This window comes from Rhipicephalus sanguineus, chromosome 4, assembly GCF_013339695.2.
Source record: "Rhipicephalus sanguineus isolate Rsan-2018 chromosome 4, BIME_Rsan_1.4, whole genome shotgun sequence".
In the NCBI taxonomy this organism is placed as follows: domain Eukaryota; kingdom Metazoa; phylum Arthropoda; class Arachnida; order Ixodida; family Ixodidae; genus Rhipicephalus; species Rhipicephalus sanguineus.
In genome coordinates this window covers 140,351,978-140,496,156 of record NC_051179.1, presented here as the reverse complement: position 1 = coordinate 140,496,156, position 144,179 = coordinate 140,351,978, and the positions used below count along the sequence as shown (strand labels likewise).

The 144,179-nt window shown below is 46.1% G+C and overlaps 1 protein-coding gene and 2 long non-coding RNA genes across 3 annotated transcripts; 1 reads left to right on the top strand and 2 right to left on the bottom strand.

Annotated features, from left to right (window-relative positions):
- The first annotated feature begins 25,334 nt into the window (after positions 1 to 25,334).
- On the top strand, positions 25,335 to 84,290 carry LOC125758115 (uncharacterized). The gene is made up of 3 exons (XR_007415875.1): positions 25,335 to 25,547; positions 41,265 to 41,318; positions 84,240 to 84,290. It is a non-coding gene; the product is annotated as an uncharacterized LOC125758115 (long non-coding RNA).
- LOC119390755 (uncharacterized) lies at positions 65,317 to 66,722 on the bottom strand. Its single transcript, XR_005183476.2, has 3 exons — positions 66,592 to 66,722; positions 65,803 to 65,920; positions 65,317 to 65,483 (listed from the first exon to the last, which is right to left on the bottom strand). It is a non-coding gene; the product is annotated as an uncharacterized LOC119390755 (long non-coding RNA).
- Positions 84,291 to 102,599: 18,309 nt separating the features above from the next.
- On the bottom strand, positions 102,600 to 103,589 carry LOC125758308 (tigger transposable element-derived protein 4-like). The gene has a single exon (XM_049415349.1). It carries the CDS (start codon positions 103,476 to 103,478, stop codon positions 102,600 to 102,602), a length of 879 nt encoding a protein of 292 aa, XP_049271306.1. The 5' UTR covers positions 103,479 to 103,589.
- Between the last annotated feature and the right edge of the window lie 40,590 nt (positions 103,590 to 144,179).

The window sequence follows — 144,179 nt, the reverse complement described above, 5'->3', positions numbered from 1 at the left end:
ATACATAGGCATCAGACCAGCACAGAAGGCGTACTTGAAACACGGAAAGGAATATAAAAAACAAGAACCCGCCGTGGTCGTATAGTTACGGTGCTTCTCTGGTGACCCGTAGGTTGCGGGATGGAATCCCGGCCGCAGCGGCCCCATTTCGATGGAGGTGAAATGACAGAGGCCCGCGTACTAGATTTAGGTGTACGTTAAAGAACAACAGATGGTCAAAATTTCGGGAGCCTTCCACTATATACGGCGCCTCTCATAATCATATCGGTGTTCTTGGGAAGTAAATTCTCAGAAATAATTATTGTTAGGAAAAAAGAAGGATCTCATCTGCAGACAAACACGCATATTATATTCCATGATATATTTCAAATCACAAAAATAGCGACAGCAAAAATCAAAGGCAGATACAGGACCAACCAAGTGCAGTAAAGAATGTTTGCGAAGCAAAATGCAGGATTCATGCACACGTGAACCAAAGCATTTTAAGCACGTAGCTGATATCAGTGTGTCCATTTATTACGCAAGGTTAACACCGGTAGAATTTATCCTTGCATGTGCATTCGAAATACCGGCCGGAAGCTTACGCTGCAAGTGCATAATGTGTTCTTCGGATGCCGCTTGTCACGTTTGATTTTTACTGTCCAAAGAAACCTCGTATCTTCTAAAACGATACAGCTCCCAGCGTTCCTGGAATGATTGGTGCACTGCGGCACGCAACAGGCGGCCATGGGGACGGTAGCGAGCGCATAAAACTGGAGGAAAACGAGCAACGACCTAAAAACAGCACGCGCGCCACGCACAAGTGACCGGGCGGGGGGTTCAAAATGGCGGCCACGCTGCCGCCAAAGCCGGGGAGGCGGCACGTTCCCTTTCAAAAGCTGACACCACTCTAAGCGGGGGCGCGCGCATCGAGGCACTCTAGTGCAAGGCACACGCAGCAGTACGCGATAACGAAACTACCACTGAGACGCGACCGCGCGAGGGGAGCGCAGCCCGGCGAAAACGGAACTTTTGCACAACCCGTGTTGCACAACGTCTTGCAAATTTCGGGATGTTCTTTTTCATCATGAGTAGCTTGAATACTAGTAATAATTTGTACTCGGGACTCTTGACGCCATCGGGCTCGTTCCAAAACGCCCCACTGGTGGCGCACACAGTGTCCTACATTTACGTTAATTTTTCGATTACTAGATCACTGCTATTGATAATATTGACGTTTTAGACGTTCTCAAACATTGACCTTTCACTCTGACATAAATTTTTATTTGCCTTTTGTGTCCGTTTAAACAACCCTCTCTTTGCTCAATTCAGATATTTTTACGCCTGGCGCGATTCTAGAATTCTGCCACGCAATATTAAGGTAAGGCGGGGCAGAATGAGACGCGGGGCAAAACGCGACATTTTGACTTTGCCGCCCTCTATAGCTAATACAAAAAGTACCTTTTCTTTGTTTCTCTATTTCAGCGATAGGTGCCGGTAGTTTTCGACGTTTTTGTGTAAAAGTTGATGATCGCTCACAGCGTTCACGCTGGAAAAATTGCCCGGCTGATGTCAGCAATGCCAGTGTGTTCGTGACCCACCGAAAAAGCCTTTCGTTGAGGCACCTGCCCGTCTGCCGAATGTATAATGAGCCGCAGGTCAGAGGAATCCTATGAACTACTTTTTCCTTGCACTCAACAAATCACGTGACACGTTTGACGTCACGTGTTGCATCTCGGGCGTCTTCATCATGTGAATTTTAGACACAAACGTATCGTTTTTTTGGGCGCCGCGAATATCATCAGCGCATCGCAGCGGGAAGCCATTATTTTTAATCTGTGCGTTATTGTGTGCAAGAACGGCAACGCAACCACCGGATTCCTGTTTCTTTTCCAACACAAAAATGTTTTATGCCAGGGTCCACCGAGACTTTGATGACGTATTTCCGTCACGGAAATACGTCGGCAAAATGAACGCCCATCAAATGGCAATAAAAAACTGTAAAGAAGTTTTGATGGCTGGGGTCGAACCCATGACCTCTCGGTCCGCGACGATGGCTGGCGGGAGTTTAGCCCGCTGAGCCACCTCCAAACAAACAACGGAGGCTACATGAACGCGCCTTTCATCTTTCGCACTTTCCTCTCGCGGTGCTCTTGGGTGGATGCTGTGAGCGTCCCCTATATAACGGGTTGGTGAGATGTGTGCCACCAGGTTTGAAAAAAGAAACGCGCCGTTGCTACGACCGTCCCCATTCGGCGCGTTTACACTGGAAATGTAATTTCTTCGACGCTTCAACACACCGCGGGGTGGCTTTACCCCAAGCCTCGCTCATAGCATCCAACCATATCGAAAAATCCATAGCGAAAAACGCGTTCCCCGTTCGCTTTGTGGGAATTAACGGCCATGCTAGAAGAGACGATGCACGTAGCGTTTCTCTTCGCGTTTCACGACGTTTTGAAGGAGTGCATATCGAGTTTCAGTGTTTATTATGTGCCCGTTGATGCCATATTTGCGCGGGATTCACCATATGTGGTGTCCACATGTGTGTTAAGAACTTCAGCTGCAGCAAGGGTTAAATCATGATCATGGGCGTTAGTAGTAGGTACGGAGGTGTGCCACTAGGTGTCAACGTGAGTGCGTCCACATCAAGCGGTGCTATGTCTCCCAAACAACAGTAGACATTGTACAAGCTCTCATATGCCAATGCACTATAAACAATCAACTGCTACTGTGACGACACGTTTCACTTTCGTGTTATACCGATTCCTATGACAGAGTGATCAGCCATCTTTTAACGCGATAGCGTTAAAGAGCTCGTATCGCAGAAATTCCGCCGTCGGCGTCGGCACCCTTGGTTGTGAGCGAAAAATCATCATCTTGTCCGTGACCGAAAAATCGAAAAAGCTGCAAATAAAATAAATAACGAAAATGTTGGGTCCGAGTGAGAATCGAACCTAGGCCGTCTGCGTGGCAAGCTGGTGTTCTACCACACAGCCACGCCTCTGCTTGGAGCTTCACTGAAAGTAACTTTCATGCTTACCAAAAATACGCGTCCTGTATACAGGTGTCAGAGTACGACATGTAATATCGCAGTAATATTGCGTGGTACAAGCGTACATTGCCATCGGGGTCACACCATGTCAATATCCTAACGACTTGGTGGTTTAAAGACAGCCACCCTTTACAAAAGGCACACACATTACTGCGCGTATTCCCTTAAGGCCACGTAGTGGGTGCGTCGCAACTTCGAAAAAATTTCTGGTTTAAAGCATGCTACCCATTACATAAGGCACACACCTTAGTGCGCGCATTCTGTTAAACACTCGTAGCCTTCGAAGTGCGCACTAGGGGCAGGATATCGCTATCGCGTTCAACTCTTAAAGGCGAAGCTTAAGCTGCCCCCAATTTTTCTTTAGCTTTACCGGGATCGTTTATCTCCTTCAGGCAGAAATCCGTCACCGCCACCAAGGCCACATTCGAAAAACCACTCTTTCGCAAGCGCTCTATTTGCATATTCGGGCTTTAGCTCATTCTGTTCTGGCACGATATCTTAGTGGCCTGCAACATGCAATATTTTATTCCTTTTGCGAATCAGCGAAGGGCCCACTACGCGTCCATAAGGGAACACGTGAACTTACGCAGCTGTTCAGTGTGTTGATGCTTTTGCTGATGATGATGCTTAAATATGTCTCAGCGCTTTGTAACGGGTGGGCCTTTAAAACACCCACTCATCGCGCAATTCACATGTTTTGACGCCTGACGCGATTCTACGCTTTTGCCACGCAATATTGCATGCGTTAAGGAGACTGCTTCCACTACATGACATTCATATAGTGTTTTTCCTTTCGAAGCAGTAGAACACGTGGTAGAACACGTGCTTCCCACGCTGACGGCTTGGGTTCAATTCTCACTCGAACCCGAAGATTTTATTTATTTATTTTATTTGCATCTTTCTCGATTATTCATGTAGTGTTCTTTTTTTTTTGTCGAAGACGTTTCAAAAAATAGCGTGGCTCTGTTTTAGAATACCTATCTGAAGTGTTTAGCGCAGAATTATGAAGACGGGACAAGAAGGGAGAACACGTACACATGCGCTAACTGTCAACAAATGATTTATTTGATTTGAATCCGGATCACACATCTTTATACACTTGAGAAAAATCACGCATGCGCAGATACAGTACCGTCGAGGAACACCAGTTCCTTGTTAGTCAGCGATAGTGACGGGGTGCTAACACAATCTTCGCCAAGCCTATGAATAGTTGCTGATTCGATTATTAAACGAGTAGTTTCGTCAAGGTGCCTACGGACAATGAAACATTTATCAAAAAGCGGCACGCAACCACACGTGCTGCAGTGTGTGGCTAAACACTTCAGATATGTCGTACCAACAAGGCCGAAAGTCAGCCCTTGTTAGAATACCTGCTTGTATCAGACGGCCTTGGTTCGATTCTCACTTGAACCCGACGTTTTTTTATAATTTATTACCACGAAAGTGTTTTATGCCGGGCAAGACTTCAGTGACGCATTTCCGTCACGGAAATGACGTCGAAAAAATATACATGATCAGATGGCAAAGAAAAAAAGGTACCGTCAACGAGCATCGAACCCACGACCGCTCGGTCCACAACAACAGATGCCGGGCACGCTATCCACTGCGCCACGGTCACAGACTCCCGAGGCTTTACAAACGCGCCTTTTATATCTACCGCTCTCCCGGTTGGCTGGGTGGTGTTGACCTCTGGGAGTGGTAAGGTAAAGTAATTCGTTATTGCTGCGGCCTCCGCGACTAGCACCTGCAATGCGTTTCGCGTCCGTCCCGTTCGGCGCGTTTTCAATAGAAGTTGAGTCGTGGCCTCCGAGATTAGCCAGCCGGCCAATCTCGGAGGCCATGGTTGAGTTTTGTCAATGCCTTAACACACCGCGAGGTGGCGACCTTTGCCCAAGCGTAGTAAAAGCATCGGCCTCGCTCATAGCATCACGCTAATACAAACCAAAAATAGCTCTGCGACGCGCGACTGCCTCACCTGGCTGTAACACCGCGTTCCACGCTCACGCGCTCGCACCGAGAAAAATCGAAGCCAGGCCACCGAGGCGGCACGACGCGCTTTGCGTTTCCCTCTAGTTCGGCCGTGGTGTTCAATCACATTTTAACATGCCGCGAGATGGCGACCAAGTTCTGCGTCCAATATGCGACGCTCTTCTCGCTATCACACCTCGTTCTCTGATTACGCGTTCACCGTTAACTACTACAGCTACCACAGGGCTTTGTTTAATTATTTAACATGGACGTTAGTCGTCAGGATGGAAATGTACCATCAATCATCAAAGTGGGTGCATGCACTTTAAATGGTGCCAGACATCAATATACATTGTGCAAACTCTCTTATATCAATGTACAGTAAGCATTCAGTTACTTCTGTGAGGGCACGCTTTACTTTCGTGTTATTCCGATTCCTATGGCGGAGGGATCAACCATGTTTTTTTTTATTTGCGTCTTTCTCTATTTTCGCTCACAACCAGCGACGCCGTCACCGACGCCGACACCGACACCGACACCGGAATTTCTGCAAAACGAACTCTTTAACGCTGTCGCCTTAAATCCCTGATACCATGAGAATGAATTGCTTGACTCGTATCCCACGAAGTAAAATGCACTGCATTGGAACATTTCACGTGCAACCGCAGCGCCAGAAGACAGCCTAGGGATCAGAAGCAAGATCGGAGGGGCGGAATAAACATCCGCTGTGGTAGCTGGAATACCTCATCGCGAAGCAATAGCGTCCGTAGTCTGGAAACGTTCATATGCGCATGCTATGCGCATGACTAACTTATGCTTGTCATAGAACATTCCCAAGCTTAATTTCGACGAAGCTTTGTGCGTGACACCCCCGCATAAGCGACAAAGCATATATGCGTGGTTGTGTTCAACGGGTCGTATCTTTTTGCCCCCAGTTACCCATGTCGGCGACTTCGGACTACTAAATGTTAACACTGCCACCTGAATTTTGTGAAGTGCTTATTGGTAGTATCGCATGACTGAATTTGTGACAATGAGGGACACAGTAGTCGAAGGCACCGAGTAGGTGTGCTATAGAGGTTGTATGACAGGAAAAACTCAGAGGGACCCTTACGCGGTCGCCTAAGACGACTCGAAGGCGATAGCCATTTTAACGCGATAGCGTTAGAGAGCTCGTTTCGCAGAAGTGCCGGCGTCGGTGTCGGCGTCGCTACGTAGCTGGTGAGCGAAAAATCGTCCGTGACCGAAACATCGAGAAAGGTGTAAATAAAATAAACAATAAAAATCTTCGGTCTTATTGAGGATCGAACCCGGGCCGTTTGCATGCGACTGCTTCGGGAAAAACACGACAAACACTGTAAGGAGTGGAAGGAGTCTCCTTAACGCATTTTGTTCGGCAGGTGTCACGATGAAAATGAGCCCATTCGGCGATTTGTAGGCGCATTGGCGAGGCCGTCAAACTACGTTTTCTTGCGCGACGCCATGCTTCGAAGAAAGCCGGGATAGTGCAGCCATCGCCGCTAAAAACACACGAACTTTCAAACAGCTCTAAAATTGGACAACTATGTCCATCTAGCGGAAAACATATCAAGCCAACGCCTTCTTTCTAGAGGAGGCGTTTATCAAGCAAACAGCAAACATTAGGTAATGTGCTGCCATCTGTGAGGTATTGTGAGAAATATGTCCCGACTCTAGCACATGGAAGTGCTTTAGATCGAAAAGCTGTACCATTACTATTGGCCTCGAGGCCCACCTCTGGAAACGCCGGCGCCACCATCGGCGTGACGTGCTTGGCAGGATCACGTGGTCTCAGCGGCCGCGTCGGCTGCTTGTGGCGCACTGCCGCGTGGTTTGAAAACGAGTTTCAAGTCCCACATGCGCTGCGGTCTGTTCAAATTCGGAAGTTTTCTCTCATTTTCTACTCAGTTGAAACCATTGTAATAGAGTGGCTGCCTCCGGAGGCGACGAATATGGGGCTCTACCGCTCGGTGCCGCAGTGCCGCGTTTACGCAACGGAGCCCAGTGTCAGCCTGCGCCGGTAACCGCGGGACAAGAAACAGCGTGAAGCATGGGTTGTAAAGCTAAGAACCGGCAAGTAGCCATCCGCTACGAGTCTTGTGTGCAACAAGCACTTCCGCGACGAAGACTTTTGTTACTGCGTCGGGCCTGCAATGTTCGGTGAGTAGCAGACAGCGCGCACTGAGACGATGGCTCGCGCGCGCTTCCCGCCGGCAAATAATGCTTATCTGCCACAGGATGGTAAAAGCGCTACCTTTTACGACGTGCGATGCCATCTCAGAACCCTCCAATGCGACCTCTTTATCGTCGGCCCCGTGCTCAGCGTCCACAAAATCGGCTGCAGATGCGCAAGTCATTGTTTAGATACGTTAAATTAAAAACGCACAGGGTCCCTTATGCGTTCGTTAAAGATGACTAGAAGGCGAAAGCCATCTTCTTGTCAGTCGATGTACTGATTCTCCCGCGCCCCCCTCCAAAAGTGTTCTGCACCTAACGCAGTTTTGCGTTAGGTGCCTCCGTGACCTCCGTGCATTGCCTCCGTGATCGGTCACGGAGGCAATGCACGGAGGTCACGGAGGCACCTAACGCAAAACTGCGTTAGGTGCAGAACACTTTTCACGGAGGCAATGCAAAGCGACCATGACGTGTGAATACGTCATCATGTGACGTCACATTATGTGACGTCATAATGACGCTACATATATTGGCGATCTGTGACGTCATGATGACGTCATATGGTGACACCATCACGTGACGATTATTTTTTGCATCACTCGTGTTGACGCCGCCGACGCGGGACGCCGACGGGCAACCTTCCCATTTGATGAGGCATGCATTGCTTCATAAGCTACATAAATTTTGCATTGCCTCCGTGATCGGCCCACCGGCCAATCCCATGTATTTTCTTGGAGCCTCATTTATTTACGTGGGAAAGATGCTACCCTGTTGGCGTTAGACACGACTCTGCTGCCAAAATTGCTCAGGTACACGCCAAATAATTACTATCCTGTTTTGCGGCTGCTAGTTGCTGCAATACCTTCTATTTTATTCACCGCTATTTCAAGTTCATGTGGGTCCTAGTTCACAGCCGACGTTTGCAGAACAAGTCCGGCAAACGTTACTGTATTTTCTTTATTGTTTAAACAGCGCAAAAAGACGAAGACACGAGAATGAGGACTACACAGGACAGGCGCTGGAGTCCGACGGGCGCTGGACTACACAGGACCAGCGCCTGTCCTGTGTAGTCCTCATTCTCGTGTCTTCGTCTTTTTGCGCTGTTTAAACAATGAAGTTAAACCAACTAGCCCAATTTTACACACTGTCGTATTTTCTTTCTTTTCCTAGGCGTCGCATGCTACATGCTCGGTCTCATAGAATGGTTCTTTTTCCACCAGCAGTCTCGAAGTGGTGAAGCTTTGGTCTATGAATTTGTTGCTGACAGAGAGCGGCAAATTCACTGGAATGCAAACGGAACGATAATTAAGGAGCATTAAAAAAAGGCGTCGCATTTGCTCACGTTTTGTGTGAGCACCAAACGAAACGAATGCGCTGAATAAAGAAACAGAAGCAGCGGCATTTGCCCGCTGAGAAGACCGATCAATACGCAGTGCGAGACTTGTCAAATGACATTGAAACGTACCCGAATTTAGACTGAAAAAGAAAAAAACACTGAATCGTCGGGACAGCAGATCGCGAAGTTGCCATGCGCACCGAAGCCGCAGTTGTAAGGAAATTGTTTTTGAACTGCTCTGATAGCGTCCGCGCAACAGTAGTTGTTTGTTTACTCACAAATTCTCAGATTTTGCGGCCTAAAGTTCACAGCGCGGTGCCAAAACGCGCTCGTAGCAAAAGCGAAAGTATCAGTACGAACATACATGCAGACGCTCATACATGCAGAGGCACCGTCAGTCGTCGCGAACCCGTGCGATCGCTGGCTTGAGGCTTCTTTCTGTTATGCTCCGTTTGGTTATACAGGCAGTCTACTCTAACGAGATATTTCACAGTTTGCACTCAGCGAGTGACTACCTTTCACGCAAGAAGCCGGTTCAGGGGTCTCCAACGCGGTGACAGAGTGACGCGGGTGCTCGGTTTTCTGCAAAGAGACAGCGACTGTAGACTATCTTGTGCTTTCAGTTCGTCGAAAATGATTATTTTGACAGTAAAGAACACAGTTCATTTCGAAAGTACTTACAGAAATGCCCTGGAGGGCTTCCGCGAGGTGTTTTTGTAGAGCGCCGACAGCAAAACCTATGGGGAGCGCGCCGGCGGTATCCTGCCTAGCACGCAATCGAGGCGCGTCCGACAGAGGGCGACTCCGTAACTCCTCGAGGCCATACATAGCGCGCGCGCGCGCGTGTGTGTGTGTCTGTGTGCGTGTGTGTGCAACGACACACATTAATAAGTATGCACTTAGTGGTTGAAGTGCGCACTAGGGGCCGGATTTCGCTATCGCGTTCAACTCTTAAAGGCGAAGCTTAAGGGTCCCCCAATTTTTCTTGTTCTTTTTCTTCTCAGTCGACATGCTGATCCTCCTCTCCCCCGCCACATCAAAAAGCTCTCCGAACTCAAAGGGAGGCTGAAGCGCTTTAAAAAAATGAATTTGGAGTGTGTAATCATAGTTTGATCCCTGCTGAATTCGAAAACCAATGTGAGAATTCACATAAGTGAACGCAAATAGCATTTCTTGGCAAAAAACCACGGCTGCAGCCGCAGGGCTTCCTGAGATGCTGAGTGAACGCGCTGACGTCATCTTCGGCGTGCCGCGTCATCGGCAACATCAGCACAGTTAAAGAAAGCATGGCCTTGCGATCAGTTCCACTAACGCGCGCAGCCGGAACTAGTCACGGAGGCCACGGTTGAAGATACGACAGTGCTGCGCGGCTCCGCCAAAGTTACCGACGATGACGTAGATCCGGTTAGTTCGTTTCTACGCCCACACTTTCGGCACGTTCGCGTGGGCGGAGCAAGATGAACTTTTCTTTTGCGTATTTTAAAGCTCCTGCTGCCACAACAGCGGAAAAAATTACTCCATCGTCGACAATAATGTTGGTCCTTGTTAACAACAATATTTTACGGAATTTTAAAACCTCTACAGCTTCCCTTAAAGGTGGCTTTGCACATGCCTCCAGGATCGGAGGCATTGCAAGCTTTCTGCTCCTCACAAGATTTTGCAGAGCCTCCGTGAAGGCGGGCCGCCTTCACCAAGCAACGATGTCCTTCGATGTCGCCACTACTATGGTGGCTAGAGGGGGAAGTGTGACGGGCGAGAGCGGAGGGCTGTCCGAATTCCCAATGAAAGATGGCGGTCACACCAGGTGGCGCTACCTGCGCCGTAGGTGCTTGCGGCCATGCTTGCGGCGGCATTTGCCTGCTTTGCGTATGGCCGCTACTTGTTTCTAATAATCGCTTATGCCCCGCGCCCGTGTTGTTAAAGGCGCTACGTGTTTGTTTCGCTAAGAAGCATGTGTTGCAAGTTCTTAGCGGTGTTAAGCAAGAGGGAAAAAAAAGAAAACCAATATTGCTTTTAAACCAGACGGAACTGGCGTGTCTCCATGTTTTCATATTTCAATGTGTCTTAATATCGGTTTGCTTCGACATGTTTAATCTGCTACAGTGTGCATAAACTGGGCTAGTTGGTTGATTTTCATGGTAAAAGCAGCGCAAAAAGACAACACGAGAAGAACGACACAGGACAGGCGCTGAACTGTTCAGCGCTGGTTCTGTGTCATTCTTATTATCATATTCATTTTGCGCTGCTTTTACCATATTTATAGTCTGCTTCAGTTGAACTAAACCACTTGCTCGGCTGCATATCTCAGCTGACTTTAAAGTGTTCTTTCCTCTTGGTCAAGTGTAAACTGTTTACAATCGTTCATAGCGAGTATACTGGCTGCAGTGCAGCGCGTTTTTTTTTTCTCTCTCTCTTAGTCCGCACCCACATCCCCCCCTCCATTTCCTCTGTATTGTAGGGGGTTCTCTTGAGCGGGAAATGTTCAAAGCATTTACATTTTCCGGCTACTTTTCCTTGAGAAAATTGAAGTGCTCTTGAGTGCGAAATGTTCAAAGCATTTACAATTTCCGGCTCCTTTTCCTTGAGAAAATTGAAGTGGAGATTGGAATGCTGCAGCTGGAGGCTCTTTGATACTGAGCATTTTATTTTATTATTTTAGCGATAGTTCTATCTATGCAAGGACCAATGATTTCTGTTAACTTACGGCTTTAGATGCATACTAAATACATGCAAGGACATGTTTATTTATCACACATTTGTCATCCCATAATTATGTCAGACATTTGTTGTCACATACTCCCCTATCACGTTAAGAGGTCAAATTACTTGACCCTCCTCAACTTCAAGTTTTTGGCGCTCCCTTTGGACACTCCTGTCTGCTTTTCTTTTTTTGGTAAATTACTTCGCGGTGCGTTCGGAAACACCGTAGGCACAGCGTCTTCTGACAAACGCGGGGTGTCTCAACAACCTCACCGTTTATAATGTGTTGGTATGTCCTTCCGATGAAACTCACGTCGAAGTGCCGCTCGCAAACAACGCTGTCCCTCGTCAGCTCTTTGTCAGTCCGCTTATTATTTCGAGCTCATTGCTCTCTCCTCGAGAGATCCTTCGGGGCTTTAAAGACCAAAAGCTTCTCCGAGCACGATCTATACCCGCCTTTACAGCCAGGGGCGAAGCGTATACATACTTGCGCGATTTGACGGCATGGTTCGCAGAACACGTGGGTACAGTGGCGGGTAAACAAACGACGACAGCGAAGGCGAGGCATCCGAACAAGGTGACGGCACAGCACAGCGAGAACGAACGAGTCCAGACGAGCCAAAGCAAGCGCGGCGAGCGCGAGCACCTACTACTACACCAGCGCCCCTTGCGGCGGCCATAACTTTCATTGCGTTCCGCGCATCGCTCTCCCACGGCGGGGATACAGCGCCCGTCACACTTCCCCCTCTAGCCACCATACCACTACGATGTCTCAAAATCTGGCGATCTGTGACGTCGTGATGACGTCACAGAATGACGTCATTAATAACGTCATGTTACACTGAGGCCATGTGACTTTTGGTACGCCGACTGCACGTACACGCACGTACACACGTACACGCATATTCGTGTGAGTATCACGTGACTCTAGACGCTTAATTACTTTTTTTGCATCCTTCGACGCCGACGCCGGTCTCGCGAAGTATCGTCACATGCCGCCAAATCTCGAAGACGCCGGCAGTCAAGTTTCGCGTTTGATGAGACATCTAAGGCTTTCGCCTTAGAAAGGGCCTCATACCAGTTGGCTGGTGTTTCGATGGGCGGTGTATTCGTCAGGTGCATCACAAGCGCGGCATGAAAGTCATGCCGTACATGATATGCATGTCCGAATTTGCATGTTAGGACCTGCCGTTTATGTTCTTTATACAGTCATGTCATGCCATATCAATATTGGTATATATCCAACGAATGAAACGGCCGCGAGCGCACCATGAGCGTGGCATGTAAATCATACCGTACATGGCATACATGTCATGATTTTAATGTTATTACTTCTAATTTATGTTCGGCATACAGTCACGTCGCACAATGCAAGGTTTGGTATCTATCAAACTAGCGAAACGGCTGCGAGTGCACCATGAGCGTGGAATATTAGTCATGCCGTACATGACATGCATTTTATGATTTTGATATTACCCCCTGTCATTTATGTTCATCATACAGAAATGTCACGCCATACGAATTTTGGCACATATCCATTTAATGACAAGGCCGCGAGCGCCCCAACGCCGTGTCTTGTAAATCATGCTGTACATATATGACATGCATGTCATGACTTGCGCGTTACGACCAGTCAATTATGTTCATCATACATCTCTTGTCACGCCTTACTAATTTTGGTATACATTAAATTAACGAAACGGCAGCGAGAGGACAAGACCATGACATGTAAATCATACCGTTCATGATATGCATGTCATGATTTTGATCTTATGACCTGTCATTTATATTTGTCATGCATTCACGTGATGCCACACCAATTTTGGTGTACATCCCGTTAACGAAACGGTCAAGAGAGCACAAAGTCGTAGGCGGCTTGATAGATAGATAGATAGATAGATAGATAGATAGATAGATAGATAGATAGATAGATAGATAGATAGATAGATAGATAGATAGATAGATAGATAGATAGATAGATAGATAGATAGATAGATAGATAGATAGATAGATAGATAGATAGATAGATAGATAGATAGATAGATAGATAGATAGATATCATGATAAGGATGACCATGATTACTAAATATATATAGATGTCAGTGCTATTATTAAAAAGCTACATTGCCATTTCGGATACTTTTCGTTTGACACCACTGTACACTAGGTTGCATATAATTAATTGATTGTAATTAATCTTGGTTACTAATCAACGATAAAAATGAACAGTAGAAATTCATTATATGAAATTGTGATCTATCGTCTTATCGTGACTATATACCTCGAAATACCATCTATACTATGGATGTGCTTCTACACTAAGAGCTTGCGCCCATAAATTTCAAATAAATTGTTAGGTTCTTTACTATTATTTATTACTATTACCAATTTCCTATACGTCAGCGTGATAATGTGCATCACATCTGCAGAATTTTCTGAGTTTTAACGTGATCAACATGCACTTTCTCATCAATTTAGCGACAGGCATTTTTTTACCCCTGTAGGGCTGCTTTCCCGCAGTAGGATTTAGGAAACCTCTTCGGGAAAAAAACCCAGCCAGCGTAATCATACCAAATTGCAAGCACATGGAAAGGTTGTCGTAGTGTACTTGTCACTAGAGTGCAATTAGCGAATGAATAATCGTTCTGCTACAATTAACTTTTGAAAAATCACCCCATGCATTTTCAATGGATCCACGAAAGTGTCTCGGGAAAAAAATCCAGCCGGCGAATTCAAACTAATTGCTATGTACAGCATAAGAACGCTGTCAGCGTTAAGTGCCTTAAGTGCAATTTGCGAAAATTAAGGCATCCTTTAGTAATCAATTTTTAAAGAACGCTCCCCATAGCGTTACGCCGAGCGCTTCCCTTTAGGGTCGACTTTGCCGCAGTACTCGATGTCCCAGATTGCTAGACATGCGTTGTCATTCTTGCCATCACATATCAATCCTAAAGAAGCATTTGCACAATTAAAGACGCGCGGATATTGTTTTGTGCTTATTTTGAATGCTTTTAAGAAAGAATACGACGGCTATTTATGCAATTTACTGTGCGCGGAAAGGAGCGTTTGCAGGCTAGTTTACTAGATGGCGCCACCATATCAACACCAGGTGGGGGACGGTCCAGCAGAAGAGTCGGAGCACGTGATAATCGCCGGGGACTCGAATTTAGTTAGATACGAAGAAGCAGTCAAGGAAAGGGTGAGAGGCGACAAACGAGTTTTAATAGGGAAGTTCCCGGGACATAGGCTGGGATCAGTGATGAGACAAGCTAGCGCAAAACTCGCAACTAAGGCTAATGGACGTAACCTCGTGATAATCGCGGGAGGTCTAAACGACGTCTTGAATGAAGAATCAGCCGAACAAGCGCCCACATTGGCGAAAGGGGTCGATGACATGCGCGCCATTTCCCCTCAGGTGCAGATAGTGGTATGCACAATACCGGAAGTACCAGTGAGGAATATCAACTTGCAAAGAGCGGTTGTCGACGCAAACAAAGAGATATGGCGAATTAGTCGTGAAAAGGGCTTCGAGGTAGTGGATATAAACAGGGAGGTGCACAGGTGGGGCGGTTTCCAAAGAGACAGAATTCACTTCGATAAGAGGCTTGGTCATGAGGTGGGTTGGCGACTGGCAGGTCGCGCAGTAGCTTTTTTGAGGGCACGCGGGCCCTTCGGTGCCCAGGGTAGCTTGTAATGAGGAAAACAACCAGGGGGACTCTATGACAGGCAGTATAGCGAAAAACCAGAGAAAAGGTAAAAGAAGGGAGAAGGCGCGTGTTGCAATTAGTTACATAAACATGCAGGGTGGCAGAAAAAAGGCAAAATGGTTATAGATTGAGGAGCAGTTAAGCGAGGAACAGATAGGTGTTTATGCGGTTACAGAAACACACCTTAGAGACTTGGAAGAGCCACCGCATATTGACAATTATATTTGGGAAGGATGTAACAGGATCACATCAGAAAGGAGAGGTGGGGGTGTTGGAATGCTAATTCATAGCAGAACAAAATTGGATAGAGTGAAACAAACGTGTTCAGAGCACATGTGGGTTTCGGGCACAGTAGGTGGAAAGAAAACGTGGCTAGGTGTAGCTTACTTGTGGACGGGGAATAACTGCAGAGAAAAGAATCTGGAGATAGTGAAATGCATAAGCACCGATATTAAAGAATTTGGTCCTGATGCCGAAATAATCCTTCTAGGGGACATGAACGCTCACATTCATGACCTTGACGGATATTCAGACACCAATGGCAAGTTATTGCTAGATCTCTGCGAGCAACATAGTCTTGAGATAGTTAACGTGGGGCCTAAGTGTGAGGGGCAGATCACGTGGGAAGTCGGAAACCGGCAATCGAGCATTGATTATTGTCTCATGACAGAAGGAATATATGACAAACTTAGAGAGATGAGAATAGACGAGGAAGGCATTAACAGCTTGGGTAGTGATCATAAACGCATAATATTACAAATGGGATATAAAACTGATAATAAGAACATAGAATCAAAGTTTGGCAGCTTGTATCTAAATGACAAACAAATAAGAAATATAGCCGCAAGAGTCGAGGAAAAAGTAAACGAACTACCAGGTAAAGACTGGAAGTATAGTGAGCTGCTACATATAATCACAAAAGAAATGGAAAAAGAGAAGAAAACTATTTGTTGGAAAGGAAAGAGAAAGCCAAAAAGTTGGTGGAACAAAGAAATCCGGGAGGCGATCGAGAAGCGACGTGAGGCATCACGGGAGCACAGACAAGCAAAAAAGGAGAAGCGGCCACAGGACGAAGTCAACCAAATATGGGAAATATATTTAGAGCAAAAATCCATTGTGCAGAAATTAGTCGAGGCAAAAATTAAAGGTGAAAGTGAACGCTGGATGACAGAGATTCGCGAAAAGAAGGCCGCGCCTAGGATATTTTGGAGCCACCTAAAAGCGCTGGGTAGGAAGTCTGTCACAATGCAACAACATATGGTAGATGAAGGAGGAAATCAATTGGAAGGGTATGAAGCGCTAGGTTACATCAGAAAGATAACAGCCGATTCGTTTAAAAAGGTCGCCCAGGGGATTCCCCCGGTGAGTAAAAGTGCGCAAAGGAGTGCAACCGACGAAGATGTAGTACTAGAGAATTTCAATTGGAAGAAAGCCGAAGGAAAAATTCCTAAGCGCACTACACCGGGCTTAGATGGGGTTCCCGTCAGCCTCATTAACGAACTCGGACATAACACTAAAGAAGCACTGCTGAAGCCGTAGAAAAGTGCTTACAGGAGAGGGAAATACCAGACAGTTGGCGGAAAAGTAGAATGAACTTAATCTATAAAGGCAGGGGAGAAAAGGATAACATTCGCTCGTATAGACCGCTAACCATTACATCGGTGCTATACAGGTTGGCGATGCAGGCAGTAAAATTAAAAATAGAAGCGTGGGTAGAACAAAATGATATTTTAGGAGAACTTCAGAATGGATTTCGAATCGACAGGCGGTTAGACGATAATCTGTTTGTTCTTACCCAGTGTATAGAAATATCGAAAATAGAAAACAGGCCCTTATACGTAGCTTATCTAGATATTACCGGGGGGTATGACAACGTTAATCAGGAAATGTTGTGGGATATACTGAAAGAAGTGGGCATAGGTGACGACTGTATACAGCTTTTGAGGGAAATATACCGAGAAAATACAGTTTGTATAGAATGGGAAGGAATAAGTAGCAAGGACAGCGTTGAAATCAGCAAGGGGCTGAGACAGGGATGTCCTTTGTCCCCGCTGTTATTCATGCTGTACATGGTGAGGATGGAAAAAGCGCTAGAAGGTAGCAACATTGGATTTAATTTGTCACACAAACAGGTCGGCACGATGGTTGAGCAGAAGCTTCCAGGTCTATTTTATGCTGATGATATTGTCTTCTTTGCGGACAGTCAAGATGATATACAGCGACTGGCAGATATATGCGGAAGGGAATGTGAGGCTTTAGGACTAGGATTTAGTGCAACAAAATGTGGATTGATGGTATTCAATGATCACGAAGACCATGCGGTCTTTATACAGGGCCAAAAAATACCGATTGTAAGCGAGTACAAGTACCTCGGAGTATGGGTAAATGAGTGGGATAGATATATGGAGGTACAAGAGAAAGCATCGGTAGCAAAGGGAAAGAGGAATGCTGCAATTATGAAGCACAGAGCTTTATGGGGGTACAATAGGTACGAGGTGCTTCGAGGGCTGTGGAAGGGTGTGATGGTCCCGGGGCTTACATTTGGGAACTCAGTGGTGTGCATGAAGTCAGAGGTACAATCAGGAATGGATGTAAATCAAAGGACGGTGGGCCGCCTCGCGTTGGGCGCTCACGGGAAGACGACAAATGAGGCTGTAAATGGTGATATGGGATGGACAGGCTTTGAAGTGCGGGAAGCTCAGAGCAAAATGAGATTCGAAGAGAGGCTGATGAAAATGAAGAAGAGTAGATGGGCAGAGAAGGTTTTCAGGTATTTGTATAGAAAAAGCGTTGACACGCAGTGGAGAAAAAGAACTAGGAGGCTCACCAGTAAATATACGGCTCGCAGTGCGGGCGATATGGCAACAAGGAACATTAAGCGGAAGGTCAGAGAGGCGGAGAGGACTTATTGGATGGCAGCGATGGAAAAGAAGCCGGCTCTGAGTAACTACCGAAAGGGAAAAAACGAAATAAGGAGGGAAAGGTTTTATGATAATTCAAGGGGAAGCGCTTTACTGTTTGAAGCAAGGTCGGGCTGCCTTAGAACGCGTAGTTATAAAGCGAGATTCAGTAACGAAGAAGAACAATGTACATGCTGCGGGGGAACTAAGGAAACGATGGAACATGTACTGATTGAATGTGGCGATATTCACCCAGGTATACGTGTGGGCACGAGTCTACATGAAGCCTTGGGTTTTAGGGACAACAATGGAAAGCTGAACACGTCCGCGATAGAAATAAGTAAGAGACGGTTAGAGTATTGGTGGCAGAAAAGTAGAGATAAAGAACAAAAATAAATAATGGGGGGAAAAAATAAGGCCATTCTGCCTTCAGAGGCAGAGAGATAGACCGTGAATTTATATTTTTTTGGTATAATAACATAGATTTAATCAATGTAAATAAAGTATTAGGCCAACATAAAACAAGGAAGGTTTTTCTTTCTTTTTTCTCTTTTTTTTTCTCCGAGCCTGGTGGCAGACATGTCACCGCCCCGTTACAAAGGGGACGCTCATAGCATCCATCCATCCATTCATGTCAACACCTAACTCGCCTCCTCAACTCCCTCGATATAGATGAGGAAGGAGATTATAGCATTGGAAGCGATCATAATCGTATTCGGATCGACTTCTCCCGAACACAACACCTCAAACCGAAGCGCCGCATGACATCCGAGGGTCAAATGCACCTTTCGGCTAAAGCTGTTGAAGCGGTGGCTGCAAAATTTGAGGACAGTGAACGTCGACGAGAGGCGGAAACGTACGAAGAATACGTCGACATATTGCGCAGCATCATGCGACGGCACATGTCCCGAAACAAGAACCCCGCGCGCCACACGCGCAAACTGTGATGGGACAAGGAAGTCGCTCAGGCGTGGCAGGCGCGCCGCGAGGCAAACCGTGCCCACCGCTGTGCGGTCAAGGCAAAAGACCCCGAGGTTTGTAGCGACAAATGGCAGCACTACGTGAAGCTGAAACACGAAATGCAGGCCCTGGTTCAAATGAAGCTAGCCAATGCCAATAGACAGATGTTACAGGACCTGCGAGAGGAGGGAAAGTCAACGGCTGCGAAATTCTGGAAATATGTCCGGTCGCTTGATAGAAAATAACAGCCGGAGCTCCAAATCATGGACAGCGAAACAGGACAGCAGGTTGTAGACCTTAAAGGTTATGTAACAACATATTTAGAGGCCCTGTATAGTCCTGCAGACGCAAAGGACAGTCCTACAACAAGACTCGAAGTGTACCGATCGCTCCGCACCTCTCGGAGACAAACTGGGCTTTCTCACACAGGAGTGTCGAACGTGCACTCTCCCGCCTTCGGACGCACACAGCCACAGGGCCTGACGGCATTTAAGTGCCTAGGCTCAGACTGCAAAGAACAGTTGGCTGGTTTCTTCACCAACATGATGGATGGCGAGGAGATACCCAAAGAATGGCGACTCGGCAGAGTAGTGCTGATCCCCAAGAAAGGAGGCACTACAAGTCATCTAAGCGGCTACAGACCACTGACAGTCACCTGCACGCTATACAGAGCCTTCACGAAGTGATAAAAGACTGGGTCTACGGGTGGGCGGAGTCCAAAGGTCGATCTCCTCACAGAAATGGCTTCCGAAAGGGCAGGCGGTTGGAAGACAACCTCTTCGTGATTACGCAGTGTGCCGAGATTGCCAGAAAAGAAAACCGTGGACTGCTTTGCTGCTTCCTGAATGTGGAGAAAGCATATGACAATGTTCCGCATGCCAGTCTCTTTAACTGCCTGAGAGACCTGGGTCTCCCGGAAGCACTACTGACAACAATTAAGCAGTTGTACAGCGGCACACAGTTACGACGTGCTTTGCTGGGGTCACGACAGAATCTGTGGAGGTTTCGAGGGGTCTCCGTCAGGGCTGCCCACTATCGCCGACACTATACCTATTGTATATGTCCGGACTTGAGCGAGCCATAGAGAGGTCTTCCCTTGGCTTCAGCCTGAAATACAGCACCACCGGTATAGACGAAAACCGCAAGATACCGGGACTTATAGCGTTTGCAGATGACATCGTTTTAATGACAGAAAATCATCGAGACATGCAGGCACTACTCAACATCTGCGACAGTAGTACAGCTGGTGGGTGTGACACAGGGCAACGAAACCCTGACACTGTCCGGAAAGGCGCTGGGGGTTGCCTCATCGTACAAGTACCTTGGAGTGACGCTGCGTGCAGGAGGCAACATTTATAGTGAACACGAGGAAATAGTCAGACGGATGGCCCTGCGGGCACAGTGTGTTCTCCGGCGCAGAAGCATATGGGGATTCAACAGATATCTCATCGTTCGCGACATGTGGAAATTGTGCATGTGCCGGCACTGACTTTCTGCAACGCCGTTGTCTGCTTGTCTCATGCGACCAGGGAATGGCTGGAACGACGGCAGCGAGAGGTCGGCCGCACTGCTTTGGGATCGCATGGGGCAGTAGCTATCGAGGCTGTTCAAGGAGACCTCGGGCAGACCACGGGAGGCGGCAAGCAAACTGACCTACCGTGGCTGCTTGCCTTTTCTGCGGAAAGAGCGACTCGCCCGACAGGTCTTTGACTACCTCTCAGCGACGTGTATGCGCACCAACTGGCTTCTTCACGGCACCTATACAGGCGGACACATGGCAGCAATATGTAGGCGGCTTCGTCCTTTTGTATATTTATCGCTTTCGGTTTCCGTTGTACAGGCTCTCCGTCTAAAATATGACACGATAGCAGTATACTCACCATTCGCAATGTTTATCTTACGCGCTGCCAAGGGATGCGGCCGAAAGACGAACCTTCGAGTGCCGCGTGTTCGCTCGGCGACGCGATCACCGGAGCAAAGTTCACCTCTGCCGAAGATCCGAGCGTAAGAATACGTAGCACCATTCGGCTCCGAGGCACGAATGGCGCGAGTCACGTTCAAGCGAGCTGCCCATAAGAAATAATTATAAGTGTATTCCCGGTGCCTGTTAGCCACTTTTATTATATAATAATATATTTTAAACAAAACATCACTCGTTTTCCCTGACACTTCGTCGGCGGCACTGCGGAAAGCCGAATAATGCGTGTCGAAACGTGAAAACTCACAGCAGCACACGATCGTGCCACCCGCGTGGGCGCAGCATACTTCCGTTGCCCCAAGGAACAGTGGCGCCGCAGTGAAGCGGACTTACGGGCCCGCGCCCAGGCACGCTGCGAACGCTCAACATAAATTTTTGTTTCTCGCCAAAAACAAAAAAAAACACTCCGAATAAACTTTCACAAATAAATCTCCTTTGTTTACTCTTCCCAACGAGACCAAGCGTGCATTTTTACTTGGACTGCATCACCACTCTACATATGTGCCTGAACGTGGAGCATTTAACACATTTTTCAATGTTTGCGCCACTTCCACTTCGAAACTATTTGGTCATCGACTTCAATACTTTTTTGACACGCTTACTGCCAACTATCCAGCCATGTGATATAGTACTATTTTGTCTGTAATATTCGTAGAATTAAAAAAAAAATAATCAAAATGGGCGCAGAATTGCAGCATTGCTTCACCACAAAGCACATCGTGAGACAAAGTAGTGGTCGTCAATGGGTGATAATAAGATAGTGCCATTCCTTTTCAAGTAAACAGCAAATATTTAAGGCGTTCTGTAAAGTATTGTATTTTTTAGAGTATTTTTTCGCAACCTATGTTTCACCCACTACGGCAAAATTCAAATCACTGTAACAGACAAGAAAATTCTTTTTTCCAAGAAATACTTTCCGAGGGCAAATGGTGCACTGATATGAACGTCCACATTTTTTTACAATAGAATTGGAGAGGGTCGAGCGCAATGCCTGGGACGTTTGGCGTGGAATGACCCTGCACAAACAGGTGGAAATGTTAACTGTTATCAATCGGGCCAGCTGCACAGACAACGCTACACTAACACACGGCTTCACGCATCAAAAAACAGCTGATGTTCCCTGAACAGCGCGTAGCTGGCTTAGGTTGGTAGATCTTGCAAAGCGGTAACTCCAGGAGGGTGATCCTCGATCGCTCTCATTGGCTAGTTCGATGCAGACGTCACCGCTCCGTATAACATCGCTTTCTGGGGAATTCTAGGGACGGTGCAGCGTCAACCACGAGAGAAATCAAGAGCTCGATTATTCCCTATGAGGCGATGCCAAGTTTTCCCAGTTTACCTACAGTTCCTGCCGATCCCGCAACAAGTGAGCCTCGCGTTCCCGTCTCCCGAGAGCGATTCTTTTCTCCTGTCGGACGCTCTCGATGGACGGCAGCGAAAGCGCCGGGGCGCGCGCTAGCACCTCCACGAGACTTGACAAGATCTGCACTTTTTGCGACAAGGCTTTTTCAAATGCGAGCAATTTAAAAAGGCACATAAAAAATGTCCATGGAGAAGAGGCCTTGGCAACAGCAAAAACAAAGGAGTAAACAACCGGAGTAAACAACCGGTTAAACTGTGTCGGGAGCAAGGCGTAACGTATGAAGTCCTTCAAAGTAAACTGGTCATGAAGCACTTGTTATGTCTGTGCATCATCAGATGCACTACCTTAGGCATTTTCTATTGCACTGCGCTACTACTCACGTCTGCAAAATACATATATCGCACATGTCCGCATCTGCCAATAACTTAGACCTAGCACGAGCAAGCGGAATAGCACATACTGAGACAGCGACGGAGCAAGCAAGACAACACATGCTCTCGTGTCGACTTGCTTACACCGTCCCTGCCTCGGTGTGAGCTATTCCGCTTGCGTTATGTATGTACACTGTCAATTTTTATGAAAGGGAACACGCGAGCGTGTGGCCGGCGAGCTCCGGCGGCTGCTTGTAGCGCCTTCAGGCGTGCGCGAGAGCAACCACGGTCGCTTTTCGCGTCATCTAGTGGCGAATAAAACAACCAGTCATGGGTAAAATGCAACTAGCTGCAAGATTGCAACCCCCTCCCCCTTCAAGCCGATTACGCAAGAGGCCGGGCCAGCGGCGTGTCGTCTGCTGCTTGTAAACTGTGTTTGGCACGCGGGAGCAATCGAAACGCCGAAACTCTGCCGCTTGGCTTTTGGTGAAACGCCGAAGCTCTGCCGCTTGTCATTAAAGAGGAGTGGGAGAAGCTGAGAAGAGACAGGTCCCTAACCGCCGCTCTTTATCAATCCCTACCAGCTAGAATGGCAGCTGTCAGGGCCGCAAACGGTGACGCCACCAGGTACTAACAATTCTCATAATCTGTTTTTACTTTTAATGTTGACGTCAAAAGCAAGACGACGTTTTTCCAGTTTCAATAAACGCATTGAAATTTTTTTCATGTTTCATGCTCACGTCATTTATGTTACTGATAATTATCGATCAAAATCTTTACAACCATGACAAAGCCTTTTATACTTCTCTTTGATGTGCAGTGCCATTTCGCGCTCTCATCACGAACCCAGCGTAAGTCACTATGCATGACTTTAAAGCATCGAGCTCAGACATGCCAGTACATTTTTTAACGACAGGTGACACGTTCTCGGCCAAGTGGGATTCTACTCAGAAAAATGTTTTCCACAGCATTCGATGCGAGATTTGAAAACCGGAAACCAGGAACGAAAGTTCACTTGACTGCACCGCTGTCGCTTAAATCGCTCTAAATCGGCCGAAGTGCAACGCGCGAAAGCCAAGCGGCAGAGCTTCGGCGTTTCGATTGCTCCCGCGTGCCAAACAGTTTACAAGCAGCAGACGACACGCCGCTGGACCGGCCTCTTGCGTAATCGGCTTGAAGGGGGAGGGGGTTGCAATCTTGCAGCTGGCTGCATATTACCCATGACTGGTTGTTTTATTCATCACTAGATGACGCGAAAAGAGATCGTGGTTGCTCTCGCGCACGCCTGAAGGCGCTGCAAGCAGCCGCCGGAGCTCGCGGGCCACACGCTCGCGTGTTCCCTTTCATAAAAATTGACAGTGTACACGAACAAGCCCAAGCTACTCTTCTTGCGTACAAGCATTTCTACGGGACACTTAATACATGAAGGAAGAAAAAACGCAAAACACTTCTCAAACCATTCACGGAAACTACGTAGAGTCAGCACACATGACACCAATGAAAATGCCTCAACCTAGCTGTTGCCAGTACATTTGGTTCATAGGCGCTTTCTCAACATTTAGCACTTCACATTGCGTTTTCACACCTCACTTGCCTGTATTTCTTTTCCCAAGAGTCGGTTTCAGTGCTAATCAAGACGTGCTTGAGCAACTTTACTAGCAACTTTACTAGCTCGGAAGCTGTGGACACACGCCCACCCCGTTCATGCCTCTCACACACACCCATCACGCACCACGCGATTGTACTACGTGTTCCGCGTGTTCGGTGGTTGTACCTAAACCGTCCATAGACACACTCTCTGCTCCTAGGTGAAGATGTACCTAGATGAGCTATCGCTTTGATCACGTGACTTTATGCCCACGTGACCTGAGGATCGTTCTCCTGCATTTACCGCCTCGCGTAGATCTTGCTATGCGAGTGGTTACGATCGACGCTCGCCTTCGGATCGCGGGTTCGACTCTCGCCTCGGGAAAAGTTTTTTTTCTGCTATGAATATCTATCTTTTACTTTTATCTCTTTCTTTGACTTCCTATATATCACTATGTACTCGTTCTAGCCCGTTAGAGTTATTGCAACACGCCGCACAAATCGGCCCACGTGTTCTGGGAGCGAAGCAGCAGATGAACGGGCCCGGGGTGCTATCCTGGGCATTGTCAAATTCCGCCATTGGTCAATTATGATTGGCCTGAAGGGCTGATGTGGCCTTTCTGATTGGCCTAAAATGCTGCCATTACAAAATTTGACAATGTGGCGGAATTTGACACTGTCCAGAAGCACACCAGGACTAAAGCGAACTAGAACCAGGACGAAGAGAGCGTGTGCTGGTCCATGATGATAATTTTCTTTCTACGATACACTGCAAACCTCGAGTTCTGCTCTAAGAAAAAAAAAAAAAAAAAAAAACGTTATTCGATAACTTACATTTCTGACATGCATGATATCTTCACTGTTCTCATTTCTTTTACAGTTCTTACTTCCACACCAGCTCAATTTTTTCTTTCTTTGATCTTCCATTCTTCATTTAGTCAACATTTTTGGTTTTCTCTGTTTGTAAAGTGTTCTAAACTTGTACTTCTTTTTTTTTTCGAATATTTGCTGTTTGTACTACGTTTTCTTGGTACAATATTTTGCACGTTGTTGACATTGTTGTAATCTACTAGTACATTTAACCCACATTTTCTAACAGGAGGTTCCCCCGCAGTCAGGTGCTCTCGGATATACTGAAACTGAAACTGGCCTCTTTGCAAATTTTGGTGGCGCAGCTTTTCGGGACTTATCCAACCTAGCAACACTGTGTATCAGGCAGCACGTGGAAATCGTCAGGTTGGCGCGCAGGCTTTGTTTTTGTTGTGACATTCGAGACTTGTCATCCATTCATTCGCGTTCATGGACACGTGTTATTTATTATATAGGTTATCAATTGAACGCGAATTGTGTTGCGTGTGCCGAAGCTTTCGTCATGCGTTCTATTGGTCTGAAAACTTCAGTGCGCGAAATCGGGTGGGGCCTGAAGCATAACGCCCGGAACACGCCTCGACAGGTAGGATTTTCGTCTTTTCAGAGTTGCTTGGCTTTGTGATTGATAGTTTCAAGAAATAAGCTATCGCTTAGGTATCCATCGACCAATCCTCGGTGCACACGCATACTGTCAAGTGAATTGAAACGCGAACAAATGAAAACGAACCGTATGCATTGTTTCATGTTTCCAGGTTCGCCTGCATTGGTAAAAATGCCTTCAGCACTATTCGGTGTTATTAATCGGATACGGAGTGATTTCCTGTAATCAGGCGAGATATAAGTTTCATTAAATAGTTGTTTTTCTTTTAGGATCAGACAGTCTCTACGGTAGAGAATGCGATGTGAAACGTCGCAAAGGACAAGCGTTCTCTTGTTTTTTCTAAATCAGTGATCCCGGGCCAGCAATATGAACACATCATGCTAAAAAAACAGCGCGCTAACAAACGGGACGAAAAAGGGTAACATAACACAAGCGCTGACTCTCAATTGGTGCTATATTAAAATATACAGATCACTTAAATGTACATGATATACATAATGAGCATGCACAGAAGAGCTGGCGGAGGAACGCAACAATGCAAATAGACCAAAAATTTTACGCTGAGGAAACTGCACTGGCGCGACAAAAAGGCAAGTCAGACTAACACACCACTGATTAGCGACAAAAATTACTTAGCGCAATACGAACAAGGCACACAAGAAAGGTACACAATTAAGGGACAAGCGCTACTTGCAACTGTTTATTCCACAACATTGTCATGAAACATGCATATACCTTTGGCACATGCACAGATGCGTTCAGTGAAAAAAAAAACAAGAAATTGAAGATAACAGATTTTCTATTGCAAGTACGTGTCGATGAAGCTGAATTCGTTTGAGTGCAGAGTGACGGAAGGTTCCCTAACGCACCCCTCCCCCCTATTCTCAACGAGAAATCCCTCCAGTAACAAACGGGTTTGTTCATTGCAGCTTTTGCCAAGGATCTTTGCCTCGCGAAACAATGCCTCACAATCACCGTGCACTGCACCATGTTTTTAATGAGGGTGGCAGGGTTTTACGCATTTTGAGATTTGTTGACGATTATTTAGTAATACTAGAGCCACAGGCCGGGGGCTTATACAGGGACCAGGTGGACACGATTTTAGTGTTTTTTAACCAGCATGAGAAGGGACTGTCCTTTACACATGAACTTCTTATGCAGGGCGCACTGCAGTTTTTAGATATTAATTTTAGCTATCCGGGACTACACGTGTGCTGGTCGTACTGACCTCTGGCAAAGAAGGGGATTTTACTTTTTGACTCATCTCACTCCAAGACAGTAAAAAGAGCCATTGCATCACTTTGCCTCGAGTCTGCGTTGAAGAAATCGTGCCGCCACGAGATGCAACAGAGCTTTGATGTACAAGTATCGAAGCCGCTGGTGGCAGGCTATCTGCCCACAGTGATCGCAGCAGTTGCTGAAAGCCTGTTGCAGAAGTGCAAACAACGCATACACACAGATGCCAGTGACTTCACCCTGAAGAAACGTGCTCTAGTAGTCGTTCCCTATATGCATAAGGTTTCGCAAAACCTCAAGAAGGTTACGAACAAGCACGACATTGCAGTGGTGTTTTCTGCCCCCAACAAGCTCGCCCGCCTTTGCCCTCGCATAACTGCGGTGAAAGCAACAAGGCGAGGATGCCAAAACAAGCACTTTTGGTCTTACAGGAAATGCACCTGCGGCGTCGTTTATGATATACCACTCTCATGCGGTAAAAGTTACATCGGTCAAACTGGTAGGTGTGCAAATGACCATTTCAGAGAGCATGCCCTGAACATAAAAAAGAAGGAAAGAATGCACTTAGCAGATCACGTGAGCCCTTGGGGTTGTGAGGCATTGTTTCGCGAGGCAAAGATTCTTGGCAAAAGTCGCAATGAACAAGCCCGCTTGTTGCTGGAGGGATTTCTCATTACGAAGAGGGGAGAGGGGTGCGTTCGCGAACCTTCCGTCACTCGGCACTCGAACGAATTTAGCTTCATCAACACATATATGTGATAGAAAATCTGTTATCTTCATTTCTTGTTTTTTTCATTGAACGCATCTGTGCATGTGCCAAAGGTATACACATGTTTCATGACGACGTTGTGGAATAAACAGTTGCAAGTAGTGCTTGTCCCTTGTGTACCTTTCTTGTGTGCAATGTTCGTATTGCGCTAAATAGTTTTTGTCAGTATGCACCAACCAGTGCTGGGCAGTATCGAAGATACATGTATCTGTATCGCGATACGTCTCGCAAAACGAGTATCTGTATCGGTATTTCCGATACATTCAATAATGTATCGTGTATCTTAAGATACAAGATACTGCTATAGAAACACCACCGTGCGAAACAATAAACGTCGACCGGAATTGCGGTTCTCAAGCTGATATTGCTGTCACTAAGCCACCAGAATAAAACTAACGACAGCGACGTTCGTGTATATTTCCGCCAGAGCACTCGAGCGAGTACAGGCGATGAGGTTTAGGCGTCCCTATTGGTGGAACAGAGTCACGTAATGGCGCTCCAGCTATCTCGACAAAAACAAGCGTGCGGATGTCTACGCGCAGCCTACCTTTTTTAAGTGCGAATGCACTTTATAAGCGACCCTGAATCCGCCGTCCCATAGCAACGGCGCGAGGAGCGGAGAGGAGCGTCTGTAGCAACGGCGCAGCGACGTCACACCCCACGTGACTGCGCGCGCTCCGCCCTCCGCTCCGTGGCTGCGCGCGCCCCGCGCATTGCCTGTGGTGATGAAGGCCGGCGGCGAGACGCCGAACGAAAGCGTGCGAAGCGAGCCGAGCACCCCGAAGCCGATCTGGCGCGGGGACGCGCGATGCGTGAGCGAGCGCGGGCCCTCGAATTCGATAGGCCGGACGCGCGCTTCAAGCGAGACTTCCTGGACCGCAGCTTCGGATATAGCTGCGCGGTGTGCGATCGACTGTGGTTCGACAACAACCTGAGCCCCATCTCGGGCGTGCGCAACGCCGCCAACAAGTTGAACGCGTTGCGGGTTCTTTGGAACGAGTTCGGAAGACAGATCATCATCATCTGTAAAAGTGCTTTGCACTTAAAAACGGCCAGACCTCCGTGGGTCGGCTGGCGCGTGCTCTCGCTGCCGTCTCCTTCGCTCGGCTCTGCAGTTTAGTCGCGCGCGCCCCCTCATAGCATCACCCCGTGCTTCGCACTTCCTCATACTCCCCTTCGGGGAAATGCGGGTTTTTTTCTAAATGTTTTCTTTCTTTTGAGTTGTGTTGATGTCATGACACTTGTTCATAGCCACTGCACTCTGCTACGTACTCCAATGTGTGTGGCGTCATTCGCACAAATTCTGATGCCGCTGTACTGTCGCAATCGAAGTTTTTCATGCGTGGTGCTTCATTGCAAAGTCTCAAGAATGGGGTTGCTTTGCGTCTCGCGGCTTTCACACATCAACGATTTGAAAGATCTTGTGGATGTAAGCTTGACTTGCATAGTACGATGAGATTGACATACATTAAAAGGTGATTCTAACAACCGTCCCACTATCGGTGCCGACGTTAGATGCAATAGAAGAAGCATTTACATACTGCAAATATTTTGACGTACTATGTCTTTGTACTTCCTGCTCAATTATTCGAGAAGTTCGTTTAGTGATAATTTGATTGTTAGCACACGTGCTTTCTTTGCTGTCCTCCATTTGCATCCCACACATTACCTAGTCATCTGCATAGTTTTTCGCCCGTCTGTTTATAGTAATATATCTTTTGTAACCTGCTGCTGAAATACGTTCTCTGCTTTATTCTTATTTTTTAACTGTCTGCGAACGTGGTTTCATTTCATATTTCGCGGGCCATCTTTAAAAGCTTGAAAATATTCGCCACGCAGCATGTACACTGACAAAAGGAAAAACTGGATCGGTCGTTTTTATATGCGCTCTATGATGTGTTGAAGCGCAGTTGGCCCTAAAGTGAATATTAAAATGCTGCATAATTGACCTCACTTAATTAACCAGTTAAGCTTAGTAGAAAACATACCATAACGAGCGCCACATGACGGTAAACCGAATACATTTCGTTGCATTCAGTGGCGGTTAACCACTTGTCTTTTTTTTTTTAATTTGGTTCTACTCACGTGCGACACCCTGTATACTTATTCACTTTGAATGTTTAATACGGAACCACCTTGCTATTCGACTTACATATTTTTTTCTCTCTCTGTTGTGTTAGTTCTGTATAACTTATCCACTCCGGCTATAGCCCTGCACTAGGGCACGGCCGGGCTAGACCGCACGCACGCGCGCGCTCGCTTCTTACGGCCTTCGCATCGGGTGTAGTACATGCCTCTCGCCGCTGCTCTGAGGGGGGCGCTGCGACCCTGACCCTCCTCCGCCGCTCCGTGCAGCGCGCGCAACGCCGGTTCGGGCGCGCTTCTTCATTCACCGTGCGTTGAAAAACAAGTTGCCTAATCGTTGAAGACGCACAAATGGTTTATTCTGACTTCTTATATGCGGAATGTGTATCGAGCTTAAGCTTATCGAAAAACGTATAAATGCAAGAGCCGAAAGTACAGCTCTCCTCCATCAAACGTGTAGACGTTCTGAGGTCTGGAAATAAATATTTATTGCACGTAAGCACTCGCAAATAGTTGAACGCTTTCAAGTGAAAACTTTGCCGGACTTCACAAATGTCTCGTTCACAACCTAAAATGCTCCCTAGTCGGCTTGTGTGCGTAGGTGGAAGGCTTGTCGTTTGCGTCAGTCAGTTGGTGTAAGTGATTGACGAGGAGAATTCTTAGGAGTTTTTCGGCTATGAGATCTGCGGATCGTCGGGAGTGGCTGTCGTCAACGCCTTCAGGACAGCTTAAGATGGGAGCGCGTTGCAAGTAGGGCTGGACTGCTGTTTCCAAAACTTCTAGTACATTCCTGCGTGGCAGGTGTTCAGAGGCCTTATCGAAAAAGACCACTATCTTGACCAAAAGAGCTATAGAAACTCAGGCTTCGGGTTGTGTAGTTCGTTCTTGTCTTGTGCTCGCAGTAGCTTGTACAGCTGATGCTGCCTGTTGTTGGTCGTCAGCAGCGCAGCGCAAGAGTCAAATCCGAGGTCTGTATAATAATAATAAGCGACGAGGAGAGTCTGAAAAGTGCGAGCGATTTGAGCGGTTGTACGTTTTAGCGGTGCGATTAGAGCGGTTGTGCGTTGTTAGCAGTGCGATTTGAGCGAATATGCGTATGCGACTTTGTGTTATGAGTTTTGCGTTGTAACCAAGTTATTGATAATTAACTGTAAACTTCTTTTTCCCTTTTAACTGTGTGTCGTGCGTTGCGTTTTCTACTGTGTCTTATTTTACGGCCCAGCCATCCTGACGCTAACAAAAGGAACGCAAAAGAGCTCGGGGTCCCCGGAATTAATGTTTCCAGGTGGTGTTAACACCAGGTACCACTCTCGGGGCGTGCCGTCCGAAGGGGTTATTCAGCAGCAAGAGTCCTCTCTTGTTTTTTTTTTACTTTCTTTCCCCCTATACGCAGTTATTTTCAACCATTAGAGATACAACTCACGTACGTGTTTCAAAGAGCTGTCAAGCTGCAGACCGCAGCTTTTAGCTCTGAAAACCACTCCAAATGTATTTGGAAAAATAAAGAAATAGAAAATAGCTAGCAAAGGGAAGGCGACCTCTTAATTGCGGCCTCATTGTCCAACGAGACCAAGGGCCAAAGGTATTTGGTGCTCTCTGCTTGTAGAACAGGTGCAGCGTTGTTTATATCTCTCTCTGATCGTTGCCAGTGCTTCATGCCTCCTGCATTATGCCTCATGATGGTTAGCACAAACGCAACACGGACGAAAAGAAGAAAAAACGACGACACAAGCGCTATCTAACAACTGAATGTTTATTGGAAAAATCACAAATATATATGTCTAAGAAAGAGAACTGCGTGAGCTGCCCTTCTATCGCTTTGATTGATGAGGAAGTGTCTTTCCTGGAAAGGACGTAGTTTTGTTAGCATACACGTTTTTATCTGTCAATTATATTTGGCACATGTGCGGGTTTGTTGTTTTTTTCTCTTTCTTATACATATATATTTGTGATTTTTCCAATAAACATTCAGTTGTTAGATAGCGCTTGTGTCGTCTTTTTTTCTTCTTTTCGTCCGTGTTGCGTTTGCGCTAACCATCATGAGCATTTTCCAACTCGCCCAATTCGCTACCCTCCTGCATTATGCCTCGTTAGCCGATTCTTCCGCAGTTTTACTGAGTTTAAGCTTGTATTATCCACGAGCACATGCATGCATTATGCGGCGAGCCATCTGATAACATTAGTTTTTTTTTTTTTTTTTAAAGGAGACGATCCTCCCTCTACCCCCGACTTCTTGAATAATCCCCCTCCCCTTTCTCCGTCGAGAACCCCGATTCCGCGGTTTCACAGCGAGCAACACTCTTGTGCCGTGTGCGCGGCGCAGGAGATGCACGGTCAGGGTCGCAGCGCCCCTACCGCCGCCGGGCGGCGAAACATACTGAGAAACTCTCCCATTGCTTTCGCGACGGGTGAGAAGGCCGTAAGAAAAGAAGCGCGCGTGCGGTCTAGCCCGGCCGTGACTAGGGTTGCAGTATATGTAAATAAACAATAAATAAATAAAGAAATATTCGTTTTCCTTTTTTTTTAGATCACCTTAAAGGGGTGGTGCCATCAAATTTCTAGGCTATAACGAGCCTGTTGTGGGTTTCCTTTGTATACAAGGACAATCCACACGAAGGGTTGGACACAGCAAACGTTTAGAATATATTTTAATTCACTTCCAAAGTGTACCTAAATGCCCATTCTTCCGATCAAAACCCATCGCTAGCGCGCCAACACTGACGTAGATCTGTAGGAAGGGCAACGAAAGTTGTAGTGACGTCACACCAGATCTGCTGTAGTGACGTGAGTGACATCCGCCACCTCTGCAACGTACGTACCGGCTGTAGTGAACTAGAATATATTCTAGTTCACTATAGTACCGGCAAAGCATCGGTTGCTACATCACTCGCCGAGTTTCGATCGCTTCCTGGCTAAGTGCGTCACAGCCTTGTGTGGTCACGTGACCACGCCTCCTACACTTCTACGTCACTGCCCAACCTCGGCGCCCAGAAACCGAAACCGAAAGTTGTCCACATCAAAAGGCGATATTAAATTATTTAGCGAGAATACATGAATTTTGGTGCGTGCATCATGCTTCCTGGAGCTATAGGAAACGCTTACATCAAAGAACGCGCAAGCCACAAACATGGTGGCACCACCCCTTTAAAGAATTCTTATTGTTACAAACCTGCACGTAAGCAGAGCTAGAAGTGGCAATAGTGTGAATAGCAGTGATAACCTGCGCCGTTTTGTGCCGCTAGAATACGTCTGAGACGTTTCCTGGCGGCTACGTTATTTTGGAGTAGAAATGGTAAAAGATTGCACGTTAGTGAATATATTCCCTGCGAACGCTTTACGCCAGCAGATAAGTAAAACATGAAAAAGCACTGCAGTTTTATGTCCTCAGTTAAGTGTGAGCGCCGACTATGTAGTTCATCATCTTCACACGATGCGTCACAAACAATATCGCTACCAACGTTATGGCTGCTCTACACCTGTCGGTGGATGCGATATTACGAAAGCAATAATACGCTTGCGGACTAGGTAAGATTACACAGAGGTATTTGTGCCATCATGCGGAGGCATCTTATTAATTAAGGTTCTTGCAAGTAGATGGAAACCAGCTAGCCTGTCGCCAAGTAGATCATCGACGCCCATAAATTACAGAAGTGTCAAGAAAAAAAAACCGCAAAGAGTGCAGCAGCTAAAGACCTGTCACATTAAGCAGCCAAACAAATCCCAATAAGTTGTTTAGAAATGAAACTAATATACCTTTAACAAGAAAGTTTGTATCTTGTGATACAAACAGGTGTTTTGTTAAAATTAAACAAAGTTGGTCGCAGTTAAAGAATTTTCAAGTAAACACATTTCTACATAGGCCTATGCTGCTTCATTACATTTATCTATAATAGCAAGTTTGCAAATGTATCGAAGTATCTTAAGATACAACTGGGAAGTATCGTATCGGATACAATTATTCCAGAAGTATTTTGTATCTGTATCTCAAATACTTCTTGCCCGAGTATCCTGTATCGTATCGCGATATAATTTCAAAGTATCTTTGCCCAGCCCTGGCACCAACTAGGCCCCCAAAAAGTCCTATTAAACACCACTGATTAGGTTTACTTCTTTGTCATGCAAAGACTATACCGATGTTAAGCTGATGCATGACTCTCCCTCTTTTTTAGTGTAAAAGGCTTCCACAAGAACCCTTGTCCTCTGATGATTGTGTGTTAAGAGCACCATCGTATCACTGAAAAGAGGCGTGCACCCACACGTGTGGCAGTGCGAAGGCACAGCTGCAAGTGTTCTTTTAGCCATACATGAACACATTGCACTTTACACTCGCATTTAGCTGGGCAGGTGTGGCGAAATTTTCTCGTGGCTTAGTGCACTTCATGATGCATAGAGGGCAGCTGCCTCTCTTGCAGTCTGCACAACTGGAACAAGGTTTTTCTTTTTCTTCTTTTTTCTTCTTTTTGCTTGCTACCATCACAGCTTAAAGGGACCGACAACTGATTTTTCTCGACCCAGTCTTTTACGGCGCGACAGGAAGCTCACCCTTCGTAGCGTTTGTAGCTGCAGTGGTTTATCCGAAAAGCACGTAGTTAATTTACAAGTAGTATTTTTCGGTCTGAAAGGCTCCAGACACGCATGGAGGCTTGCTCCAGCAACGTTGAGCATTGATAGCGATGCCGCTAGCCCTTGTGAAAGCTGTCGTTCTTTTGCTTTCGCAGGAGTTACTGTAACTATGCTTGACCACCTTTATTTTGAGCTTTCCAACCATTTTTGAAAATAGCAGGCTGTTACAATGATATGTGCGGCTTTATACACCTTCCCGGTATTTGTACAGTGTTGTGTGTGCCTCCGCCCAAGGTTGCTTGCGCCTGTGTCATGGATGGCTTGTCCCGACGTCGTTACTCTCTCGATACACGAGCCAAGCCGAGTAATCGAAAGCGTAACTGTGCATATGTACGGCCACACCGAGTAGCAGCGCGCGTCGTTTCTGAGACGAAGTGTAGGTAGCAAAACTATGTCGCTCCAAAATCTTAGCGACCTGGAAACTGCGTGCACGGTTGCATGAGCACGCTGAAAAGCAGCTCAAGACGCGCTGACGAGCATGGGATCATTACGTCACACGAAGGCAGCGCCACTTTAATGCAAACTACTAACGAAGGCCTATGTGTACATTATTATGGAGTAATACCTTTTAACCCTTTACTGCCGGTTGTCGCGAATTCGCGACATACCGAAAGATGCCGATTAAAGGGACACTAAAGGCAAATATTAAGTGGATGTTGATTGCTGAAATAGCGGTCCAGAAACCTCGTAGTGCTGCTTTTGTGCCAAGGAAGTGCTTATCTTGAAATAAAATCACGTTTTTAGTGGTCCGCATCGCGTTAGCGCGCTTCAAATCTCCCGCCTGAAAATACGACTCTCATACGTCACTGCTGCCGTGCCCAACGTTGCCCGCTTCTACTGCGCGGCCGCCGACACTAGTAGCAGCCGAGCGGAAGTAGCGGGACCCACAGTAGCAACAACGGCGCTGCGGCAAAGACTTGCTCGGATGGGCACATTCAAAACCGTCACCAAGTTGCGGTTGGTCTCGTAATCCTCAGTACGAAAGTGCAGCGAGCACACACGCGGAGGTTTTGACTGTTTAGCACACTGGCGCAATGGCATGACACTAAGCCACTTCGAGCGTAAGGGTTCATTCCGCGGCACCCAGTGAAAAGACACACCGGTTTCCTTGCTGCAGCTCTGGCGTTGTGCACCATTCGGGCATCCGGCAATATCACACGCATGCGGCATTTTGTAGAACTTTCTGTCAGAGCGACTTTCACGAGCGCGCAGAACACGCACGGCAGTACGCGATCCCGAAACTACCACTGAGACGGGCGAGGCACAGTTTGGCGAAAACGGAACCTTTGAACCATGTTTGAACCACGCGCGCCGTTCCCCATGGCAACGCCACGGAGGTTTTGTTTTCCATGAATCAATCGGAAACGAACAAACAGCATTTTATTACGTCTTTTGTTGCTCGGAATGTTCTTTTTTTACTGCTGCTAGTTTGATTACTAGTGATTTATTGTAGGCCGACTTCCCTACGTCATCGGGATCACTTCGAAAATGTCCCACTCGTGGCGCTCATCATGTGATACATTTAGCTTAATTTCTCGGTAAGTAGGGCACTGTCTGTTGATAATATTGCCGTTTTAGAAGTTGTCATACATTGGGCTTTCACTCTGACATAAATTGTTATTTGCCTTTAGTGTCCCTTTAAGTAACACACGAAACGCGTTGATGCCTTCAACGGTGGCTGTCACATATTTGCGGCGAACGTAGCTTTCAGCACGAGACATCTAGCGCCATTGCATGTCAGGTATTGCAAGCTGGAACCCAGTGTTGTGTATGAGACGCCGGAGAACGCGAAGCACGTGCAACAGCTCTCACTACTTCGTTGTTTTCTGCGCGAGAACGTAAGTTCCATCTCGTATAAAATTTTTTCGATGTGTCCGCATACAAGAGGTTGCACACGACATGTCACGTTGTTTTGAAGTACGTTATCATCATCATCATCATCAGCCTGTCTACTCCCACTGCAGGGCAAAGGCCTCTCCCATGTTCCGCCAATCAACCCGGTCCTGTGCTTTCTGCTGCCACGTAATACCTGCAAACTTCTTAATCTCATCTACCCACCTAATTTTCTGTCTCCCCCTCACGCGTTTGCCATCTCTTGGAATCCAGTCAGTTACCCTTAATGACCACCGGTTATCCTGCCGACGTGCTACGTGCCCGGCCCATATCCATTTCTTCTTCTTGATTTCAACTATGATGTCATTAACCCCCGTTTGTTCCCTGACCCACTCTGCTCTCTTCCTGTCTCTTAAGGTTACACCTATCATTTTCCTTTCCATCGCTCGCTGCGTCGTCCTCAATTTAAGTTGAACCCTCTTTGTAAGTCTCCAGGTTTCTGCTCCGTAGGTAAGTACCGGTAAGATGCAGCTGTTATATACCTTCCTCTTGAGGGATAGCGGTAGATTACCATTCATGATTTGATAATGCTTGCCGAATGAGCCCCAACCCATCCTTATTCTTCTAGTTATTTCACTCTCATGGTTCGGATCCGCGGTTACTACCTGTCCTAAGTAGACGTACTCCTTTACAACTTCCAGTGTCTCGCCACCTATCGTAAAGCGCTGTTCTCTACCAAGATTGTTCCACATTACTTTAGTTTTATGCATATTAATTTTCAGACCTACTCTTCTACTTTCCGTATCCAGTTCAGTAATCATGAGCTGCAATTCGTCTCCCGCGTTACTCATCAATGCAATGTCATCAGCGAATCGTAGGTTACTGAGATACTCTCCATTAACTCTTATCCCTAGCTCTTCCCAATCTAGGGCCCTGAAAACCTCCTGTAAACACGCGGTGAATAACATTGGAGAGATCGTGTCTCCCTGCCGTACGCCCTTCTTTATTGGGATTCTGTCGCTTTTTTTATGGAGGACTATAGTGGCTGTGGATCCGCTGTAGATTTCTTCCATTATGTTTATATAGGCTTCGTCGATGCCTTGATTCCGCAGTGCCTGCATGACTGCTGATGTCTGCACCGAATCAAATGCCTTCTCGTAATCTATGAAGGCTATGTATAGGGGTTGGTTGTATTCCGCGCATTTCTCTATCACCTGATTGATTGTATGAATATGGTCTATTGTTGAGAATCCTGTACGAAATCCTGCCTGGTCCCTTGGTTGATTGAACTCCAATGTCGTATTAATTCTGTTAGCAATTACTTTTGTAAATAGCTTGTAGACAACCGACAGTAAGCTTATGGGCCTGTAATTTTTCAGGTCTTTGACGTCCCCTTTCTTATGGATCAAGTTGATGTTGGCATTCTTCCAAGATTCTGGTATCCTCCCCGTCGAGAGGCACTTCGTATACAGGGTGGCCAGTTTCTCTAACATAATCTCTCCACCGTCTTTCAACAGGTCTGATGTTACCTGATCCTCACCAGCTGCTTTGCCTCTTTGCATTCCCTTTAGGGCTTTCTTTACTTCTCCTGTCAATACTGGTGGGATGTGAGATTCCTCTGCGCTATTACTCCTTCTTACGTTATCATCCTGAATGGCTCGGCTGCTGTACAGATCTCTGTAGAACTCTTCCGCTACCTCAACTATTCTATCCATATTGTTTGTGACCTTGCCTTCCTTATCCCTTAATGCATACATCTGATTTTTGCCTATGCACAATTTTGTCTTCATAGCTTTGAGGCTTGAAGACAAAATTGTGCATAGGCAAAAAGTACGTTATTTCCTGCGCAATCCTCTCTTCTGTGGTATGTCGCGAATTCGCGACATCCGGCATTTGAGTCAGTCAGTGACGACTGCCGGTATGACAAGTTCATGATGGACTTCCGCTCATTTTATGGGAAAAAAAAGGCCTCGCATGCGCTTGCCACCTGAAGATAAAAGTGACGACAGCTGTCTCAATGACAGCGAAGACGGCGATGTCGATCCTCATGCACAAGCACGAGTGTCTTCATCGAGCAGTGAGGATGAATACCTAGGCGTCACCTTATCATCTGACCTTTCCTGGAACGCACACATCAACAACATCATATCATCCGCGAACAGATCCCTCGGTTTCCTAAAGCGTCATTTGCGTCACGCACCACTAGACATAAAACTTCTGGCTTACAAATCACTCATCAGACCCAAACTAGAATATGCAGCGCCCATCTGGAGCCCGCACCAGACATACTTAATAAACGAACTAGAATCTGTACAAAATCGTGCCATTAGGTTCATTCATTCTTCATATTGATACGACATAAGCATATCATCCTTAAAACGTGACATTGATGTCGTTAATCTTTCTGTGCGTCGCCGCATCGCCAGTCTGTGTTTGTTTCACAAGTTTTTCCACAGTTCCCTCAATCAAGCACCTTACATCATTCCACCGACGCGCATATCTCACCGCACGACCCATCCTTATTCAATCGCACGCGCTCATGCTCGCACTACTACTTTTGCTGCCTCATTTTTTCTTCGCACAGCAGTGGACTGGAATGGCCTTCCCCGTGACCTTGCAGCCATCACGTGTTCATCATCTTTTGCGCAAAACATAAATGCATATTGTTCGTCATGAAGATCACTCCCTGTAACCTCCATTTGTGTAACCCACCCCTTATGTAATACCCCCTCACCGGGGTCTTTAAGGTAATAAAGTGAAGTGAAGTGAAGTGAAGATGTGGTAGACCAGCCAAGCTAGTGCCTGTCTAAAACATGCAATGCGGTGGAAAAAAAGGACTGTCAAGAACAGCGGGAAGTGCCACACTGGAAAACCGCTCATCCTCAATATGACACTGTCCGAGCTCCTATTGAATATTTCAAGCAATTTATATGACACCTTCACGGAACACATCGTTCAGCAGAGCAATCTGTTTGCGACGCAGAAAAATCTGAACAGAGGGCTGGCTCTGTATCGTGGTGAGCTAGATCTATTTCTCGGTGCCGTCACCTTCATGTCATTCTGTCGGCTCTTAAGAAGTCGGCTATACTGGGCGGCGTAGTCTAGGGCACACAGGGTGGCCGACACGATGTCAGGTGATTGGTAGGAGGAAGTAAAGTCAAACTTGGATTTAACAACAATGGTTATGCCAAGTTACGTCCCCCTGAAGAAATCCACTTCATTGATGCGGCGATGCCATACTTGCGTTGCAATGAACATATTGAGCTACTATTGGCTTAAGTGCCGGTTGTCGCGAATTCGCGACATACCTAAAAGTATGCATTAACGTTGCATTTTGGATAATGCAACCGCTGATTTAAGTTAAGGTTGCTATTTAAAGCTGAAAAATGAAAAACAATTTTTTTTCTTCGGCGCTTTCATAATTCAGGCATTAAAGTCAAACTTGCATTTAACAACAATGATGACGCCAAGTTACGTCCCCCTGAAGAAATCCACTTCATTGATGCGGCGATGCCATACTTGCGTTGCAATGAACATATTGAGCTACTATTGCCTTAAGTGCCGGCTTAAGTGCCGGTGCCGGTTAAAGAAATGAACAATATTTCAATACTAACAAAAAAATTGTCGACCGCCTACAGCAATCAACGGTCACGTGGCCGTCTTGATCGGATCATTCATGTTTTTGCCACCAGAGGCGCCACAGGTCATTTTTCGCGACCTTCAGTTAAGGAATAAAGATATAAATCTATCTCTCACGAAAAAAACAGGGTTGGTTTGAGTCAGTGCAACGGACAATCTTTACATCAATGGAGTCAACTCATCTCATATTCTGGGCAGTTGTCGGTCCCTTTAAATCTAGAGGTGTGTGAATAGTGAAATTTCATCTCGAATCGAATTCGAATCGAATAGTGCCGAATAGTGGCTGAAAATATCGAATATCGAATCGAATATCAAATAGTATCAAAGCGTGCACCGCCAGTTACGGCAAGACAAAAAAAAATCAAGGAAGCTACTGCGTGGTGACAGCTTTGTAGCGCACTTGTTCGGGAGTCTTTCTTTTTTTTTTTTCATTTTTTTAGCTTTTATTGGCATGCAACCATGTTAATAGAAGAACTGCCATTCTAGTCAGCAGCGCCACTTTTAACCTCTTAATGGGTAACAGAGGGTGGTACGGTAGTTAGCTTTTTTTTTTTCCTATGGCCGTGCAATATGGCTCATCTGACAACGGTCACGTTATTGTGCTCCATCGCCATGGGTGCTCTGGGCCCGAAAATCTTCTGGTGCCCGTTCACAGCAGCGCTTTGATTGCGCGCCGAAACGATGGGAGTTTCTGATATAACGGAGTTTCTGAATGAGTGGTCAGTGCGGCAGTGGCGACTGCACAGCGTGAACAAATTTTCGCATCTGAAACCAGTCATCAAGGGTTTCGCAAGCCAAAGTCTGGACGTTTTACGGCCCTTGCGGCATATGCGACCGAACTATGCAAGAAATCCGGAAGCGAAGTTGAGAAGGGCTTGCTACTTTTCTTGTCTTTCTTTTTTTTTTGACGTGCGATCGTTTTTGAATCAGGAAATCGGTGAAAGTTTTAACGAGAGGCCTATTGAACGACGTTAGCGTTAGTTTTAGCCAGCCCACCTTTACCATGTTTCGCCATTGGCCTATGTCGCGTTTTAGATATTCGTCCTGTCGAATTATTCGAAAGTTCGAATACTAGCGATTCGAAAGTCGAATTGAATTATACGATTAGGTAATATTCAAATTCAAAACTCGAATATTTGCACACCCCTACTTAAATCTGGTTCCTTGGCTCTGAAGAGATAGCTGACTAGATCAGGAAGCGACACTGCCTGCTTCGTGCACAGCTGCTTTGGACTGTACAGGTGGTGCCACCTAGAGTGAACCGCGATGTAAACCAGGTGCACGAGGCCGATAGAAGTCTACTGCAGACCACCCGCTCCTCTCTGTTTTTGTATTCATTTGGGTCTTATATTTGCAGAGCCAACACTGCTCAACTTCACAGCCATGCTGTTTGTTAGGGTGATTCTTCTATTTTATTTGGTAGGAAATGTTTGAGCAGTTTATTCTTATTCCTGGGCATGCGTGACATGTGCCGCCTACTTTTCTAACGTGATTGTGTCTCATGTTGTTTGCAGGTGCATGCTGGATCTTATCAGCACTGATGCAGTAGGTGCAGCCTCCATGTAAAGGTATTCTTGTCTTGTTGAACACGTTATAGTACAGCAACACTGCATATTATGGATTTATCCCTGCTTAGTAAATGTGCAAAAGGGCACAAAGTGCATGTGTTTTAGCTTTGCGCAGCACTTATAGTACTCATTTATACAACCAGCCATATTAAGAAAACCGAAAGATAACCTTTTTAACATTTTAACAGGAGTGATACATCTGCACATTGCATGCGTGAAAGCACTAAAGCAAATGGTTTGCGAAGTTTCACACGGTGTTTTTTTATTTCCCAGAGCATACTACAATCATTAGACTTCAAACAGCATTATATTCACATATTTTTGAAAAACAAACCAATCACTTTTCTAGATTAAGCCACACTCCTCTATCACATGGCATCACACAGAATGCCACTGCTCAGGAATAGAGGGGAAGTATGCATGCAGGTGGTAGTACTTCTGGTACACAAGATTCTGCTTCGGTATGTGAAACTCCACATAAAATGCACTTTAGAAGTGACAAATGTGCACAGGCATAATGGCAGGTAATTACTTCCACTCTCACTCACCTTTGCGAAGACAGTGTTCAAATTGCAATCCAATATTAATCAATGCAACAACTATAAAGAACTTGTTATTGCATTATGGTCTCAAGTTGATGCACGAGGTGAAGACTGTGATACATCAACTGTAGGAGAGCCGTGTGCATACAGTGCACTAGAGTACAGTAGACTCGTTAAATGGAATCTCAAGCGACCAAGAAAATGTGTTCTTTAACAGGAGTTCCATTACTGAGATGAACAGCGTTGCAGTATTCAGGCACGAAACCAATCATAGTAGAAGCAGAAGTAGACTGTGAGTCTACTGTATTCTAGCACACTGTCATATTCATTGCAGTCATTTCAGTGGTTCCCACAATGTAGCACCGGTTTCTCCACTTATGTAATCGAACTGCTGTGACGATGAGATTCCCAAACATCTTCACACCAGCCGTTTTTCAGCATCTTACGAGCAGCGTAACCAGTCACAATTAAATGATGTGCGAGTCACTTGCTATCGACGCTGCACAGCTGTGGTCGGGCAACAAATTGCTAGAGGAGAGTACTTTGTTCACTTTGTTCAAGCGACCAACGTTCAGTAAATCATCTAGCTTCCTATATACTGATTTTGTCTCATAGTTTTAACCAAACTTTTAATCAGTGCCAGTGAAATGTTTCCATTTTTGGGTGGCTTAGCAATGCAAGACAATTCGTAAAAAGTGAGAACTGGGAGGGGTAGGGATGATGTTTGATCCTGGCATTTGTCTGACGGGGCCATAAAACATTCTCTAGTGGGTCCTGATTCAAGTTAGGAGTCATTATGATTAAGTATATTTGTAGCCAAGTGTTCCTGTCACATAGGGAGCATTGAAATTATGCTTACGATGCTTACACGAAGGCCTTCAGCTGTTGGCTTGCTAAGAAAGCCCGGCTTTCCAACTTTTCCTTCGCAGTTATCCATGTACGAAACAAATTTGTGGATTTCTTTCACTTGAAAAGAACTTGGTTGCATTGTGTTTCGACTGCACCTCGTTTTAATGACCTCATTTAGATGATGCATTCTGTGAATGAATGCCTCAGTATCCTCAATGGAGGTCGGTGTCGCAATTTTTTTTTCTTCCTAATTTTTTTTATAGACGAAGTCCTTTAAGAACATCATGACTGAAATATGTGAAGGCGAGGTTCACTTTCATTCATTCGAAACTATTTCGCTGTACAACAGCTTTTTTGACGTGAGGCATGATCTTCTAGATGTGCCGTGTCTCTGTTGTCACATTTCAAGGTGTCTTTTATGACGTCCTTTCGAACTCTACCTTCTGGTGTCTCAAAGGCAGCTGATACAAAGGAATTGCATACACAAGAAGATGCAAACTCCTGTTTGCTTCAACAGGGACATGGTGTTGCACTTTGTGCGCCGTTTTCTTAGCTGTTCCTTTTTTTTATGCTGTAAGCTTTCTACATCTGTTCCAGGTTGCCGCATCTGTTATTACAAAATGACTGTAACCACTAAAGGTGATGTTGGCTCTGACGTGGACGTACAAACCAATATTACGCTGATCTGTCACGAATTGAAGACGGCGTATGTGGACTTGCGAGAATTACTTAGCCCTAAATTTGCATGTTTCATTCCATGAGCTCTCTATACTTGCTACTTGCTACAATAATTTGAAGGACCTTTTGTCAGCAAATATTGGTGCTGGCAACTGCTGGTATCTCTCAGTGCAAAGGTTCTTTTAGAATTCTAAGCAATTTTAAGTGCTGTGTAGCTCTCTTAACACGCATCCTTAGTCTTGAAGTTTGGAGAGTTCTACATCTGCTGGTAAAAGCTGCGTTTGTTTGCGGTAAAATGGTGGTTATACCGCACCTGTCCCTACAGCAGTGCACTTGCTGTCAGTATTAAAACCTTTGTCAACCGTAGTGTCATCTTGAAAGGCTGTAGTTTGTTCGAAATATTGGAATGTTCGATGCAGACTTTGGAAGATGGACGCCGTCTGACATGGTCAACTTGAAAAGGTTGTCAGTCGACCTGGAGATACACCATTTAAAGGGACACTAACGAGCAAAACGATTTTTCTCGCATTAGTAAAGCAGTCTTCCAAGATACCTAAAACACCACGCTTGCTGCGAGAAGACGCTTAAGGGGAGAGACTGGTCTTCTAAAAAACATTTTTGTTTATTGTCATATTCAAATGAAATTTTCAGGCAATGTATATTTTAACCTGCTATAAACAGATATGCAATCCATTTTTTTTAGCTCAAGTAGTTTTTGAGATATTAAATAAATAATGAATGATCAAATTGCCCAGTTCTGCAATTTAATCATTGAATATCCTAGAAAACTTGATATGGCCATATTCTAGAACAATCAAGGATCACAACTAAACCATCACTGTAATTTTAGCTCTATTTTTATAAAAGTTATTGCCATCTGTAATGTAATGGTTGGGAACATGAGAATTTTTATCAGTTTTATCAGCATATAAAAAATTTTCTCTTGACCAAGTCCATAATTTAGTAGTATTATTGTGTATAGGAACTCATAAGCTTTCAATTGCAACAAGAATCATTCAAATCTAATCACAAGATCAAAAGATACTGTGGGCAACAGTATAGCACATAGGCGAAAAACGGTTTTTGAGAAAATGCAAAAAGAACTTTGAAGACTTGATATAGGTTTCTTCTTGCTACTAAAAAGCAACAGATGGAAGTCCTTTTCCCTCTAGAAGCCACCGGGCACATAATCACTACAGTAAAAGCTCGTTAATTCGGATTTCTAGGGACCGGAAAAAATGTCCGAATTAACCGAATGTCCGAATTATCGAATGGTCGAAATAAACACAATAAATGCGCGAGTTTTTTCAACATACCTTTACTTTACAAAGTAATCGCGGATGCTTGTCTGTTTTCGAGCAGAAATTCGTGCGGACACAATTTTTCTGAGCCTTTCAAGGTGCTCAGCAGCTCGCATGATGTCTGCAGTACCGCAAAAGTTTCACCCGTCATCCACGCTTTTCGGTTGGCACGGTAATCCACGGGAAGATTGTTGGGAGTGGATATTCGCCCGGCATCTGGCTGAACTGCGCGAGCGGAACTTGGCCGGCAGTGTCTCCTCATTGGCCGGCGGTAGTCACGTGGTTAATGCCGGCATCCTGTGGCAAAAAGTGCTTTGCCGGCACGGGTATTTGCCGAGTGTCATTTCGCGAGCGGCTGTCAAGCGAAGAGTGCCGGCATTTAGTGAGGGAACAATTATATGCCGGTACTTTGACTTACCCACGCCGTCGTCACATCTGAAAACGCACGCCGTAACAGCAACAGTTGTCTGGTTCTGGTTTGACCGGCAGTTTGCTTTTGCGGCCGGCCGTCAAGCGACGAGCGCCGGCACTTAGCGCACGGGTATTTGCGAGTTTCATTTCGCGAGCGGCCGTCAAGCGAAGAGTGCTGGCATAGACCCACGCCGTCGCTACGTCTGAGAACGCACGCCGTGACGGCAACAGAGTTGTCTGGTTGTGGTTTGACCGGCAGTTTGCTTTCACGAGCGGCCAGCTGTCAAGCGACGAGCGCCGGCACTTAGCGCGGAGACAATTATTTGCCGGTAGTTTTACTTATCCATGGTATAGCCTCCCCTGAAAACAGGCTGTGACTACTACGACGGCACAAGTCGTCCGGTTGTGCCCCTAGCAAAAATTCTGATAGAGGTCTGTATCAGTCTGATACAGTTTCCTATCAGTTGCCAGTCTTGTATAAGACTGATACAAAGTCCTATCAGTTCTGATAGACATCTGTATCAGTCTGATACAGTTTCTTGTCAGTTTTACCAGTCTTGTATCAGACTGATACAGGGTCTTACCAGTGCTAACAGTTTTTCAATCAGTCTGATTGGCCATTTCTATGGTGTATATTAGTCTATAGGTTTTTAGTCTTTTGTTGGTTTATGGGATCTTCATAAAATGCAGTAGTGTCATTTTAACAGTTACTCTTTTTTTTAAACACACTGGTCACATATATATGATTGGTCATTTCTGCATGCATACTGGTGTATCAGTGTTTTCTATTGAACACTTGGCGGCCATCGTATGACATATTACCATCATTCAATGAGTGCCACTGGTAGCTTTTGGATGCGTAGAATAAAGATGTATAATGCTTCATGGTGGTGTTAAGCATAATGAACACACTGAGCTTTGCAAACCAGGTTTCAGGCTAGATGAACATCTCTCATTCTATGTACAAATGGGGTTGCAGGTGCCAGATAGCAACGCAGTTTATTGTGACATTCAGGTATCTTAGGAATTTTAAGACACTAGGTATACAAAGCTTATCACACAGCAGTACAAACACAACTTAAAACAACAATACAAACAAAACTTCTCATCACATAGCAGTACCAACACAACTTAAAACAACAATACAAACAAAACTCATCACACAGCAATACCAACATACAGTAGACTCCTGTTAAACGAAAGCTGAAGGGACCAGCAAAATATGTTTCATTTAACAGGAGTTTCGTTTACTGAGAGATGAAAAGGGGTGCAGAATTCAAGCACAAAACCAATCATGTTAGAGGCAGTTGTTCCATTTAAGCAGCAATTTCATTTAAGAGAGTTTCGTTTATTGAGAGTCTACTGTAACTTAAATTTTTAGCTTATAGGGCCAGTAAACATCCCAGGACACTAAACTTCATATTTAGAGTACAATTGTGTCCTATTGTGAAATGAGCATGCTGATGCAATAATTTTTTGAAACGGTGCGGAGTTGAAAGCCTCAGTATCTGGATGCTGCGGTTTCTTGCTTTCACGACCCAAGCTGGCCCTAGCTGCCTCCCCCACATAGTGCTTTGCCTTTAATGATGAGACACTACATCAGTGCCATAATCCATACTGGATGAAATCCTTTAAAGGGGGGATGAACCGCTTTTCCAAGTAATAATCGAATGACCTCAGGGTCGAAGTTTATTGCCTCGCAAATCCACTGCCACAAAAATTTCAAAGTGAGCGGAATTACAAGGGTTTGTTGTGCACTTTTAAGCGCTTTCTCTTTTCTCTCGGCCATCCCGACAAGGCGCGTTGGAAGCTATAGGGAGGAATGGCACTGAGGAAATACGTTATGTCAGCACACATCATGACCTAGAGCATGTTTGATGAAGCACGACTGCTTTTTCCTGTTGCAGTTCCCATGCACGAGTGTGACTATGTAATGTTAGCAGATTATGGACAGCAGTGCCAGCATGTGGCAGCACCCTGTGGCAAGAAGCACATCTGATCGAAACGTTGCTCTTGATTTATGTTGGCTATAGGCCAATATCTATCTGTTGTTTTACACCATACAGCAGACATCCGAAAGACCGAAGAAAGTGAGCACAGGCATCTATATATATGAAAAGAGGGCACCTGAGAAATTCGCAACTTCGCATTCCGCTTTTAAACTCCCCTTGCCGTGCACAGCTGCAAGATTTGGGTGAGATGTTTATAGCAGCGTCTGTTATCCACAGGATGTGTCTTTTCACCAAGGGCTGGTACAGACCTGTTTAATACTTGCATGTAATCTTGCCAAGATTTATGAACATCAAAAAACATGTACTAATAAAGGCCAAAGCATTTGACCGCAAGAAACACAAGAAACTGCCTACCATAGTAAAAGTTCAATTGTGAAGAGAACAGCGATAGAAATGGTCAAGAAAAGTCAACTTTTGATTGCCCTACCACATTAAACTCAAATTAGGCTGACTACATTTGTCACTGACACCCAGTAATCAGTCTCTTTCAAACAGTTTCTTTTGGCTGCCTCTTCAACAATGTGCAAGGTATATGGTACCAGCAGAGACACCAATCACAAAAAATAGTCAAACTTCTCAAGCTCTTCATGACACTGTTCACATTCCCACTGGTGCATTATGTTTCACCTTCACTGTGCTCATTATAGCGAGCCATGCATCACTGCTGAAAAAGGGCCTTACAAGGTTGATGTCCATGCACTCATCCAAAACACCACAGTTCAGCAAATCTGGCTTTGTTTCCACATCGTCTTCAAGAATTTTACCACTGAGGGCACTGACAACACCAAAACAGTTGCGCTCAGAATATTAGGTAGTATCGTAATCGTCGGTGATTTTTTACCCCTTTATTTCACCATGTTTGTCACCGACGTGACGGGACTCCGTCACACTATCTTGACATGTATCGGCAAATATTTGTCTCCGCGCTAGTCGCTTGACGGCCGGCCGCTCGCGAAAACAAACTGCCGGTCAAACCACAACCGGACGACTTGTGCCGTCGTAGTAGTCACAGCTGCCTGTTTTCAGGGGAGGCTATACCATGGATAAGTAAAACTAACGGCAAATAATTGTCTCCGCGCTAAGTGCCGGCGCTCGTCGCTTGACGGCCGGCCGCTCGCGAAAGCAAACTGCCGGTCAAACCACAACCAGACAACTCTGTTGCCGTCACGGTATGCGTTTTCAGACGTGGCGACGGCGTGGGTCTAAATGCCGGCACTCTTCGCTTGACGGCCGCTCGCGAAATGAAACTCGCAAATACCCGTAAGTGCCGGTGCTCGTCGCTTGACGGCCGGCCGCAAAAAGCAAACTGCCGGTCAAACCAGAACCGGACAACTGTTGCCGTCACGGCGTGCGTTTTCAGATGTGGCGACGGCGTGGGTAAGTCAAACTACCGGCATATAATTGTTCTCTCACTAAACGCCGGCACTCTTCGCTTGACGGCCGCTCGCGAAATGGCACTCGGCAAATACCCGTGCCGGCAAAGCGCTTTTTGCCACAGGATGCCGGCATTAACCACGTGACTACCGCCGGCCAATGAGGAGACACTGCCGGCCAAGTTCCGCTCGCGCAGTTCAGCCGGATGCCGGGCGAATATCCACTCCCAAGATTGTTGATGTTCTTAAAGCAGCGTGGCTTTTGAACCTTTCCGATAACGAGAAGCGGCAAGCGCTCTGTTCCCATCACGTTGGCGGATAAAAGTACGGTTACTCGTTCCTTGCTTCTTGCCGCCGATTGACGGATCCCCTTTCATCACTCTTCATCACTTCTTGTCGGGAGAGCCCGTTATTCAGAGCACGCAAAATTTCTACTTTGGTGGTGAAGTCCTTGGCCTCGTACTTGGGCCGCTTCGCCGGCGTTGCCATCGGCGGAGAGTGCGGTCGCACGAAAAGTCAGCACAAAAGCACCAGCAACGATCAAGCTAAAGGAGCTGTACTGAAACGTTCCTCGATAAATAGCGATCAACGATGCAGCACACCAACGGGAACAAAGCAACAAAACCCACACGCGGAAAAAAGGCGTTCAACCAGTTTCAATCCAAGCCAAGTCGATAATTGATGTCCATGGCGATGCTGCGTTTGAGCTTCACTTTTGTTCCGAATTGTTCTTTTTTCGTTTTCGAGCCTCGCCAGCGGCCCGAAAGTCGCCGAATTATCCGATTTGCGGTCAAATCCGTCCGAAATAACGAGCGCCCAGACTCATAGAGTGATGTGTATATTTACAGGGACCAGCTGACGTGTCCGAATTAACCGATTTTCCGAAATAACGAGAGTCGAATTAACGAGCTTTTACTGTATAATTTTCTTTCACACGCCTCCTCTTCATGGCATTCCTGAAGTTTTCTGCTCTGGTATGCTTCTTGTCACATGCCGCTAGCCGCCGCTGGTCCTTTTCTAGACACCTTTCAACATCTGTGCTGCCTTGACTCAAATGCAGCTCCTTCAAAATGGCCTCAGAGGCACGTTTCTTTCTGGCATTGAACCGGGCGACTGCTTCCGCAACAGCAGTTTCGACTGTGAAGAGCGAGGCGTGTTTGGTTTTTGGCACAAGCGACCAGATTACTGAATGGAGGCTCTCATTTGAATTCTGAGTTTTGCCTCGTTGACAGCGCTCCAACAGCTTCCGATCTGAGAGGCGAGTGTACACTGGGAGGAGGGCTTCAGCAACGTATTCAGGGAGGTTGTACCGGTGCTTGGGAGGATCCTGCTGCCTTGCCACTGCCTTGTTGTGTGCACACCATGATTGTTCGCCTTTTGGGCACCGTGAATGTTGTGGCTTTGTATCTGTGGAAGTCACATGATAGTACGTGGCAAGGACAGCATTCTCCATCTCATCAATGTTTCCCTGGTGTGCCTTGAGTGCCCAGCCATAATAATTCGTAAGCTTTGTAACAAGCTCAGCAGTGAGCTTGCCTTTGCCACCGAGGCTTGGCCGACCTTCCCCTTTGCTCTTCTGCAAGAGTTTTCTCAGTGCAGCACCCATTCGTTTATGAATGTGATTAACACAATCCTCCTTTTCGATGGGCACAAAGCCATACACTTTCTCCTCCTGAAGGCTATTGAAAGCGCGGCTATCTCCATCGCACAACGTCGTTGTGTAACGCAGTCCATGTTTTTCAAGGGACCGGCCAAACAGAATTTTGGCAGCCTCCACCTCCATTTGGCCAGGCTTGCTCGAAGAGTTTTTTTGGCACTTATGTCGAGCTCGCCACTCACTGTATCGTGGGTCACCGTCCTTGGGGCCGATCTTGCAACCCAAACAGAAGTTCGATAAAACTTTGAAGTCCAGCACGTAGCCCGAAAAGAGTTCTATCACAGTTCCCACACAAATGTGTGACAGGTGTCCACGAGTTAGCCAAGTCCCGTCAAACGAAACTGTGATATTGCCGGGGTTTCCGAAGTTCAGTTCGGAATAGATAGCCTTCACAGCTGTCGCGCACTCACTCATGACACCCGCGGATGCGTTCACGGGGGCAGGGTTCATCTTTGTTTTTACGTAGTCTTGGTAGGTTTTGTTGTGCATACCACGACGAGAAACGTTCAGCGCCGAGAAAATGTCGTTTAGCACGGTCTGCCCATTGCCCGTGCTCATAACTGCCCGAGCAACAAGCACATTCACCTCGAATGGGTTGCAGGTCGCATTCCCCCCTGCTCTCGGCGAACTCCATCCGGTGCTGACATCTCCACAGACGGCACAGTTCACCACTATTTTAACTGCCACTCCGTACTCATGGTCGCCCCTTGAAACGTTCAAAGGGCCGGAGCAGAATTCGCATTTTGCGCACCGAAACAGTTGGTTTAGCAGTGGTAGGCTTAGCAGCGTAAACTCGGTGCCGCACCCCGCCGCTTCTGGGGAATCTCCGATAAGCAACTGCTTTCGGCGGGTAGCTGATAATGAAGACAGCTTCTGACGTTGCTCGTCCGCGCGATGCTCAATCGCCACTTTCTCAGCTTCTGAGACAAGGAGCGTGTCGACGTGCATTGTCCTCGACGTGTCGTTGGCCACAGGCATCGCTTGCGCGACTGCAGCTTCGGTGGATGTCGTAGACCCGCTGGCGCATGTCGCAGAGCTCGTCGCCGTCGATCCACTCGATGCTGCTTTAGGTATCCGAGACCGACGTTTGCGTTTTTTGCCGTAGGCATGAGCCGTCGCGAACTTGCGTCACCCGCCAGCCATCGTCGCGTCCGAACAATTTTTGACAAGGCGTCTCGCATTGTCGGGCAGACGAAACTCCAGTCGTCCAATCAGAGAGCAGGATTCACCCCACGTGGTATAAACGCGCCAATGCCGCGCGAGTTTTTGCTCTTTTTCGGTGGCGTGCAGCTCCATAGTCGCCAGACTTATAGGTGTTTTCTCGCTAGAAATGGAATGTAGACGAATTCAGCTCTCGAATGATTCTAAAATGGCCACGCTGCGGCCAACGGTTACCGCAGACGACGGCATTGAATTTGCCTGTTTTCATGGGGCGTTTTCGAGCGAAAGCGATCATGAAGCTCTCTTTAGAGCGCAATAACAAAATAAATACACACCGGAACGCGTTAATATCACAGCAATATATCCTTTAGGACGTCTAGATTGCGAAAAAAAATATTTCAAAAAGTCGATTTTTTGGCGATTTTTTCTTCTAGAAGACCCGTGTCTCCCCTTAATAAGCGAGAAAACGCGCAAAAAGAAAATACGGGTGCCGACACCACCTTGGAATTCCCGCACCATTTGCCGTGACGTCACATATTTTTGACGGCGCCTGCTTGGGCCTACGTAGTTCCTAATCGGTTAAATTGAAGTACATTGTCCTCTGAGGGGGCCAGAGACTTGACATAACGAGTTTGTGGAAATTTCGTCGAGCCAGTGGCGCCAAAATACGTTAAATGCTCTTTGAAACCCTTTACGTCACTAATTACAAAGTTCGGCACGAAATTTAAAAATGAAACTTTGAACTTGGTTTTCTCCTCTAATAATAGACCTAGGGTGGTGAAATAAACTACACAAGAGTTCTCCGAGCACACTTTATCAATCTAAACCAATTCATTGTTTCTCTTTAGTGTCCCTTTAATATTTTGAGTGTACCAACAGCTTTGTAGTGTGAACATGTCCAGATGTGGTACAATGCGCAACTTTTCAACTTCCTTATCAGTGCAGTCAAGTAGAATCTGGACATCTGTGTATGCCGCAAAACATTCTGGCCTATTCTTTTGCACTTCAGCCTTGCTTGGCCATGCTAAAGTGAGCTAGAAGAGGGTAGTGGGCTTGCTGGGGTCCCCTGCTTGACGCCGGGTATGTCACATGTGTGGTGGCGCCACCAGCGACTTAAATGTAGGGCACTGCCTGACGGAGGCGTTTGTGCGCAACTGATGCCATGCTTTTTTGTGCGCTGTTATCATATGCACTGGACGGAAATGTACGCGAATTTCTGCAGTGTAAACGGTGATGCTGATGTTGCTGAGACAATAAAAAATAAAGAAAAAAACTAGCGCGAGCTAGGTGCGTTGGCCTACATGCGTGCGTAAGGCATGGTAACCATCTAGAACACTGTAGCATGGTGTATGCAGCTCTGCTGTTAGCTAGTTATCTGATGTTAAATGAAGCACACGGAAGACCGTTAGTACTCGTGCGAGTGAAGCTGCAGAAAACATTCTTTTCTGAAACTCTGTCGCCGTAACTCGCGCGAACGCGCGATTAAACTGCATGAAAGGGATGCTGTGCAAATTTGAGATGCAATAAATTGCTCTTACGAGTGATAAGCAGCGATGGCGAACTTTTCAAAGCTTACGCGTTTTGCGGCTATCAATTGTAAACTGGATTCTTTGCATTTCTTGGGCACTACTTTCGTCACACATGCCTTTTACGAGCGTGTGAAATTACTGCCGATGCTGACCGTGACACACACTCGGGATCTTCAAAATTGGCTAGCGCGAAAATCGACAGGGACTAAGAAGGAACACTGAAGTACAGGACAGGCGCTGTCCTGTACTTCAGTGTTCCTTCTTAGTCCCTGTCGATTTTCGCGCTAGCCAATTTTGAAGATTATGAACCAACTAGCCCAACAACGTATACTCTTAAGCTACACACTCGGGAGTTTACCACGAGCTCTTAATGTTATACATTTCACAGCATTTAAAAACTTGGAGCTGCTCATTCTTTCTGCAGATCTCCAGTACCTTGGCTCAGTAATTTGGCCATTTCTGCACTGAATATTCCTATGCAAACACTGTAAAAATCCACAGATAAGAAAAACAGGAAGCCGCTCTCCTCAGGTACGGGGTACAAGTACATGAACATTTATTCATCATATATTGGGCACAGTTGCTTGCTTGAACAGTATCGCCAATGGCACGAGAACGTACCTTCTTCTCGCCTTGAACGCTTCCCGATTGCTTTCTCTTTCGGGTCGGTCTTTCTCGTGGTGCCTTCTTTGTCAAATACGACGCCAAGTTAGGCAGGATTGTAGGCACAGCGTCCTCTCGTAGGCAAGGTTTTTCACGCGGTGTGCGTACTTCGTTCCCTTCAATTATATATGCACGTAGTACCGTAGCGCATACTTCGGCTCAAAATGAAGTTGACACATGGCAGATGTGTTGTCCAGTGCTTTGTCCGCTCGATGCAAATTCCTTTCCCAGGGCTTCCTCATTGCTTCCTCAGGGCTGCATCCTTCGGAACGCCTAACAAAGACGGCTTCGTGCTGCCCTTAACGTGGACGTAACCTGTCCGACAGCCTGGCGCAAAACAGTAGTTTTGCCGCCGCGGAAGCATTTTAACCTCGTGAGACGGTCACTGCTTGTCAGGCCACGTCGCTGTTCGCAGAAGGACCTAGCAGATTGAGGATGCAAAGCGCGAAGAGTTCTCAGAAAAACAAAACTCGCACGCACCGACCGCCACTCCAAACAGCCAGCAACTGCCCCAGCGCCAACGCTCTCTACATTTGGTGCGATGGTGGCGCCGCGCCGCGGAGGCGCGCCGAAGCACGTTTTTGTGACATTGGCGGCGTCACCGCAATGCGTAGCGCCGGCCGGCGAGTGAGCCCACTACCCTATTCTAGCTCACTTTAGCCATGCGATAGCTGCCTTCAGAACAGCCATGAATTAGTCTGGTGTGCCATAAGAGCATCACTGCACTGTTGTCTTAGAAATTTCAATGTTTCTTTGTGTTTAGAGGAAGTTAATAGCTTTTAGCCGTACAAACACTCCTCTCTTGTTTAAGCGTGTCGATCTGAGCTGCATACTTTGAGACCGACATTAGCAGCTGAATAGTATCAACACCTGTGAATTCTTTTAGCAGATGCATCACTGCAAAAGAGATAAGTGTGGTTTATATTTGTCAGAGACATTGCATCTTTGAAGACTTGTGCAGCATTATTGATGGATGTGTCTAGGCTCTTGCTGGGCTCTGGTATTCCTGTCACAAGCTTGTGTCGGAGGCATCTGTGCCGAGCGCAAGCTGCTTGTTGAAGTTTGGGAGTTGTCAGATAGGAGCATGGGCGACCTTGTTCTTTATATCTTTAAATTTCTTCTCGAGCATGTCAGTCTACATCACGATGTTCTTTTCTCCCATTTTAGTTAGGTCTGTAAGTGGAGCGCTAACCTTAGCGTAGCCTAGGATTAAGTCTGTAGTAGCCAGTGAGGCCTAGGAAGGCTTGCACTTGCCTCTTTGGCTTTGGACGCAGCGCCATCTCAACTTTGTCAGGAGTTTCCCCAAGTGCTTCTAGCTTTCCTCCTCCAACTGGTTGTCCGAGGAAATCAATCTCCTCTATGCCAAATTCATGTTTGCTCAGTCACATTGTCAGTCCTGTGGCTTGGATTTGGCCATATAGTTGGCTTAATGAAGTGAGATGATCTTCCCAAGTTGCGCTGGTGACAAGGCCATCATCGTGGTAATGCTGCACGTCCAAAATTTCTTCCATGACTTGCCGCATTAATTTGGCGAATACGGCGAGTCCGGTCTCTCTATTCCAAAAGGCCTTAAGACGAACGGATAAAGCCCTGCTGTCATAAAAAACGCTGTTTTCTTTTTTGACTCTCTGACAGTGGAATTCCCCTGTATGCTTTTGTAAAGTTGATTTTTGAGAAGTATTTCTTTTCTCCAACCGCGAAAAAAATAGCATTGTCCCTAGGCATAGTCTCTGAATTCGACACTATACTCAGGTACAAGTCAAGAAAAAAAAGCGGTTTTTCGCTATCAAAGGACCCCAGGCAAAAGCATCGCTGTGTCATCGTGACGTCACTGCCGACTGCTTTGCACCTACAGGCAGCACTTGAACTCAAGCTTGTATGAGTGTGTCCGCGCTGTAAAGTAGTTCCTCTGGAAGCCTTCATTTTGAGCAAAGATAAAGTTTTTGTTCAATTTGTTTTATTTCTCCGTTGGAATACAACACATGAAAGAGTACCCAGATGAAAATTTCTTGCTGGTTTTCTGCTAGGAGTTGCTGGTTTCTGATGGCTTACCTGCTGGTTTCTTGCTGGTTGTACTGGTTCCAGCAGTGTGTTTATTGGTTTTCTGCTGGTTCCAGCAGGGTGCCCACTGGTTCTTTGCTGGTACCAGCAAGCTGCCCTCTGGCTTGCTGATGGTCCCAGCGGGCAGCTTGCTGGCTGTAATGGTTCCAGCAGGGTGCTTGCTGGTTTTCTGTACTGGTTCAAGCAGGTTGCTGGTTTCCCCTGGTATGCTGTTGGAACCAACAGGTACCAGCAGCATCCCAGCTGCTGGTTCTAGTAGTGGCACTGCACTTTGTGATCTTGTTCGAACTCTAACTAGTCAAAAGATGCAATTATTGGGCCTGTATGTGCTGTTTCTTGGACTGTGCTACTATTCAAAACGGTGTGTGGATACATTCAGGCAATTGTAGCATAGCGATAATTAAGATGCAGAGGGTTCGTACAGGTTCTAAAGGACAAAATTCACGGACTTTCAAGGCCCCGTCTTGATCTTTTCAAGTACTAAAAAACAATATTTTTTTTTTGTGTGCTGATAACAGCATTTCAACATTCTGACTAGTTTCAATGAGTAACCTAGTCCTTGTGGTACTGTAGCCTTGATCCCATTTAAAGTAGTTCACCACACACAACGAATGTTCAGATCAGCTGCTGAGACTTAAGTATTAGCTGGGCTTCACTTGTTAGAGTGTACTAGCTTCGTATGCTGCTCACTTCAAGGGGAAATCATGCGGCATAAATGTAAGAGGCAGAGTGAAGTGGCAAGAAGTCGAGAGAGAGACAAAGCAAGACAACGTAGATGTACAATTGCGGAAACCAACAATAGAAAAAGGCGTGAAGAAAATAGTGCATCACCAAGAGGGAGCCCGCACCTAAGCCGCAGCAGGTGTCTATCACTTCATTAACTGTGTTTCATATTTCTGTGGAAGTCCTGAAAAACAGAGGTTGTGTGCAATTGCGCGCCGACGTATTGCTGCAGAAATGGAAAGTTTGGCGAATCTGTACTGCTGCCAACACAAGGGTTTTCAAGGCAGAAATTCCAGGACTTTCGAGGATATGTTCTTTGAATATGTTCTTTTTTTCTTTCATTTAAAGGGTTTTAAAGACTCGTATGCACCCTGAACACAAGAACTGTGTTCAAATGCACAGGGGCACTCAAAATTTCCCAGGCCGCTATGCATGTAATCCTATGGCAGCGCTGCCGGGGAACATTTGACCACCCCTGTACATATTAGACCTTGTACTGTACACCAGTGCATGCTTTCTCCTTTTTTTAATACAAAATGTTTACATCCAGAGGCCAGGCTAAAGCTGGGCTTAGGCAGTGAGAAATGTCAAGCTCTGCACAAAACACATGAGATTTATTGTTAATTCAAAAAACACTCAACAGTTGACAGTAGAAATTTCCACAAATTGACGATTGTGTACACTGAAAATCACATTGTGTACACTGAAAATCACATTGCTCATTTCCTCTAAAAACTACTGATTCGCTGCACAATCCACATACATCTATACCAGTAGTGCACTGACATGTGGGGGTTAGCAGGTTATACCCTGACACTCCTAATGAAAATGCAGTTTACCTGTTTAAGGTTTCTGTTGATGTCATTGCAATTTAGCAGGTGGCTTGAGTTTACAATTTCCTGGTCGACTAGAAATGTATTGTATTCACTCCTAAGAGAGAGAGAGAAGAAACATTTATTTATGTCATGGCTTAGAGTGGGTAGGGTGGGTGGTGCCCCTCTTCCAGGGCCCCACTGGTGACAAGAGTGCAAACTGCATGCTGTGTGGTTCGGAGTTCAATTCCACTCAAGCAGCTTAGGACGATCAAAGTGCAGTTTTTGCTTTTCACAAGTTGGCAACTTGACCCCTGGGTAAAATGCTGAACTTACATCAACGTCATACTTTTTTTTTTGCATTTTAGTCGCTATTGGGTTTCTCAAGTTGAAGCAAAAAAGATTGGCATCCCTGCAATCCTGTCAATAACTCAACCTCCCTTAACCACTTGTCAGAAATCTTCGGTGCACTACTGATCTACACAATCACAAACACAAAATGCAATGATGCATTTGTAACTATCATAATTTCACCAGAAGTAAGCAGGTACAAGCAAAACGAAACAAACACTCAGTCCTAAAGTAGCAGCTCTGCAGAGTGGCAACAATGGGCTCCTAGTGACACCACCACAGTGGTCTAGTGGTTATGGCGCTCAACTGCTGACCCGAACAGGATAAATCCCATGTAAAGGCCCATGTACCTTCATTTAGGTGCATGATAAAGAACACCAGGTGACTAAAATTCTGGAAGCCCTCAACTATGATGTGCCTCATAATTATAGCGGTTTTGGCACGTTAACCTTCTAATTATATAATTACTTGTGAACTTCAGGGGCCTCTGTCATATAGAGGTTTGTGAACTGCCGGAGAACTGAAAGAGCGATTTTTATAGCAACACGCAATTAGGGAAACTATCTTTGAAATACGGCATTTGGAAATAACCACAAGAATAAGTTATTTGCATTAGTTGGTGAAAAAGCACACTGCTAATCTATGACCAGAACATACTAATCATAGCAAAAACATATATGATCATGATACCTGCACACAACTTGTGACGCATCAATTACTCTGCTCAGCTGCAATCATTACATGAAAAAAAATTGAATTTTAAAAACACAGTGACCTACAATAATATACGTACCCAAAACAAGCCCACAAAATTTTAAAGCACATAAGGACTATTTACGTTTGCTAGAATAAAATTCGACATCAACTTAGATCACCTGGTGTTCTTCAACATGCACTGACAAAAATGCGCAGGTATTTTTAGGTTTTTCCTCCTCTGTAATATGGCTGTGGTGCCCAGGAATTGATCCCATAGCAAAGCAGGTGTGTTTGTGTCATTGCAATGGTTGAGTGTCGAGATCGCTCAACTGCTAAGCCATAAAGAACACCGGATGTGAGATGCAAGAATGCAGAAATAATGCGTTGCGAATGCATGTTAAAGAGCCCCAGGTGATCAAAATTAATGTGGCCCCTCCACTAAAGCTATGGTTTCTTCATGGTTCAGGTCACTATGAAACATTGAACTCCAAGGAAAATAACAATTCAAATCAGGTTATGAGCAATAACCTTACACAAAACATGCATATTCCATGCTCAAACAGAAATCAATGCAGGTGGTCAAAAACATAAATTTCAAGCAGTTTATGAAACGTCATTTCCACATGGAACAGGAAAGAGAGAAACTGAAAGAAACAACCACAGTTGAAGGGGTCGTGAAACGTTTTCCGAAAATTTTCAACTGCGTGTGTATTCGTAATCCTGCCCATCCATTCAATAATAAACATTCAGTCGTTTCATCGTAACCGTTCATTTAATAACTATAAAAACACAATTTCGGTTTCCCTGCTCACGTTCCCCTCAACTGTACAGCTGACGTCACTTTAAGTAGCCAATGAAAAGTCTCCATTGTCGACAAAACATGGCGACAACAGCGATGTTTACTTAGCTATAGGCACCGGGCGGCCGTCGTAAGGCGCCAGCAGCGCCCCTCCTGAACAGCGCCACAAGCGGCGGCAGAGACAGCACTGGCATGTGAAGCAGACGACGCGGAGTAGGCTCTGTTACGTTGGGGACCGTAATTGAAGAAAAGCGGCGGCGTTTCTTGTTGAACAATCCGAAGCTGTACGCTATTGTGTTTGCCGTTTGGCGCCAAAGGCAAAGCGAAGCGGCAGCAACAGTGTTCTTTTGAAAAATGCACATAGCATTCGACTGTCGAACATGCGTTCAGAGGGCCCTGTCGCCGGGCTTCTGAGAGACTCCCGCGATGTCGTTTGCGGTCGTGGGCACATTTAATGGTCGCCAAGTCGCCTAGAAAGGATGACACGTTTCCCTTTCATGTCTTCCCACTGAGGAGCGCCGTCGGAAAATCAAACGAGTCAGGCTCTTTGTGGGGTAATGTGCTTTTCGGCGTTTGTTTTGGTTCCGAGGTGGACCAGATGGGGCACGATGCCTCCTTCCTTTCGGGACTGCAAATGAGACAGGCCCGATTGGCGACACGTTTTAAAATAAGCATCTTTGCATTTTAACTGCCTAACTCGCTGTACTCACTGCTGTCTGGAGGGCCCCTGGCGGGAAGGCGAGTCCTGACAGCGCAAGTGCACCCATGGCGCTGCCATTTATTTTGCGCTGCGGTTTTAAAGGCTTGATCAGCTGACGTACGCGTTTTCGTGCGTATGCTCTAGAGAAGGGTCGCCAATTGCACGAAGCCGATCATGCGCGCGACATCACGGAATGTATAAAGGTGACAAATAGTGCGAATTGCGTTGCAAGTGCGCCCCGCAGACAAAACTTAACGCGATAAGCTACGATGCGGAGCTAGATATAAGTAGGACCTTTTCTACTTTTCCAATACTTCGTTATTCTGTCTACACGTTAACTATCTCTCCTAACATTTAAAAAAGGAGAGCGTACGTCTCCCATTCGTTTTTCGTCTTTTTTTATGCGATGCTTCGCCGATTGCACACGTCCCTTAGTTGCGCTTGCACACTCCTGTTACCGTTTTGTTTTCTTTTCGATGCTTCGCCGTTCCTAATATTTTAACAGCTAGGGTAATTTTCAGTCTGTGTATTTCACGTAGCTTGACGCAACGAAGGCCGTCATTGGCGGCCGGTGCACGAGCAAGGCTGCGGTGTCGACGGCGATTGCACACGGGAACCGATGGAACTGAATGTAATCCCCAGCTTTATCCTTGTTTGCATAGCTGTTTGTGCAGCCTACAGCGCAACATGTCTGCTCGGACTTGGTTCCCCGAGGCATTTGTGTGCGAATATTTGAAAATTTCGAATAACGAATCGTATAGTGCATATTAGATATACCGAATAGTTTTCGAATATTTTTCGAATAATCAGCAATGGCAAAAAATGCCCAAAGGAACGAGACGTTGAAACAGTGAGAGGTAACGTTTCTTGTTTCAGTCACCGAATTACCCAGATACATGCAGCCCGTGTTCTTACGGGACTATCGAGGCTATATTGATCACAGGATGAAGGCGCTTTTGCTTAAAACACCAGCGTCGCCGATGCGACAGTGTCATCAATACACAACATGACACGACATCAATGCACTAGCATGACATTCATGATAATGTTAACTAATGAAACTTGCTTATTATTTATGAATCAGTTATATTTAAAATCTGTTGAAAAAGTACCACCTTGAAAACTGTAGTCACTGTTATATTTCAGCGAGCAGTTACCAAAATATTTTGTACGCGCTTGTCTCAGTTTATATAAGTTAGGTATTTTTTCTTGGTTAAAAGTAATCGTAATGTTTCTTTGTTAAAGCTTGTGAATATTTGTTTCAAATGAAATGTTGTGGAATTATTGGGCTGTTTTAAAAATTGTTTACCTTACCAGCCTAGAGCTGCTTTTAAAACGGTTGTCTTACTATTCGAACGGTATTCGATTTGTATTCGTATCCGATTCGGGGTCTATTCGATTCGTATTCGGTTCTAAAATTCGCTATTCGCACAACCCTACATTTCGGCAGCGCAGGACACAAGCGACGAGAGCACAGTGAAGCTCAGCCAACATCCAGCCCCGCGTCCCCGCAGCAAACGCCTGCTCCTTTCCGGCACCCACATCGGCGCTTCCACCGACAGAGGCGCCACCAGTCTAAACTCTTCCCGCGCCCGGTTCCTATAGTTGACTGAGGTTCGTAAAATCATACTGTTTCGATGCGGCACGTGATTGCGGCGCTGTACGACGTCACCATAACGTCGCGCATACAAACCGCGCCGTTTCAACATAACCAACCTTCCTGCACTACAGCGTCGTCTGCTCGAGCGGAGTCGGCTGTTGGACTTTGAGCCGTACGCCGGCCTGCTTTGACGGCGCGTGTCGGCAAGCGCGGAGCGTTGACTCCATTCCTCGCGAGGCGCGTGCGAGCTATGCGCGTGCTTGGAAGCGTGCGTGTGGTAACTATAACAATTTTCATACTACAAACTTGCCTCAGATCTCCCCCGCTTTCTTGGTGGTGCGCCGAGCGAGAGGTTCTGCGTCGGGACGGCGTCACGTTTGAGACGAGCGTTTTTCATGTCAAAACCGAGACTTCGAAGTATCTTGAGGTTGGTTTCATAGTCTTCCGGCAGAAAGTGGTCAGAACAAACGAAACCAATTTGTGTTCCCATATCATCGGGGTCATCGCGATTGATGGCTCGAAAGCCACACTGCTCTGCGCTGTGGCTCGCTGGGCAGCTTGTGAAAGCGAACTTTGATAAGTTGTACGGCACTGTCTGACGACGCACATGGTTGGCATAGCGAGGACTAAGCAACCGAAAAAGCCGTAAAACACTGCTTCGCGCAATCAGCACGAAAAAACCTGGGCACTGACTGCACCGTGCGAGCGAAGACAACATGGAATTGCACGCGACGGAACACGGAGCCGGATGTGCTTGAAAGCGGAACCAAGCAGATCACGTGCTGTACAAGCACACAGTATACAAGTCAGAGCGCAAGAACTGCTGTGTTATTGTTTTCTTTCCTGAATTCCTATAAATCTAATATTTTAGAGCAAAAGGGAGATAACGCCGTGTTCACAACTTGTCTTAACCTGACGTCACATTAGAGCCTACAGCGGCCGGTGGTGTCGCATGATCGCTTAGGAGCACAACAAAAACTGCGATTTCAAATGGGTGTCATTAATTGTAGACTGAATATTGCGCCGAAATATTTTGGAATCGGCACGTCTAATCCTTATTGAAGAATGGAAAATTACAACCGGGCAGCTTCATTTTCTTTTCACGACCCCTTTAAAGGGATACTGAACGCCCCGCCACGGTGGTCTAGTGGTTATGGCGCTCGGCTGCTGACCCGAAGGTCGCGGGATCGAATCCCGGCCGCGGCGGCTACATTTTCGATGGAGGCGAAAATGTTTGAGGCCCGTGTACTTAGATTTAGGTGCACGTTAAAGAACCCCAGGTGGTCAAAATTTCCGGAGCCCTCCACTACGGCGTCTCTCATAATCATAGCTTGGTTTTGGGACGTTAAACCCCAGATATTATTATTATTATTATTATTATGGGATACTGAACAAAAATTGGAAAAACTGACAAAAACACGGAAATTCTACTTGGAAGACACGACTGTTCTGATAAACATAGTTCATTTCTAGTATTTTTAAACATGTGGCTGTATTTCTGGTGAATTGTCAACGCACGGTGGCTGCACGCAAGCACAAGCCGTGGCGTCACAATCGCTGAGGCGCATGCGGGGTGCACGTGTTCCTGTCCTTTCTCCTTTCATCCCACTCTCCCTCTTCCACATAAGCGTTGATGCTTTACCCCAGCTGGGAGCATTGTTCGCTGTTGGTCCTGTTCGTTAAGGTTCATAGGGGGAGCTGAGCGGGTTGAGAGATGCGGGTGACGGCTGGCAGTGTTGACATGCCCATTTCTGGCATTTGTAATGCCACCAAACGTCACCTCCTCTAGTTCACGGCGCAACCGCTAGACGCGAAAGTTTGGGAAAAGCGCATCGAAAAATGCATTAAATTCATTATTTTTCTCTAGTTTCTGTCTGATACGAAGGTTGTGTCTATCGATTTGAGCACCCAATCTTTCAATTTGGCTGAAAATCTTAGAGGCAAAAATTTTGTTCAGTATCCCTTTAAATTACAATACAGTTACTCTCATTATGCAATTAGCAACCACCAGAGAGCATTTTCAAAGAAATTGTCTAAAAAAAAAAAGCTTTCCATTGCACTCTATGTAGTTGCACGGGACAACACTGCTAAGGAGCTCTACTAAGTGTTGGGAATTAGTATCCTGGGACTTCATTATGTGTTTTGTGCCAACTGCATGACGGGACAAGAATTTGTCTGAAACAGCAAAAATCCTAATGTTCCCTGTGAAATCCCTGAAAGAAACAATGTGCTTTAATTTCACACACCTTCCCAAATGTGTTTGCAAAGCACTACTGTCACTCTTGTTTGGCCTTGAGTATTGCTCACTGTGAAATCGAAGACCGGGTGATACAATAGCTCGGTCATGTTGCCAACATGGTCTTGCACGAGGTGAAGCAGTTGGTCAGACACAGCTCGGGGCTTGCTGAGAAGTAGAGCACCTTTACTATTTGATGGGCCAGCTTTTGTCAAAAACTTTAGAGTGCGAGGGCTAGGTGAAGCCTTCAGACATCTAAAGTTGCTGGCCATCATTAAGCGCTCTAAAATCTGCAGCGGGGCACCTTTTGCTGATGTGACCAGCTTGTTAAAAGGACACTAAAGGCAAATATTAAGTCGACGTTGATTGTTGAAATAGCGGTCCAGAAACCTCGTAGCGCTGCTTTTGTGCCAAGGAAGTGCTTATTTTGAAATAAAATCACGTTTTTAGTGGTCCGCATCGCGTTAGCGCGCTTCAAATCTCCCGCCTGAAAATACGACTCTCATACGTCACTGCTGCCATGCCCAACGTTGCCCGCTTTTACTGTGCGGCCGCCGACACTAGTAGCAGCCGAGCGGAAGTAGCGGGACCCAGAGTAGCAACAACGGCGCTGCGGCAAAGACTTGCTCGGATGGGCACATTCAAAGCCGTCACCAAGTTGCGGTTGGTCTCGTAATCCTCAGTACGAAAGTGCAGCGAGCACACGCGCAGAGGTTTTGACTGTTTAGCACACTGGTGCAATGGCATGACACTAAGCCACTTCGAGCGTAAGGGTTCATTCCGCGGCACCCAGTGAAAAGACACACCGGTTTCCTTGCTGCAGCACTGGCGTTGTGCACCATTCGGGCATCCGGCAATATCACACGCATGCGGCATTTTGTCGAACTTTCTGTCAGAGCGACCTTCACGAGCGCGCAAAACACGCACGGCAGTACGCGATCCCGAAACTACCACTGAGACGGGCGAGGCACAGCTCGGCGAAAACGGAACCTTTGAACCACGCGCGCCGTTCCTCATGGCAACGCCACGGAGGTTTTGTTTTCCATGAATCAAGCGGAAACGAACAAACAGCATTTTATTACGTCTTTTGATGCTCGGAATGTTCTTTTTTTACTGCTGCTAGTTTGATTACTAGTGATTTATTGTAGGCCGACTTCCCTACGTCATCGGGATCACTTCGAAAATGTCCCACTCGTGGCGCTCGTCATGTGATACATTTAGCTTAATTTCTCGGTAAGTAGGGCACTGCTGTTGATAATACTGCCGTTTTAGAAGTTGTCATACATTGGGCTTTCACTCTAACATAAATTGTTATTTGCCTTTAGTGTCCCTTTAAGTTGACCAATATTGGACTCAAACGCAAAGCAAGAATGTGCCCAGAGTGGTCCTTGGTGCACAGCACTCTGAGCAATGTGCAACAATTGATGCACATTAAATGTCATGCGCTTCTCTCCATATATAAACTGCATATCAACTACGAACTGCACCAGGCAGTCCGTCCTTGCAGATATATCTACAAGGGACACTTTGTCCTGCAGAAGAAGGGAAATACCCTTCACAAGCAACGCAAAATGCTTCAGATACTGCCGCGGAAGTATGCCCTTCAAGCAAGGCAGTGAAAAATACAAAAGGCATTGTTGCCACTCTGAGGCTTTCCAATACTTCCTCATAGTAACTGAACGTGGAAGTCGCGGCACACAACTATAAGGCTTTATCGAGTACACACACTCATCTATGGCCGCCGCTGTTTGTGGCGCCCCAATGTAATAACGCTCGCCTATGTCAGAGAGCCAGTGATCCGTCAACTGCCGTACCACACCTAGAAGCACACAATGCATATAATCTGGGGTAAAGCCCCAGATTATATTAAAGTGATGAAGATCAATCAAAGGTGTGACGCCTTTTGCGCCCTGAACCGGTCTTCCAGCTTCAGCGGCCTCAATCATGATCTTCTTTGTGCCTTCTGCTGTCCTATCAGGTGCAATAGTGTCCACAGGATACTTGACCGTTCCTGTTTGCCATAATACGAAAAAAAAATGAAAACTGCACAAATTTAGAAAATTGTAAATATTGACTGACAGTTAAGCTGGATCTTAAATATTTGCACACCTGCTTTTAGCAGCATTTCCGAGAATTCACTTGCACAACTCATTTCCAAAAACTGACAGTAAGCCAGAATTTTGAAACATAGAAACGCTACTACATAACATACATTTTTGCCTCGGAGATGAGAAATGCGAAAGCCAGATACACTGAACATGATGGGTGTTTACATAAGAATTGCTTAAAAATCTTACTATGCTCTGCAGTTAAGCGATATCTTTACGTACCATCCACAGCAACCCCAGGATGCAAGCACCATCCACAGCCGTAATACCCGTTAAACTGGGTTAAGTGCTGCATGGCTGCCCGTGCTGGCGCATCAGCGCAGCAGCTGAAGCAGTACACCTGCATGAACAAGGACAACATATATTTCTATATCAAAATACATGCTGCAGCTGTTTATTTATTTATTTATTTATTTTGTTACCCTCAATCGCCGAAGCTTTACAGAGGGGAGTGGGTTACAACATGAAAAATATACGTGCTATTTTATACATGAACAAGACTAAAGCAAAAAAACCAGTGCTACTCTGAAACAAAGTCGAACAAAAGGGAAATGGATGGAAGGCTTGTTTGCTTCACTAGACACAAATTAATTAATGCAGCAGATAATGAGGCCATGGAAAGGATAGGCAATATTGTTAGTTTTCAATTGACAACAATGCATTTACAAGAACTTTCTGTGCTTTTGCATAAATGGACACTCTCCCACTCTCCCAGAAAGTTGTAACAGTTACAGTTAATGCAAAACAGTAAGTACTGCTTAGACACTTGGGAATTAACAGTATTTGGAGTTAAAGATGCAATGGAAAGCAATGAAGACGAACTAGTGTGCCGTTCTCCATTGTGTTGTCTCCAAGTGCTGTGGATCCCATGATGACTGAAAGAAACTAGTTGGCACACTAACGTACCCGGTCAGAAGTTAGTCTGTGCACTCCAGCTCACTGCAGCATTAACAAACTAGAATGTCCTAAAGCTGTTTTGTTCAAGCAGCTTTAGAACTTCAAAAATATTACCTTGGAATGCACAGGTTCGTTGCCTGCCTTCCATGTGATGCTGTTGATCGACAATCCATCCATTTGTTCTACAAATGTGTTTAATAATAGAAGAGTCATATCAGGATGTTTCTGGCCATACCATAGGGCAGACGCACATTTTTCTGCCTAATGTGCACTGGGAGTTCATTCACCATCACCTGAACGGCCCAAACAAAATTTTGGCGATTTGAAGACGTGGCTTCCATCACTATTAAGAGTGAGGGATTATGTCATTTTTTGACGTCAGTTTCTGCCTAAGGGCTCCGTATAGGGTGCCATCTGTTATATCTGTCATTTTATCTTTGTCATCAGACAGACTCTTGTGTATGGAATCGAGTCTTTCGTGGAGTACAGTGCTTGCATCATTTTCTGCAAGTAACGAAGACAGCAACTTCGCGATGGGCAGCGTTATGAAAAAGTGGCCATCTCGTAGCATCTGCGGGCCGCTGTAACGTTGTCCGCACACGGTGCACGTTACCCGCACTGCATTTCATTCGGCAAGGTCGCCACTTGTTTCGGCAAGGAGCGTCATACAGTTTCCACCGTAGAAGTGGAAACGGGCGGCTTTTATTTCTGCCCCAACACTCTTCTTGAACCTATATTTTGTAGCTGGTATATCGTGCCGTGCAAGTACGTGCATAATCAACTTTTGGAGGGCTTCCACTCCCTTCCAAGAAATGTCAAATTCCAGAACAAAATTCACTGTTAGTGCCAGCAAATCGTCACTGGAAAAGCTCCCTAAGTCTTCCTGCGGCTCTTCTGTCACTTCTGCGCCTACGGGAGGCTGCGGCTCATCACTTAAGGCCGCTTCATGTGCCGATTCGGAGTCCGAGTGGCCGTCAGCATCAGTCTGTTCAGGCTGTGTCTGTGCTGGCGTCTGCGCGTCACTGCATGCAGCCGAATGGCTTAACCCGGCAATGACATTGGTGTCCTGCTGTAGTCCATGTGATCGCTTCACACGCTGGGCTGATCTTTCAAGGTAAGTTTTCGTGGAATATGGGATGGCGGAGGCGCTGCCTGGGTTGAGGTAATCCTTTCTACGATGCACACTCTCCGCTGTGCACCCAGGTGAAAATTTCCTGATGGTTTTCTGATGGTTCCAGCAGTGATGGTTTATTAGCACATTCCCAGTGGCTGTTGGGACCAACAGGTGATGGAACCAACAGGTGATGGAACCAGCAGTTGATGGAACCAGCAGCAGCTGCTGGTTCCAGCTCAGGGTTGCATACGTTAGGCAGACTTGTTACTCTCCGAGGTGGAGAGCATCTCCAGCCAACAAGGTGGCACCCACACAAACTCAAATGCATGTTTCTGCTCACTTCATAGCAAACTTAGAGCTGAAAATTGTGTAACTTTAATGGCTATCCTGGTTGTGCCATTCAATTAGTATAGCCAGTGCTGTGTAACTCGTGCACTCTGTGTCCTTGTGCTGTGCTAACAGCATCCACATGGGCGTTAAACAAACAGTCATAGCCTTTAAGAACTTATTGAGCATTGCAGCAACAAGCTTGTAGCTGCAGTTACCAGTTGTGTTATTTATCAGTGCTTCGCAGCTCATCAAACAGCTGCTTGCGCTTCGCTTTGAGGAGATCCTGGATTTTCTCTGCCAAGATCCTTTCAAGATTCTTTTCTGCTTCCGCAGTATTCACTTCTTTTTCCTGGCCCCACTGTTTGAGCATTTCTACAAATAGAAAGGTTGATTTTCAGCGTTAGAAAACAAAAAGCAGTGATTGTGGCAACAACAATTGCTACGCCATGCAGCTGGACCTTAGCTTTGAGCCCTAATGCTCTCCTACTGGATAGGAATGCGCATGATTTGTCTGTTTCACAAGCTCTGCAAAACCGAAGTTGTCCTGTTTGGCATCAGCCGTAGTGCATATGCACTGCAGCTGATGGCAATACAATTCGGTGCACAGTTTCATGTGCAACAGAATATTTCAGTCGAGCACAGCAGCCTAAAATGCACTCCATTCAAATTTAGTCGAATTCAGATATACATGCTATGCAAGTAGCATAAATTTTGCTCTCTCATTTTTGTTCGTGCTGCCAGGCTTTGTAAAGATGACTTAAGGCCTGAACACACATACGCATTGCAGCGCGTGGTTTTCTAACGTGGCGTTGCGCCGCGTCAGGAAGCCACTCGCTGGCATGCTGAAATGCATATGTGTGGTCAGTCCTTTATTGCATGCAACGGTAGAGGTAACCACTATGCTGCGGAAAACTATTCATGCTAGTTGTACCTGATACAACAAGAAGTTTTTCGGGTGTCAGCGGTTGTTTTGGCTCCTCGCCCAACGCTCTCTTCTTGGAGCCGATGGCTCCGGTAACACTCACCTCCCCATATCGCATGCGCCGTGTCCTTCACAACCAAAGTAAGTTTTCTGTTGCCATATATTTTTTTGCCACATGCGCCACTTACGACAATCCCTTTCATCAAATGGAACTGTGAAAAAGGAAAATAATTGAGCAACTTTAATTTCAGCTGCCTTGAGGTTACAAGAAAAGACAGCATCAAGCTCAATACAAGTAATGCAGAGTAGCCGCAGCTGTCTTTAAAGTGCATTTATGGCTATGAATCTGGGAGCAGGACATAACTGTACTGTAAGCAACAATGAAACAAAAAATGCTGCATGTTATTTCTGGTAAGTGTACATCAAGACTAAAATTGTTTAGCCAATGCACCCGGCACAACACTAGGATGTAGCACATGAATAGTATGTACAGTTTGTCACACTTGTCTACAGTGCATGAGTGGTGAGCTGCAAATCAAATGAAATGTTATCGTAGTCTCTGTTGGAGGCAATGCACTTGTGCCAGCTCAGTTCATACAGTATATTCACTCTGCACAAGAACTCAAGCGTTTTCAGTGAAGTTGAGTATTTGCTTTAGAATTTCACATTTTCTCCACAGCACTGCTCAGGTGCTCAAGGCAGGTGTGATCAGCACTGTACTCTTGCTATTGCTAGACAAAGAATGAAGACTGTGCTGGTCACACTGGTGTTTATACTTTCCTTAAAAAGCAGATTAAAGCTGCAGACTTGAGTATGCTAGAGAAAGCCCTTGCAGTTGAAAAATACAAATGGTAAACATGATACTGCAAGCAACAGGCTATAAGAAAGCTTTTGTAGTTAGCTACACCACCTGAGATCTATAGAGTAGCTATGTAGTAACAGAAAGGTTAAGCATGAAAAGCAGCTGAAGAAAAAGTGATATTTAACTTCTTAGCTCATTACTTACGGAACCAGCTGACGGTGAATTTCTGCTCTTTTGCCTGCACAGAAACAGGCGTAATTGCTCTGACGACCACTTTGTATCACACAGGGTACTGGAGCACCAATCAACGGCACAAATATCGGCAGCTGCTTTCAGGCAGTGCCGAGCACTTAGGTGGCAAACGAAACACCACGACGATCATCGTTGCTGAAAACTGCACACAATGCACGAACAAGGCTTTTCGTGGAATTCAAGTTTGAATGAACAGCACTAAAGTCACGTCATGGGAGTGCGATCTCACCGCCGCCGCCGATACATCGTCGCGAACAGTGGATGCGGCCATTTTGGTTGAGGTCCGTCACCGCGAAGAACATGCTTTCTGATTCCTCTAAGGAACGCCTCTCTCGGCTTTCCTGGCTCAAACTGATGCAAAACGGGGGCTGTGATCAGTTTCTCTCTGAGGGATTGCATCACCGCTTTGCAGGCTACATCTCAGACCACATCCCAGACAAAAGGAACATCCTTTTTAGTCAAGTTGGTCGGAGATAGAGAAATGTGAGGGAAATCCTTGATGAATTGCCAATAGTATTTACATATTCCAAGAAAACTCTTTACTCTTTTTTGTTTCATGGCTGGGAGAGTCTCTCAATCGTCGCTACACTGTCTGGGTCTGGCCGGATGGTTTCAGCTGTGAGAATGTGTCCAAGATATTTGATCTTCTGGCAGGCGAAGCTACATTTCTTGGGCTCCAAAGCAGAAAACACACTTTCCAAATCTTGCAAATCAGTTGCCATGGTCTTAGAGAAAATTACGATGTCCAAGTAGGCCAAACAAGCCCTCCAGAGGAGACCACTGAGGACTTTGTTAACTCTTTCACGCACAGAACTTTATTTTTGTAGGGAGACAATATTTTATTTAAAATATAGGTTAGCCTTGTCCAAAAAAGGTTTTTGTAACAAAAGAAAAAAAGTTGGCACATACGTTCAAAAGAAATGCCTTGCAGCAAGTGTCTACCAGTCACTTTCGGTGGAACGCTGCAAAACAGTCCTTGTTTTCCTGCAGGCACAATGGGATGTTGCATGTTTCACACATACATGTTGTTCTTGAAGGCTGAGATTTCGTGCTGCACATGCCACACCTCCGCTTTGTGCATCTCTTTGGCCGGTGTTTGCTGTGTGTTAGATATACGGCCGCATCTACATAGATTTTTTTATCTGCACTGTGTTCGTGACTAATAACCTGCCCCTCTTACAAACCTGGGTTTCTACTGTAAGTGATGTCCTCACACTTCTCTGGAAGTCTTTGGTGGTAAAGTGGTCAACTCCTTCGAGATCGCGGTGCACGAGAAAAGTGTTCACGACACAGCAATCCAGTATGTGGAAAAAGATCCTGTGCCACCACTTCCGTGATTTTCTGTCTGTTTCATATTGCGCTTTGTGTTGATCAAATTTGTCCGCAGAATTCATGTTACGGTTGTAGTCTTGCAAAGCCGCCGGGCAGGACACCTTGCTCACTGTTCCATCCTTGTCTTTCCTGTTCACTTCAACTTCAATTGAAGGGTCATGAAAATTCGTTAGCAGGTAAACAGTCCTCTTGTCCTTCCATTTTAGACAGCAGAGGGTGTTGTCACTGACTCCAGTCTGTGCCGCCTCTTTTCATTGGTTTATCAGCTTGCAAGCATGGCAAGTTTTTTCTGTTGGAATTGACTGTCCCGCATATGCATATGCCTTAACCTCAACTTAACCTCAGCTTAACCATCAACTTATGAAACATAAGTAATGTTCAAAACACACAACACACACATAAATGTAAACAAACGCTCAACAGAAGAGACACAGTACAAATAGTCATAATACCAGTTCTTAAATGAGTAAAACACAGTGAAAAATGTTTAGCGCGCAGGGAAATACTCACACAACTGCTTAATAGAAAAATATTAGTGAAAAACCTCATATGTACTTCAACAGAAAATGCGATAGCCCCTCCGACACAGCGGCACGAAGCACGTTTTCTGCCTGCCCTGGTTTTTCTCTCGCTGCATCATTACTCTTTGCAGTTCTCATTTACATGTGTGTACACAAAGAACAGCGCAAACACGATAAAAACGGATGAATTAGGACAAGACGCACGGATCACTTGTAAAGCTGCGGAGTAAGACTGCGAAACTGGCGCACAGGCCACACCTTTGCGACAAGCGTCGCCGCCTGCCGGCGAAAGTTGGAAGGCATCACTGGCCCTGCCACCTCCTCCCATAGGAAACCCCCTCGGCTCAGCACACTAGCCAGTATATTCTAGGCACTATAGATATGCATTGGCGGTCAGTGCAGACATTGCCCACAATTACCCAGCCAAGGTCGAGTTTTTGGGCAAATGGTGAATCAGTCGGACCATTTTGTTGCAGAAAGAGTTCCGCAATGAAACATTGACAGTGAAGGCGCAGCTCTTTTTCATCGTCACGTGGCAAGCATGTGTCTCGAAGTGCTGTTTCAAACCGGTGACCAAAGCATGGATTTGGGTTGAAATGCTCGTTGATATTGACTATTGACACATTGTATCGGGCAGTTGGTAGAGATACTTTTGCGGCTGTCGACTTCGCAAGGATCGTCAGATCTTCGAACAATTTCATTGGGTCTTGGTTTTCTGCTTGATATGATTTGTTGACGTGCTGAACTTCTGCTAAAACCCATTCCAGCAACAATACATAGCGTTTGTCCCTGGGGTCACTGTACATTTCATAAAGCATCACTGCCGTGTAGACATTTTTGTTTCTCTGTGCTTTTCTACAAACTTCCTTCACTTCAGTCTACTGGGCAAGTATCCTACTTAAAGGGACACTAAAGGCAAATGTTAAGTCGACATTGATTGTTGAAATAGCGTTCCAGAAACCTCGTAGTGCTTGCTTCGTGCCAAGGAATTTCTTATTTTGAATGAAAATGATGTTTTAGTGGTTTGTAGTGTTAGTGCACTTTAAATCTCGCGCCTGGAAAGGCCTGACGTAGCATTTGCCTTGCCCAACGTTGCCTGCCTTTACTGCCTGGCAGCTGACACTGTGGTTTCTACTCTGAAGGGCATATTACACAACATCACGTGGGCACCGCATCTTGTCAAACTTTCCGTTACAGCAACTTTCACAAGCATGGAAGGCACACGCAGCAGTACGCAATAACGAAACTACCACTGACACGCAACCGCACGAGCGTAGTGCAGCCATGCTAAAACGAAACTTTTGCACAGCCCGCACCGTTCTCCACTGTAACGTCAAGTTCTTTTTTCCATGAATCAAACAGAGACTTACAAGCAGCATTTTTTTACGTCTTGCAATGCTCAGGATGTTCTTTTTTCTTTTATCATAAGTAGCTTGAATACTAGTGATAATTTGCACTCAGGACTCTTCACATCATCAGGCTCGTTCCAAAATGTCCCACTGGTGGCACATATAATGTCGTAAATTTATCTTAATTTATCGATTGCTAGAGCGCTGCTATTGATAATATTGACATTTTAAACATTCTCAAACCTTGACCTTTCACTCTTACAAATTTTTATTTGCATTTAGTGTCCCTTTAATGCCGCGTGTATTGTTAACTAGCACGTGTAACAGGTTAGCGGTATAGTACCGTATTTACCCAAATCTAATGCGCCCCCCGTTCTAACGCGCACCCTAATTTGGCAACAGAAAAAAAAAGCGAGAGACCCGATTCTAACGCGAATCCGAAAAAAAGAAAAAAAAAAGACATACTTGATTGGAACGAGCACGTGATTTCCGCGAACGAACGGGAGAAAAAGGGAGCAAAGTATTTTCAGCAAGGAAAAAAAAATGTTTATGTAATCGCTATCGCTCTCAGAGAGCTCTTTGTCACTCTCGGACCAGAGCATCTCGTCTTCAGTTCTGTCCATAGCATTGGAGATTCCACTTTTCTTGAAGGCTTTCTCAACTATGCCAGATGGAATCCCATGCCAAGCTTCAGCCACCCACCTTGTCATGTCTTCAATCAAGGCACGCTTCAGCCTGTTGTTGCCTGATGTGAACATGTGGCTCCCGTCGACTAGCCACTCACTATACAGTGCCCGCATGCGGTCTTTCATGGGCTTGTTAATGCAAACGTCCAGCGGCTGAAGCTGAGACGTCATGCCACCCGGAATCACCACCAAGTCTGTATGGCAAGCCGCCAGTTTATCTTTCATGCGCTGATCCAGGTGACATTTGAATGCATCTAGCACAAGCATGGAGCAGATCCCCAAGTTGGTGCCTGGTCTCTTGCGCCACACACAGTCGATCCAGTCAGTAACCAGTTTAGTGTCCATCCAAACTTTTTCGTTGGCGCCAAGGAGGTTAAAAAAAACTTCTGGAGTGGAGGCGGCGCGCTACCGCTGAAGCCGACGACCACCATATTGCTCCAGGCAGAAAACGGATGGGTGGTCGCTTGGGCCTGCGCGGAAGTTGGCGAATTTCTCCATAATGTTACTAACAGCACAAAAAAGGACGAAGGACCAGAAAGAATCACAGACAAGCGCTGCTTTTTTACAACTGAAGTTTATTTCCGAAACGAGACAGAATATAAGGAAACGGCACGAGGACAAAAAAGATTGCAAAGCACTTATTTGCAAAAAAACCCAAAACAGTGTTATCAGCCCACATCACTTGTGGTGGTCATGCGCATGGGACATGTACCGAACTTTTTCCATCAAGGCAGTGGACGGGACACTCACGCACTTATCGCCAAGTTTCGCGATTTCTGCAGCCTCAATTATTTCCCGCGTTAATTGAGAAGCAGATCGCCCCACCACACGGCACCTCTCGAATAGGGGTTTGCACTCAGCAGAGTCACACGTGCTGCAATGAAGGGCTAAGCGCCCACTGTTCATTTGCCGAACATTGTTGCTATGTTCGCTCAACCGGTCGTTCACGCATCGGCCGGTTTGACCGACATACTGTTTTCCGCACGTTAGCGGGATGCTATAGATCACGTCCTCTACACATTCCGTGTAACGGTTCCGATGCTTCACCTGGCAACCAGGTTCCTTCTTTTCTAGGGAAGTGGTTTCTGCAACCAACCTGGAAAGCTTCTGAAGGGCACTAAATGCCACGCGAACATTAACGCGTTTGGCTATCTTTTTTAGACCGTGGGAAACACCGTGGACATAAGGCATAACGGCCGTCTTCATTTTGGTACAGTCAGAAGTACCAGATCCCCGCTCACCGAGGTTATGGTGAGACTTGTAACTTTTTAGTATAGTCTCAGCCACCGTAACGACCACATGCCTTGGATAACCCGCTTTTTCCATGCGGTCCACTTGCTGCGTGAACGAACTATGAAGGGCATGCACGCATGACTTCTCTAGAGCATTCTTGATGCACATCTTAACAATGCCTCGTTTCACTAATTTGGAATGTGCCGACTGGTAAGGCAACAGTGGCTTCCGAGCACGCGGCTCATAGCTCCAGCAGGTATGGTTAGGGTGGCTATGCAGAGCGATGTCGAGAAACCGCATGTTCTCATCATCTGGCTTTTCATGCGTAATGTCCAAGGGATCCAAGCACTTTTGGAAAATGTCTAAAATAGCCCCTACGCTTTGATCAAACGCCTTCTCATCACATTCAAGGAACACCAAGAAATCGTCCACGTAATGGCAAATGCGCACACAAAGAGACGGTACATGCTCCAAAATATTCTTATCACACTGCGCCATGACAAGGTTACTAAGCGCTGGAGCGATACGTGCCCCGATACAGATGCCCGTTCTTTGAAGAAAAACTTTTTCATTCCAAGCAACAAATGTAGAAAGTAAGTAGAATAAAAGCATCTCCAGAAAGCCACTTACGCTAACACCTGCCTTGTTTTGAAAGGGAACTGCTCCAAACTGATCAATTTGTTACAGTTAAAGCTGAAATTTGGGCTAGTTGGTCTTGACTTAAATACATAATATAGCGGAACAAAAACAAGGACAGAGAAAGAAGCACACAGGACGACCGCTAGACTTCAACTGAAAATTTTACTCTGGACACGTGACATGTAAAGTGTAAAACAACATCTAATCTGATGGAAACGTCACCATTCTGCCTTTGCATCAAGCTGCACGTGCCAAGCTACGCGTCGCGCATGCGCCCTTCTAAGAAGCCAATCTCCTTTTTCGTTAGGACAATTGAGGGCACACTTACACACCTATCCGCCTCCCTGTTTATATACATGGCCTCACAGATCTCACGTCGTATCTGGTCATGACCCCTTCCCAACACCCGAGTTGCACCAAATGCTGGGGCGCACCCACAACGCTTACAATGATCGGCCAAGTGGCCCCCCGCGGCAAGCGATGAAACCGCTGCTCGATGCTCTCTTAGCCGGTCATTCAAACAGCGCCCCGTCTGTCCCACGTAACATTTTCCGCACGACAAAGGGATACTGTAGACGACGCCTTCAACGCAGGAAACGAAACTGGTAGCGTGTTTTTTTGTGCATCCTTGCGTTCTATTCTCATTCACAGCAGGACACAGCCGTATCAGCTTACCCGGTGCAGTGCAGAGCACATCAACACCGCATTTCTTGCCCACTTTTTTCAAGCGATGCGTAAGCTGATGAATGTAGGGCACCCCTACCCGCCGAATACCAAGTCGGCTTCGGTCTTCCTTTGTGGAAGAACGTGCTTCATTCCTTACTTCTTTGAGAAGGCTTTCTGCAACAGAGGCCACCAGTTCACGGGGGAACCCTGCGTCTGCCAAGCGAGACACTTGCGCTTGCACGCTTCCCGCGACCCTGTGTCGGCAAGACTTCTGTAGAGCGCCGCGCAGACAGTTCATCGCTATGCCACATTTGACCAACTTCGAATGCGCCGAGCTATAACTTAAAAGCTGCTTTTTAGAGCGGGGTTGATACGCCCAGCAAACATGTTTATCAGTAAATTGCATATGTACCTCTAAAAACTGAATACAACCATCCACTGGCAACTCATAGGTGAAGTTGAGTCCTTTGGAACAGTTTTTAAAAACATCTAAAACCCTATCGACAACACTGCCTCGGTCCTCGAGGTCGTCCAGTTCCATAAACACTAAAAAATCATCAACGTATCTCATACATTTAACAACACGTTCGTCAAGGCTGGCTGCAATGCGTCGATCACAAAAGGCTAAGAATATCTCGCAAAGCATGGGGGCGGCGCAGGAGCCAATACATACCCCGTCTCTCTGCACATAAGACTTGTCCTTAAACGACAGAAAAGTTGAGTCAAGATAAAACACTAAAAGGTCTAAAAAATTCCTCAACGACACCCCACTCGCATTCTGAAATGAAATCTCGCCTGCTTCTTCGATCAACATCCTCACGGCGTCAATAAGTTCCTTTTTAGGGATACTGTAAAATAAATCTTCCACATCAACTGAAAAAGCAAAATTCGCTGCAGTCCTGTGTGTGTCCCCTAAAAATTCCACAAGCTCGTTTGAATTGCGGATTCGAAACGGATCCTCCACGACCAAACGGTCTAAGTGTGTCTGAATAAACCTTGACATAACATCCTGCCACGAACCTTTTTCGGACACTATAGCTCGCAAAGGAAGCCCCTGCTTATGCGTTTTTACGGAGAAAAATACCTTCAGGCCATCGCTGTTAGCCGCTACAATGTTCTTGCGCAACTGAAGCAAGTTCACTCGTTCGCACAGATTTGTGGCTTCCTTTTTTTACGACTGTCTTGCGACGCGCAAACGGAACAAAATTTTTTTCCATGGACTGTAAAGCTTTCTTCTCGTACAAAGCAACAGGCATTACCACAAACCCTCCTTCTTTATCAGATGTTAACAAAGCCTGTTCTTTGTCACGCAGGAAGTTAATAGCTTTCTTGACATTCAACTGCTTACTTTTGTTAACAGCTGACCTAGACACGAGGCAATCATCACCTTCCGATATACATCTGTCTTTCTCTTCACACTGTGCTTTCTGAGCTACTCTCCTAACCAAAGAAACTAGACCTACCGGATTTTCATTGGGCTCAACGCAGTGCTTAGGGCCACAACTCAAAACATCATTCACGAAGTCAGGTAGATCAAACTGCGCAAGCGACGTGACTTGCTGGGACTTTTCACTATTGGTCGCCTTGCTCTTTTTCCAGGCACACAGTACCGGCAGACAGTTCCGCCATAAAAATTCAGTCATATTCACAGAGTCCCGCGTCCAAGTATGAAGCAAGGCTTCTCTGGTGTAGGGGCACGTGGAACGTGTCGCAGCGAGAACATGAAGGCACACCCGCAGAAACCGAATCTGATCAATTTGCCTCTTGACACATTCTAAAATCAAGTCGTGGGGAAGGGAATAGTACATATCTTTAACATCAACTGAAAAATATTTTAGGGACCTGTGATGGTTTTCTTTTAGAAAATCCAAAACCTGCTCTGAATTCTTTAGGTAAAAAGGGTCATCAAAACCAATTAACTGAAGTTGATCCTGTAAAAACAAGCCCATTGACTTCTGCCAGGTTCCTCTTTCAGTAACAATGACGCCAAAAGGCCAATCGTCTTTGTGCGTCTTAACTGTGAATAACATGGACAGGCTACATTTTTTCGAAGTACTTATACACTTTCGCAGTTTTGGTATATCCAGGTTTTCACATAATTTCTTTGCTTCGGTTTTCACTTTTGACAGGTCAACATCATTCCTTTCATAGAAATTGGATTTTACGGCCTCCGAAGCCTTCGCGGTAAAGGTGGCTCTTGGAAGAACACAAAAACCACCTTCTGTATCCGCTGACTACAGACATAGGGAATTTACCTCAAAAAACTTGGTGACACTTCCAAGGGGCAATCCAGAGCGGGGAGGCTTGCACCGTTCCAAGATATCTATACCCTCAGATACACACCGTTCAAGTTCATCGTCTGGAGCACAACGCGACACTTGCCTGACAAAAGATACCATCTCGGGCGCAGAGTACGTAAGCGGCACTGCGAATTTCGGCCCAAGGTCTAGAACTTGCCGTATTTTACTCGGCAAGGTTACACTGTCGCACACATGCACACCACCTCCTGAGTTTTTCTGCTTGGCCGGAAGGCCGGCCCGAAGGCGGAACGAGTGTGCTTTGCCAGAGGAATTCGATAGTTTGGTCCGCCAAGCGTGAGAGCTCCTGGTGTCTTCTTCTTGTCCTGGGGCATAACCCTTTGGTGACCACTTTGGTGTAGAGGCAGTCTCTGTACATGCGGGCTTGTCGTGACCACTCTGACCGCAGAATCTTGCACATACGCCTTCCATGCCCGACAGATGGGGGGAAATTTCCAAACAGTAGTTCGACGTCCCGTGGCAACGTTCTCGTGCGCAGGCAGAACCCTAGGGTTCGGGCGCGACACACAGCGAAGGCTAGTAAGCTTATTAACACTGAAGAATGCAAAGTTAAACATGATATAAAGCCCGGTGGACTAGAAATATAACTTAGGAGAGCGATTTGTTGGGCGAGTTGGCGATCCATAATGTTACTAACAGCGCAAAAAGGGACGAAGGACCAGAAAGAATCACATACAGCGCTTGTCTGTGATTCTTTCTGGTCCTTCGTCCTTTTTTGCGCTGTTAGTAACATTATGGATCACCAACTTGCCCAACGAATCGCTCTCTTGAATTTCTCCACTCTTTGGTGACAAGCGAGTGCTGTGGATGTCTTATTTGTTGGACTGCGATCCACTCGATAACCACGTTTACATTTTATCGAAGATTGCCAAGCTGTACATAAAAAACGGCGGGCATGCTCGGAGCGCGCAGCACAGTTACAGCGAAAGCTGGAATAGCGGCCTTCCTAGAGCCTGTTCTAAACTCTCTTGGGGAAACTAATGCATGTACACTCGCAAGGTACCAACTACGCCGCAAATCATAATTTTTTAGAAGTAGGGAAGCATTCACTATGCCATTATTCCTCTTTCTGCGGATAAGCGAGGTACCTGCTACACATCTGTAAGGCATTATGTGAACTTTGTTGATGCTGCATGTGGCTGATGACGATGAAGAATTATGGCTGAGCCTTTTGTATCGAGTTTGAAGCAATTAACGACCCGGTCACTCATTGCACAATTAGCACTGTGTGACGCTTGGTTGTCATTTTACTCTTCTGACACGCTATATTACACATGTTGGCGCGATTCCTTGCCCGACATGTCGCATGTATAGGATGTTTTTGCAAAAGAGTTCCTGTCACCAGCATGGCTCTGTGGTAGAATACTCGACTGCCACACGGAGGACCTGGGTTCAAATCCCAATCGAGCATTTTTATTTATTTCATTTTTTTATTTCGCGCGATAGTGGTTACGGACACGGGCGGCGGCGGACAACTAATCCACTGCCGTTGTGATCTGCTAACAGCTTTCGCTGTAAAATCAGGCTTCACCACATTGCAAAAGAAATCAACCGGAAAAAATTCGCCAGATCCCACGTGTTGTGGGAATCGGTTTCATGCGAAGCAGTCAGCGACTACTTCTATGCTGTATTTTATAGCTTTGAGCCAAGCGTTATGAGGTGGATCAACGTGTTTTTGTAAGTGTATAGCTGTGTGCACATCGTGCGCTTACCAGATACGTTGACAACACTGGAGTTTAAAGGGTAACTTTATGGTGCGACATAACGTCAGCTCTCACGTTAGAGTACATAAGTCAGTGTTATCGAAACTTATTGCACTTTATGGTGCAACCATGTGAATATGATATGTAACTTTCGTTAATGTATTCCTCTGGGGTCGAGCAATGCTTTGATATAGCTTGCTGAACCATAGGAATACAAATGTAATGTTTATTACACTGCTAAAAAAGCGGAGCCAACACTGGAACCACATGCGTTAATCTGATATGACGCATGTATCGTAAGAGTACATATGTAGTGTGTATTGCTTTCTTGCAAAATTAGGTAGCCAGCACCACAATCACAATTGACGTCGCACCGACATTACGCCTGCATAGACTGTTTTTCCAAACCAGTCTATAGACCTGGCGTGGCTCTGTGGTAGCATTACCTGATTGCCACGCAGAATGCTTGATTTTGACTCCTGCTATGATCCTAATATTTATTCTTTCAATTTGTTGTGTCAGCGCTGCCGATGTCGGTAGTCGACATACGCGGCAGGATTTTCACATTATTCGGGTCATGACCCGACTGTCATATTCGTCAAATCTCCTTACCATCCCATGCTGATTTTTGTCTACACCGAGTTAAGGAGGTGATCATGAGAGCACCCAGACGTAGGCGGCTAGATAGATAGATATATCTATAGATACGAAGATAGAAACGCTCACTGTGCCAAAGGTTCGCTGAGAAATGCTTTGCATTTAAAACTCCCAAAGCAGAGTAAGAACACGGCTGACAAGAACTGTTATTTTTTAAATTTTGTAAACGAGCGTAAACAAGAGCTACAGCAAGCTAGTCAATTAATCTGCTTTCGTATCTCTTCTTTGGCTGCGTTTACTTTTCAAGGGCGCGTGTTTCATATGGTTAGTTTCGTGATTGCATTATGCGTAAACAAAAGCTGCAGCGAACTGGTCAACTAGTCTGCTTTTGTGTCTTTTCTTTTGCTGTGTTTAGTTTTTAAGGGCGCGTGTTTCATACGGTTAGTTTCGTGACTGTCTGCATTATGATGCATTTTGGAGTTCTTATGGGATTTGTTGCTTTATCGATTCACGGGGCATAAACCTAATTGTATATGCTTCTTTTTCCTCTTGAAGTTGTATGAAAGCCGGGGCTGAATAAAACTTTTGTGTACCATTATTGGCTCCACCATTTCCTTCATTTTGGGAATACTGCAAGCGAATTCTACATGTTATCAGGCACGCTTCAGCCCATGTATTATGGCGTAAGAAACTGCCTTCTTCAATCTTGTAGGACAAAAAGAATTGGGACAAATAAGGGACACTAACTGTCCCTTTCTCATGCTGAAACGCCCCCGCGGAAGCTCACAATTACGCTGTTCGCGCTCAAGCTGCGCTCCCTGTTACCTGGAGCAAGATGGGTGCCAACCGGTTTCCCAGGCTTCACCCACTCGCATGGGCGCGTATAGGGGACCTCTACTCCAGAAGTTTTACAGCGAAAGCTGTTATGAGATCACTTCAGCGGCCGTTTTTGGTGCCGTAGTTGTCCGCCGCCGCCGCCGCCAGTGTCCGTAACCAGTATCGCTCGAAATAAGAAAAAAAAACGAAATAAGAAAAAAATTCCAGGATGGAACGAGGTTCGAACCTGGGCCCTCTGTGTGGGAGCCCAGTATCCAACCTCTGAGCCATGCCGGTGCTTGAAACTGCTTTGCAAAAAGGTCCTATACAGGCTTCATGTCGGGAAGGAACCACATTACCATATGCAATATAGCGTGGTAGAAGAGTAAAATGAGCACCAAGCGTCGCACAACGCGAAATCTGTAACCAGGTGTCACACAATGCGAATTGCGCAACGAGTAGGCTGTTGAATGCTTCCAACCCATTACAAAGGGCTCCGCCATAATTCTTCATCGTCATCAGGCACAGCATCAACAAAGTGCGTATAATGCTTTACACGCGTTTAGCAGGTACCACGGCTCTCCGTAGAATGACGAAAAATGGCACATTGCCTGCTTCCAAATTTCTCAAAAATTACAATGATTTATAGCGCAGTGGGTTCCTCGCAAGTGCACTTGTATTGGTTGCCAAGGAAGCCCATAAGCGCATGATCCATTTCCTCGGGGTCTCAGTAAAGTTATTCGCCCCCCCCTCTCTCTCCCACGTCAACGTATGTTATACAGCATGGCGGGAGAGGGAAATAGTGACCAGGCGTCACCCAGTGTAAATTACATAACTTGTGGGCCGTTGAAAGCTTCCAACCCATTACAAAGGGCTGAGCCATAATTGTTCATCGACATCATTCGTAGCGTCAACAAAGTGCACAAATGCCTTACAGACGTGTAGCTGGTACCTCGCTTCTCCGCAGAATGACAAATAATGGCTTAGTAGGTGCTTCCCAACTTCACAAAAATTGTGATTATTGGCGTATTGGGTACCTTGCTAGTGTATTTGTATTAGTAGCCCCGAGAGAGTTTAGAACGGGCTCTAGAAATGCCGCTCTTCCAGCTTTCGCTGTGACTGTGCTGCGCTTTCCGCGCAGGCCTGGCGTTTTTCAGCCTGAACGCAGTCGTCTGCATAGAGTTTAATCTTCACATTAATATTATATTAATGCAAAAAGGTCCTATACAGGCTTCATGTCGGGAAGGAACCACATTACCATTGTTGATATTAATATTAATATTAATATTAATACGCATGGGCGCGTATAGGGGACCTCCGCTCCAGAAGTTTTTTTCAACCTCCTTGGTTGGCACGCACTATAATGCCTCGCGGGAAGTTTACGTTGTTTGGAAGCGTTTTACGTTTAGATACAAGGAAAGGGGGCAACTTTGCGCCATCTGCTGTGCACGCCAGCATTGCCGTAACGCGGGTCTTCTCATTGCCCGACGTTAGCACATGGACTTGTTTTGCCCCTCTTGACTCGACAGTCATATTAGAAGGCACGTCAAAATACATAGCCGTTTGATCCGCGTTTCCTATTAGTCCAAGTATGTACGCGTCGTTGCGCCACAACGACATTATGTATTTCTGAAAAGCAATCAGTTTTTGCTCAAAAGCCTCCGGGAGCTTCTGGCACACGCCAGTTCGTCTGCGCAGGGAAAACCCCTTGCACTTCATGAACCACATTATCCAATTTTGGCTCGCCTTAAAATCACTTCTCGAGAGGCCTAGACTCCTGGCTATTTCGTAGGCCTTTACTTTAAGCACCTCAGTTGTGACAGGCATGTGGTCCACTCGGAGGTGCCTCACGAAGTCGGCAAGCTCATCTTCAAGGCCGGGAAGTTTTCCCGTCCATGGTGGTCCGTAGTGGCTTTTGCTTGACGACTTGCTGGCAAAAATTTCTTTTTTCAGCTTTCACTAATCACAAACACAGGTCTCCAGCACGCCGAAATAACGAGCCACCTCCCTGTTGCCGTTCTCTTCCGCGCGCACTATAACTTTACGTTTAAAACCATTATCGTGACGGACATGACGTGTCTTTGAGGATGAAGCATCCATTGGGCCCAGGGACGATGCTGCGCAGGCCGAACTCAAAAGGCAGCAATAACAAAGGAGGGGAGAAAAAATATGCACACACTTCTGCAACAGTGCCACCACAGCTGCGATGCAGGGAACAAGGAAACGTGCTACCATGGTTGCCAGCAACAAGTTGCTTGGTGCCGCTTAATGACGATGACGATAGGCTGCGATGAGGGGGCCAGTTTCGGTTTGTACCCGATTCCAATGCGCATGCGAATTTTCGACCCATATTTCTCGAAAATAGGTGCATGTTAGAATTGGGTAAATACGGTAAGCGGAGTCTCTGCGTCGTTTATTAGCTTTGGTATTCCAGTTTCCTTGTTGAGGAGTGAGCGAACCATCGGTATGTCTCTCTCATCAGGAATCCTATGTTTCTCGGCAAGGCAACCGACGCAGGTGAAAGAGCAAGTTGGCAGAGAGAATGGCAGAGGCATCGCACCATAACAAGATAAGGAATTTCATTTCTCAGTCGAGTGTAGATGCCGCTATTCACCCCCGTTATGATGCCCGCATTGTCTAATCCAATGCCAACAAGGTTTTTTTGGGTTCAAACCCTTAGACATCAATCCTTCTAAAAGCGTTAAGGGGATGCCTTCAGCATCACACTGTTGGAGTTCCTGCCGGGTAAGGAAAGCTGAAACGACCTCACCGTTTGACTGAGAAAAATACCTTATGGCGATGCTGAGGACCTTGAGTATACTGATATCGATCGATTCGTAAATGAGAACACTGTACTTTTGTTCGCCAATATCTTCCTGCAACAATTTTTCGAAATGTGGTCCAAAGGTGTTCTTTATGCTATTAGTACACTTTGTGTGGTGAATCTTGATCTTATAGGCCACCTGGCTATCTTGAAAAATCCGCTTACAAGCTTCTCCGAGGTGATTCATGGTGTTCATCGCGCAGTGCTCAGCAACAAAAAGTGCAGGGGTGGCTGCTGCTTGCTGCATAGGACTTGCCATTACATGTGGCATGGCATCAGATATGGTGCGCTCCCTTGCTTGGCACCCATGCCACGTGTTTTGCAGACGTGGCGTGCTTGTCAATGCTCTCCTTCTTTGCCTCACTAGAACATTTGCAAAGTTCGCAAAAGGTCTTGAAGGGGTCCTCGGGTAATGCCATGAGCTGCCCCTTGTTCGACGTAAGTATACTGCGCGGTAGTAAACACGGACGACAAGAAGACACAAGGACAAGCGCAGACTATCAACTGAAGGTTTATTTTTCACAAACCACATATATAAGACTGAAACAGAAAATGAAAACACAAAAACCTACAAAAATGAAAATTTAGCTCTTAACAATCAACAAAACTTGAACGTTTGATAAAAGCAGATTCATGGTCCATGTGCGTCACTTGCGAGATAACGTAGCTCTTTATCTAGAAGGGCTAACGACGGTTTGCTTACGCACTTATCTGGTTCCCGTGCCATTTTTTCCGCTTCGACGATCATACAGGTACCGCGCAGTATACTTACGTCGATCATGAATCACCAACTTGCCCAATCGTCCACCTTGATCTGCCCCTTGTACTTATCCTCCTTAAGCCAGCAGTGCCTGAAGCGCTGTTTGTGCAGCTTTCTCTTGTCTGCCATGCTGTCCGAGTCTCTACAGAACAATCCTAAAACAGTATATGTGTGCTTTGAGTGTATATAACAGTCCTAAACAGTATGAACACTTGGAGCAAAAACTATGATTGCACTTTGATTGATATTCAGCGATAAGTTCGTGCCCTCCAGCCCCGTTTCCATTCTTTTCATATACGTCTGCAGACTTTGGTATAGCGTGAATATCTCGTGATATAATAAAAATGCCATGTCGTTGGTATACACCTGTACATCCTGTTGTACGGGGTAGTACGTGGTAAAACAGTAACGGTGATATTACTGACCCTTAGAGGAGACCTCTAGTTTGCTTATATTTTGAGGAAGTCAAACCGGATTGTGAGCAATAAAATTCTCTTCCGTTTAAGAAAGCACAGACACATGCAACAAAGTATTATGGCAGACCTAAGTTCTGAAGTGAATCTATTGCAACTTTCAGCAACTATAGAGGGTGCCACAAGATATCCAATATGGCTGTCGATCCGGTGATCACCCGCACCAGCGCTTCCTCTATATTTTAGGCGCCCGTCAGTTCGTGCGCCGAACTATAGAAGCTCGCAGGACGCCGCGCTACGCACGCTTGCTGCGACTCGGCGCTGCCAGCTGACACTATCGCTGGCCTGTCGTCTGCTCTGGACGAAGGTGCGGTGGTGCTCTGACTGTGCCATTTATAGCTTTGAAATTCATGAACAATGTGCAGTTTGTACGCAAGAATGTTAATAAGCACGAGTAGCAGAAAATACGGTGTTTTGTATCTCGCACGCGGCTGCTACGACTGCTACTTTGGGATTGCGCGAGACTTCGCCTTGTGAAGCTGTGTATATCTTGTCTTTGATGGCGGTCATTCAGTGATTTTATTGTAGCGCGCGTTGGGAAACCGCGTGATGAACTAGAACCAAGCTATTGCCCTCCTGATGCAATAGTCTTATTGTTGTGATCACGCTTTGGGAGATTGCTTAGGCATGTTTCATTTCAGCAGTACCTACAAGCTCAGTATAGTAGTTGGGGCAGGAAAGTGATACTTTTTTCCTCTTTCGATTTTCTTTTTATTTCGTTTTAAGCGCTGAACATGCCCAAAAAAGTTAATATTGCAATTAGCCTAGCTGTCCTTTTTAAAAACTAGTGCTTTAATACCAGGAATATTATACTAGCACCCAACGTACTTGTGTGGCTGGAGTCAAACCTCCCCTTTCCCGTAACTGAAGCTAATGCTTTTCTATTTCTCTGCCTTGTGACAAACAAAAGACACGAATATGTATCGTCAAGCAAAGTATTGCATATAATTTCATTGTTCACAAAACATTAACAGGACAAAAAAGAACGTATACACACACGCACACATTACAACACTGTACACTACAGTTTGAAAATTTTATGTGACAATGGCTTTTTACCATACATTTTGATCATACTGTTCTCGTCAGTAGTGTTCATCACATGATTGCTTAACAGTGGCTTGATGAACTTCCTGCATAGAAGTACAAGAAATTCTTTTCTGTGGGCACAGTCTTCATTCTGGGATTTCAGGATAGGGAGGTCCATCAAAACACTTACAGCATGCTCTACACTGGTTTCCAGTAGCTGCACAATTTGTTTTCTATAGTCAAGAACAATGTCCACAAACTTGATGAGACTTATATTAACAGTGTTATGAGTGCTTTTGTGGGGTACTTTAGTCCACCACTGTCCTAGTAATTCTGTACAGCCCTGGCAGTTTGTTTTTCTGCCATGACTCGAGCTAGGTAGCCTTCAGTCAAAGCAAGGGTTGTGATTTCTGGATTGGGAAGCCATTGGTTGGACCTGGTGCAAACTTCTCGCAGCCTATCTATGGCTGCCACTGGGAAAAAGCTCTTCTCTGGAGTATTGGTGCTCCCAGTGGTAACGCTGGAAACAACTGTGGCCGCACAAAACGGTGTCGAGTCATTCACATTGCTCTGCAGCAACGAAGAAATAATGTCTGTTTTCAGCATTTTCTTCATCCCGCAGAGCACACTTCTCATATCCATGGCATCATTACACCTCACGGTTCTACGAAGAAAACCAAATAGTGCCTCGATAGGGTCGCTCGAAAATTTTCTTGTGAGTACGAAGATGAACTGTCTTTCAGTCAGCAGAAACCTGATGCACATTACATTTGATGTCGTTGTAAGCACCATGGCAGCGTATGTCTCCTTGCTCAAAAAACTGTCAGGGAGAGAAGCAGGAATGGGTGATGGCGGCTGCTCACAGTGTCAGCTGGCAGCGCCACCAGCGGCGAATTGAGGTGAATGGGAGAGAGCAACAGGAGAGGGGTCGCGGGGCCAGCGGCACCCTACCTGACGGGCATCTAAAAAATAGAGGAGGCGCTGCCCGCACGCACGGAGTCATTGCCGCATGTGTTGTCGCTGGTTGCTGCCGCTTGCCAGCTACGACAATTTTCCACAGCATTGAACTTCCAATGCAGGAAGTAGCTCACGCTTGAGTGCATAAACTGCGAGACACACAGCAGGATTTTGCGTCCAATTTGACTTCCTACACGCTGGTGTAGCAGGTGGAATGGTTGTTTCGTCGTACTGGGCTACCGTATCAGGCGTCCGGCGTGCATCATACCCGATAGATTTTTCTCATAGGCCCAGTCCGGCGGTAGTACGGCCGTATAGCCATAGTGGTAAGTAACACGCGATACAGGCAACGTCGTGCAGCTGGTCGGGTCCTTACCATTCCCATTATCATGTACGAGGATGCTGAAGTATTTGCCGGTATTGCCGCTATTAGAGGCATGAAAAAGATGGGCTACAATTATTTTATTGTGCAAACTAATTCCTAATTCGACGATTCGGTGTTTCCAGTGTGGCACTTATTCAAAAAAGTGCCGGCGTCCAAGCCACTCGCGAGATCAGGAATCACGATGCGAAAGCACCTGCGATACGATTGCAGATAAACAGTGACACTGCAGGCCGTCTCACCCAACCAGCTTGCTTCGCTTCCACCTTTGCTCTTCGTACCGAGGGTGTCGAGAAAACTGATTGCGTATGTTGGCGCCTGACATAAGTGTTCAACCTTGTGATGAGTAAAGGAGGGGCACAAGGCGCGTGCCGAACGTGGAAGCGCTGCGACGGTGCGCGAGGAGCAGAAAGTCACCCGATGGCACGCGCACCAGCCACGTCGACGCAGAGGATTGGCCAGATAGGGGCTCGTGGCATGCGACCCGAGTCGTGATGGTGAACGACGAAGGATGATCGAGGCACTGTGCTGTGGGGCGCCGGACGGAGAAGATCGAGGAAGAAGCAAGCGTCGCACCCGCGGCGTAAGCGGCTGGGGCTCGGTTCTGGAGGCGGCGGCACGCAAGGCCCGGGGAGTGGCCGTCGACCTTGGAAGGCTCCAAGCGAGGCTGCCCGGACCCGTCACCCCTCAAAACGGCAGTTCCGGGATCGCAGCAGCCCTTCTCTTCTCGGCAGGACGGCTGCAGACCACAGTTCAGTCAAGGAGGCGCCCGTCACCTCACCTTGGAGTCCTGAAGCAAGGGACCAAGGCCCAGTTAGGCCTAATCTCGACGGACCGAGGACGGACAAGACTACTGGGGACACACGCGACGAGAGCAAGCGGCAGGCTGGACCAAGGCAACCGACGATGAACTTGGAGGCCTACTGAGGATGTCGGTGACGGTCTCGACGAGAGATTGACGCGACGGGAACCAACGTTACTAGATCAGCTTCAGTTTGCAAGCTCTGCCCGAGCCACGCGCGCGAATGTGTCCCCTTTCCGTCTCCTCTTGCGGGGTGGCGCTGCCACTTCTCTCGGCCCTAAAACCGCGTTTGCTTGCCTCCGCGGCTGTCTGCGGCCGCCTGATCCGAGTGCGTTCCAGTGCGTTTCGTTTGCAACACGTGAATGTGTAACGCATTTATCTACAGCAAACGGGCCTTTTTATTTGCCACGGCGGCTTTCTCACTATTCTCAATGCGGCGATTCACATCCCTAGCGTAGAAGTGCATCCTGGTAACTGTAATAAAATTGAGCACCTGACATGTAAAGGCAGCCTCATGCTCTACGCATCCAAGACGATCGATGTTCTCCATCTCCAACTCATCAAGCACGTCCCAAAAGATGTCTGATGTGACTTGATCCCCGCTCAAAGAATGTGAAACTGCGCGGTTCACAATTTTCACGAAGTTCAGCATTTTTCTCGAAGGATGTTTCAAACATCCTTCCTTGAAGCTTCTGTAAATAGTGAGATAAGCATCTTTGCCTACAACTGGCTCAGTGGAGCTTATGTCTCCTATGCACGAAGAGCAGGTGGTGGTCTTTGTGAATTTATGAACCACGTATCCTGACAAGTAGTACAGGATGCTCTCGTCTACTTCTCCTTTCAAATCAGCGTGGTCGCTGTCTTCGTGCTGGTGGGAGTCCCCTGGCCCTGTGGTTAAGTCACGCATCCTAGCCTCAATCAGATCACGCAACTTGGCCTTATTCAAGCTACCGTCTTCTTTCGTCCTTCTCAGAGTATCTTGAACACCAACGAGCACAGCACTTGGTGCACCTTCCACGCTCCCGCGCAGAGCTGTTTTGATCGGTGTATACAAACTCAGAAGTCGGAATATTTGTGTGAAGTTGACGACTGTTGGATGTGATTCATCGCCCCCAAATGAGCGCACTAATCTGAAGTGACGCTGAAAAAAGTAAAAGAAATCTGTCAGTTCTATTGAACTTAACACAGCTTTTGCACTCACCTCTAGAGGATCTTGGTTAAGCTTGGCTGTCAAAATATAGTGAGCACCCCGGCCAAACAAGTATTCAATGATGTCATGCGTTGACAGCAAAGTTACCCGCATAGCCTCTGTGGTCATCTGTGATGCAAAAAGCTTCAGGCCACTGCAGACAGCATTTCTCTCGGTCGTATTAAGGAGAGCCAAAAAAGCTTTAATGACCTAAAGAAGAATGGCATAAAGAGGGATATGAGCAAAAGTTTTAGCAGAAATTTGAACAGATTTAACACGAGCAGAAGACATGATAAAGCAAATATAACGAGCTGATTTATCACCTGTATTTTTTCCGAGCCAGGCCTGATTCCTTGGGACGGCAACTTGACATTCAAGGCATCAAAACGGTCGATGATTTTGGTGAATGCTTCTGTTCCTTCGCTGTGTTCGAAGCCCGGCACTTTTGCTTCTCGGTACACTTTGATTCCAGTTGATGTAGAACGGTTGAAGAGCTGTCAAAGAAACGCTTGGCATATCAGTTCTGTGGAACTCCGCAAGCTGGAGAAGCTTCTCATTTGAGTTGCAGCTTCGTTTTACTCTTAGGTGGACAACCCTGTATAAAATAAACCTCATAGACAGCATCGTAGTTTTATTAAAGTTTGTCCTGGTCTACTGAAGCTGCGATTCTCAGAAACTGGGAAAAATACTTTTTTATAGTTTTTTGCTGCTGTTGGATGAATGAAAAATTTTCTTTTTCATAAAGAAACATTTATCTGTTCAAATTTGCAAGCAAATATCATGCATTGACTATTAGGCGAACTATACCTGCGTAGCAAGACAGACGCTCATTTTACGGAGATCGTCGGGAGCCACATGAGCTCTTGTCAGCTTGGGCACCACTCGCAGTTGCTTGTTCTTCTCTGTTTCATAAAGAGTAACGTAATGTTGAAAATTGATTTCATGATCACCCACCTGAAAGAGAGAGAACATGTTGTTAAAGGTTTGTTCATTTGTAGTGCGCCATTTGCTCTTACCATTCCGTAGGTGTGTTTCTTTAGGTGATTTCGGATACACTTGATGACATGTGGGATATCACAGATGAAATAGATGTTCTGCGATGGTTCCAAGGGGTGCTCGATGAAGTGACATGCAGAATCCAATTTTCCAGATATTCCGAGCTGGCTCCACATGGAGCGGTTATTGCCAGCTCCGTCACTTATGACAGCCAGCACAGAAGCACCATGGTTATGGAGTTGTATGACAGCACTGATTACAAGCTCGGACAGGACTTTTCCTGGTGCAGCTCCTTTGGTGGCAAATGTAGCAATAGGTTGTACCCAGTCGTCAAAAAGCGGGACAAACATGAGTACTAGCCCATGATCCGCGAGCTGATTCATGCCTGTCGCTTGCTCATCCTCATAGTCCACAAATCCATCCATTTTGTAGGAGGCTTTGTTGAATGCTATAGCCTGCTTTAGTTTTATCTCATCAACGAGGAGCACACCACAGCGCCTTAGATGGCTCTTGTCATTTAGGTGCTCCTCGATGCACCTCAGTGTTACTTGGTGGTAGCCATATTTACATGGTATTCCACTGATTATTTGACGCAATCGTGCTTTAGTTGGAAGTGGCAGCAACTGCATATCAGATATTAAACTGTATGCCTTCGAACTGGAGATTTGAAGGAGGAGACACGTCATCAGCCACTCTTGGTCATAGCGCCTTCCAAGCTTTGATTTTGCTGCCATGAAGGCAGTTTTGAACACAAGTTGCTGCTTTGTCGGAAGTATTTGAAGAACTTCATTCATCTTTGAATCCGACAGTGTGCGGAGCTGCTTCTTCGTGAAGAGGATATCCTGCCTTGCCTTTTCTCGTTTCAAAGTAGCACGAATAGCCTTGCACCGTAGCGTTTTCACCTGAGTGCTCTTCTGCCTAGGATTCCTGTGCTTTTGCCTGTTCGTGCGCTGCGAAAACAGCTTGTCTAGCAGCTTGCATTCATGACACGTGGAATTTAAGGACAGAGTTGCGCACGTGTTTCGTCGCCATGTGTTGCCATCCTGAGTAGCCACTGAGCTTTTCGATATAGAAGGGTACAACTTCGCAGGGCAGCGTTCACAGAACTTCAATTTCTCTACATACCCAAGTAAACACTTAATTTCCTCAAGTGTCTGCACGTCAACATTTTCATTTTTGGCGTACACTACGGACGGCACAAGTCGCCCATTGGCACTCACAGAAACAGTAAGTGTCCTAGACACTACAACAGCCTTATCAACCCTAGGCACAGCATTTTACATTTTCAGCTTGTACACAACAACACTGGCATCAACAACTTCAAGAGACCAGCCTTCAATTTTCTGGTTTGTTTTTGTCAAATACACGAGCTCGCTGTAGAGCGACGCGACAGCTTCACACACAGGGGAGTTACTTCCATCATCGCACAGGCTTGTAACATCACCATCACCTTGCCTTTTGCGCATCTTGCAAGATCACAATGCAAGATCGCACACAATGCAAGAACTTGTGAGCTGCTTGTCCAGACGTGGAATCGCACGCTGCCACACTTGAAGACGTGAGGAATCTCTAGGCGCCCGGAAGAAGTGCCGCTTCTCGGCAGATCTTTGAGAATCGTAACCGCTTTTGCAGCTGGTTACGAAACAACGCAGCATGTCGATTGGTCACGATACAACGCCACCTAAAAAGTCAGACGACTCGAGCATGATGAACAAAGCACACGAATAAAGCACATCACCACAGCACCAACAACTACGGTTCGCGCAACGTGCTTCGACGAGCCGGGAAGCCAGGCCGAGCGTGTAACTAGCGCCACCACGCGGCAGGAGACGGAAAGGGGACACGCGCCGCCGCGCAGCTTTCAAACTGAAGCTAATCTAGTAACGTTGACGGGAACATCGAGTCGACGCGACGAACTGTAAGAACATTCTAATACCACAAGGCCTATAGTGGCCAGACTGAGTTGAAGAGACGTACCTAAGCCTAGCTAAAGTGCATTGTTTAGCTAGTTTCAGTTCTGGGTATGAACTGAGATTTTGTAAATGTAAATAGGTTTTTGTTTGAATTGTTCAGTGCCATTAATGCTTTTTTATGTTGTCTTTTTGCTCGTTATAGACTTTGTTTTTGCCGTCCTACCACGGTCTCCCGTGCCCGTCTCACTCTCTCCCGATCTGATCCAATATTGCAAGCACCCCCGAGATAATCGTGACAAACCTCAGTAGTGTTGCCAAAATTTGAGCACTCTATACGGTGTGCTCGCGCTCGATCGTGGATGGCAGCGGCGTCTGCCCAGCCGCCTCTCGCCGGTGTCAGTTGCGACAGGCTGTAGTTATGTGCTTTTCGCTCTCGAAGGCATAGTTTTATTGACCGTCGTCTTGTAAATCAAGCAAAAAAAAAAAAGAGCACTCGCCTTTTGTCTCCCAAGATTACCCACTGTGGTAGCACAGCACGTAAGGTGTCGCGTTGAATGTTGACGCGGGTTCGACCGCATTTCGATGGTGGAAAAATGCAAAAGAACACCTGCGTGCTTAGATTTAGGAGCACATTAAAGAACCCCAGGTGGTCGAAATTAATCCAGAGCTCCTCACTACAGCGTGTCCCATAATCGTATCGTGATGGCACGTCAAATCCAAGCAATTCACTTGCGTCCCAGAAGTCAGCCAATTTGAAACACGCAATGCAAACCATCATTTTCTGTGTGACAAGCTTCCCGATGCGCACGTGGATATCCCATTGCCTTTTCTGCCGCCGGTCCAAGGGAAAACTAACCACGTTTACGATGCCTTCACGGTATACGGTTTCAGCATTTTAGCACGCAGTACATGCGATTTCTATTGTGCTATATACTTATCACTGAACCGCAAAGGTTCCACGATGTTGCACCAACATGATCCATCGTAATTCACTGGTCACATGCACAAGTTGCAGGACACATCGACGACGAAGCACAGCCCGCACGTTGTCGCCAGCCAAGTTTTCATTCTGTCACCGAATCCTAGCTTTCAGCGGTTGCCGCGTGGTGGAGCCACCATAGCTGAAAGTTGCGAATAATTAGTTTGACATGCTCCACACTGTCATAAGCTTTTGTCATATCTAAAGTTACTAAAGCATGTTTTTGATATCGAGCAAGTTGTATGTTGCTTTGTAGGTTAACGTGCACACACCAAATAGAGCGTCCACGCCTGAATCCTATTTGACCTGGGCGCTATATCATTTGGTCCAACAACCCGCGGTCTGCACAGCTATGTAAAATTCTTTCGATGAGTTTTACTAGATTTGATGTGACTGATATAGGCCTGATATGTTACCTAAGGTAAATCCAGCGCCTTGCTTTTTTGACAATGTAGTGATTCCACTCCTGCGCCAAAGTGCGCCAAATTGTGTTTACTGCGCCATCCTGATAATATCGACGAAAATTGCGCCAAACTGCGCCAAAGCCTCGCGTTTGGGGGCGTCTATCACTGGCAGTCGTACCGCCGGCACGTCAGAACATGTGCAGCTTGATCTTGGGGCTGCCAAAGTCGCAACCATGGACCAAGAATTATTCCGCTGAATAAAGAGCGCTCGCGCATGCGTCCCGAGTAAGCCACGATGCCATGCACGGTGCCGGCGTAGCTTCTGTTCTGCAAGTTGGCTCCACTTGCAAATGCGCTCTCCGCAGAGGCTCGTGACGTCTAGGCCTATCGGTAGCGAGAAAGTGCGGCGGCGATTCATTGACGGACGTCGTCTGTTCCAGAAACGCTGCTGATAGCTTGTTTCAAGCGTCGCATGGCATGCAAAGAAAGCAAAGTTCAGTAATAACTACATGCGTGCCGCTAAAATATCTGTCACTTCTGTTTCTGGACATCGCGGAATGAAATCTTGGATCGCTAGCAGTAGATATATGGAACAATATCGAATTTTCCTTGCTTTGCGTTTATGGAAGAGCACGCGAACGGTGGGAACGTGTTGACACTTTTCCTCAGATATACTTTATCCATGGATCTTCATCTAGAAGAGCCTTTTCGTTATTCCTTCCACCAGCACATCCGAGTTTCTAATCACTCTGCGGTAAATACCCCCTAAAAGGCCCTGCCCTTTGGAGCTCACGTGCTAGGGTTACAATTCAAATTTTTGCCTGCTTTTTAAAAATGTAATCTCATTAAGAAAAGCATATCTACTGGTCGGAGCAGCCGCAAATGCGCAGCTGTCAGTAGCGGGCCCGTCGCTCACGGCCCACATTGAAGCGGCTACGCCGCGTTACACATCCGCCCCTCGATTTCGAGGGTCAATAGCTGATGGTTAAAATAAACTCAGTTATGAATGCGATACCAACAAATTGTATTGTTAAACGAGGTAAGGCTAGCTGCTAACTCTTTTGGATCCGATCTCGCGTAACTCAACAAAACGCTGGTTTAAGGGAATATGGCCGCTCCAGGAACCGAAGCGTTTTCGTGCTCTGAGTTCTTTAAACGCGAAGTAAGCGTTGAGAGCACAGCAAGTTTACCAACCGTCTCCTGATGCCTCGCGATAGCGCACCCGCAAGCGACTGCGCCCATCGAACGGTGCGGTCCCCCCCTCCCTCCCCTGGCGTCCCTTCGTACTCCTTACGAAAGACGGGCGGGGCGTTTCCTCTCTGTTTGATGAGCAATCGACGACAGGCCCGCACGTGGGAAGATGTTATCTCATGCGCTCTCCGCGTGACGGAGACAGACGGCCGGCTAGTTTAATCTCATCTTCAGCCATGTTTGTCGCCAGCGCTCGCGAGCTTTTACCTGCGGCTAGAATGCGCGTGGTGATTTTATAAATTTGGACTTTATACGGAAAATTACGGCGACGGCGAAAATCCCCCGAGAGTGTCCATATCATTGCTATCACAATAAAAATTTAAAAAAGAATTGAGGAGCCATTTAACTCTGTGAAGTGGATGATAAGCGAAGCTGTTTCACGCATGGCACAGAGGTGACATGGTGGAGGACAGTTTTGTATGTAAGGCCAGGTTGTTAACGGCCAGGCTGTTAATAATAATGCGAAAGCCTTACATGCTTTATGAAACACGAAAATTGACCGTTGGCGGCGTCAGTCGATTGATGCAAAAGATAATCATCATGTGATGGCGTCATCACCACGTCATAGATCGTCAAAACTTGTGACGTCATCATGGCGTCATATATCGTGACGTCATGTGATGACGTCATCACGACATCGTCGCTTTACACTGCTTCCGTGATCGGTGCGCTGATCATGGAGCTAGCGCAAAACCAAGTGAGGTGCAGAAAGCTTGCAGAGAGGGAGGGTGAAGATCTACCCGTCGATCGAGAAGAAAAAGAACCTGGCTTTCACCTTGGAGTTTTCTTAGGGGAATGCATTGGAACAGTGTGGCTCTTTGGCATTGAGGCACTGCTGTACATTGCGGCGTTTGTCTACCACGTCTGCTGATAACCACATAGATGTATTTAGAGTGTTATTTCATAAAATGCAATTTTATTGATCCGGTATTCTGTTTATTTGTTAGTGTCGAAAATAATCGCCGAAGATGTTAATCGAGAACACTCAACTGCATGAGCCCTTATTTTTTCATCAGCGAGTGAAGTATGGAGTTCTCCTGAGATGATTTTTTCCATGAGATTTTCAATGAATCTAAATATTTCTAGCCTTCATAAGAGCCCCATAATAATATTCAGGGGCTTGAATGTTAATGCAATATGCTTCTGTAGTGCACTTCAGGATGTAAAATTTGCTGCTCCAGAGTGCTCCCAGATGCAAAATCATCTGCTCCAGACTGCTCCAAGATGAAAATTCTTGCTGCTCCATAGTGCTCCAAAACGGAAATTTTGCTGCTCCAAAAATTGCTCCAAATCAGAACTCCTCGGTAACATCACTGACAATGGAATTACTTTCGCAGCTCTCCAGTCATGTGGCATCCATGAATTTCTAATTGAGAGATTAATAATTTCAAGCAGGCCCAGGGGGTAAATCTTATGTAGCATTTCTAATAATAATATGTGGTGTTTGATGTCTCAAAACCACAATATGATTTATGAGGCGCACTGTAGTGGAGGGCTCTGGAAATTTTGACCATCTGGTGTTCTTTAGCGTGCACTGACATTGCACAGTACACGGGCCTCTGGCATTTCGCCTCCATCGAAATGCGACCGCTGCAATTGGGATTGAACCCGTGACCTCCAGGTCAGCAGCCGAGCACCGTAATTGCTATACCGCTGCGGTGGACTTATGTACCTTTTTATAACTGATGTAGTCATACTATCAGGACCTGGCCTAGAATCGGGCAGCGTTCTTACTATATACATGTGCTAGTTCTGCAACTGTGACCTCCTCAAAATCGTCATCTCGATCAGGAGACTGGGAGTGGTATGAAAGAATTGTCGTAAGGCGGCTTTCTAGTCCTTTTGCTGTATCTTCGAGAAAGCTCTCCAATTCACTTGGTGTTGAAGCCACAGATCCCATCCACTTTTGTCAGCACAGGAAAAACATTCTTGGTTCTCACGAATTGAAATAGTGTTTTTTTATTGGCAGTCTTCGAAAAAAATTTAAAAAGTTGGCTGCCATCTTTGCATTGGCAGCGGCTCTCTTAAAAATAGCAGCCGCATATTTATTATCACCTCAATTATGAGGGCACTGGTTCAAATGTAATTTTTTCCATGCAGCCTTTCCCGTCCGCATTCCACCGAGGGTTAATGGAATCACTTTTAGAGACTTGTGTGGTAAATTTAGAGTTATTTAACGAGTATTTTGGGATATAGCTTTAATCTGATGGCATCTGGTCCCCTACCATCTGTACAGTTAGCATAGGCGTGTGCATGAGGAGGCAGCGGGTGCCCCCCCTTCTTCCCCCGATCATGTTTCAGGGGAGGAGGAGCAAAGTCTGCCCCATATGTTTCAAACAGAGGGGCCAGTCCCATCATTGTTGAAAGAGCAGGGTTATGGCTACACAGTTTTTTGACGATAGTGGCAGCGGAAGACCCTGATGTGTCAAAAACTCCTTACTTCCCCTCTTTACTTCGGGACAGCTACGGACCAAAGGCCATTGTGAGAAGCACAGAATCGCTTCATTTGACTATGTCCTTCAGACTCAACCAAGGGAGGGAGGGTGGTGAATCTTTGCCATGCGGAATCTTGTGCCTGTTATACAAAGCCGCACGTTTTAATTTTTGAAATGTACTGAAATTTACATGCATAACCGATGGTCCAGCCTCAGAAGTTAACGTGCATACAACCTCAGACAAATGTGATCGCTGCTTGTGTCAGAAGTAATGCCAGAACACGTTGAGATAGATAGATTAAAACTGTAAAAAGTGAGGTCGGGCGCACCTCGGCGCAAACCGGTGCATTTATTGCTGAATTTAAGCGCAGATACATTCACGCTCAAAAGTGCTAAAGGGGAAGCAAACAACAAACTACAGTCAAACCTCGTTCAATACGTAGTTGGCTGGGAATGACGTTTGGGTACGCACTAAGCGATGTACGAATTAACCGTCATTGCTGGTTTAGCGGCTACTTACCAGCCAGAAAAGAACGCCACGATCCCCACAAACACACTCTCACATGCACACAGGCACGCAAGCTTTATTCACGTGCAGGCAGCAAAAAAATCTGTTATTTTCACTTGCCGCCATGGTGGCTTCGCCGCGACGACGGCATCTTCGAAGTCAGCAAGTCCAGCAGCCAGTTTGTCAATTAGGCCTCGCATCACTGCCGCAGCACACGCCGCATCGGATATTGAAGGGCCGTCGTCCGCTTTGACATCGCTGTCCTCTTCGCTTTCGCGTGTAGCTGGGCGAGGTACGACGGCAGCAACAATGTCGCTGTCTGGAAAGTCCAGGGAGGTAGTCACGTCGCCGTCGACATCTAGGAAAATGCCGTAGTTCACCTCCTCATCTGCAGCACCTTGCCGCTCGCAGTCCTAGGTGTCTTCACCGTCTGTGTCATCGTCGCGTTCAAGCATCTTGAATTGCGCTCGTGCGAAGCAATTCTGTATTGTTGCCGGCTAGGTCTGCCTACATGAGTGCATGAGTAGGTGTATAACACCCAGTAGGTCTATCGTGTACGTTTTGCCGCTATCCATAGCGAGCAACATCCTCCGTAGCAGATTTTTGCGGTATGTCTGCTTCAATGAGCGGATGATGCCCTGATCGATCAAGGGGCTGGGCGAGCGCTGTCGTGTTAGGGCGCAAAAAGAGCAGCTTAATTGCCGTCAGGTTGTCCAAATCGACATGCGCCGACGCATTGTCGAGAATGATCAGGATATTCCTTTTCTTGGCAGCAAAACGGCAGTCCAGCCGGCGCACGTGTTCTTCAAACAGCTGAGCCGTTGTCTACACCGTTTTGTTGTGCTTGTAAATGACATCGGATGGCAGGCGAGCACCTTTGTAGCACCGCCAGTTTCCGTATCTGCCGATCACCGTCAGTGGCAGCTTCTCACTACCGGTCATGTTCATGCCGAAAGTGACCGATATCCGATTTTTTGCATGTTTCCCGCCAGTGCAATTTTCATTCTTAAGTACCAATGTCCTGTTCGGAAGCAGACAGTAGAAAACTTCCGACTCATCAAAATTGAAAATGTCGGCAGCATCGTAGGCTGCCAAGGCTTCCTGCAGTTCGTTGTTCTGCCTCTCATCAGCACCTTCTTTGTCTACTGTAGCAGCCTCACCGCAATCGGCTTTCCCCACTATGCTATAGCGGCCTTTAAATCGCGACAACCAGCCGTTGCTGCAGGCAAAACCAGCGCAATTCAGCTGAGCTGCCGTGCGCCGTAGAGGTTATTTAATATATACTTTACGGTTTCCTCTTTGGTCTTTGTTGCTTATCCGTTGTCCTTGATTAGACTCTGGAAAACTATTTCCTCTTTTATTTTATTAGCTGCTATTTTGTATGGAAGAGAAAATGTTTTTTTTTTCCTGTTTGCTGCAATATTCTTTCCAGGATTAACTCTTGGCATCATCAAATTCTTTCTGATATTGTTTGGGCCTTTCTTCATACATTTTTTTTTAAAATCATCCCTTAACTCATGAGTGCATCTTTGATATCGCCTGCGCAAGGCCATTACACTTTTCCTTTGAAGTTCTAACTCCGGATTCCACCGTGGTTTCTGCTTCTGGTCTTCATTTTTAACATTCTTTGAAAATTTCTTTTTTAAATCTTCAATTTGTTTATATAATTGATTAACTATGTTTTCTAGTTGGTTCTTATTTTCTGTTTCTCTTTGTGCCGTAGCTTTAACCCATCGATCTTTTCGTAATTCATCTAATACTTTCTTTTTGCCCATTTTGGTTTGTTGTTTCTCTTTCCTTTGGGTGACTTCAAAAAATTCCACTTTTTATACCGATGGTCGCTGCGACTTTCGTCTTTTATTGCATCCCAGTTCTTGATCTGCCTAAATAATGGGATTGAGCAAAGTGATGTCTGTCTAACTCCTCCCGTTCACAGTTTGAAAGGTTGGCAGTGATTGCGGATTATTTATTACGTTTAGATCGTTCCGGTTTATAAATTCTGATAAACCTAGGCCTCTCTTAACTGTTGATTCCCCACCCCATGATATATTTTGTAATTGATATACATTATACATTCGTTTTGCGTTGTAATTGAACAATCAGAGGTCCCAAAGTAAGAACTGTCAGGGGGACCTCCTAACAAAAATTTAACAGAGGATTAGTTCAACAATCAGCAAACAGTGGCGAAATTGCAGAAAAATACAGAAAAAAAGAGTGCGAGAAAAAAAAGTATGGCAACATAAGTAATAATGACAATTTGATTCAAACAAAGAAATAAAAGAAAAACAATAAAGTCACAAATTGTTTAACAATTCAATTTTAAGACGTTTACAAAATGCGTGCATTGTGCATGATTTCAAATCAAAAGGTATCTTGTTCCACAGTGTTACACATGAAAATCTTGTCGTCATTCGACCATAGTTTGTACGTACTTTAGGTAAAAGTAGATTACGGTTAGTTGAAAACCTTGTGTTGTTGGTATTAACAAGAGCAAAATCAGAAAAACTAGAAATGTATAATTCATGATTTAAAACACCAAACATGATTATTAGGATTTTGTGGCTAACAAGTTTACACAAAGGCAAAATGCTTAGGCTGCGAAAAATGGGGGCTGATGGTGATGAAAATGGGTTGAAAGTGATAAGTCTTAAAGCTTGCTTTTGTAATCGTTCAAGATGACCTATATGCGACCAATACGTGTTTCCCCATGATGATAGGCAGTACGACAGATGGCTGTGAATAAATGCGTAATATAAAGAAAGAAGGATTTCGGTTGAAAAGTAAGGCCGTGTTTTGATAATCACATGAATACCAAAAGACACTTTTTGAGTTAAGGACTGAGCATGCTCACTGAATTTCATATGTTTATCTAATATTACTCCAAGAAATTGAAATCTCCTATGAGCAGTACATTGTCGGTTGGTGTACAATTGTTTAGACATTCTTCAATTTCCAGCAACAAAGCTGATATATCGGACTGTGGTGCAAAATAACAGTTTGTTGTTGTTAATTCTACATTAGTCCATGTTAATTTAACGGTGATTATTGTTTGTGTTATTTTCAGGGGAAATATTGCGAATGTTTCGTTATGTATTATCATTGCAGTTTCTGGATTATCATTTTCTTGAATAATTCTAGTTTTTAATGGAAAACCTATTACAGTAAAACCCCGTTAATTCGGATTTCACGGGACCGGAGAAAATGTCCGAATTAACCGAATGTCGAATTAACGAGGTTTCGACAATAATGATTAAAAAAATGCCTAAAATATCAACATACCTTTACTTCGTGAAATAACTCGTTATTGTTGTTTGTTGCGCGCGAGAAATTTGCGCGGAAAGCACAATTTTCCGGAGTTCATGTAGGTAGTGCAGTCCGCGCATACTGTCGGGGGAAACGACACAGATGTCCTCCAAAACTTTAAGGGCGTCATTGGCTTCTTTAGCAGTGCGGCGCGGCACTTCACACGCATCCATGAGGGATGCAGTTTCACAATCAGAGTCGGGGTCTTCGTCGCCGAGTACATTAAGAATTTCATCGTCGCTGAGGCGACCGGCAACGGCAACGTCACGGTCGATTTGGATGTATTCGTCCAACGGGACGTCCGGAGGCAGGAGTCTGTCGAAGCGACTGTCATCTTCTTCGGTGTTTTCGTTAACATCCGCATCCCCGGCTTCCAAAGAATCACCGTCACGGACAAAGCCGCTGTGTCGGAAGCAGTTCGCAATTACTGCGGGCGGTGTGTTGCTCCACACATGCGCCAACATGTGCACTGCACTGAGCAGAGTCACGTCGTATTTTTTTTTTGCCTCCATACAGAGCAACATACGCTCAAGCACTTGTTTTCTGTATCGGCTTTTTACATGCTGGATAATTCCCTGATCCAGAGGCTGCAGAGAAGCCGTTGCGTTAGGAGGTAGAAAGAGCAGCTGTATGTTTGTCAGCCCCGACACATTGTTGTGCGCACTGCAGTTTTATCTATAACCATTAGCGCTTTGCGCGATTTTGCAAAAAAGCGGCGGTCCAGTTCCCGCAGCCAGGCCTGGAATATCTCTGAAGTCATCCACGCCTTTCGATTGGAGCGATAGTCCACGGGAAGCTTCTTAATGCTTTTGAAGCATCTTGGCTTTTCTGCTTTGCCGATTATCAACAGCGGTAGCCACTCCGTGCCAGTCATGTTGGCAGCCAGCAAAACAGTTATTCTGTCCTTGCTTCGTTTACCGCCAACGCAAGGGTCCCCCTTAAACGTGATGGTTTTATCCGGCAGGGCTTTGTAGAAGAGGGCCGTCTCATCTGCGTTGAAAATGTCACAGGGATCATAATCAGCTAGGCGCGCGGGTAATCCGGCCCTCCAATCTTCGACAACGCCTTCATTCACAGCCCCTTTCTCGCCGCACACGTTTCGGAAGACCAGACCGTGTCTTTTCTTAAAACGGTCAATCCAGCCTTCCGATGCTTTAAAGTCTTCGATGCTGAGCTTCAGCGCGTACTTTTCGGCCTGCGCACAGATAAGGGGGCCACTCAAAGGCAGCTGTGCGGCGCGCGAATCGGCAATCCATCTTAACAACGCTTCTTCGAGTTTCGGGTGCGCTGCCGTTCTCAGTCTCTTCCTGTTGTCAGCGAACCTGTCGCTGTCGTACGCCTGAAGAATCTGCGCTTCATTCTTCACGTACGTGCTGAGCGTTTTTCTCTTCACGTTGAATTTATTCATTATTACCTGCCGAGGCACCCCGGCCTTCACGGCTTTCAAGATTTCTACCTTCGCTGTCAAATCCTTCGCCTCATACTTCGACCGCTTCGGTGGGGCACGAGAGCACATGGTGGCGCGGCTCCCGCGGCGCGGCAACGAAGCGACGGGTACACGCACGATGTCAAGAAAAAACAAAGTGTAAACGAAAAAAAAGAAAACCACGAACAAAATCTAACACACACAAAAAAATCACAGCATATCCACGGGGTGAATGATGATGAGTGGGGTGAAGCTACGGAGGGAATCATCTGTAAACCGTGAAACTCTTCCGTGAAATGCGCCCAGTACATAATATAAAGAGTGTGAAACATCGTGTATATATTAAACATCAAACTTTTATTGTACTGTTGGTTTACGTGGTCCCTTCATTATCACTTGTGATCAGTGAAATGCAAGGAAGAAGTCCGCTCCCGAGCGAAAGAGCGCCAAGAGCGACCGCATTCCCCGCTCGCCCTGTGCGAATTAAAGGCAAGGCTAGAGGGAAGACAGGACGCGCGTTCCACGACGCGAGGTCGGTAGCATGCCCAACGAAAGTCAACGGAACGCGATCGTGCAAGTGCTCCGGCTTCGCATCGCCTCATGGTTCTATTTAGCGTCCCAAAACCAAATATATTGCTCAAGGTGTGCCTTGCGTTTTTCGTAGAAATAATTTCTTTATCATGTACATTAAGACGAAAAGTTGAAAGCTCACTAGAGTGTATCGCCCGCAAAGTATGTCTTTTAGTGTGATTTAACTCTCGTACGGCAGGGTCCTCGCGCCGTTGCCGGTCCACCTCGCCCGTTGACGATCGGGCGAGGTGGCTACATACAACTACTACTACTACACTTTAAGAAAAACATCTGGCGTTCTTTCGTTCTGCTTTTACAAAACATCTGGCGTCTTTCGTTGGTTTATTTCATCAATCAACGGCGTTTTGAACAAAATTTTTATTGTTTAATCACGCACAGGAGAAATCTCACCAGGCACTACCTTGGAGGTAAACAATGGCTGCTAATGGGAATGAGAGACAGAAGAAGTCGGCTTTTAGCTAACACTTACACTTCTACTTCTACTAACGTTTCCTACTGGAACATGCCAATGGCTGCTAATGGGGAATGAGAGACAGAAGAATTCGGCTTTTAGTTAACGCGCACGCTGCGAATTTTTTATTGTTCAACAACGCACAGGAGAAATCTCCCACCGGCACCACCTTGGAGGTCAAAGCGTAAGACTTGTTACGGACTACTACGACGATGACGACTACGAGGGACGAACGGGTGCCGCCTTAAGGAGCTTCGCCCCTAAAAAAGTTCCGCCGTCCTCGTGCACGCACCTGACGTAAAGCGATAAGCACGATAAAAACGACAACGAAAAAAAAAAAACTACACAACTCCGCAGTCACCCACCGCACAAGCGCACAAGCAAACGACAATGTCGGAAATGGCGGACAGGGCAATACGTACAAAGAAAAAAGTACGGGCGAGGTCTTGGTACGGGTTGCTAGCATAGACCTGATGCAGAGGTAGTGTCAAGCGCATCACAGCCGCCATGTTTTTCCTTTTTTTTTTTTAACGCGCACCGCAGAATAAACATGGCGGCCTTGACGTATTTCCGGTCTTTCGGCACTTCCAGCACATGCAAGCATGGCCTTTGGGATTGGCGCACGCTAATCGGATATGCCATCGCTTGCGGTGCTATTTGAACATCCCCTAGAGCCACCCGATCTCATATGCCTTACGTGCCTCTGAGCTCCGCGAATTGTCCGAATTAACCGAAGTGCGACCAAATACGTCCGAATTAACGGGAGTTTTGTGCCATAGGGTTATGTACATGTTTGACGGGACCAGACGGTGCGTCCGAATTAACCGAATTTACGAATTAACGGGGGTCGAATTAACGAGGTTTGTACTTTATTTTTCAGATGATATGGTTCCTGTACAAAGGAACATCTTGGTTATATTCTAAATGCATGTTATTGATGTTCTTTGTGGCTTGGAATGAGCGACCTAAATTTATCTGGAAGATTCCTAGTGAGTCTGTTCCATCCATCTTTGATGTTTTCTTTTGATGCTGTCGGTTAGTGCATTTCAGTTGGATGTTTTAACTGAGAGAGTTCTAGAGATGTTACAGGGTTGTCTTACTCGGATCCTATTTTGCTTCGTTTGCTCTGATCTCGTTCCTTGAATGAGAAGTTAGAGGTTAGCTATGAGCTGCTTAGTCCTGCTCGACTGTGCCTACCTGAATACTGGGCACTCGAGGCTTAGGAACGAGTGTTCTCGGTTCGCTCGAGGGAAGTCTTTTTCGCATGCGCTGCAGTTCTTGTGTTGGCTCTTGCACTGTCTGAAGTGCCCCTCCACAGTCAGTGTATCTTGAGGCTTCTTGGCAGAATTTTTCCATGTGCCCGTGCTGTGCGCAGTTCTTGCACCGGGGGATGAATGTGTTGTCAAAGAAGCGACAGCGGGTCCATTTGAGATGTAGCCGCGTCCTTCCCCTCGGAGCTTCATAGGCTTGCTTTGTTATCTCCAAGCATGCGGTCTTCCCCTCCCTTCCTTTCCAGGACTTTGTCGATGTAAAGTCATCCGCCGTGCAATGCAGGTCGTTTTGGGTGACTAAGCGAGCCGGGATTTCCTCGTCTGCCATGTCAACACTGATCCCGACTGTTTTGATCTGTGGGAGCCTTTTCCTCCCCTGTGTCACCTCGATCGTGCACCTTGTGGCTTCATAGGTTTCAAGTTCCCTCTGGAGGGATGAGATTGCCTCCTTTGAAGTAGATGTTATCACGGCTCCATCTCGGGAGGGTCTCATTTCTACCTCCCCCAGTCCGAGGGAACATGGGTCGATGTTTTTGCTGATTAGCATGGATAGTTCCTCCTTACCATGTGTGATGATGGCAAGGAGGCAACTATGATGGCTTCCTTAGGTTTGGGTGAGCTAGGCCGCCTGTCTAGCTCCTATGGAGTCGAGTTTCGCACCACTTCAGCCATACTCGGACTGTGATTGCTTCCCATTTTCATGGTTTCGCGGGTTGTGCACAGCTCTCCTTGGAGGCCCTCAACCTGATGGGTAGCCTCAAGGATGAGAAATTTTATTTTGGCGACCTCATTTATTATTAGGTCTATCTGGGCTAAGACGACCTCATTTTCGGATGTTTCTGTTGCTATCACCGAAATGGTCTGAAAAGCTTTGTCTGTTTTTAGTAGTCTTAGAGAAGCGAGTTGGGCTAGTTGGTGCGTATTAACTGCGGACATATCTTCTAGCGCGAAACACACACAAAGGACGAGGCAAAAGACGGCATACAGGACGCAGCGTGTCTGCCGTCGGGGCTCCAAAAGTCGTGTAATTAGAAATAAATGCCTACTGCACGACTTCAGTGCTGAGAAAGTTTAAAACAAAATTATTTACAACTCAACGGAGAGCAGCTTTTCCATGCATTATACACTGAGAATGACACACTCATGGAAGCATACATATAAATAAGCTTATAAACGTCAGACTCTGGAGTTTCCAAGAGGTGTGGCGCCACCTGTCGGAGAAGTTTTGAGTAGTGCATAGACCGACTCCCTCGCACAGTTTGCTATGGGACCAGGTGGAACTAGCGAGTGCGAAACAACGATTTGAGCTTAATATCGCGTGTGTCTGCGCATTTAACACTCAGAACGAAAGCTGTGAATTGCTCTCCGCTAGTCAGACGCGCCACCGAACCGTCGTGAAGTGCTTGCTCGATCACTCGCCAGAATGACGGCGAAAACAGCAGCAGACGAGACCCCTCCGCACGCTACGAAGAAACGCCGCAAAAGACGCAATGTTGCGTTGTGAATTGCCACGGACGTAAAAGACTGAATAACAACGTTCAGTTTTGCCGATTTCCATAGTTGTCGTACGAAGAAGAAAGGCGAGAGCGCTGGATACGGGATGTTGGGAGCGTGTTGGGTAAGCGAAGTACCCGCGTTCTCCACAGCCGGTCGCATGAGAAAGTGTGATAATGTGGCTCTGCTGTTGTTTTGCATAGCCCTGATGGATAACCGTGCTAACCTTGACTATGAAGCTCAGCAGAGGCTCTGACCGCGGTGCTTGTCGTGTAACACGAAGTGAGCAGCTAGAGGCAGACTGAAGACGCGTGATACGCACACCACGACGAGTTGGTCGTCACAACACAGCATCGCGGACGTACGTTTTGAAGGCTCAGAGTTCTGGTTCTAACTAGCTAACACGTGCGCCATACAAGTAAATCGCAGAATGTTGGTCGTGACCACCTTCAGGTTTGTTTCGCCCGTGTCCTCCGCGGTTGCCGTAGGTTTTGCCTTTGGTTGTACCCCGCGAAAGTGGACACGCACGTATCCCCATTTGCAGTACGCACAAACGGAAGACGACCATCAAGAGACCATTTGAGGATGCGTAATAAAACAGTCCAATACACGGGAAGCGAGAGATGAATTAACGGAGAATACAACTGCAAAGGCGAAAATCGCCGGGGCCATTCGTCCCTGATGAACGGAGTTTTGTACCACTGATCGTAAGATGCATAGCTAAGTAAATTGATCGTGTATGTACTTTATCGCTGTGGCATTACATATATACCCGATTTTAACGCATTTAGGCGCTAGAGAACGGATGTCGGAGGGCTTGCCTCGAACTCGATGTCGTGTGATGCTCGCTTGTACTTGCGAGTTGCAGCGCGCGGGAATAACTAAAACTTGTTTTGCATTGTACTCGCACTTCGCTTTGATCAGCGTCCTTGGTTTCTGAAGCGTGTATGGGCAGAAGAAGCTTTCTGGGTCCTTGATTTTCAGGAAACGGCGCCTCGACACCAACGAAAGAGGAAGGATATATTGTGGTCTATGCACATTCGCTTGCGGACGGCTCTCTTTGCACTACCCAGTTAGTGCCAGGGCTGCGATGAGGGCGCTGGTGGCGGTGTTTTTCGCAGCGCCGCCTGGGCAGAGTCTGACGTCTATACAGGTAAGTAAACAAGACAATTCTCAGCTCACTGTAAAGCACAACACTTACAAACATACAAAATAAAGAAATGTTGCATGTGTGTGGCACAAACACTCAAGGTACAGCCATGTGTATCCACAAAGAGTCCAGTGTACTACTAGAAGTCCAGCGCAGCTTTACAGTTCAGCACACGCCACATCTAAGGTGAACGGGAACATTCACGCCCGTCCAAGCCGGCATGGTTCATTATGAAAGTGACTCCCATCCACAAATCTGGAGCTTACTTGAAATACGTGGTGCAAGGTTGCAACTGAGAAGAAATAAGAAGAGAAAGAAAGAACGCTGTTGCAACCTTGCGCCACGTATTTCTAGTAACGATGCACTAACTAGCCCAACATAACGTACTGTTAAAAATCTGGAGCCTTCACGTCGTATTGCTGTAGTGAAAGTGCCCACCTAGCTAGCTTTCCTCCTTGTGGAAGGCTGGTGGTCAAACGGGACAGCATTTTAAGATCAGAGACAGCATTCACCACTGCTCCAAAGAGCCAATAGTGAAATTTCTTGAGCGCCTCAATGATTACAAGTGCCTCCCTCTCTATCTTTGACGAACGCTCCTGTGCTGGGTTAAATCGATGACCAACGAAAGCTGTCAGCTTTTCTTTTACGCCTGCCAATCTGTGAGCCAAACAGGCCCTGGCCTTCGTAGTCGACGCATCAGTGAAGAGCCAATACGGCTGATGAGGGTCAGGAGTGTTCATAGTGAGAGCCTGACACAAAGTCATCTTTAAGCTATCGAATGCCTCCTGGGCCTCCTGTCCCCTTGGTATTTCATTTGGTACCTCTTGCCTAGTTAAAGCTGTGAGCGGGTCCGCAACATCTGCACAGTTAAACACATAATCGCGGTAATGCCCGCAAAGCCCCAAGAGGCTTCTCCATTCTTTATTTAAACGCTCTGGCTCTCGGTAAGGAAATGTCCTTTTGGACCTACATCCTGCCTCCTACTCAATGCGGTGCCGACCTACTTGTGCCATTCCAGGCCTTCTGTCAAAAACACAGCGATGTTTTTGAAACGCTCCCTCACTGCCCCTGTGTGCGTCAGGGCGCAAATGGCTCAGTTTTTCTGGGTGCATCACACTCTCTCTTACTGCAATGGGCTCGGCTTGCGGCGCGTACTCCACATCACCAAACCATCCGTTCTCTTCGAGGAACATCGCAACATAGCTCGTTCTAAGGCTTTCATTTGCAAGCTGCTCTGCTCGAAATTGCTCTCGCTAATTAGTGACCTGACCAGCAGGTATGGGACCACTTTCTCCCGATTCCTGAACCTCAGCAGCGGTGCCCTCACTGACACACTCAAAAACTGGTTCAGTGTTCACTACTATTTCATCTGATCGACGCCCCATTACGCCAACGTTATGCATACTATTTTCCTGCTCACTCTCGTTACCTTTCTGTGCCCGCAGTAACTCCCAATCCTCTTTTGAGAGCAGACATCTGTAATAGCACAAACTACATCAACCTTGCGTAGTTGTCCCATCACCCCCGGGTGATCTAAAGCTATGGGCAGTGTAGCCAAAGTGGCTTGGATGGTGTTTCCAAATGCTGACTGGAGCCTTACTGCGCCCGACGGCTTCTTTAGCATTTGTGGCAATACTCCTTCCCATACGACCGTTATTTCGCTCCCCGTGTCCAGCACTGCTTTCGTTGTTATGCCACCGCACGTGATCGGAATAAGTTCGAGCTTCGACCACCCTGAGCCGGCACATCATCCCAAAATTTGCACCCTAACACTCAGAACCATTTTCTGTGCTACCAGTGGTAAATCACCAACAATGGCGACATTGTGGACCTTCTGCTTCGGTACGGTGGTCAACTTCGCCTGGTGCTCTTACTTGAGGCCTGAGGGCAATCCCTAGCCACATGGCGCTGAGCGTGACATATGTCACACTTTACATTAACCTTTTCTGTGCTGGCCTGTCTGGCGAACGGTGGAGCAGTTGCCGCTCCGACTGTCTTAGTTGCTCGGCCTTTTCCTTTCGCTTGTTCAAATGTCTCGAACACTTTAGCGACATCTACAGGTCTGAACCACTCTTCGCCCTCCCGCAGAAGAACATACTCTAGACCTTCTGCGCTCGAACTCGCCTTCATTCGGTCAGCGACCATTAGCTCAGCAACTGCGAAGTACGTTCTCGTCCGGGAAGCGAACTGAGCCTTCTCTTCGTCACTTTTTGAAACCTGTCCAAGTACACAACTGGAGTGAGTCTAAGTTCATTTAGTATTGCACGTTTCACAGTCTCATAATCTGCACATTCCTCTCCACTCAAACTACATAACAGACAACGGACTCGCTCACACAGCACAGGCATTATCAAATGCTCTCGGTTGCCTTCTGGTACCTTAAATGTAAACATTTCGACAGAAGTCTGTCTGGCTGGGTGGAAGAATTAAGAAGTTGAAATACCTCCAGCCACAAGTTCTTGGAGGAAACCCGACGTTTCGAGACCGGCTTGGTCTCTTCTTCAGGGGTGACTGTGCTGATCAGGGGGGCTTCGTCGCGGCTTGTTTTTGGCTCCGCCTTTCTCTTTCCCTCACGTTCCGGAGGCCGTGCACGTAGATCGGAGGCATTGTTCCGAGGGACCGGTTCACATTCGCAGGTGTGTTCTGGATGTGCCACGACTCGAGTAAGAGCCTCCTTCCCAGATTCCTTTCCGTTTCTATGATGGAAGCGCCCTCAAAGTCAATTTTGTGGTCGTGCTTCTTGCAATGCTCTGCAAGGGCACTGCGTTTTATTTCCATCTTTCTGACGTCGTTTTTGTGTTGGCGCATTCTTTCCGGGAAGCACTTACTCTCGCCTATGTAGCTCGCTGGACAGTCAGCACATGACACTTTGTAGACCACGCCCTGGTGTTGCTCCCGGGATGGTCGATCTTTCGGCCACGGTAGTAAGCGAGTGAGCGTTGAGGCCGGCTTGTGAACCACCGTGACCCCAGCTTTTCCGAGAACCCTGGCGAGCTGTTCGCTAGTTCCCGGAACATACGTGATGACGACTCGTTGGGCTGGTTTCTTTGATACCATTGTATCCGGTGGGGTGGCCAGCGTGGGAGGAGGGTCACGTGTGTCGTTCGCAGATGCGTCTCCGCGGTGGGGAAGCTGATCTCTCGGCATGCGGCGTGCCACACGGCGGATGAAAGCTGTCGTGTATCCGTTCTTTCTTAACTCGGCCACGATCCTCTCTTCTTCTCTCTTTCTCTCTCCTTCTGATGTGCAAATGGCTCTTGCTCGTCAAAAGAGTGCCGACACCACGGAAGCTTTGTGGGCAGTGGGGTGACTCGAGGTGAAATGCAAATACCTGCCGGTGTGCGTTGGTTTTCTCTACACCGAGAAGGTCATGCGTTCGCCTTGTCGTCGTACTAAAACATCGAAGAACGGTAGCGCTCCGTCTTGTTCTCTTTCCACCGTAAACTGGATTGCTTGGTCGACGGAGTTAAGATGTTCGAGGAAGCTGTCTACCGCTGTCCTCTTTATGATGCAGAAGCAGTCGTCCACATACCTCACAAATACTTTCGGCCTGTCAATAAAGGAACGCAGTGCCGCCTCTTCTACGTGCTCCATTGTGAGGTTCGCAGCTGTAACGGAGACGGCTGCTCCCATCGCGGTCCCGTTGGCCTGTCTGTAGAAGTCCCCGTTGACACTAAAGTATGTTCCCTTGAGGCAGTACTCCAGTAGGCGGCACAGCTCATCGGTGCTCAGGCAGGTTCTTTCACTCAGGAGTTCGTCGTCATTCAAAGCTGCCCGTGCGCAAGACACCGCTAGTGTTATGGGCACGCTGGTGAACAGGGACATGACGTTGAACGAGACGAGGCACTCATCACTGCTCACGGTCACTTCCTTCATGCGCTCCACGAAGTGGCTGGCGTTGCGTATGTGGGTTGGTGTTTTTCCCACGAGCGGCGCCAGAGTCCGGTGGAGATATTGGGACAGCGCACGGAGTGGAGAAGATGTAAAATCCACGATCGGACGGAGCGGGATGGTGGGCTTATGGATCTTTGGAAGCCCGTAAAATCCTGGAGCAGAGCCGTTCCTGCAGATGAGCTGGAGATAGATGGTTCTTGCCTCTTGGTGTCCTTTGAAGATATCCGCCAGAAGCTTGTTCAGTTCCCTTTGGACTCTTGGTGTGGGGTCTTTCGTCGGCTTTTCATAGGCCGGGATTTGGAGCAAATCCTGAACTTTGTCGTCGTACGCCTCCCTATCAAGCAGGACCATCGCGTTGCCTTTGTCGGCCGGGAGGATGACAATCTTCTCATCCTTTCGGAGCGCACGGATTATAAGCCCCATTGATCACATGGAGGCCACAGCTTCCTATGTTGAGAATGGGGCTTTCTTCCGAATCGTGATGCTCCTCTTTTAGGGATCTGAGAAGCTTAAAATTTGCATTTAGCCCATCCATAGATACTTGAAGGATTTTGGATCCTGTTATTAAGGTGAAAGCCTTAAATGCCTCATCAAACGCTAAAAGTGACCATCGGTGTCATGTGGCGTCAGGGACGAGTGATGCAAAAAATCGTAATCATGTGATGATGTCACTATGTGACGTCACGATGACGTCACAGATCACTACAGTGTACTAGAAGTATTGGGTAGTGGTTGGAGCGGCGGCATAGGCGCGATGTGTCGTGCATAGAAGGTCGCCAGATGGTGCGCAAGCTCGTTTCCTGAGCTGCGGCTCGTCGCTCCTCTATTCCGTGGCTTCACCTTTGCTGCCTATGCGTTGCGAGTTTCCACTCCATCATTTTTTTTTAAATCCTTGTTTAGACACAAACGCATTGTATGAAGTGTAGTGTGCGTGCGCAGAATCATCATGCGAGTGACGGAATGCAGAATGCATCTCTCGCTTCGCTTGAACGTTAAATGACCGGAGCGTTTGCCGTCGTTTTGCAGCCAAGTTGAGTCGTCTGTCTCGGCAAGATGCGCTCGTTAAAAACGCGAGATGTATGCAGTTCCTTGCACCGTCTCGGGGAGCTACATCTGTACGAGGCTGAGAGTAAAGTTAGTTCTTCACCCGCGATCTGAGGATCGCGATTCAGCCAGAAGCTGACCACCAGGCTAGCTAGTGAAGTTTTTACACTCGAGGTGCCCTGTAAGAGACACTCGTTGTGGAGACTTGCAAGTCAGAGACTTGGAGATTGTGGAGCAAGTAGTTTTATATACAGAAGTGGCTACAAGAAGGACATATTTACAAGGTATCTACAACTTCTTGCCGGCTACTTTGGACATTGTCCAACCTCGGGGGACCTGAGTACTGCCTAGCATTAACACCGCCCAGACCAGACTGCCCTTCTTCCCACGGTCAAGCCTTTTTGTCTCTGTCTGAGCACCCACTTTCCCCACTTGCAGTCACGTGGTCTCGCTGACCTTGACACGCCTATTCCTAGCATTCATGCAGCTGCAGCCATGGGGAAAAGGCTATATCAAAGGGGAGAGGGCGGCTGTCTTCCCTCAGCGTCAACTTGCCTCCGGTCACTGACCTTACAGTCCAATAATGGTGGTATTGTTCATTGCCCCGGTGGCTGCCGTCAGCGGCCCCCACGCCTTCTGTTTGCACGGGCGACATTGCTGGCATACAGGCGCCAACGGCTTCTCCTTGGCTCGCTGGTTTCTCGGAACCTTACACTGAGCGTAAGCGTCGCTCAGCTGAAAGTGTCTAATAGTTAATTCCTCCTCCTCCCGGCTGGCCGCCACGAGCGAGTGCATCGTCGAAAGGTTTTAGAATGTCATGTTCATTTTTCCCCGTGCCAAATACGTCACTTAAAAGACAGTATAGGATTGGGCGTGGTGGTACAAGATTAAGAGTGCGTAGCAGAAGAGAAGGCACAGAGTGCTGATGTGTCTTCTCTTCTGTCCCCTCCTGTCGTTTGCACTGCTACGCACTCTTAATCAAATATGTCAGCAAGGTGTTATGTAAGCAACCCTAAAATCTGTAACATGCGATGGTAGTACATGGTGCTTACCTGTAGCAATATCTGATTGGGACGAATGCACTACCTGCTGCTGCAGCAGAATGCATCAGAATTTCGCTTTGTGTTTATAAACTTTATTTAGCTGCACCAGTCAAAAGTCCTGTCGGAAACATGGAAAATATTTTTCTGCTGAATGAATGCATGCTATAAACGTGCATTTCAGAAGCACGAGCCTCCTGCAGACACTTTTATTTAGGTCACATTTAGGCAGGGAGAGGCATATTCAGAAAACGTACTGCAGACGAAGAGTTCCACGAAAGAAAGCACGCAACATACTTGTGTACAACGGCTCAACTTCAGGTACCTTGAGGTCTCCCGACTGTTACTCTTGGAACGGTTTAAAGACTTCACAAACACGTGTAGCCAAGTGGTGACATAAAAAGCTGTAACCTTCACTGTCAACAATTCTGCATGGCTGGCACATCCAATCCGGTCTTGGCAGTTTCTCTTAACAAGAGCAATGACATATATCACGCTCTCATGATGCAGCCCCTGTGTACAGAATGTGGCTGTGAAAAGGTTTTCTAATTGTCGAATAAACGTGAAAGGCCATCCAGTTGGGTACAGTAGGCCACCATTGCCTCGCAGCCGGGCGTACTGAGCAGCAGCTCAGCATCATCCTTCTTTGTGAGAAGCAATTTGTGGCATTCATCACACTCCGATTTCAACAAAAACTTCCTGGCAATGTAACCACAAATGTAAAAAATGAGCCGGTCATCACTTTTTCTTGAACACATGAAGCGTGGTCTGGGACAGGGCCCTGCCTTTGATGACCTGCAGAGGCAATGTCATCGTCACTAAGAAGACTTTCGATGATGTCATTTTTTCCAGGCTTTTGGTCTCCCACGATGCCTGGCTCAAGCAGGGCGGTAAGAACACCAGGTTCAGCATTGCCGTTAGATACAGATCTGGCAAGCCCGTAAAAACTTAGGCAAGGCACTGTAACTACTGAACGCGGTGCAGTTGCAACCCAATACAGAACTAGGCATGAGCAAAGTATGCGAAAGACAAAGAAGGGCAAAATGTGATATTGGGCAAGCTGCGGAGATGTCGTGGATTTGCCAGTCCTAAGAAAAAGAAAGAAGTGTGAGTTTCATCTGTGAAACGTGTGACAAGAGTTAGAGAAACCAGAAGTGAAGAGATGGCACGTTGTACATAATTGAAGTAGGAAATCCTACCACTGCACATGGATCTAATGTGACTTAGCTGCAGGTACATTGTCCTGCACATTCCTGCTTAGTTTATGGCAACGTTTCGCTTTCTGCTGCCCTGCCGCTTTCTTCGGATGATCCGAAGAAAGCTGAGCCCCTCGGTAAGTCTGGCCTGTGCCTTGCCAGACTTGTTGGCTGAACTTTTATTTGCCTGCCATGCCTCCGGTCCACTGCACCTGCAAGCTTTATCATGAGTAGTATTGTATCAGCCCCACTGCTAGTCGTGGTTTTCTTGAGATGGGATATTGCTGCAGCTAGCAGCTTGTCACTAGATCAGCTGCTGGTTCTAAGAAAAGCAATGCGTCAAAGCTTGTTTAGAAATTCTTCTTGCATCTCTTCTCGTTCCTGAAAAACATTTCAGTGAAGATTGTTCGTAATGTGCGCATTTGATCATCTTCAGAGTGAGACATATGTACTTCATAAAAAACTATGAAGTGATGTTGACTTCGTGCACAAAATATCAGAAGACCTGTTCCTCGCTAATCTGTCCTGGTGAGGGCTATATAGACAAGTAGAATCGTGCGTGTGCAAGAGGGTCATTTAAACTGAGGATGACTAGCACAGAAGTGCAACACTGTTACCATACCATGAATGCATGCAGCAAACATGCAGTATAGAACACCCTTAATCAGCTGTATAGAAATTGATGCACTGAAATGCTTTGCTCGTTTATATCTCAACATGGACGCATACCTTAGCATCCTAAAGCACTACACAATAGGACAGTGGCATAGCATGTGTTTGGCCATGCAGGCCCCACTAGGTCGACACATGTGCATGTAAGCTGCCTACGATTCACACACTTCTTCACATTATGTGGAGTTCAGCTAAAGTTGAGTCTGGCACATAGTGCTGTTCACAAACAGGACTTGCAGTCTGATATGTACCTCAGCTGTCAGGCTTTGGGGAGGAAGGGGCACTAGTGGAGCAGTCACTACTTCAGCACAGCTCAAACCATCCTCCATGGCCACTTTAGGATGTACAGGCCTTGTGGAGCAGGCCATTGAATGGGCTCTTGCTGCCTCATCGGCATGAAGTATTGAAGGCTGAGGCATTGGTCACCTGCTGCCAGCTGACCAAGTGACAGGCAGTCTTCCACTGTGAGCACTAGACTGTTTGGAAAGCCCCCCCCCCCCCCAAAGGCTTTCTGCACTACAGCTTGGTGCTTGCAGAAAGCACCTCACTTCCCTCTCCAGCAGCTGCATAGGCCGATGCCAGCATGGACTTCATACGCGGCACATCCAGATGAACTGGGAACGCTGTAGTACATAGCATTGCCCAGGCAAACAATAGACTCCGAGGGCACATCTGGCATCTTATGAAGATGTCGAAACCTAATCTGGCTGGCAAGAGTGCTCTCGGTGGGGTGCGTGGTGTAGTTGTTGAAGTTTGAAGTACTCCTCTCACTTGGTCATTACATACAACACGAAGGCTACTGCATTATATGCCTTGTTTCTGCAGAGCACATTGTCTTTTAGAATCCGGATAGATGCCTCTGAATAATTATTGGTGTTGTGCCCTTGTATCATCAGGCCTACCCTGTGCAGCAACACCCACTGCTGCTCACACGGGAGGAATGCCTCCACTCTCTGGCTGTATGGCACATGACCTATTATGCGTGCAGAGCCTCTTTAGCTGCCTGCAGCTCTTCGTCACTCTGGGCATACAGCATCTTTTAAACAGAAAAACAAAGCATTTCCAGCGTATCAATTACTCTTATGACAACTGTTATGTTATACTCAGCAATTTTCTAATGCAATGCGTAGTTTTCATGCAGATTTAGTTGCTACCTCACAAGCACTTTAAGCAAAAAGTGAAAGTGAAATCCCAGTGTTTTCACTTTCTCAAAGTAGAGGGCATGCTTGGCTCATTATTCATTGTCATTAATTGCTGCTCTTGTGTGATCTCCGACAACTATGCCAGTACATCTTAACAGTACAGCATCTAATATGTAAATTAAGCAGCTATGCATCAATTGTAGTGTGAAATGTAATCTCGGTAGGATCCCACATGAGTGCAACTGGAAGTTTTTCACTGCTAATAGAGGTACTAGTTAGTTACAGGGACATTTCCTACAGCTTGTCTTCTCTATAGTATAGTAGGGGCTGTTGCAAAGTATATACATCAATTACTACCTTTTGAGGTTGCATTCATTTTGGGTAACATTTGTTAAGTTTCTCAGCACAATAAAACGTATGAGTGAGTAAAAGGTGCATGGCCATCACAATTTTTTAAGTAAAAATCATCGTGGAATATGAATCAACACAATACTCTGTTATGAGTTTCTTTACTTTTGCCAGTGTAAGGTGCAATTGTTTTTTTCACTATAAATAAATGTTTCCCTGACTACCTCCCTTTTTAGATACTCTTAGACAGTGCTGTTACAAAAATTGTTTGGCTGGCTATTCAAAACCATTCGTCTGACAGAACTACCGAGCGCTTGACACTCATTGTTCCTAAAAAGTAATTGATGGTAAAATATGTCAAATATATTTTGTAAACTTATGGAGGCGCATAGAAGTTACTTTGTCTGCACCCCATTTTTGCCTTTTCCTTTCCAAAGTCATGTACCTTGCGTTACCTTTTGGAAAGCTGCCATGAAGTGGCGCCTGCCATCCTTCAGGACATTGCTTTTTGTCAATGTTAACCATCGCCACTCAGTCTGCAACACTTCGAAATGGCAGAGCAGCTGCTGTGCCGAGGGCCACGCAGAGCGCAGTGCTTCTTTCTTGGTCCGTGAGTTGTCCGTAATGAACACATGAGGGGCCTGCTGTAAACGTTAAATAATTGTGAGTTCATGCAAGTGGCATTTATCATAAATAGGTGTCAGCATTGAAGTGTAGCCTTGAAGTGCTTGAAGGCAACCGTGACGTACTTTGTAGAAATGCTGTGCCAACACCAAAGGTGGCGGTCCACTGCTTTTTTGGGGAGGGAGGGGGCAGGGGCAAGTTTTGTGTCACTGGTTAGGAGAATGAATTGGTGAGTGAGTTAGTAAATCATTTGGAGAAAACGCATGCACAAGAAACTGGGAACACGAAGAAAGAGGCGATGACATGAGCAGCCGTGTTCCCATGTCAATTGGCGTTCGCATGAAATGTACACTGATCCCAGTCATGTTGCTTACCATTACACAGTTCTTTTGCAAGGGTTGCACATGTAGCACTTTTCAGGATTGATGTTCAGGAAGTGTTGGTATTGTCTGTGCATAGTTTCATGGAAAGCTTTCTAATAAGCTCTTGTGCAAATGCAGAACTGAGCTGCCAGGTGAGTCTTGGGGTGGTATGGAAGGAGAGAGAGCTGCACTGCAATGAAGGCTGACCTTGAGTGGCAATCCCTTTCTACCCGTCATAATAAACTGAGATTAAGATTTTTTAAATTAAGTTTACTCTATTAAAACTGGAATGAGCAAGGAAACTTGCATTAAGAAGCTTCATTACATCTCAAACCGTATTAATATTGCGAAATCCTGGAGCACCATTCTGATGCAAACATGTATACTAACTCATTTTTTGTCTAAAAGATCGACCTTTGAAACAGGTTGACTGAAAAGCTAGTGCATTGTGATGTGATGATGTGTGAGTGTTGGTTTCATACAAGCGGTTGCTTTGAATGACCAGCATTTCACATCGATGTGATTGTGCAAGCGTGCTGGCTGTTTTGTGCAAGTGTTAATTCTGAATGAGATGGTGGTCGTTGACGTAAGCAAAACAGCAGAACTAACAAAAATGCTGCCAGTGCATTGGCATCAAAAAGGAGTGGAATGGATCCAGTGTTGCTGGCTATTGCTTCGCTGGCTGTCTTCGAGCTTTTTTAAAGTGGCTGAAGCAATTGTTGAAATAGTTGACAATGCCTGTTGCTATCAGCATTAGAGATGTGTAGGCAAGAACTCGAGCGTTTCTTGGCTAAGCAAATAATTTGCAGTCTCTTAATATTGACCTACCAACCATGCACCCTGTTCACACCACACACCAACTGGACAGACAGCCCTATTCATAATGTTTTTGCCTGATTTTGAATTCTTGACCTGCTTTTTCTCGTGTCGTCTAGAAATCAAATAATGTTTGGTGCTTGCAACCTTTTCTCTCTATTTCTCCTCTGCCTCTGTAGATGCCATAAACTAATACAACTGCTCCAAATTACATGCTTGCCATCGAATAAAAAAATGGAGGATAAGACAGTGCAGAATGGGGAGGAGGTTTGTTTCCTTTGAGCATTATTGAACTGCTTTGGAAATAATGTCACTTCATATTTAATACAAGCACTGCAAGTGAATATGCTTCGCTTCAGCTCATTTAGTTACCATTAACATTTAGTTTGTTTCAAATAATGCAGGTTTAGTCATTATATCTGTACAGTCGTTAGGTTTGCATGTTGCCATTTGAGGGTTCAATGTTTTTCAGCTAGCAATGTAAACATATTTAACTGATATGTTACTTCTGCTGGAATTTTTGACAGCTTGTTGTACAGTCCTGCTGCTTGGCCTTTGGCTTGGAAAGGAGGCAAAATACTTCCAATCTAGGATGGGATGACCCATTGCCTTGTCTCCAGCCGATGAGCTCTGTGAGAGCAGTTCGCTGTTTTGCAACAAGTTGCTTAATTGTGTTGCTTCTTGTTTGAACTTTTGTTAGATATGCTAGCCCTGTAGGCTCCGAGGCTTCTTGGTTTGATTTTATGGGAGCCACGTTGGTTATGTACACCGACTACAGGTGACACCAAAAGAGTCTGAAGGCTATCAATCATTATTCAACGGATGTTCTTTAAGCATGCAGATCTGAAATTTCGAGGAGGCTGTAGCAATACACACAACTCGAAGCACAAGAAAACAGGAACAAGAAGGAAAGCCAGACAGGATACACTCTAACTTCAAACTAAAGTTTTGTGGCGCTGGTCAGATGCCACATAGAACCTGCATCTTTTGTCCTTAAGGTGCACCAAACAGCGTCTGAATGTTTTACTACATTGAAACGGGTAAGGCATCACAGTTGTCTTATGATTGTTGACCAATCTTATCACAACGAATTCAGCAGCTTCAAACATCTTCGAAAACACGTAGCGTTATGGTGTGACGATCTCTTCTGGTGCAATATTTTCCAATGAAAGAGGATAGCAGTATTCGAAAGCTAGAAGAAAGCCCATTCAAGACAACAGAGAATTACCTAGGGCAGGCTGTCAGAGCGTTTCTCTGAAAAACCTTTACCTTGGTCTACTTCATCTACACATGGATCTCTCTGCTTAAAGGGACACTAAAGAGAAACAGCGAATTGGTTTAGATTGATAAAGTGGGCTCGGAGAACTCTTGTGTAGTTTGTTTCACCACCATAGGTTTATTATTAGAGGAGAAAACCAAGTTCAAAGTTTCATTTTTAAATTTCGCGTCGAACTTTGTAATTCGTGACGTAAAAGACTTCAAAGAGCATTTAACCCATTTTGGCGCCACTGGCTCGACGAAATTTCCACAAACTCGTTATGTCAAGTCTCTGGACCCCTCAGAAGACAATGTACTTCGGTTTAACCGATTAGGAACTACGTAGGCCCAAGCAGGCGCCGTCAAAAATATGTGACGTCACGGCAAATGGCGCGGAAATTCCAAGGTGGCGTCGCCACCTGTATTTTCTTTTTGTGCGTTTTCTCGCTTATTAAGCGTCTTCGCGCAGAAAGCGTGGTGTTTTTGGTATCGTGGAAGACTACTTTACTAATGCGAGAAAAATCGTTTTGCTCTTTAGTGTCCCTTTAATGCACAGCAGCCTTTGTTTCACGGTTTTACTCTAATCTGATCAGTTATTGATGAGCATGTTCTTGATTGCAAAGAAGTGTAAGCGACGGTCGCGACAGATAGCCTGCTGCACGAGGTTTTTTTATTCCTTCGTCTCCACATGATTCCAGAAAACATTCGAAGGTGCATTGGGTAAGAAATCGCAATATTGCAATATAAGAAATCGCAATTCGAGAGCTTCTTGTCTGGTAGCAGGGGTCGCGAGCAGGGTCCAGCTTCGCGGAATGCGACGCTCACGAGCTCCAAGTCCAGGGGTGCGCTGATAGTGCCGGCGGAGCGGCACTCCTGAGCCCCATTTTGCTAGTTTCCCTGCGCCTGCGGAGGTAATTGCCCGTTTGTGTCTCGAAGCAGTTCCTGGCACTGACACCTTATATGGCCTGCCTGGTGGCAACGGAAACGTATAACCTGGCCCCTCGCATTCTGAGATGGGTTGTTCGGGAATCTGTGCGCAGGGTGCAAAGAGATCCTTTTCGTGGCTTTTGTCGATGCCCTGATACTTTCCTGGATGGAGGACTGTGAGCATCTGTGACTGACCAAGGGTGTCTGTGTTACTTCTTTGGTGCGCTCTTTGAAACTGCCGCTGTGAGTGCGGCTAGCCGCTAACATGCCCGTGCCTGTGTTGGTATTGGTACCAGGCGTGAATGGGGATGCCGTGGCGTAGCCTGGGAGTGTGTGACATGGCATAGCTGCCATGCCGTGTTGTGCCATTGTCCCTACGTGTGTCAGCCGCTGGAGGTGTTGCAGAAATTTCATCATTGTATTAGGGTTCATGATGGCAACCCTCTCCCCCGTTTCAGGCCCGAGGCCTCGGATCAAACAATGTACTTTCTAGGGCTCCGTCATGGAGGTGTTTGCGCGGGTGCGCAGCTGCAGTATGCTGGATACATATTGTCTAGGATTTTCGCTGGGCAGCTGTTGCCGTTCCTGCAGCTGGATGAAAGCCCAGTCTTGGATGTCCTCACCGGCAAAATTTCACAAGAGCGCTTCTTACCATTCAGCCCAGCTATCGAGAAGCTGTGTGGCTGTTGCTTTAACGTAGTGATGTACCAATGACGCACCTCGTTGTCGAGGACAATAAATTTCGGGCTTTTTGCGCATTGTTCCAATTTAGCGGCGTGGGATATTGGTCATACTATATTCGAAGCCAGTGTTCGACGTCATCTGCCTGGCCCCTGAAGACCAGGGGGGTGGCGGGCATATGGCCTGACTGTGGCACTATCGGCTGTGTTGTTCACAGGTCTTCAATGCTAATGTTATTGGTCTGATTTCTCAGTATACAGCTTTTGTCGCTCATTAATGTTTCCAGTTCTTTTCGCCAGTTTGAACAGCAATTCGAAACACCTGCTGAGGCTGCGTGCTTTGCTCTCAAAGTCCTTGTCGCACCACTTGTGGTTGGGCTTGATAAGGGGTTGATCGGTGCGTGCTTTAACTTGTGCGCGACAGGCGTGGCGTGCCTACCCTCGCGAGAGCTTTTCGTTCCCCATGCTGAGGTGTACCCCGCACCTCCACCACTTTGTCGCGAGTAAGGTTGAGCTTAACAGATTGCGATGCTCGCGAACTCCGTGTCCAGGGTACTTGAGCAAAAGCAATGACGTGACAAACATTCCCAAACAAAAACTTTCCGTTTCTTTGAAGCTGCCTTTACAAAATGTCATTGGCTTCCATTTCGTACACTACACATTTCTAAACCATTGGTGCATGACGTTCCACGTGGATTTTTGCCGTCCATGTCCCGTCTTCCACACTTCCTCATGGCTGTTCATCACTGTCAGGTGCAACCACATGAAACCTACCACATATCACTGCACTCAGGCATTATACATCCATTACAGTGGCTGCAAGGAACATGTAACGCTAAATGCACAGAAGGAAAACTAAAGAAATGGCATTTGTCTTATGAGCATGTTATGTGCTGCTTAAATAGGGGACAAAGAAGAGAATAGGTTGGTTCCCGTTTTGTAATCTCACGTTTGTTGTGGCTTCATGGCTGTTTGCTTCTTCAAAGTGTCGGCACTCCTTTATGATGTTGTCAGTGGTGGAACAGTCCTTGTGGACAAGTAAATTAAAGGCAACATTAGCGGTGGCCTTAAGAATGTGGCTGACTGTCAGCTTGAAGCATTTGGTCGTCAACCCACCAGCACAACGCTGTCCTGTATGTACGTGATGTACAGTTTCATCGCTGTTTGTGTACAGCACGAAAGTTCTTTGTGGGCAGCTGGTCAGAGCGCAATTGGCTTTCCAGAAAAGGTTTTTTATTTTTGTTTGCATGCGTGCCAACTCATCAAATCCTTGTGTGTATTGAGCCACACAAGGGCCGTTCCGCTGAGGTAGTAGTAACCGACATTTGCAAGATTGCTCCTGCTGGCGTGTTTGCAGTCAGCGAGCCAATTGTCGTCGTGATTGTTATCAGTTCCGCAGAAAGTACCAGGGTCTCGGAAATGGGCCATAACAATGTGACTGGGTTGAGTTGGTATAACCGAGGCTGGATCAGCGGGTCTGCCAGTTGACATAATGGGATTGCCAACGTGATGTCCGCTGCAAAGTTCCGTGGTGTGCTGCAGACATACCCCACACCAACAAAAATGTACGGGGAGGCGGCGGAGGATCGATGTATTTACAATATTTACACCAGCGCAGTGATCGTGGTCACAACAAAGATGACAAAACAGGAACCAACCCGTACTCTCTTCCTTCGTCCTCGAGATAAGCGGCACATAACAATATATTATAGCATTACAAACCTAACTGCAGTGCACCTCGACGGGGCACCCCAGGCATACTTTCAGGGTGTTGAGATGAAAGCACTGTTCTAAGGTGGCAAAGTCTAAAATCATAACAATGAGTTGCAACAGAATTTGCAAAAAGGAGTCTAAAATCGTAACAGCTAGTTGCGAACAAAATCACAGTTTTAAAAGAGCAGTGATGCCATGGCACCCAAGAAGCAGCCTTTGATCACACCAGGCGCTTAGGTAGGTCTGCTGTTTCAACGGGTCTTCCTCTGCCTATCACAATGACTTCACATGTGTTTAGGTCGCTCCTAACAGTTTCTTTTTTTTCGCTTAGCACATGAATGCAACATTATAGTAAGGTGTACGGAATTGTTGGACGCCTTCACACTATGCAGAAACAAGGCTTGCAGTACACATGTTCTTGCAGGAACATTACAGGACTATGCAACCCTGGTAAGACAAGGATGCAAGTGTGCAAACATGACGCAGAGCTGCTGGACACAGCTGTTCGGAGCTGGCATGGCAACTGTAGCTGGGGCAAAAAATTGACTGGGCAAACGCAACATTGAACGTCGTGCAAAAGACCAGCTGTGCAGCCATGGTCTTCCTTGAAGAAGGGGTGCACACTTAGCAGGATGAGAGGAAAACCTCAAGCCCTAGCAGAGCAATCCTGGCGGGCCATCAGGGCAGCTTTAAGCTGACGGTGAAGGCATTCAAGCCATTTTCCGAAGAGTGGTATACGGTATAGTGTGGATATGGCAGATGCCAGGCGGGCACGTCAGTTCATGGGATAGGTCACAATTGAATTGTCAGCCATGATTGGCCATAACGCTGGAGCATCTAAGCATGAGGTCTAGTTACTGACAAATGCAGAAGTCTCAATAGGTGCTTAAGGTCTGAGATGAAGTGCTGTAGGCCAGCAGGTATAACGGTCTGCACTAGTGAGTATGTAGTAAGCATCTCGAATGGTGGCAGTAGGTCATCAGTGTTGATGTTGATGTGAATCTGATGAGTACAAAAGCAGTGAATCAGTGACATCATGCGTCCTGTAGACTTAGAGCACAAAATCGCGAAACCAACCACAATGTAAACAAGTTGTGTAATGTGTCCTTGAAAGCACTGGTTTCCACTGCTGTTCCGCTGGTCTTGTAATGATGCTGCATGCCCGTATAAGGAAAATGGAAGAATTAAAAAAATGGTTTCAAGGTTCAAAAAAGTGAAACTGCATTAATAGGAAAGGCTACATATTGTGGGTGCTTCCATGAAGCATCCCAGTTCCTGCCTCAAAGCCAACTGAGTCGTCAGGCGGCTTCCACCCCAGCCCTCGGAGGACATGATTTGTCTGATACTGATCATATGTGTGCAGGCTGTGTGTACAGATCTCATGGGATACACGGGCCTACCGTGTTGTATTTCGGCTGCACGGCACACCGGCTACTAAACAGGCTCACAGAATGGCTCCTGGACAGACACACGGGGCAGCCGTGCTCTAGTACTGACACCCGGATCGCATGTGGAATCCCGGCACTACACATCCATGCCCGAATACTAAGTTCTTAATTGGAATTATTCTGTCTGCGGAAGATATTGCAATACAATGCAAGCAGCAGCGGCCAGGAAGGCATGAAAAAAACAAGCATAACGAGAAGTATCCTTAAGTGTGTTTCTGGTGGAGGTGCAATTTTGCCAGAAAATGGCAAGCAAACAACGTGGGGACAGCGAATGCTATGTCCCAGGTCCTTTCAGAGGCATGCACTGCCTGAGTTAAGCTAACAGCATGCAAACCACCCAACCACGATTTCCTTTCAAACTACGGATTTTTCTTGCATGAAACAAGCACTACAAGGTTTCCGGGAAGGCATTTCAAAAGTACACACTGACTTTATGTATTTTCCTTTAGTGTCCCTTTAACACTCTTCCACTGGGAATTGCACTGGCATATCCCACTTGCCATCAGTCTCGTTCAATGGAGTTAGGTAAATCACACACATACATTTTTTGATCAGCTGGGAATGCAATCAACGAACAAGGTGCAGCTATATTCAAAACCTTCAACAGAGTAGACACAAGTGAAAAAAAAAAACTCTCGAATGTGACCAGGCAGCTTCACATTACTTTCAATGCGTACTATCCTCTTGCAGAAAAGAACAATTTTTTCAGCATTGTGCCAGAAGTCCTGTGTGGCAACAAAACTTCTTTCTATGAGAAAATATTCATTTTTAGCAGTTCGCATAGTGCGGGCATCACTCTTCTTTGCCCTCTTATACCGCCTGCTATGCTCCATTGAAAAACGAACAAATTCAAACAAAAACAATAGTTCCATTGAAAGAAAAACAAAAATGTTCATCCAAAGCACAGGCATGAACACTGAGTGTAAAGCACTAATTTCTTCTGCCTTCAACTCGGGCACAGGATCAGGATTTTCAAAAAATGATGCTGCATCAATGCATGTGACTGCCAAAGTTTTTGGATAGTCACGAATAGACGGGGTGAAATCTTTCACGTCAGTTTCAAAAGAATGTAGTTTTGTTACAAGATGCAACTGTGGGAGCATCACAAGCCTTTCTACAACCTGGTTTGGCACCTCGTTTGCTCCCGTTAGTGTCTTCAGCAGTCTTCCGTTGCCACTATCGAACACAAATGCTGAATGTGCCCATAGTGGCCCGAAGCTTTCCACAGCAGATGCAAGGTGTAGCAGCTGGTGCAAGTTGAATGCCATCATGCGTGCGCTGTACAGGGTCTTTGTCAGAGAGACGAACTCATGCAGCAGACGACCTGCATAATAAATGTTCAGTACTAAATGCATGCCGTGGTTCTGAATAGAACTGAACACTTCAAAAGGCCTAGTGTGATGACAAGGCAATGCTTGAGCCAAACAATAGCAATTAAAACAGTAAACCAATTTTAGGTAGTGCATTTCAGTAACGCCAGTTACTTTGGCATCTGTACTTATTCATGGTAAAAGAGTGCAGTAAATGAAAAGATGGGAAAGAACAGGCAACATGCACAAAGGAATTGTGTGTTCTTTCAGCTTTCAACAATTCTTACATACGTGCATGCATCTGCCGACTCTGAACTGGCAACTGTTGTTTTTCGCTATAAAATGACCATTTTCTGTGTTCAAAGACACTGTCATGGCACTAAACTACCCAAATTTATGTGTGCCATCATCACCAAGTTTTTATGAGGTAGTGCATGTATCAAGTCTTCTCAATTTTAGAAGCACTGTTGGAAAAACCTGGTCATAACAGGAACTGAAAAAGGTTGCACTGAAACACTTAGGATTGGTACGTGCAGCTTCAGCACAAATTCTTCTGACACGATGAGGTCAGCAAGCTTTTACAGGGACAGGCGATCTTTAACCCGTTCACTTTCACAGCTACCATTAAGCTGGCTGCAACGCAAGAGGCCAGTGTGTCAGTGACCGGCGCTGCACTGGCCGTCCAGAAAACACTTGTTTTTGTGGTGGTGACAACATGCTGCAACTGGTTTTTTATTTTTGTCTGTTTTTCTTGACACCAGGTGGCGATATGTGACCACAGTTTTGAGGGAAATCACTGTAAATAAAATGTTCTCTGAGCACAGACACCTTTCCCTCAGTCTAAACATGGCATGGAGTAGTCTAGGCCTCTCAAAGGAGGCAATTCTTCAGAGTGTTTTTGACAGTAATGCTGAAAGCAATCATGCTGACGACAGCAATTTTTCACTTGAAGTGGAGGATTGAGATTGCATTGATAGTGACAGAGACGATGCAGATGATGCTAATAAGGAAGTTGCACTTCACATCATTTCCTTCTTTAAAGGGACCCCAAATGGTTTTGATGGTTTTGCATAAGCACGTTGGGCCAGTAAAGGAAGTCCCAAGAATAATTGGCAGGCAGATTTAAGCTGTCTGCATCAACTGCGTTTATTACAAGACTAAACGAACAAATCACTACAGATCACAGTGGCTCAGCCGAACGAGATTGGAACTTCCCGCATCCACCTTATGTAGCATTCTCCACATTACGTAACACCGTTGACTGATCTAATTGGATATGTCTAGTCTATATCACTGAACCTCTTGCGGGCAGCGAGTGTCATCTGCCTGTGTTACAACATGCTTTGTGTGGATGTGAGCTGCGCGACAGTGTTTATTTTGACGTTTCTTTCATTAGGCACCATAAATTGCCCTAGCTGAGGTTTGTGCCAGATGCTTAGCGATAGGTGACCTGTAAACTGCAACGTCGTTTAATACTGGTGTCACACGGGCATTTCGAAGTCCATTGAACGGATGGTCTATTGACTCAACTGTCAAGCATAAGCTGCCACACGGGCAATTTCGAAGGCCATCAGGTCAATATTATCGAGTCAACGGAGCACCTCACACGTCCGTTGAAACTTCGATGACTATTGAGCGACGAAAGCGGAAACAGTGCAAATGTGCCCTCTCGTCCACAGTCTGCCTGAACTCACGATTAGAAAAAGAAAAATTGCACCATTATATTTTAAACGTAGCATGGGTGGGCCTTACAAATTTTTTAATAAAGTAATTTTGCCATTTGGAATGTACGAACTGCTCATGCACTCAACAACAGCGACGTGTTGGCTCGCCGTGCTCGTTATCCCCAGTCTGTCTCCGCCGTCATATTGCTCGCTGCGTCTTTTTTTTCCTCTGTAGATATGTGCTATCCACTTCCCTTTTTTTACATCTACGCATATTCATTTTGCTTCGAAGTCTTTTATTTAATATGCAAAATAGTGCAGTGTTTTTTTTTTTGTGTGTGGTACAGTAAGTTCTAGGACGTGTTTTTTTTTTAGTGGAGTTACTGCTTGTCATTGTTCTGCACCTCAGCAAGCCAGTGTTCCTGGAGCACAGTGTCGCCGAAATGCTCACACACATTGTTGAGAACACAGCACGCACGAATGACATGGCGGGAGTTGTCAATTTCGCACTCCATCCTTTTCATGAGAAGCGAAACCTTGCCTTCAGCCTACCAAAGGCATTCCCAACGATGCGCCGAGCTTTGGAAAGGTTGTAATTGAACAACCTTTGTTCATCACTCAACTGTGCTCAGTGGCTAAACGGTTTGATGAGGTTTCCAGTCAGCGGGATTAGAGGTGGTACAGCAGTAGCACTGATAGTGAGCAGTGGTCGGTGGAACAGGGTTCCCTGGACTGCACCTGCCAGCTGTGATCGTTGGTACACGTACGAGTCGTGGCACCGCCCAGGAGATCCCACATTGATGTAAGGGAACCTGTGTTTGTGGTCAACCAGCGCAAGCAGGATCATGCTGTTTCTGCATTAGAAAGAGATGCCACTAATTGAGGTTGCTTGTAACATTATTTTGTTGATACTGTCAACCCTTGACGGACATTATAGGCGTGTACTTAGAATACATAAACAGAGAAGTGTGTTTGTGGAAAATCTGAAAATGAACGGCCACTGCTGAAGAACACATATCATAACGGTATAATTACAGAGCATATAATTCACATACTTTGTCACAACAGAGCATCGCGGTACACAATGCCTTTTATTGTTTCTAAAGTGTAATAAGAGATCTTATTTTTATAACAGAATGGCGTAATGAGTTCCACGTAATGAAGATTAAGTGTGGCCTTATCGCGCAGTGACTAACTTTTGTATGGTATGCAGCCGTTCAAGCCACAATGTTGCTCTACAGGATTATAGCAGGCAGAACAAATATAACGGTGCTTAGCATGTATTTACCTTGCCTGACAGTTGTCTGTATTACAACGTACTACGCGCATTAACCTAACAACTCGTCCTCTGTACTACAGAAATATGACGTCACTTGAAGAATGATCGTGATGTAATGAAAGTGTGTCCCATGTCTGAACTGCTATTTACCATCCTTTGTAGTTCCTGGAGTCGGTGGCGTTCTCCTTAGGCGGTTGAACGGGAAAATGGCACCCACCTTACGCTCCTATCGCTTGCGGGAATCCCAACATAGACGTGAATTCGCGGATGTGCTCAGCCATGCGCGACACTGTGGGTATGTTGATCCACTGGGCCTCCATAGTGTCGATAACGGCCTCGCACAATTCTCTCTAGGCCTCGTTCATGGTTGAACGTCGCACAGCGAACAATTCGGCAATACTACGTTCTTCTGCTGAGTAACACAGTCAGTATAGGCCAATCGCGACGCTTTTTTCAAGCGCAGTTCGTTCACGCGTGTTGGTGTTCTGACGCTCGAGTAGCGCTCTCGCGGCTTCCACGATGTAGCACAAGGTCGCCGGCGTAACTCGGAATGCTCGTCTAAAGAACTTCTCGCCAAGCAGTGGCACAGTTTCCTCGAACCACCGCGTCCGGCGAGTGAAAGACCACCTTTCTTTGTCTACGCTTCGTTTGGTTATCGCATCCATTGTCATTAGCAAATTGTTAACGAGCAGCAGCTCGATGGCGTCGGCTTCCTCTTTCGCCGCTTCAATCCCAGCATCAAGCTGCATGATTGCAGCCATGTAGAAAACCATAACAGCCTTCTCATCTTGAAATTCTGTTTCGTGGTTACTCATGACGGCAGAAGCATGCAAAGCAAGTCACTGTGACTTTGGAAACGTGTAACCGCAACTAAGCACAACCATAAAACGGCAGCCACATCAAGCAGTGACAATGTTGCCACATTCGCTGCTTAAGTTAAAAACCAAACACACATTTATAATTGCGTATAAACAATTTTTTGAAATGTTTAAACAAAAATAACACACGCATTTGTGCTTTTAAGTGTATTTATTCATGAATGACTTGAGCCAATACGCCACTTAGTGGAGAGAGCGCGAAACAGGGTATTGAGGTCCGTGCAGCGCACGACATTCACTTTCGCACGTGCGGTAGCGGTTTTGGCAGATGGATTCGTTGTCAGCAAAGAAAAAAACTGCGTTGTGAAGCAGTTTTCTGCGTTTCGATGTGCAGATCAGCGAGGCGGAAAGGCGGGGTAGTATCTTTTCACGAGTTTCGGTTCTTTGAGTGAACCGTGAAGAACAGCGTAAATAACCAACCTCCGCATCAACAAAGTTAATCCAATGATGGTTGTTTGTTCTCGGCGCTTCAGCAACAAGTATTAGGTCACTGTGCTAAAAATTTGCTGCACTCTTTGAACGGCATCAGTGAATCCTAAGGATAATTCAGCTGGAATGAATCGGAACGTCACGAAGCGACACAAGCTAGAGACGCCGTAGTGGAGGGCTCTGGATAATCTCGACCAGCTGGGGTTCTGAAATTGCACAGTACGCATGCATCTAGCATTTCACCCCCATCGAAATGCGACCGCCGCAACTGGGATCGACCCCGCGTCTTTCGAGTCAGCATTCAACCGCTGTGCCACAGCGGAGGGAAAAATCGAAATCTTCGTAGTGTTGATGTCAGTGTGCTCTCTGCGTCAAGGCAGGCCTGTAATGCTTGCTGTAATATGACCTATAGTAACTTGGAGCCTTGCTCTTTAGATGTTGCGCGCTCGATTTCCTTGATTTGTGGGCACGCGTAAGTGGTATAGCCCAACCTAATCTAGTAATGTTGGTATAGACCTTATGCAAAATTGCTACCATCTGTCGGAGGTTTGACGAAACTACTGATTCGGCGCCATGTTGGAGGCTTGTGTCCGAATCGTATTGCTATCGCTGCTATAACTTCTTGCTTGTATCTGCGTTGATAGTCGGCAATCGGGGCATAAAAATGTCAGACGAGCCTGTACACGTTACCGGCATTTCCTAGTTTTTACGTTGGCAATTATTACGTGTGAAGAACTACCTCGCAACGAGAAGAAGGTACATGTTTGTCACCGAGTCACATGTAAGCCGGTCGTCGCTGAGACTGAAGCTTTGCGCTTGGTTATAAATTTTGTCTGTTTTTAGTGTAGCGAATGAAGTGTTGTTATATAGCTATCGGAATACCATGCGTGTGGTGTAGGATTTTTGGGAGGAGGCATTGGCGCGCGACGCGGCTGAGCACAGCGATGACGGTAAGAAAGTGCTGTTGACCCATTTCAAAGTCTATTTCATAAGCGACAGCTATGTCGGCCTAATGTATTGTGCATCTTAGTTAAAAAATACCGTTGTCCTGTTTGTTGCTTTTGAAACAATGTAGTCACTGATGTATGATTTGCATAGAGCTACCGCACGATTAAAATGTAAGAAAGGTCCGCTTTTCACGCGCGTGAAAAGTGAACATGAAACGCGTTTGTTACTCCAATAAGTAGGCGCCAATTAGCTATTATTTTATTGAATTGCCTTCCGACATGTACTCGTAAATAACACGATCCGCCAAGAGTATTCGCGTTCACATCGTCTCTTTCGGGGCCTACTCGCGCCTTACAATTTCAACCCGTTGCAGCAAGGCAGTTTTGCGTCGCCGACTGAACGCTTGCGAAACCATCTCAGCGCGCAACCAACGGTAGCGTAACGATGGTCGAATGTAACACATCTGCGAGAACAGCATGTTTTCTTTTAGTTTCATACGAAAAGTGCCACACAAAAGCATCTCTTAATATTTCATAGCACACAGGGGTGGATACAGGATTTTTTTCCGAAGGGCCATCAGCGTCAGCTGGGAGAACCTGACATGTGCTCTTCTTGGGGTATAAATAAAAAAAGAAAGTAAGGGGGAGGGGGTGTCAGGCCATCCGGGCCGCCCCTCTGAATTCGGTAGTGATAGCACATGAAATGCTTGAAAAATACGCATAGTGAAGCAATACGCACGCAAAGCACCCCGCCAAACGCTACCTTTTTAAACTACACAATCGAAAACAAACTACAAACAACACGTTCCAGCACAATCGGTTCGTTCGCTGAGAATCGATGACGCGTCTGTCTAACATGTAATTGTTATCGAAATGAAATAAACAAAGTAATGCTGTCGACCAGGGGCGTAGCCAGAAATTTTTTCAGGGGGGGGGGGGGTCAACCATACTTTATCGATGTTCGTACGTGCGTTTGTATGTGCGCGTATATATATACGCCAGCAAAACTGAAAAATTTCAGGGGGGGGTTGAACCCCCACCCCCCACCCCCTGGCTACGCCCCTGCTGTCAACAGCAGCGCAGGCATGCGCGAGTAGCCGCCATGCAGCTTTGGAGCTCGTACACGAAGTCGGTTTGTCGGTGCCTGCAAAAGTACATGGCGCGAAAACTGTCTCGTTCTGGCATGACACGAAAGAGTGTTCTCCGATGAGTGCCGATGCTGTCACATACCGCATCTATTAAGAACGGCGAACGTAAATACGGCGTTAATCGTAAGCAGTAGCCGGAGCAACGGAACGATCTGCCGCTTCCCGTCGGCCGCAAGAAAATCTAATAACACGTGGAGGCTAGTTTCCTGCTAACCTTTTTTCAGCATCCCATTTTCCTCAATCTCAGCAACACGGCACACGAAAATATGTCGGCATTGCCGTTCCTATCAGCCGCCACAGGTCAATAAGTACGCTCCGTGTGTGCACATGTGGAGCGCGCTTAGCCTTCAACATGGCGGAAATGCGCGTCAACGCGACGGAGGGATTTCCCCCAAGCAGAGATGCCCTATATGACCGGGCGCCTGGTCGAGCATCGCTTGTACCCGTTTGACCGGTGGGTGTCCGGCGGTGGGGTTCGAACCCGCCACCTCCCGCAGCCGAGCCGGACGCCCTAACCATTAGGCCACGGCTGCGGTATGGCAGCAATTTTGCATAAGGTCTATAGCCTGCCTGATATCTCATCGTAGGTTCAGGCAGCAGGAAAGTGCCAATTTACACCTACCTATAACAATACACTGCTGTAGCGGCAGGTAAGCAGAAGAATTTGCGGGCACCGCAGTTCCGCTCACGTAGTGAATCGGCTAACACACACACACACACACACACACACACACACACACACACACACACACACACACACACACACACACACACACACACACACACACACACACACACACACACACACACACACACACACAGACAAATCAATAAAGCTTTGCGCATTGCAAAAATATTGTCAACAAGTTTCCTGCGATCATTTCCTCATATCAGCAGTTAGTAGTCATTGTTTATCTACGCCTCTTCTTGTACATGAAATGTTATTTCGCTCGGTGTACAATTACCGCCTCATTCCTTGGATTTGAACACATTTATACAAGGACACGGCGCAGTAATCGGCTGAAAAGTCGCTGCTAAATGCTGACATGTCGCCATGATGTTTTAGGCAATCAGCATTTGATAAACGATACCCACCGGCAGCTACCGAGTGCGTTAGCCTACCTTACTTCAAAACACTGCTGAACAGTTTGTGTGTCTTGCCGATTAACACAGCCCGTGACAGGGCAGCAGCACTTACCCAGCAGTAGATGAGAGCGGCTGATACGCGTTTGCACTTCGCTAAAAAGCCAGCAGTGCAGGAGGATTGGCCATCCGACATCACAGGCTGAACAAAAACACTTCGCAGCCGCACTGGGATTTCTTGTGCATCCGAATTCACGCCAGACTTTTACACGAATAGTGCAACAACACTTATTTTATCGTCGATGTGGTCCTTCGCGACAACCAAAATTAGGTACTCGGCACCAAGTACACTCTCACGTGACAAAACACCGTGTTTTCACCTCGCAAAATAGGAAACATGGCATTTCCAGCATCAGCAATCTACACATGGACCTCTTTGCCGCCGCCATCTTTGCCAGTGTTGCCTAAAAGCGCAGCACCCCTTAGATTTCGTTTTAGGTGCAAATGTTATTTTACTTACGATAACATGAAAACGAAAATAAACATTTGCAGCGCCACACAATTTTTGCAAGACACACCGAGAAACGGCCGTTGAAAATTGCCGTGTAGCAACGCGACAACTCTAACGAGTCGAAGGAGCTGCGACGTTTTGACGGCCGTCGACTTGACGGCCTTTCAAAAGTGCCCGTGTGCTACAGGTATAAGGCTTGTAAGGCATCCGACGAGAGGAGTCACTTCAGCTCGTCGCTGCAGTGAGTGTCGGGCTCTCGCTATCCACGCAATGCCAGAATATACGCGTCTGTAGCTGAAGACACAGCCACATTGCCAAAGGCCATCAGAACTGATTCAGGCACATCAACGTGGGAAACCCGGGCAAATGTCACGGCCGATCAGATTTCTGCAAGCTGGTGGAGAGTGATTTTTTCAGAACTCCCGTCTCTATCATTGAGGGAACTGCAGTAGCGCCAATAACACTGTGTGATCAAGCGTTCCCTCGAACGGCAAACTTCCAGAAGCCATTCGCAAATGCAGTTACGAGGACGGGGACCCGTGAAAGGATGTTCAACTACCAGCTCTCAAGAGCCAGGAGGATAGTGGAGAATGCCTTCGGGAGGCTGAAGGCACGCTTCAGATAAACTTCCCAGGAGAATGGAGTGCAAGATTAAGACAGCTAAACAGGCCATCAGAGCTGCATGTGTGCTGCACAACATCTGCGAGACACTCAAGGACCCGTTTGAACACCAATGGGAGCAGGAGCTGCATGACTACAACACGCAATATCCCCAGCCAGCCCACAGCACTGATGTGTCCAGTGGTGATGGTGAACGTGTGAGGGAGGCACCCGCAAACTATTTCTTTAGACAAGCTCCGCAGCAATAGGAGGGCAGCACGCACTTTTGTGTGATCTCCATTTCAATGTAGTGTGGACACAAGCTGCTCTTGAGGGTCAATCAAAAGAACACTTTTTACTGGTATCCTTTTTCAGGACATTTACTTGGTCTGCTAAAAGACTACAATGTGTACAAATTCCGACTGATCCCCCACTGTGGGAATCGATGTTATGCGAATCAGTCGATCAGCGGTTGTTTTTGTTGCATGTATGCAAATCAGTCGGTGTTTTTGCTGCATATGTTGCTTGTTTGAGCATAGCGTTACAACATGGATGGATGGACTGTTTGTGTAATTTGTGTGCATATCATGGGCTTACCAGGCACGTTGACTGAACTGCTTTGTAAAGGGTATATCATTGTACGACGTGGCATTGGCACTGGTGTTACAGCACATGAGGTGAAATGTAAGCAGGCTTTGTTGCAGGGACAAGCAGCTCTACAAAACAGTTAACTACATTGTTATACAGAGGATGGCGAAAACTGGAACCACAATTCACATTAGGCATACACTACCACCACAAGTGATGTCAGGCAATTGTTGATGTAATACATTTATTCATATTCTGTATTGGCTAAGGGTTGTTGCTGCATGTTTCCCAGCATTTGTCCGTCACATTAAAATCGCCGACTATTTAAAAAGTATATCTTTTATTTAATCTAAGCAGTGTCTCAGTGCTTCGAATGCCGATTTTCACTGTCCTGAGTTGATACAGAACATGATTCACCTGTAGTGCATACCCACATGCTGTGGACTGTGGTATGCGAAAGGGTTTCATGATGTACGCAACATGCGTGTCACTTATTTGTGTTGGCGCCTGTCAGTCATGTTTGTCTTACACTAATATCTTCCTGTGCCAGTTTTGGTATATAAGGATGTGAGCGCCCACGTTTGGGCTGCTGGACAGTTAGAAACGGCCAAGAGTGTTTAGTTTGCTAGGAAATGCTTCGCATATATTTTAAACATGACTTGTTCCAGTGAAGTATGTATTTTCATTTCAATGAAATGAGTGGTACACATCAGTGTTATCTCAAATTTTAAACTTCGTGGTTAAACTTGTTCCTGCTCAGACAATATAATTTGTGTTGACACGGGCATCAACACGGACATCAACAGTCAGGTGTGTTAGAAACAGCACTTAGAATAATAGAGAGCTGAGCTAGTTGGTAAGTAGTCATATTCTAAAAAGCAAGGCATGCAAACAAGTACACAAGAGAGAAGTCAAGACACCTGTACTTTAGAAACAAACAGTTTTTTTACTTATTCACCATCTTCTTGAGAATGCTGGTTAAACGGTCCTCTCTTTCACCTGCCTTCTCCTGAATCTTGGCGAGGCATTCACGAGCTTCCTGCTCTTGTTTTCTGGAGCTTTCCGGAAACTGTCGAGTCAACTTCTGTTTCTCTACGAGCTGTGCCAGCAGGGTGTCTTTGTGGCTGCACCTGCTCTCACTTTTGGTGCGCTTAGTAGGGTGTGGAGTAGGTGGTGCCGTCGTCCTTGTGTTTTCTGCAGGTGGGGTGGGGACACTTGGCGTTACAGAAATACAGTCAGTGCCATCAGCAGTGGCTGGGCTGGGGTGGTGACTGGGCCGCGCTGGGCAAATCAGGCTCACTGCAAACTGGTACTCCTTCCGATGTGCCATGCACCATGCTGTGCACAATTTGAAAGAAGAAAAAGAAATACTCTAGATTTGATGCCTGTGGTTATACATGTGAGCTGTCATTTTAGAAAACTATGAGACTTTTATACACAACGTATAAATAAAAGATGTATTTAGTGCGGTGCATATGAGAAATGCACGTAGAGATAAACTGTGTGTTTGCAACCTCAGAGAAAAGTTCTGCTTGAAACATTCACATTCCCTAGTTCATGCAATATGTAACTGCAGAAAAGTTAATTATCATGACAAGTATCCTTCCATACAGCTGCTCAGTGCAGCTTTACAGTGACCTGCCACAACATATACAACATGCATATTGCATTCACCTGATCCACAGTCTCTCCAGACCTGCAGCCAAATCTTCTGTCAAGCTCCTGTCATTGACAGACAGCGAACCTAAAAACTGGTATATTTCCCAATAAAATTTCCAAGGGATGCCACTTTGCCCGGTTGATTTTTTTCGGCAGATTTCTCTGTAATGGTAAACAGAAAGCATCAATACAAGGCATTCTTGTGTCTTTTTTTCTAGTCTGCAAATACACACATGTGTTTGGTTTTCTTCGTTACTTTAGGTTAAATAAATGTGACCACAGTAACTGCGGCGGCACAGTGAATGGGATAGCAACAAGTCGTAATGTTGTATGAATTAAGGCTAGCAGCTAAATATTTTCGATCCGATCTCTCGTAACTCTACCAAACACTGATGTATGGATATACGGCCGCTCCCGCTATAGTTCTGCGGTGGCGCAGATTCACAGCGCAAACATGCACCCTATGCCAGTATGGCATAGGAAATTTTACGAGAGAAAGCAGCAGAGGTGAGGGCTTTGTTTCAAAGCACGCAGAACACTGGAGCCGTGCCGTACCCCACAAAGCACGCCGCAATCGACATGCCCAACGCAGTGCTACATTGCCAAAAGAAAAAAAAAGCCTCTGTTCACAGAAAAACCTGCTGGCAATGCGTAGCCGGAAGTCCTTCCGGACTAATATGATGAAGAGGCTGTAAAATTATGGAGATTGTATAACTATCACAGCACATAGCATTTTCTGCACACATACGTTCCGTTACTGAAGTACGAAGGCTATTGTTTTCTATATGCAAAGCTGCCGTTAACTACTCACAAAGAAACCGTTTTAATACAAGACGTTCCATCCACTCTCTGTAAAACTTCCATTAATTTTCATGAAATTAGAGCGAGGAGTTCATCTTATACATGCATAAGTATTGATAATGTGGTACATAAATCATGTAAAACAGAAAATGCGGTGTAGTTATGATCTTGCGTTATAACAATATATTTATCCCATAACTAAGCCTTTCAATATATGAGAGAACTCTGAAATGAGAACACCACGGTAGATGCGTTATAAGGGCATTAGCAACGTTATGTTTTCTATTCTGAACAGTTCCATTTTAGATGAACAGAGGACATCTCCATGCATTGCAGGCATCAAAATTACAGTGGAACCTCTTTATAAGAGACGCTTGTAAGAGACAAATGCGCATAGAAATAGGGGTTGATCAGAAAATGAGGACATCGTACCCTGCTTATAAGAGACACCTCATGTAAGGGACAAGAACACCTCCTCGGTGCATGTCTCTTATAAAAGGGTTAAACTGTAATTTGCAGCACACTGCACAGATAACACATGCGCTGAATGACCTGAAAAGGTTCTGTGTACTTTTATGCAATTTTGTTCAATGTGCTGTTTTGATCTGTGATGCCTCAGGGATACAGAGATGAAATTATCTTGTGAAGAAATTTTTACAACAATATGCATGTGCTATGCCTTGCTTTGGTCGTATACCTGTGAAAGAAAGCAAATGTTCTAGGTTAGTGCATTGATTCTGAAATTTATCTCAGATTCATCACTGAAAATATAACAATGAAGATCTGTAGTCTGTAGAATTCTCTAATTTAGGTCTATTTGAAGCAATCAAGGCAATAAATGAGTATTTAGTAAATACTCCTTAAATCAGTATGTAGTGGTTTCATGATAGTCTTTTACGGGCTTTAATACCAAATACTGTCTCAGTTTCCAGGGACCGTACCAAGCAGAAAGCCTTAAATCTTTAGCATCCTCGTGGCAGCACTCGACCTATCCCGACAGACTTGCATGCAATAGCGCTACAACAGTGCACAATATTTGCGTTAATACTGTGCAAGTAATAAATTCTAACAGCACATTTTTCAATGAATATCAGTGTTGATGCAGCTAGTAAGCAGGCAATGTAACAACCTGGCCCGTAGCCAGGTTGTTAAAATGGGGCTAGCCCCCCCCCCCCTCCCGAAATTTTGAAAAAGTAGGTGTGTGTTTACCAAAAATAAATAGTGAAAATCGGTGTTTTTCTTAAATAGTCAAGGTTTTCAGCAAGTGTCCCCCCCCCCCCCCCCCCCCCGAAAAAAGTCCTGGCTATGGGCCTGGTAACAACACATTGTAATGCCACTGCTAGCATGTAGTGACGCCAGACAGCTCTACCGAGCTTTACTGACGATTGATTGGCATCTGTTCGAATTGCAACAGCCAAACTAATCGGGCTTTCCTGTAGAGCTGCCTAAAATTTTTTCCACTCTTCGCGACCTTTTCACATTTCCTCAAAACCTCTTATACACATTTTTTTAACCCAGGTGAAAATTTGAAGTGGGATTTCAAGTGGTCCCACTTGCTGCCTAGTGGGACCACTTCAGAGCAAGTGGAACCCATTAACAGGTCCCATTTACTGCCAAGTGGTCCCACTAAAGGGTTCCACTTGCCACAATGTGGTCCCACTTGTTACATTGGTGGGACTGTTCCACTTGCAGTTTCTGAAGTGGTCCTACTTGCTTTCAAGTGGATATTAAGACGGTACCGCTTGGACCATAACAGGTTCCATTTGCTGCCAAGCGGTTTTGTATTTCGTGCTTCTGTAATCTTGCTTTACAGAACGAGTTAAACATGCTCAAGTTTTGCTATATCAAACGCATGCCACATACACCTGCATTAACTATTGACACTTTGCTGTACTTCAAAAAATTTATTTATTTGGCACAAAAAGGAACAGAAACAGATATTCACACGATTTACACAAGTGATGGCATAAGTATATGTGAAAAACAGAACTTACGAAGCTTTTAGTTTCATATACACTCACCCAAGGAAAATAATCAACAGTAGAGCTTATGCATATGCGTAATTGAGTACCATTAAAGGTGCAAGAATATTGAGATTGCGCAACATATTCTGACAAGTTTTCCAAACAAGAGGTTTCTCAGAAATCGATACAGTCACTTTAGCTAAGCAAGGGGCCATAGGGCCATGATAGAATTTGAAAACAAGAGAAATATTAATCACACACAAAAAACAGGTCACCCTTAATATAGCCGGGAGTAAAAACAAAAATTTACTACAGCCCTAGATAAAAAATACGATTCTTTTCAGCATAGATGGAATGAATGAAACTAACTACACTGATTTCTGAAGCAGCAGTTGAAGTTTTGGATAAAAGCACCAAGGCAAGAAGAAAACGAACTCTTCAAAATCACAAGACTAAATAAACAAAGGGAAGCACACGACGAGGACTAACACAAGATCAAATTCTGCAAAAAATGTCCCATTCAACTCAAGATATATGCATGGACGAAGACACCTTGAAATTGGATAAATAACTTTTGAATTACATTTGCATGCTACCTTTAAGTGGCTTACTCCTTCAAAACTTTTCACTTGGTAGATGCGAGAGATGATGAAAATGTCTGAGCTTCCATCTACCTTGAAAACGTTCACCAAATTTTCTACTTTCACATAGTCATTGCCTAATTTTGCTGCGGTTGAGTTTTTTTTTTTTTTTTTCAATGCTGGATTGTAGTTGTCACTGTGCACAACGCATCCATCCACACAGACATGGCTATACTCTTCAATGTCTTCCACACCAGAGATCTTGCTCTTTACAAAGTCTATCAAGTCGTGTGAAGGGACCTGGGGCCTCCCGAGAAGTTGTGCTCCCATGTGCGCTCCTTTCTTTTTGATTGTAAGCACAGCTCCTTAACTTCTGCAGATGCCATTGAAAGAAGCAGGTTGAAATTGCTCGTTAGAAGAATTCGCGACAAGATTTGAAAAGGTATGCCATTTGAAGATGGACACTAGTTTTACAAGGTTGCCCATGTTACTTTCGAATTCGGAGCATGAAATAGCCCGAAGTGGTCCAGTCACGAGTAGTGATACAGATTATTGAAAAATGGTGAGCACATCATTCAGCAATGTTTCGAATCCTCAATCATCTGTATTACAAAGTAATGTACCTACATACCCTGGCAACTTTTTTCTCTTAAACATGTCCGCTGGTCATATGAACCACACACAGGGAAGCTTTTGCTGCCATATGAGTCGGCACACCCTAATCTTGAAAAGAGGGAACTGGTGAGGACCTATTACACAAACGCATTCCGTAAGTCCTGGCAACACTGCATTGGTTTGAGTATTGAGAACCATACAGAGCGCCTGGCATTGGACATTGGGGAACGCATGCTCTGAGGCATGGAAACTGCTGGAGTTGAAGATATAGTGCCTGCTCAAAGAAAAAAACTCGTGGTGGTGCCACACATGCATAGGCGGTCACGAAACCTAAAAAAGATCTCGCAGCGGTGCAATAGGGATGACCTTTTGAGCCCCTGAGAAGCTTTCCAGGTTATGCACTGTGGTGAAGGAAGGGGAAGGAAGAAACAAGCGGAAAGACAGGGAGGTTAACTGTGGTGAATGCTCCTCCTGTAAACCAAGACTTGCTCTAAACAAAGCACCGCGACACGTTTGTGCGGTATGAGCAAGGAGTCGTGTACTTCATCGCCACTGTCACACGGCTGGTGCTATGTCATCCATCTTAGACATCACCAACAGAACCTGTCAACGGCTACGTGCAGTTATCTAGGAAAACATGGGCATGATTGTGGCTGCTCCCTGTATTTAAATGGGTTCACTGTAATAGGCAGGCATGGCAACCAACTTGTTCACAAAATTTTAGAGGAAGCCGAAACTGAGGCTTGGTGATAGTCGAGTCAGCAGGCCCTCATTTTCGTTCTCCAAGAAAGAGGCACAAGACCTGCAGCGCATGCCTTCTCAATAGCATTTTGTTGACCACGTCTTCCCATTTCTGTACTTTGTGTAACTTCTAGAGCTTGTCTTGTTTTACCTTGTTTCTCAGTTGGTTTTAGAATTCATATTTGTGGCTATTTTTCTAGGGCACAGCTCATATGCACCCGTTCCTGCGTTGAGCGGTGTCGCCGATGGGGGCGTAACCGATGGACAGGAAAAAATAAAACGAGAAATAAAGGTATCCAGGATCAAATGGGACTTGAACACAGGCCCTCTGCGTGGCAGTCGAGTATTCTAACACAGAGCTACACTAGTGCTTGAAAGCCATTTGCAAAAAAAAACCCCATACAAGCATCATGTCAGGCAACGAAAAGCGTTAACCTATATAACATAGTGCGACAGAAGAGTACCATAACAACCAGTCATCACACAATGCTAATTGTGCAACGAGTGTGTGGTTTAAAGCTTTCCACCCATTGCAAAGGGCTCAGCCATAATTCTTCATAATGAGTCACATGCAGCATCAAGTACACATACCTTGCAGATGTGTAACGGGTACCTCGCTTATTCGCTGAAATATGAGTAGTGGCATAACGGGTGCTGTGCTACTTCACAAAAATAGAGATTTAATGCATAGTCGACACCTTGCGGAAAGACAAAACTTCAAACACAGTTGGCCTGCCCCAACATTAAGCTGAGCTCAGAATTTGCATTAGACAGTACCACAATCGGTGAATTTTTACTTTCGTTCTCTGTATCACGAGCGTGCTTCATGTTTTATACTGCACTGTCACCATTCCTCGATTGTCCTCTTAAGCAACATCTAGTCAAGAGGCATTATCATCGCTTTATTTCATGTAATCATGCACTTTTCCATTGCTTCGGTGCATGCCAGAAAAGGGCAGCACTAAAACAGTTTGAATTTCATTGCTGTGTCTGTGTGTCTTCCTTGGTTTTCTGTCTTTTTGCACTGTCAAAATATTTTTCAAGTATGATTCAACTCAGCTAAGCATTCATTTTAGCCAGTTACATATAACTTGTCAAGCTTGTTGTGCAGCAGGTCCTGTAGCCTGCCGTTTTTTTCTTCTAGTGCCTCAATCGTTTCCTCGAGGCGCTTGTTCCTCCTCCTGAGATCCTTATTTACTTCTTTTTGTTTGTGGAGGAGGCTGATGCGCACCATCTTCTCGTCTTCATCTGAGCTTTCAGTGCTGTGGGCTCTCTTCGGTCTCCGTTGCCCCAACCTTCGGTGCTTTTTTTTTGTGGGCTTAGGAACAAATAAATCAACTCATAATTAATATCACTCAGCAGAGAAACTTCAAATACGCTACACATGCTAGAAAGTCTACGCTTTCCGGTACTACATAACTCATAACTACTAACTACATAACATTTAAGTTACAGCTACTTCTTGACTTATGTCATGATTCTTAGGTAGCCATGAATATGGCCTACAACACGTTACATTGTGTGCCATGTTGCTAACCACATTGGTTGTATCTGCTCCTCAACGTCAAACAATGCAATAGTTTTGCTCATGCTGGGTTAGTTGAGTATGATTCATGAGACAATAGTTGATATGCGAAATGCGCGGCGCCATCTCGTGCACAAGTTTAGAGTTAGGTCCGCCATCTTGGTAGCGTCCACGAAGCGGAGACTCCGCACTGCGCTGCCGTACTTGACGAAACCCGCACTATGGTGGCTACATACCCGCACGGATACAGAAAGCGCGAAAAGTGTTCTCTTGCGCAAATCGACCCACATCGGAAATGCCAACACACTGTTGTGTACCCTGTTGTAAACAGCGAGGACCTAAGGATCC

What these genes read in the sequence shown, in the direction of transcription:
- LOC125758308 (XM_049415349.1), bottom strand. Translation starts at nt 103,478, where the DNA reads ATGTGCTCTCGTGCCCCACCGAAGCGGTCGAAGTATGAGGCGAAGGAT.